This window comes from Lepidochelys olivacea, assembly GCF_965140295.1.
Source record: "Lepidochelys olivacea isolate rLepOli2 genome assembly, contig: Scaffold_29, whole genome shotgun sequence".
Classification (NCBI taxonomy): Eukaryota; Metazoa; Chordata; order Testudines; family Cheloniidae; genus Lepidochelys; species Lepidochelys olivacea.
The window spans coordinates 183162-317746 of NW_028181947.1; the positions used below are offsets into that span (position 1 = coordinate 183162).

General features: G+C 63.4%; 8 protein-coding genes and 1 long non-coding RNA gene across 14 annotated transcripts in view; 5 read left to right on the forward strand and 4 right to left on the reverse strand.

Moving 5' to 3' along the window:
* Positions 1–2090: 2090 nt before the first annotated feature.
* NFATC2IP (nuclear factor of activated T cells 2 interacting protein) lies at positions 2091–12678 on the forward strand. Of its 3 annotated transcripts, XM_084652633.1 has the most exons (10): positions 2091–2200; positions 3144–3308; positions 3526–3595; positions 6462–6600; positions 6884–6949; positions 8526–8706; positions 9317–9461; positions 9881–10066; positions 11154–11287; positions 11609–12678. In XM_084652633.1, exons 1-10 carry the CDS (start codon positions 2189–2191, stop codon positions 11765–11767), a joined length of 1257 nt encoding a protein of 418 aa, XP_084508759.1. In that variant the 5' UTR covers positions 2091–2188; the 3' UTR covers positions 11768–12678. The 3 variants fall into 3 exon arrangements, with proteins under 3 accessions (XP_084508759.1, XP_084508760.1, XP_084508758.1); XM_084652634.1 differs by lacking the exon at positions 9881–10066; XM_084652632.1 differs by lacking the exons at positions 11154–11287; positions 11609–12678 and having other exon boundaries at positions 9881–11147.
* Positions 12673–15877, reverse strand: LOC311514214 (arylamine N-acetyltransferase 1-like). 3 transcript variants are annotated; one of them, XM_084652635.1, is made up of 2 exons: positions 15823–15877; positions 12673–14004 (listed from the first exon to the last, which is right to left on the reverse strand). In XM_084652635.1, the coding sequence occupies exon 2, from the start codon at positions 13996–13998 to the stop codon at positions 13159–13161; it is 840 nt and encodes a 279-aa protein (XP_084508761.1). In that variant the 5' UTR covers positions 13999–14004; positions 15823–15877; the 3' UTR covers positions 12673–13158. The 3 variants fall into 3 exon arrangements, with proteins under 3 accessions (XP_084508761.1, XP_084508763.1, XP_084508762.1); XM_084652637.1 differs by having other exon boundaries at positions 15747–15835; XM_084652636.1 differs by lacking the exon at positions 15823–15877 and adding an exon at positions 15686–15812.
* SPNS1 (SPNS lysolipid transporter 1, lysophospholipid) lies at positions 15870–34085 on the forward strand. Of its 2 annotated transcripts, none has more exons than XM_084652630.1 (13): positions 15870–15940; positions 18022–18298; positions 18574–18639; positions 18836–18972; positions 21384–21535; positions 21778–21844; positions 27273–27415; positions 27948–28103; positions 29397–29586; positions 29850–29915; positions 31881–31979; positions 32078–32249; positions 33591–34085. In XM_084652630.1, exons 2-13 carry the CDS (start codon positions 18073–18075, stop codon positions 33683–33685), a joined length of 1569 nt encoding a protein of 522 aa, XP_084508756.1. In that variant the 5' UTR covers positions 15870–15940; positions 18022–18072; the 3' UTR covers positions 33686–34085. The 2 variants fall into 2 exon arrangements, with proteins under 2 accessions (XP_084508756.1, XP_084508757.1); XM_084652631.1 differs by having other exon boundaries at positions 29397–29553.
* A 5092-nt stretch (positions 34086–39177) lies between these two features.
* On the forward strand, positions 39178–53045 carry LAT (linker for activation of T cells). The gene is made up of 12 exons (XM_084652638.1): positions 39178–40316; positions 40715–40751; positions 41020–41072; positions 41282–41345; positions 48044–48105; positions 48715–48741; positions 48983–49049; positions 50804–50889; positions 51392–51445; positions 51795–51857; positions 52163–52228; positions 52561–53045. Exons 1-11 carry the CDS (start codon positions 40211–40213, stop codon positions 52219–52221), a joined length of 678 nt encoding a protein of 225 aa, XP_084508764.1. The 5' UTR covers positions 39178–40210; the 3' UTR covers positions 52222–52228; positions 52561–53045.
* Positions 53046–59433: 6388 nt separating this feature from the next.
* LOC311514197 (uncharacterized protein) lies at positions 59434–75706 on the forward strand. Its single transcript, XM_084652601.1, has 12 exons — positions 59434–59509; positions 67105–67209; positions 68511–68529; positions 68633–68670; positions 69379–69405; positions 71169–71202; positions 71891–71931; positions 72823–72855; positions 73100–73144; positions 73932–73959; positions 74110–74177; positions 75524–75706. The coding sequence occupies exons 2-12, from the start codon at positions 67113–67115 to the stop codon at positions 75571–75573; spliced, it is 480 nt and encodes a 159-aa protein (XP_084508727.1). The 5' UTR covers positions 59434–59509; positions 67105–67112; the 3' UTR covers positions 75574–75706.
* A 20593-nt stretch (positions 75707–96299) lies between these two features.
* Positions 96300–103253, reverse strand: LOC311514220 (tapasin-related protein-like). The gene is made up of 6 exons (XM_084652644.1): positions 103141–103253; positions 102321–102431; positions 99582–99920; positions 98864–99166; positions 97025–97155; positions 96300–96757 (listed from the first exon to the last, which is right to left on the reverse strand). Exons 1-6 carry the CDS (start codon positions 103181–103183, stop codon positions 96656–96658), a joined length of 1029 nt encoding a protein of 342 aa, XP_084508770.1. The 5' UTR covers positions 103184–103253; the 3' UTR covers positions 96300–96655.
* A 3950-nt stretch (positions 103254–107203) lies between these two features.
* Positions 107204–119824, reverse strand: LOC311514201 (tyrosine-protein phosphatase non-receptor type substrate 1-like; the record flags this gene model as incomplete). The annotated part of the gene is made up of 6 exons (XM_084652605.1): positions 107204–107716; positions 109224–109577; positions 109869–110169; positions 117976–118052; positions 118285–118552; positions 119687–119824. 6 exons carry the CDS (start codon positions 119822–119824, stop codon positions 107712–107714), a joined length of 1143 nt encoding a protein of 380 aa, XP_084508731.1. The 3' UTR covers positions 107204–107711.
* Positions 119825–120316: 492 nt separating this feature from the next.
* CD19 (CD19 molecule) overlaps positions 120317–134585 on the reverse strand; it is a gene marked incomplete at its 5' end in the record, with an annotated part of 18871 nt that continues 4602 nt past the window's right edge. The window contains 14 exons of the mRNA XM_084652643.1: positions 120317–121755; positions 121875–121958; positions 122683–122928; positions 124139–124210; positions 124574–124633; positions 125015–125074; positions 125503–125568; positions 125765–125815; positions 127498–127605; positions 128783–128853; positions 129393–129441; positions 129959–130051; positions 130961–131257; positions 132114–132365. Of these exons, the coding sequence (XP_084508769.1) occupies positions 121676–121755; positions 121875–121958; positions 122683–122928; positions 124139–124210; positions 124574–124633; positions 125015–125074; positions 125503–125568; positions 125765–125815; positions 127498–127605; positions 128783–128853; positions 129393–129441; positions 129959–130051; positions 130961–131257; positions 132114–132365 (1589 nt within the window). The 3' untranslated portion in view covers positions 120317–121675. The remainder of the gene's footprint in view (positions 121756–121874; positions 121959–122682; positions 122929–124138; positions 124211–124573; positions 124634–125014; positions 125075–125502; positions 125569–125764; positions 125816–127497; positions 127606–128782; positions 128854–129392; positions 129442–129958; positions 130052–130960; positions 131258–132113; positions 132366–134585) is intronic.
* The window catches only part of LOC311514219, an 11232-nt gene continuing 2959 nt past the window's right edge, over positions 126313–134585 (forward strand). The window contains exon 1 of the long non-coding RNA XR_014709846.1: positions 126313–126788. This is a non-coding gene — a long non-coding RNA (uncharacterized lncRNA). The remainder of the gene's footprint in view (positions 126789–134585) is intronic.

Sequence of the window (134585 nt, forward strand, 5' to 3'; positions counted from 1 at the left end):
TCTGGCCAGAACTGGCTGACTGCCAAGCTGGAGGGAGGGCTCGTGGTCACCAGGTCACCAGTCGCTGGGTCCCCCATCTCCAGGCCATTGTCCAGGGTCCTGGCTGCTAGGTGAGGTCACACCTGGTCCTCTGCAACAACAAACTCTTCCCACCACCTCGTTAAACATGCAGCACACAGGGAAACTGAGGCACGCACCGCGTTCAGGCCAAGCCCTACGGAAACTCCCCACTTTGTCACAGTGGGACGTTAAGGGGGGAAGCCAGGCGATGGGGCGGGCCAGACAGCAATTGGATAATGACAGGAGCCGCTGAGCTGCACAAAGTGAGAGCCTGATCAAGCATGAACGCACAAACGGCCAAGGTCCCGCGACAGCAGATACAAAGGCAAGAGCCTGAAGCCAAACGCAGACGCCCCACCTCAGCGGGGCCGGATCCTCGGGGCCTCCACGCTGGGGCCTCTGTGTGGACGCTGGCATTGGTGCGACAATCCTCCCGCTGTACGGCGAGTCTGGGCCAGTTTACCCGGGGTTTCCTGCAGGTCACCCGAGTCTCCCGGCCCACGGGCCGAGCCCCCTGCCCCACGGGGGAACTACACCTCCCAGCCGCCCCCGCGCCTCGGGGGGGGGAGCCGAGCCCCCCCCGCCCCACGGGGGAACTACACCTCCCAGCTGCCCCCGCGCCTCGGGGGGGGAGCCGAGACCCCCCGCCCCACGGGGGAACTACACCTCCCAGCCGCCCCCGTGCCTCGGACGGGGGGAGCCGAGCCCCCCTCAGCCCCACGGGGGAACTACACCTCCCAGCCGCCCCCGCGCCTCGGGGGGGGAGCCGAGACCCCCCGCCCCACGGGGGAACTACACCTCCCAGCTGCCCCCGCGCCTGGGGGGGGGGAGCCGAGCCCCCCTCAGCCCCACGGGGGAACTACACCTCCCAGCCGCCCCCGCGCCTCGGACGGGGGGAGCCGAGCCCCCCTCAGCCCCACGGGGGAACTACACCTCCCAGCCGGCCCCGCGCCTCGGGGGGGGGGAGCCGAGCCCCCCGCCCCACGGGGGAACTACACCTCCCAGCCGCCCCTGCGCCTCGGGGGGGGAGCCGAGCCCCCCGCCCCACGGGGGAACTATACCTCCCAGCTGCCCCCGCGCCTTGGGGGGGGGGAGCCGAGCCCCCCGCCCCACGGGGGAACTACACCTCCCAGCCGCCCCCGCGCCTCGGGGGGGGAGCCGAGACCCCCCGCCCCACGGGGGAACTACACCTCCCAGCCGCCCCTGCGCCTCGGACGGGGGGAGCCGAGCCCCCCTCAGCCCCACGGGGGAACTACACCTCCCAGCCGGCCCCGCGCCTCGGGGGGGGGGGGAGCCGAGCCCCCCGCCCCACGGGGGAACTACACCTCCCAGCCGCCCCCGCGCCTCGGGGGGGGAGCCGAGCCCCCCTCAGCCCCACGGGGGAACTACACCTCCCAGCCGCCCCCGCGCCTCGGGGGGGGAGCCGAGCCCCCCTCAGCCCCACGGGGGAACTACACCTCCCAGCCGCCCCCGCGCCTCGGGGGGGGGAGCCGAGCCCCCCTCAGCCCCACGGGGGAACTACACCTCCCAGCCGCCCCCGCGCCTCGGGGGGGGAGCCGAGCCCCCCTCAGCCCCACGGGGGAACTACACCTCCCAGCCGCCCCCGCGCCTCGGGGGGGGAGCCGAGCCCCCCTCAGCCCCACGGGGGAACTACACCTCCCAGCCGCCCCCGCGCCTCGGGGGGGGGAGCCGAGCCCCCCCCGCCCCACGGGGGAACTACACCTCCCAGCCGCCCCCGCGCCTCGGGGGGGGGAGCCGAGCCCCCCGCCCCACGGGGGAACTACACCTCCCAGCGGCCCCCGCGCCTCGGGGGGGGGGAGCCGAGCCCCCCTCAGCCCCACGGGGGAACTACACCTCCCAGCCGCCCCCGCGCCTCGGGGGGGGAGCCGAGCCCCTCCCGCCCCACGGGGGAACTACACCTCCCAGCCGCCCCCGCGCCTCGGGGGGGGAGCCGAGACCCCCCGCCCCACGGGGGAACTACACCTCCCAGCGGCCCCCGCGCCTCGGGGGGGTGGAGCCGTCTGGTCTACCGTCACAGAGCCGGCGGGCCGTGGCCAATGGCAGGGCAGGGGCGGGGCTGAGTGGGAGGGTCTAAGCCAATACGGGGCGTGACCTGGGAGCCCGCGCCATGGCGGAGCAGGTGAGTGGCGGGGGGCCGTGGGGGGGTGATGGGGAGCGAGGCTGGGCAGTGGGGAGCTAGGCTCGGGGGGGGTCTCTGGGGGGGTCTCTGGGCAGTGGGGTGGGGCTGTGGGGGGGTCTCTGGGTGAGGCAGTGGGGGGTCTCTGGGCAGTGGGGAGCGAGGCTGGGGGGTGTCTCTGGTTGGGGCCGTGGGGGGGTCTCTGGGCAGTGGGGTGGGGCTGTGGGGGGGTCTCTGGGTGAGGCAGTGGGGGGTCTCTGGGCAGTGGGGAGCGAGGCTGGGGGGTGTCTCTGGTTGGGGCCGTGGGGGGGTCTCTGGGCAGTGGGGTGGTCTCTGGGTGGGGCCGTGGGGGGGTCTCTGGGTGGGGGTCTCTGTGGAGCTAGGCTCGGGGGGTCTTTGGGGGGGTCTCTGGGCAGTGGGGTGGGGCTGTGGGGGGTCTCTGGGTGGGGTTCTCTGGGGAGCTAGGCTCGGGGGGGTCTCTGGGGGGGTCTCTGGGCAGTGGGGGGTCTCTGGTTGGGTCTGTGGGGGGTTTCTGGGCAGTGGGGAGCGAGGCTGGGGGGTGTCTCTGGTTGGGTCTGTGGGGGGGTCTCTGGGCAGTGGGGTGGGGCTTTGGGGGGGTCTCTGGGTGAGGCAGTGGGGGGTCTCTGGGCAGTGGGGAGCGAGGCTGGGGGGTGTCTCTGGGTGGGGCTGTGGGGGGGTCTCTGGGCAGTGGGGAGCGGGGCCGTGGGGGGGTCTCTGGGTGGGGGTCTCTGGGGAGCTAGGCTCGGGGGGGGGTCTCTGGGCAGTAGGGGAGGTGACTTGGGGCCTGCTCCTCCCTCACCCCTGTCTTGGCGCAGGGTGGAGGGGGCCGCTGGGCAGGTGGGGGGAGCCCCCCTGGGGCTGTACTGGGGGAATCATAGGGTAGAACCCAGGAGTCCTGCTCCCTAACCCTCCCATCCCCACTCAGGTTGGCCCTGCCCCACCCCCCATCTACGTGGGGGGCAGCAGTAGCAGTGACAGCGAGGAGGAGCTTGTGAGACCCCCAAGGGGGGCAGTGGGGCAGCCGCGCCCCAAGCGCCGGCGTGTTCTGTGCAGCACCGAGGTCCCCGCTGTGCCTGTCTACTCGAACAAGGTAACAGGGACCCAGGCGTCTGAGCACCCCTCCACCCCGAGCTCTAACCACCAGACACCTCTCCTCTCCCGGAGCTGGGGACAGAACCAGGAGTCCGGGCTCCCAGCCCCCCTCCCCTGACTTGCTCATCCCTCTTGTGCCCATCCTGAGGCTCGGTGCCCCCATGGGGGTGCCCGCGCAGCAGGGCCTGTGGGTAACATGCCCCCTTCCTCTCCAGGTGAACAGCAGCTTCCAGCTGTGCCCTGCGGAGCTGCACCCGGAGGTGCCCACCCTGCAGTGGCAGGGAGGTAAGGGGGTGCTAGGGCTGGGCGGGAGTAGGGGGGTTTTGACCTTAGGGAGGTGGGGGCTATGTATGTGCCCGGGGGGGGGGAGTGGGAGGAGGCAGCAGAGGTAGTCTGGGGGGGCTGTTTGCCCGGGCTGTGGTGTTTGATGGCCACTTGTGCCCTTAAAGTCTGAGACACCCCCAATCTGATCACAGGCCACAGAACCCTCCCCCCCACCCCAATGAACCTCCGGCTGAGTCACTGACGTCCTCACATCGTGGCTTAAAGACCCCAAGTTTCAGAGACTCCGCTGCTGACACTAGTTCTAGCCTGCGAGTGACCCGTGTCGCACGCTGCAGAGGAAGGTGAAACCCCCACCCAGGGTCTCAGACAGTCTGACCCCGGGAAAAATTCCTTCCCAACCCCGAATACAGCGATCAGTTAGACCCTGAGCAGGTAAGCAAGACCCACCAGGCAGGTCCCCGGGAAAGAATTCTCTGTAGTAACTCAGAGCCTCCCCATCTAGTGGCCCGTCTCTGGCCATGTTTGTTACAGGCGGTCGCACGCCATTGTAGGCAGTCCTGTCGTACCAGCCCTTCCATACGCTGATCAAGCTCAGTCGTGAAGCCAGTTAGGGGGTTTGCCTCCCCTGCTCCCCTTGGGAGGCTGCTCCAAAACTTCACTCCTCTGAGAGTTAGAAACCTTCATCTAATTTCAAGCCTAAACTTGTTAATGGCCAGTTTATAGCCATGTGTTCTGGGTTCACATTGGCGCTTAACTTAAATAACTCCTCTCCCTCCCTGGTATGTATCCCTCTGATGTATTTATACAGAGCAATCCTGTCTTCCCTCAGCCTGCGTTTGGTCAGGCTAAACAAGCCAAGCTCTTTGAGTCCCTGCTCATAAGGGAGGTTTTCCATTCCTCGGGTCCTCCTAGCAGTTCTTCTCTGCGCCTGTTCCAGTTTGAATTCATCTTCCTTACATGGGAGACTAGAACAGCTTTGCCAGAAGCTGGGAATGGGCGACAGAGGATGGGTCACTTGATGATTCCCGGGTCTGTTCATTCCCTCCGGGGCACCTGGCATTGGCCACGGTTGGAAGACAGGACACTGGGTAGGTGGACCTTTGGTCTGATCCAGTCTGGCCCTTCTTACGTTCTCATACACTACTCCAGATGAGTCTCACCAGTGCCTCGTATCATGGTGCTGACACGTCCCTCTCTCCACTGGAAACACCTCACTTGATGCACCCCAGGACCGTGTTAGCCTTTTTCACGGCCACATCACACTGGCGGCTCCTAGTCAGCCTGTGATCAGCCAATACCCCCAGGTCTTTCTCCTCCTCTGTCGCTTCCGACTGATACGTCTCCAGTTTAGAGCAAGAATTCCTGTTGTTAGTCCTTCAGTGCACTTTGCACTATTAAATAGCATCCCATTTCTATTACTCCAGATTACAAAATCATCCAGATCTTCTTGTAGGATATTCCGGTCCTTCTCCATATTAGCAACACCTCCCAGCTTTGTCTTATCCCCAAATTTTATTCGCATGCACCCACTTTTTGTGCCAAGCTCAGTAATAAATATTAGGGCTGTCAAGCAATTAAAAAATTAATCACAATTAAAAAATACCTATATGTAAATACTTTGCAAGGCCGGCTACAAAAGTGCCTTGCAAAAGACTGTTCCCACTTTCAGGTGACAGTGTAAATAAGAAGCAGACAGCATTATCTCCAATAACTGTAAACACATGTGTTTCTCTTCGCAATTGGCTGAACAAGAAGGAGGACTGAGTGGACTTGTAGGCTCTGAAGTTTTACATTGTTTTGTTTTTTGAATGTGGTTATGTAACAATCTACATTTGTTTAAGTTGCACTTTCACGACAAAGAGATTTGTCTTGTATGACTTGTATGAGGTGAATTGAAAAATACGATTTCTTTTTGTTATTTTTACAGTGCAAACATTTATAAACAAGTTATACACTTTTATTTCAATTACAATACAGAATACGATATATAGGAAAAACATCCAAAATATTTAATAATATTTCAATTGGTATTCTATTGTTGAACAATGCGATTAAAACTGTGATTAATCGCGATGAAATTTTTGAGTTAATTGTGTGAGTTAACTGCGATTAGTCGACAAGCGTAATAAAAATGTTAAATAAGATTGGTCCCAAGACCGATCCTTGAGGAACTCCACTGGTAACCTCCCTCCAGCCTGACAGCTCACCTTTCAGTAGGACCCGCTGCAGTCTCCCCTTTAACCAGTTCCTTACCCACCTTTCAGTTCTCCTGTTAATCCCCCTCTTCTCCAATGTAACTAATAGTTTCCCATGTGGACCTGGATCCAAAGCCTTTTGGACATCTGGGTAGGTTGGATCCACTGCACTTCCTTTGTCTAAAACATCAGATCTCTTCTCAAAGAAGGAGCTCAGGCAGGATCCACCTTTTGTAAAGCCCTGTTGTATTTTATCCCAGTTACTGTTCACCCCATGTCCTTAACAACTTTCTCTTTCAAAATTTGTTCCAAGACCTTGCGTACAATTGAGGTCAAACTAACAGGCTTGGAGTTTCCTGGATCACATTTTTTTCCCTTTCTTAAAAATATGAACTATATTAGCTGCTCCCCAGTCATAGGGTACGACCCCCGAGTTTAGAGTCATTAAAATCCTTGGTGTGGGGCTTGCAATTTCAGGTGCCAGTTCCTTTAATATGTGGCTATGTGTGTTGGGTTGGGGGGAGATGTGCCAGGTGAGGGGTCAGGGGAGTTGTATCTGGGGGGCTTGGGGTACGTACACTGGATGGCGGTTTATTGTCTGGGGGGGCAGCTGTGGGGAGAGGTGCCCCCTGCCTGGCAGTCACAGCTGCTATCTCCCCTCCCCCTGCCAGGGGCAGATCTGGACGTGGATGAGATTGGCCCTGTCACGCCCCCCCGGCCGGAGCGGCCTCATGCCCCACGCCTCCCCCAGGGCCCCTGCACTGACTGGCTGGAGGAGGAGCCGCAGCAGCAGCAGGGGGTAGTGAGAACGTAGGTGCGGGGGAGGGATTGCAGGTGGGGGGGAGGGATTGTGGCAGGATTACTGTGGGAGGTATATGGTGGGAGGGGATTAGGCTCTAATGGGGGTGGGGGGATCAGGGTGGGGACAGGGTTACAATGGAGGTATATGGGGGAGGGGACAGGGCTATAAAGGGGAGGTGGGGGCATGGCTCGGGCTCTGTGGCCCCTGGCTTTGGGGTCTGTCCCTGGGGGGGGGCTGTCACTTATGGGGCACAGCAGCCCCATCTCACCCCCTGCTCTCTCTCTCTCTCAGGGTCCGGGACGAGTCCCCCTCTCCCCCACCACAGCCCACACGCAGACAGAGGGGCCGGACCCGCCGGTGAGGGGTTGTAAGGATGTGGGGGTGTTGCTGAGCTCCTCCCCTCAGGGAGGTGGGGCTGGGTGGGGGGGGTGTCTCTGTTGAAATCTCTGCCTCTGCAGGAGTTGGGGAATTGAGGGGCAGATTCTCTGGGGCACACCTCCCTTGTAGAGAGCAGGGAAGGTCTCTGGGGGGGATTTGTCTGGGGAGTCTCTGGAGGTGGGAGATGGGGAGGTCTGTCAGAGGTCTGATGGCCCCTACCTCCAGGGAGGTGGGGGGTGTCTGTGGGGTACATGGGTCTGTGCGGGGCTCTAACAGCCCTGCCCCCCAAGGAGGTGTCTGGGGGGTGTCTGTGGGGCACAGGGGTTTGTTGGGGGTCTGACGGCCCTGCCCCCCAGGGAGGTGTGGGAGGGGGGTCTGTGGTGCACAGGGCTCTGTCCGTCTGATGACCCTGCGCCCCAGGGAGGGGTGTGTGTGTGTGGGGGGGGGGTTGGTCTGTGGGGCTCGGGGGTCTGAAGGCCCTGCCCCGCAGGGAGGTGGGGATTGGGGGTCTGTGGGGCACGGGGGGCTGTCGGGGGTCTGACGGCCCTGCCCGCAGGGAGGTGGGGATTGGGGGTCTGTGGGGCACGGGGGGCTGTCGGGGTCTGACGGCCCTGCCCCGCAGAGAGGTGGGGATTGGGGGGTCTGTGGGGCACGGGGGGCTGTCGGGGGTCTGAAGGCCCTGCCCCGCAGGGAGGTGGGGATTGGGGGTCTGTGGGGCACGGGGGGCTGTCGGGGGTCTGACGGCCCTGCCCGCAGGGAGGTGGGGATTGGGGGTCTGTGGGGCACGGGGGGCTGTCGGGGGTCTGAAGGCCCTGCCCCGCAGGGAGGTGGGGATTGGGGGTCTGTGGGGCACGGGGGGCTGTCGGGGGTCTGAAGGCCCTGCCCCGCAGGGAGGTGGGGATTGGGGGTCTGTGGGGCACGGGGGGCTGTCGGGGGTCTGAAGGCCCTGCCCCGCAGAGAGGTGGGGATTGGGGGGTCTGTGGGGCACGGGGGGCTGTCGGGGTCTGACGGCCCTGCCCCGCAGAGAGGTGGGGATTGGGGGGTCTGTGGGGCACGGGGGGCTGTCGGGGTCTGACGGTCCTGCCCGCAGGGAGGTGGGGATTGGGGGGTCTGTGGGGCACGGGGGGCTGTCGGGGGTCTGAAGGCCCTGCCCGCAGGGAGGTGGGGATTGGGGGTCTGTGGGGCACGGGGGGCTGTCGGGGGTCTGAAGGCCCTGCCCCGCAGGGAGGTGGGGATTGGGGGTCTGTGGGGCACGGGGGGCTGTCGGGGGTCTGAAGGCCCTGCCCCGCAGGGAGGTGGGGATTGGGGGGTCTGTGGGGCACGGGGGGCTGTCGGGGTCTGACGGCCCTGCCCCGCAGAGAGGTGGGGATTGGGGGGTCTGTGGGGCACGGGGGGCTGTCGGGGTCTGACGGCCCTGCCCGCAGGGAGGTGGGGATTGGGGGTCTGTGGGGCACGGGGGGCTGTCGGGGTCTGACGGCCCTGCCCCGCAGGGAGGTGGGGATTGGGGGTCTGTGGGGCACGGGGGGCTGTCGGGGTCTGACGGTCCTGCCCGCAGGGAGGTGGCACGCCAGCTGCGGGGTCTCCGCACGTGGCTCTCGGCCGCCCAGCGCAGCCTGCGGGAGGAGCCGCCCGAGGACGACGTGATCCTGGTGGAGCCGCCCCCATGCCCCGAGCCCCGGCAGCTGCAGCTCAAGGTGCGGTGCCGGGCCGAGATCCACCGTGTCGCCGTGGAGATGGTGAGTGACCCCCACCTCTCCGCTCTTCCACATCCCCATGTGGCTGGGGAGCGAGCCCCTCATCCCCTCAGCTTGTGCTGGGCCTCCATGCAGGCCTTATATATCCTCCACAGCCTTCGGCCCCCTGCAGACACTGCCTCTCCCACCCTGCCCCCACAGCCTGGCTCTGAGCGAGCCCCACGCCCCAGCGTGCAGACCCCGGCCATGCCCTGGGGGGGCGGGGGGGTCTGGGGAAAGGCAGAGCGCAGATCACGGAGCGCACAGCTCAGACGGGGGTGGGTAGGGCCAGGGAGGTGCCGGTACAGGATAGGGGGCAGGACAGCGGCCAGGTGGAGGAAGGGGCTTGTTCACCCCCCCAGTGTAGAGCTGGGAGGACAGGGTGAGATTAACACTGATTGCAGGGGGCGGTGGAACTGCCTGACACTGGATCTGCTGGGAAATGGCCCAGCTGGAGTCACTCGGGGTGAATGTACCAGGTGATTTGGCACCTGCCATGCCAGCCCCGCTGCTTGGCTCACGCTGGCCCAGAACAGCCCAGTGGGCTGCCGGGCTGGGGGTGGCTGTGGACTGCCCGTCTGGCCCTCCCTGACGGTCCCCTCCCCCGGCGCAGACACAGCCCCTGCATGCGGTGGTGGAGCACATGGCCGGGAGGCTGCAGGTCCGGCCAGAGCAGATCCTGCTGCTGCTGCGAGACGCCGAACTGCCCCCCAGCAGCACCCCCCAGGGCCTGGGCCTGGGCGTGGCCGACATCATCGGTGAGTGAGGGGCAGGGGGCTTCTCTTGGCCCAGGTACCAGCTGGGGCCGCGCTGGCTGGGCGGGGTCTGCGGTCCGAGCGGGTCAGGCGCGGGTGGGCTGCTGTTGTGGGAAAGGCGGCTCTCCGGCTGGGGAGCGCTCGCAGCAGCGCTGTACGTAGGACGCGGGCGGTAGCTGTCCCACGTGCAATGGGAGTGCTGGGTGCAGCTCTGGGCACCAGGCGTTAGGCAAGCGGGGGACGAAGTGGAGAGGCCAGAGGAGGGGTCCGAAACCCTGACCTGGGGAAGGTTAAAACCCGGGTGAGTTTGAGCCGCCTGAGAGCAGGGGTCAGCTCTAGTAAAGGCTGGTAAGGAGAGGGTGGGACGCCACAGGAAATCCCTTCCCTGTGCCAGACCCCCTGGGGTCCCCCTTTCCCTCCAGGGTCGGCCACTTGGCCTCACCGCCTGCTTGGACTGGACCTCTGGGCTGCAGCCTCCTGCTTCCCCCGTGAGCTCTGCCCAGCGAGTCCCGCTGAGCCAGACCCTGGCAGAGACGCGCCCACGCTGCCGGGACGGTGCCCTCACCCAGCGTGGCAGGGACAGTCCCTCAACACTGGCGCACAGTCAGGTGTGTTAGTCAGCTGGGCAAGGCACAGGGAGCCCTTAGGGTCGCGCAGAGGGGTGCAGGTTACAGCCCAGTCCATTCTGCTCAGCCCAGAGCCCTGCCAGGCTGTGGGGAACCCCTTGGGTCAGGCTCTATCGCTCGCTCGCTCTCTGACTTCCTTCCTGAGTCTGTTCCCGGGTGAGAGCCCCCAGCGCCCACACTGCTCCCCCCACCTTGCCCCTCCCAGGCCCTGGTTCTCCAGCCGGGGTCTGTGCCCAGCTTCCCGCTGGGAGCATGGGGCCAGGAGTCAAGAGCGCGGCCAGCCGCGCTCTCTGGCCCCCTTGCTGACCTGGGGCAGTTTCAGCCAGTTCCTTAATGACTGTTCGTTCCACCAGCCAGGGCGGTGATGCACGTACCTGTGTCTTAGGCTGCCCTGAGAGCAAACTTAGTCCTTCCCCCCCGCACTGAGTAGCTGTGCAAAGTATAGGGGAAACTGAGGCAGGCATGAGACTCCCACAGATGCTACAGAAAATTCCCCCTTCGTCACAGGGATCAGTTATTCTCCATGTTCACTGGAGGTAGGACAGGAAGTGATGAGCTCCGTCCGCGGCCAGGGAGATTTAGGTCGAATATTAGGAAACTGTCTAACTGTAAGGGGAGCTCGGCCTGGAACAGGCTGATGGGGGTTGGGGAGTCCGCAGCACTGGAGGTGTCTAAGAACAGGTTGGACAAACAGCTGTCAGGGCTGGCCTAGGTTTGCCTGGCCCTGCCACCTGCCGAGGTCCCTTTCCGCCCCATGTTTCCATGTTCTGCGGGCGCCCAGCAGCTGCCCCACCTGAGCCATGCTGGGGTCCCCGTGGCGGCTCATGGTCGCCCCACGCACCAGGCCTCTCTTCTCCTCCGTGGCCGTCAGCTGACGAGCCCACAGCGGGTTGCAGAAATTCTGGTACGGGCCCCGAAGTGCATGCTGTGCCCCCAGGCTGGGGGCAGGGGGTCTGATATCAGTGGGGGTCCCCCAACCTGGGATGGGCGGGTAACAGGGGAGTTCTCAGTGCAGCGCCCCCAGCTGCCCGCCCCTTGCGCTCTCTGTGTGTCCGTCTGTCCCCTGCAGATTGCGTGGTGGACATGGCAGCCGGAGAGCCGCAGGGTCGGGGGGGACCGGGGGCTGGGCCGGGCCCTGGGGAACTACGGCTGACCGTGCGAGGCCAGGAGAAAGACTCTCAGCTCACGCTCAACGTGCCCAGGGTAAGGGGGAGCTGCAGGGGGGTCACCATCTGGGGGGTCGTCTATGGGGGAGGGGCCATGCAAGAGGGCTGTGAGGTGCTGTTTGCAGAGGGAGGGGGATGTGGGGGTTGTCACAGCCTCAGGGAGGAGGATGGGACTGAGCCAGCAGGGGGCTGTTGGCTGGGGCAGTCGGTGGGGGGGAACTATCCTGGGGCAGGCCCCTCTCCACCTGGGGCTGCTTTGGGAGGGATGCTGGGGCCAGCCCACAATCCCTGTAGTGCCCCCTCCCTGGCATGTCTGCGGCGTGTACCCCCCACCCCGCTAACCCCCCACCCCCGGCAGGGAGAGCCGCTGCACCGGCTGATGGAGCGCTACCAGGAGGCCATGGGGCTGGGCGGCCGTCAACTCCGCTTCTTCTTTGACGGGCAGCGCCTGGCAGGGACCCGCACGCCCGAGCAGCTGGGCATGGAGCCCGACGATGTCATCGAGGCCTGGGCCTAGCCCCCCTAGGGTGCCCCTGACCCCCAACCCCCTCCTCCATACCTGGGCATGGAGCCCGACGATGTCATCGAGGCCTGGGCCTAGCCCCCCTAGGGTGCCCCTGACCCCCAACCCCCTCCACAGCTGGGCATGGAGCCCGACGATGTCATCGAGGCCTGGGCCTAGCCCCCCCCCCCAGGGTGCCCCCCCGCACAGCTGGGTACGGAGCCCGATGACATCGAGACCTGGGCCTAGCCCCCCTGGGGTGCCCCCAACCCCCTCCTCCACAGCTGGGCATGGAGCCCGACGATGTCATCGAGGCCTGGGCCTAGCCCCCCCCCCCAGGGTGCCCCCCCGCACAGCTGGGTACGGAGCCCGATGACATCGAGACCTGGGCCTAGCCCCCCTGGGGTGCCCCCAACCCCCTCCTCCACAGCTGGGCATGGAGCCCGACGATGTCATCGAGGCCTGGGCCTAGCTCCCCCTGGGGTGCCCCCCCCGCACAGCTGGGTATGGAGCCCGATGACATCGAGGCCTGGGCCTAGCGCACCCCCTCAGCCCTGGGATGCCCCTGCCCCTGCATAGCTGGGCATGAGGCCTGATGGAGGACTGGGCCTAGCCCCCCCGGGGTGCCTCCCTACAACTCCCCCACAGCTGGGCACAGAACCAGCTGCTGCTGTCACTGAGCCCGGGGGATCCCCCTTCCTAGCACCCTGCAGCAGCTGGGCATGGCCCTGCCCCCCGAGAAACCCCCCTGCACCTGGGCATGGCCTGGAGCCTGCCCATCATGTCAGCGAGGCCTAGACCCAGACCCACCCCCGGCGGCCCGTTCTGTAAATAGGGGACTTTAGGGGCGTTTATCCCCCCTGGCACGGGGGCGGTGGGAAGTTGCTTTTATGAAATAAATAAATGAACTCAGCCCTTCGTCCTGAGCCTCTTGCCCTTTATTTTGTGAGGAGGGGGTGGGCGGAGACAGCTGTGGGGCTGGAGGGAGTGGCACTGCACTGGACCCTGCAAGGACCCTCACACCCAGGGATCAGGGCCCCCTCGCTGCTCAGCATAAGGCAGGCCCTGCCCCACGGAGCTCACACGCTCAATGCACCACAGGGATGGACCCATCCAGCATCACACAGAGTCGGTGTCTGAGCCAGGGATAGAACCCAGGAGTCCTGAGCCGAGCCCAAGCCAACCGACTAGACGCTGCTTCCTTCCCAGAGCGGGGGATAGAACCCAGGAGTCCTGGCTCCCAGACCACCCCTCATTCTTCCCTTTGGGCCCAGCAGCTCCCCCCAGGTTCCTGCCCTGGCTGGCATGTTTTACAGCTCCCTCTCCCCACAGCTCTCAGAGCTGGGCCCCCAGGGGTGCTGTCAGGGGGGTCTCGGCCCCCCTCCACCTCCTTTCTTGGCGCTCCTTCATTCAGTGGGGGGAGCTGGCCCCATCTCCTCCCCCTCCGGGGGTGGCTGTATGTCCTGGTCCTTGGGCACCAAGGTCCCGCTCAGCTGGGCCCCGAAGGCATGCTGCAGCAGGGCGGGGATCTCAGGGGGCTGCAGAGGGGTCTCCGTGCGCTCCCCGCCCCGCGTGGCAATGAGGCGCCAGCCCATGTAGGTGAGGCGGCCCCCGCCCGGCTGGGGCAGGCTGCAGAAGGACTTGCAGGCGAAGAGGGAGCTGGGGGCCTGCTGGTGGTAGCAGGCCATGGCGGCGAAGTCTCCCAGCTCCCGCTCCTCCAGCGTGAAGGTGTAGAGCACCTGCCCCTCCCCGCCCGGCGCCCGCAGCTGCTCCAGCGCCCAGACGCCCCCCGCCAGGCCCAGCCGGAAGGTGCCGCCCTCCTGCGGCTGCTCCAGGCCCGGCTCCAGCCGCAGGGGCTCCAGGAAGCCGTCCCCGAAGCCCACGTCGCACAGGAAGCGCTGGCCCCCCAGCCGGGCCAGCAGCAGCAGGTGGTCGCGGGGCGGCCCGAGGCGGCCGGTGAAGCGGTTGCGGACGCGGCCCGCCAGCCCCACCACGTCGAAGCCCAGCGCCCGCAGCAGCCACAGGAAGAGCCCGTTGTTCTCGTAGCAGAAGCCGCCGCGCCGCCGGCGGACGATCTTGTCGTAGAGCAGGGGCGGCGCCAGGGTGATGGGCTCCCCGCAGTGCACGCTCAGGCTCTCAAAGGGCACCGAGAACAGGTGGCAACGGTGCAGCCCCCGCAGCGTCTCCAGGGTGGGCTCCGTCGGGCCCTGATACCCGATCCGGGAGAGATAGGCACCCACGTCCATCCTGGGCTGGGGGCAAAGTGGGGGCTGTGAGGAGAGAACCCAGGCGTCCTGGCTCCCAGCCCCGCCCGCCGCCCAGAGCGGGGTTCGACTCCGGCCCTGCAGCTCTCACGCTGGGGCGGCAGCTGGCCCTGCACAGGGTTGAGCTTTCCGCATCTCCAGTGGGGCGGGGAGACACGTGCCCTCTCCCGTGGTCCCCCCCGCCCCACGGGACAGCTCCCTAACCCCTCCCAGCCTGGCAGGGCCCCCCGGCCTCTTTCCCCGGTAGCCATGGGGCAGAGGGGGTCAGTGTCACCTGTGGGAGCAGCCCCCCACGCTCCCACCTACCTGTCCAGGGGAGGGGGAGGTAATCACCCCCCAGACTCCCAACTCCCCCTTCCCAGCGCCAACAGATCCCCCCAACGTCCAAGGCCCCCGTGCCCCCCATGCCCTGTGTTCCCAACCCCCATTGCCCCCCCTTTAACCACTACACTCAAAGCCCGGGGAGTATTTCCTGTGCACCCCCCCCCCACCCCGAACACAGACAGGTGATTTGATGAGTTTCGGAGACTCTGGATTGGGGGGCAGGGGCAGCAGGGGGGCAGGTCAGAGGTCAGCACAGGTCAGGTGGCATGGTCAGCAGGGGCCCCTCTTGCCCCCCTCGGGGAAGGGCGACTCCGGGGCACTGCCAGGCGGCCGGAGGTGGGGGCGGGCGGGGGGCAGAGCATGGGCACGGGCTGGGCCTGCCCCTCCCACCACTGCCCCAGGGGGGCGTGACTGGGCACCGGGCCAGCGCGGGCAGCACCTGCCCCTGCCGGGCCAGCCCAGGGCGCAGGGGGCCAGCAGCCGCCGCGCCCACGGGGGGCACCCAGCCCCTCCGCCAGCCGGCCATGCAGCGTCGCCCCCCGGGGCGTGGGTTCCCCCCCCGCGCCCCACACCCAGCGCCCCACGGGGCCAGCCCTGACCGCCAGGGAGAGCGCCCCCCCCTGCGCCCCCCAGCCCTGCACCCCCGGCCCGGCGCCCCACACCCAGCGCCCCACGGTGCCAGCCCTGACCGCCGGAGAGAGCGCCCCCCCCCCGCGCCCCACAGCCCAGCACCCCCTAGCGCCCCCCAGCCCTGCACCCCCGGCCCGGCGCCCCCTAGCGCCCCCCCTGCGCCCCCCAGCCCAGCGCCCCCTAGCGCCCCCCAGGCCTGCACCCCCGGCCCGGCGCCCCCTAGCGCCCCCCAGCCCTGCACCCCCTAGCGCCCCCCCTGCGCCCCCCAGCCCAGCGCCCCCTAGCGCCCCCCAGGCCTGCACCCCCAGCCCAGCGCCCCCTAGCGCCCCCCAGCCCTGCACCCCCGGCCCGGCGCCCCCTAGCGCCCCCCCTGCGCCCCCCAGCCCAGCGCCCCCTAGCGCCCCCCCCGCACCCCCGGCCCGGCGCCCCCTAGCGCCCCCCCTAGCGCCCCCCAGCCCTGCACCCCACACCCAGCGCCCCACGGGGCCAGCCCTGACCGCCGGGGAGAGCGCCCCCCCCGCACCCCCAGCCCAGCGCCCCCTAGCGCCCCCCCCGCACCCCCGGCCCGGCGCCCCCTAGCGCCCCCCCCTGCGCCCCCCAGCCCTGCACCCCCGGCCCAGCGCCCCCTAGCGCCCCCCCCTGCGCCCCCCAGCCCGGCGCCCCCTAGGCCCCCCTTCCCCGTGGCCGTGCTCTGCCCCCCCGGCACCCCGCGCACTCCGGGCCCCCGTCCCTGGGGTTGCCATGGTGACGGCGACAGGGGTGTCTCGGCTGGTTACGGGGTGACACTCTGGTTGCCATGGTGACGGCGGCGCTGGAAATCGGCCGCGGGGGGCTGCGGAGGGTCCCCGTTACCCTGGTAACAGAGGCCGAGGGTTCCGCGGTGACGTCCCGGAGGGGCGGGACTCGCCATGGGTCAGGTGACGCGAAGGGGGTCACATGACCGCAGCTGGGAGCAGCGCGCCCCGGCTCGGTAGTGGGGTCATGGCGGGGGGCGGGGGGCTGCGGGGTTATGGGGGGTGGGGGGGCTGCGGGGTTGGGGTTGCGGGGGGCAGGGGACCTGCGGGGTTATGGGGGGTGGGGGGAGCTGCGGGGTTGGGGTTCTTGGGGGCAGGGGAGCTGCGGGGTTGGGGTTGCGGGGGGCAGGGGACCTGCGGGGTTATGGGGGGTGGGGGGATTAGTGGGGGAGCTGTGGGTTGGGGTTCTTGGGGGCGGGGTGCTGCGGGGTTGGGGTTGCGGGGGGCAGGGGAGCTGCGGGGTTATGGGGGCGGGGGGGCTGCGGGGTTGGGGTTATGGGGGGCGGGGAGATGGCAGGGTTGGAGTTGCGGGGGATGGGGATTTGTGGGGTTATGGGGGGGTGGGGGGATTAGTGGGGGAGCTGTGGGGTTGGGGTTCTTGGGGGTGGGGTGCTGCGGGGTTGGGGTTATGGGGGGCGGGGAGATGGCAGGGTTGGAGTTGCGGGGGATGGGGATTTGTGGGGTTATGGGGGGTGGGGGGATTAGTGGGGGAGCTGTGGGGTTGGGGTTCTTGGGGGTGGGGTGCTGCGGGGTTGGGGTTGCGGGGGGCAGGGGAGCTGCGGGGTTATGGGGGGTGGGGGGAGCTGCGGGGTTGGGGTAGCAGGGGGATCGGCAGGGGGGCTGCGGGGGACAGGGGGAGCTGCAGGGTTATGGGGGCGGGGGGATAGCGGGGAGGCTGCAGGGTTGGTGTTGTGGGGGGCAGAGGAGCTGCGGGGTTATGGGGGGCGGGGAGATGGCGGGGGGGCTGCTGGGTTGGGGTTGCAGGGGGGCTGCGGGGTTGGAGTTGCGGGGGATGGGGATTTGTGGGGTTATGGGGGTGGGGGGATTAGTAGGGGAGCTGTGGGGTTGGGGTTCTTGGGGGCGGGGTGCTGCGGGGTTGGGGTTGCGGGGGGCAGGGGAGCTGCGGGGTTCTTGGGGGTGGGGTGCTGCGGGGTTGGGGTTGCGGGGGGCAGGGGACCTGCGGGGTTATGGGGGCGGGGGGGCTGCGGGGTTGGAGTTGCGGGGGGCAGGGGAGCTGCGGGGTTATGGGGGGCGGGGGGGCTGCGGGGTTGGGGTTGCGGGGGGCAGGGGACCTGCGGGGTTATGGGGGATGGGGGGATTAGTGGGGGAGCTGTGGGTTGGGGTTCTTGGGGGCGGGGTGCTGCGGGGTTGGGGTTGCGGGGGGCAGGGGACCTGCGGGGTTATGGGGGGTGGGGGGATTAGTAGGGGAGCTGTGGGGTTGGGGTTCTTGGGGGCGGGGTGCTGCGGGGTTGGGGTTGCGGGGGGCAGGGGAGCTGCGGGGTTATGGGGGCGGGGGGGCTGCGGGGTTGGGGTTGCGGGGGGCAGGGGAGCTGCGGGGTTATGGGGGGCGGGGAGATGGCAGGGTTGGAGTTGCGGGGGATGGGGATTTGTGGGGTTATGGGGGGTGGGGGGATTAGTGGGGGAGCTGTGGGGTTGGGGTTCTTGGGGGTGGGGTGCTGCGGGGTTGGGGTTGCGGGGGGCAGGGGAGCTGCGGGGTTATGGGGGGTGGGGGGAGCTGCGGGGTTGGGGTAGCAGGGGGATCGGCAGGGGGGCTGCGGGGGACAGGGGGAGCTGCAGGGTTATGGGGGTGGGGGGATAGCGGGGGGGCTGCAGGGTTGGTGTTGTGGGGGGCAGAGGAGCTGTGGGGTTATGGGGGGCGGGGAGATGGCGGGGGGGCTGCTGGGTTGGGGTTGCAGGGGGGCTGCGGGGTTGGAGTTGCGGGGGATGGGGATTTGTGGGGTTATGGGGGTGGGGGGATTAGTAGGGGAGCTGTGGGGTTGGGGTTCTTGGGGGCGGGGTGCTGCGGGGTTGGGGTTGAGGGGGACAGGGGAGCTGCGGGGTTATGGTGGGCAGGGCTACTGGGGGGGATGGGATGTCATGGGGGCCGGACCTTTGGGGGATGGGAGGTCATGAGGGCGGGGCTATTGGGGGATGGGAGGTCATGGGGGCGGGGCTCTTGGGGGGGAAAGGGGTCATGACTGGCAGGGGAAGCCGTAGTGCCGGGATCACTAATCCCCCCCCTCCCCGCCCTCCGCAGGCCCCGCTCCGGAGCCGGGCTCCCTGTGAGGCGGCTGCACAGCCCCCGGCCATGGCGTCCCGGCGCAGCCCCCACCCCGATGCTGCCCCATTCCTGAGCCAGGCGGACGAGACAGAGGAGGAGGCGGCGGCAAAGGGGGGCTCGCGGGTGGGCGGGGGGCAGCCGGAGGGGGGAGTGCAGGCCGTCACCGGGATCTCGTACCCCCGCTCAGTGATGATCGTCGCTGTTCTCTGCTACATCAACCTGCTCAACTACATGGACCGCTTCACCGTGGCCGGTGAGGGCTGTGGGGAGGGGGGACGGCAGCGGTGGCTCTGTGGGTGCGTGGGAGAGTTGTGGGAGGTTTTGGGGGACGGGGTGGAAGTTTTGGGGGGTCAGGGCTGCAGGATGGAGGGGGTTGTGTGAGGAGTGGGGCCAGCAGAGGTCGGGGGGACTGCACAGGGTGTGGAGATCTGCCGTGGGAGGTGGGCTCGGGGTTGGCAGAGGTGGGGGGCTGCAGGGTCCATGGGGGGCTCTCCCCACTTTCTAACCCCCTGCTCCCCGGTTCCCCAGGCATCCTGCCCGACATTGAGTCGTTCTTTCGCATTGGAGACAGCAGCTCCGGGCTCCTCCAGACAGGTACGGGGGTTGGGGGAGAGAGGGGGATCCCATAGCGATGGGGGCAGGGATGCACTGTGTATGTGGGGTGACACCCTCTGGGGCCTGGGGCGGCGTCTTCTCTGATGGGGAGGGTAGGGGGGCAGAGGGTTGGTGGGGGAGTGGCTGTGCCTTGCGCAGTGCCCCAGTTCTAACCAACCCCCTACCCCCCCCGCAGTGTTCATCAGCAGCTACATGGTGCTGGCCCCGATCTTCGGGTACCTGGGCGACCGCTACCACCGCAAGCGCCTGCTCTGCCTGGGCATCGCCTTCTGGTCGGCCGTCACGCTGGGGTCCAGCTTCATACCCCAGGAGGTACCGGCTGGCAGGCCACGCGCAGGGCGGGTGCCGAGTGGAGAGGACGAGGGGCTGGGCAAGGGGCGCAGAGGGGCTGTGTGTGGGGGGAGCTGTGTGCGCAGGTCGGGTGCGGTGTGGAGGATATGTGGGGCTGGAGCGATGCAGGGGGTTCTCCCGGGCGAATTCTGTGCCACTGCGCAATGCGGAATTTTTACTCCTGGGGGAATTCTGCAACAAAAATTTAAAATTCTGTACACAGTATCTTAAAATTCTGCATATTTTATTTGTCAAAATAACACAATATAATCACACCAGTTTCAGTTATTTTTGGTCATTTATTTTAAAATACCTGTCAGCAAGTACGTCTGAAACAATACAGACAACAAAAAAGATTCAGGAAATGTTTTTTGACAAGTAGATTCCTTAGTAGGCATATTAACACAATAATAATTCATGTAAACTACCATATGGAACCGTATTTCCCACCCCCCTCGGAAGCAGAGCAAAGGCTGGGCGGAGTCAGGGGGAACGGAGGAGCTGAGGGAGAGGGAAGGACCCTGGGTGTGAACTTGGAGGGTTGTTGGGTGTGGGTGGGAAAAGTATGGAACAGGTTTTTTTGGAGGACGGGGAGGGATTGTTTGGGAGCTTCCGCCACACAGACCCAGGCTGATCCCTAGCCTCTCCCATTCAGTCAGGCACATCTGCCCTGTCCCCACCACCCCATGTGTCCTTGCACCCCCGTCCACATGTGTCCCTCCAGCCCCACTCAGACACTTACTCTCCCATCCCCATGTGGCTCTGCATCCCCTTCCCCTGTCCCTTGTGTGTCCCTGTACCCCCTCCCCCATCACCATGTGTCCCTGCGTCTCCACTCCCATTCAGCCCCTGCCCCAGTCTGTCCTCCCTCGCTAGCCCTTATGAGCCCCTGTCTGACGCCCCCAGCACCCCCTGCTGTCTGTCTCCCCATAGCCCCTGTCTCCTGACCCGACCAGCTGCAAAGATGGCAGGCTCTTTCTCTTCCTATGCTGGCTGGGAGCTGCTGCTGTGTTCTATCGCCACAGCACCCTCTGATGGGCCAAAGACGGAACTGCAGAAGTCATCTTCTGCAGGGAGCTGCTACTGTTCTTGTGCCACAGCACCCTCTGGTGGGCAAAAGGCGGAACTGCAGCAACATTACAGCAGAAGCTTTTTTTCTGCACAAAAAATTAAAAGTATGCATGGCTCATTAATTATGTGCACGCGCAGTAGTGCTGGGATAACTAACAGAGAGTTCCCCCAGGAGTCAATTTTGCAGAAATTAACATGTGCACAGAATTTCCTTTCCCCCACAGAAATGGGCTGCAGAGCTGCTAGCTGCCACTAGGGGCTGCTGGACCCACAGAGCCCAGCTTGCACATAGAGGATACTGCTGGGGGGAAGGGGAGGGAGCTAGGGGGTTCCTGTCCGCTGCAGTTCCCAGCATGCCTGGGGGAAGGAGAAGGTAGAGAGTAGGAAACTCCTTGCAAGCCTGGGACCGAACATCAGGCTTTCTCTCCCTCTGGGCTCTGGGGCGGAGGGGAGCGAGTGTCTGGGCAAGCGGGGGGCCCTGTGGCTGAGCTCTGGGGGGGAGGGGGACAGGTGCCTGGGCTGGGGGGGACATGGTCTGGGGGGGGTGCAGGTATCTGAGCAAGGGGGGGCCCTGCGGCTGGCCTCTGGGGTGGGAGGTATTGTGCGTGTCTGGCCCTCCCTCTGGGCTCTGGGAAGGGGAACAGGGCAGAGAAACAGGAACTGGGCTGTCAGAGGAGTTTCTTTAACTCTTTACTCCTGGGGGAACTTTTGTGTGTGTCTGAATTGTTTCAGACGTACTTGCTGACAGATATTTTGAAATAAATTACCAAAATAATTGAAAGTGGCATGATTGTGTAGTGTTATTTTGACCAATAAAATTGGCAGAATTTTTAAAGATTGTGTGCAGAATTTTTAATTTTTTGGTGCAAAATTCCCCCAGGACTGAGGGGGTGCAGAGGGGCTGGGGGCTATGCGTGGGGGGAGCTGTGTGTGCAGGGCAGGTGCGGGGTGGAGGTGGTGAGAGCTGGAACAATGCAGGGGCGCAGAAGGGCTTGGGGGCTGTGCATGAGGGAAGCTATGCGTGCAAGGCGTGGGGCGCAGGCTGCACCCAGTGGCTCTCGGGGTGAGGCGGTCCAGATGGGGTTGTCCCCACTGGGTGTCCTAGAAGGCAGGAAGGACTGGCTCTCTCGCTCCCCCATACTGGGTTCCTCCATCTCCAGGCCCCTCAGCGTGATGGGGAGTTTACGGTTGTAGGGGTGGCCGGGCTGGGCCTGTGGCAGGCGGGGAGCTGCGGGGTGAGCTCCCTGCTCCAGGGCGTCTCAGCCCCTTGGCAGGCCGGGGTGTGGTGCCGTCTCTGAGCCGTCTCTCACCTCCCCCGCCAGCGGTTCTGGCTGTTGCTGGTGACACGGGGGCTGGTGGGGGTAGGGGAGGCCAGCTACTCCACCATCGCCCCCACCATCATCGCCGACCTGTTCGTTAGCGACCAGCGCAGCCGTATGCTGGCCTTCTTCTACTTCGCCGTCCCCGTCGGCAGGTGAGGGGCTCTGGGGGCGGTGGAGGTGGGTGGGAGCCCGGGGGCCAGGGTGGATTGATGGGGTGGGAACCTGGGGGTAGGGTGGGGACAGGGGGCGGGTGTTGGGGGCGGGTGTTGGGGCAGTGTGGGTAGGGGACGAGTGTTGGGGCAGGTGGGTAAGGGGCAGGTGGTGTAAGGGGCAGGTGGTGGGGGCAGTGGGGAGAGCTGTGGGTCCTGGCTCTAACCTCCTGCTCCTCCCGCAGCGGGCTGGGCTACATCGTGGGCTCGAAGGTGAAGGACTTGGCTGAGGACTGGCATTGGGCCCTGCGGGTGAGTCTGGAGGGCTGGGCCGGGGGCGGGGGGGGTGTGACAGAGGCCGGGCTTGGGGCTCTGGAGCCCCCCCTGAGTGACGTGCTGACAGGACCCTCTTGTCCTGGGACACCCCTCGGGGAACATTATCAGTAGGGGGAGCGTCCTGGGTCTGACCTTGGAGTGTCCAGCCCACTGTTCAGCCCATGAGCTCCCCGCAGCGAGTCCCCCTGGACGGGGCCCTGGGGCAGATGGAGGGGCCCTGCCCCCCGGCTCGGCAGCGAGCCTGGACTCCCAGCCGGCATGTGACACAGACGGGTTATCAGCCCTCGGGAACCCAGCGTAGAACAGGACTTGTTAGCACAGACCTCAGGGACTTTCAGTCAAGCCCATCTTGAGGGGACCCCAAGTCCTGGACTCTTCCCCCCGAGTCCCAAAGAGGAGCCTGCCCGGTTCGAGCTGCCTGGCCCCAGACCCCCTGTGCACCCCCCTCGTTCCTTTGTCTCTTTCCCAGGCCAGCAGGTCACCTGGTCGGCACCGACACCTCCCACCTCCAGCTGGTCCTTGCAGAGGAGGGGGCCGACCATCGGCTGCCAGGCTACAGCGTCGCCCGTTCTCTGTCCCAGGCAGCCAGTCGCAGACACACCTGCCCACTAGGGGTCGCTGCAACAATCACACACCCTCATCCCACCACCAGATATTTGAGTAACACATAGGGGAAACTGAGGCACACACAGTATTCAGAGAAAACATGAAGAACATTCCCACTTTGTCACAGCGTAACACAGACCGGTATTAGTCGTCGGGAACACAGCGTAGAACAGAGCCTGTTAGCACAGAAAGCGGGAACTTTCAGCAAGGTCCATCTTGCTTGAGACCGGGGTCTCCTGTCACGGAGTCCCCGGGCGATGCTCTGGAACTGCTCCCTCCGAAGCCAGTCAGGACTCTGGGAAAGTCTCCTTTCTGGGAGCAGCCTGTCTTCAGGACACACAGCTCACCCGGCTTCCCCCTTCCTGGGTCTGACCTTGGAGCCTTCAGCCTCCTCTGCCCCTCCGTGTGCTTCCCACAGCGAGTCCGGCCAGGCGGGGTCCTGGGGAAGCCAGAGGGTCCTGCCCCCAACTCCGCAGTCAGACGGGACTCTCAGCCAGCCAGTAAAACAGGAGGTTTATTAGACGACAGGAACATGGTTTAACACAGAGCTTGTAGGTGCAGAGAACAGGACCACTCAGCTGGGTCCATTTTGGGGGCAGTGAGCCAGACAACCACGTCTGCCCTTCACGACTTGTCCCCAGCCAGCCCCAAACTGAAACTCCCCCCAGCCCCTCCTCCTCTGGGCTTTGTCCCTTTCCCGGGCCAGGAGGTCACCTGGTTCCTTTGTTCTCCAACCCTTTAGCTCTCACCTTGCAGGGGGAAAGGGCCCAGGCCATCAGTGGCCAGGAAACAGGGTGTCGGCCATTCTCTATGTCCAGACCCCTGCACGCACCTGCCCTCTAGGGGTCTGCAATGATCATACACCCTTACCCCACCCCCTAGAGACTTAAGAACTGCCTAGGGGAAACTGAGGAACCCCCACAATATTCAGAGGAAACATTAAGAACAGTCCCGCTTCATCAGATCTCCCCTCCAGACCAACGACCCTCCATCACACCCAGTTGACCCTCCTTGTCCTTTGTCATCTTTCCCAGGCAAGCCTTTGTTCTCCATCCCAAGGGTGTTTCCCCCCCCCCCCCGCCATCAGTTGCTAAGTTACAAAGAGTCTGATCATTGTCTGGGCCCAGGCAGCTGTTGTTTGACAGGCACACCTGTTCTTAGGCAGTGGTTCCCAACCTTTCCAGACTCCTGTGCCCCTTTCAGGAGTCTCTGCAAAGATCAGACGCTCTTGCCCCACCACATAATGAATTGTGCAATACATAGGGGATGCCGAGGCACGTAGAACATTCATACAAAGTATTAAGAAATTCCCCCATTTTGTCAGATTTCTCCCCGCTTTGAGACTGAACTGAGCGGGGCTCGCTTCAGCCTGTGAACTGGGGAGGTTCGGGCCCCCTCTCCAGGACAGCGCATCCCCTGTAATATTTGCACTCCCCTGAACATGGACCGTCTCCAGCTCATAATCCTGGATCAGGTTCCACCTCAGGAGCTTGGCATTGGCCCCCCTCATCTGGTGCAGCCACAGCAGGGCGAGTGGTCAGTGTCCACAGTAAAGCACCACCCAAATAGGTACGGCTGCAGCTTTTTAAGAGCCCACCCCAGGGCCAGGCATTTCTTCTCGATGGCCACATAGCTCTGCTCCCGGAGCAGCAGTGTCCTGCTCAAGTACCCGATGAGGGGTCTCTCCCCGTTAGCATCAGCACCGCACCCAGCCTTGTGTCTGAGGCATCTGTGAACACCAGGAAGGGCTTGTCAAAGTCTGGGTTTCCCAGCACTGGACCCCTGACCAGAGCCTCTTTCAAAGCACAGAGAGTCCCCGGCATTGCCCAGTCCAGACCAGCTTGTCTGGCTTTCCCTTCTTACAAAGCTCCGTGCTGGGAGCTGACAGGGAGATAAAGTGGGGCACAAACGTCTGGTAGTGCCCCGCCATCCCAGTAAAGGCCTGGGCCTCTTTCATAGAAGATTAGGGTTAGAAGAGACCTCAGGAGGACATCTAGTCCAACCCCCTGCTCAAAGCAGGACCAACCCCAACTAAATCATCCCAGCCAGGGCTTTGTCAAGCCGGGCCTTAAAAACCTCTAAGGATGGAGATTCCACCACCTCCCTAGGGAACCCATTCCAGTGCTTCCCCACCCTCCTAGTGAAATAGTGTTTCCGAATATCCAACCTAGACCTCCCCCACTGCAACTAGAGACCATTGCTCCTTGTTCTGTCATCTGCCACCCCTGAGAACAGCCGAGCTCCATCCTCTTTGGGACCCCCCTTCTTGTAGCTGAAGGCTGCTATCAAATCCCCCCTCATTCTTCTCTTCCGCAGACTAAACAATCCCAGTTCCCTCAGCCTCTCCTCCTAAGTCATATGCCCCAGCCCCCCTAATCATTTTTGTTGCCCTCCGCTGGACTCTCTCCAATTTGTCCACATCCTCTCTGTAGTGGGGGGACCAAAACTGGACGCAGTACTCCAGGTGTGGCCTGACCAGTGCCAAATAGAGGGGAATAATCACTTCTTAACCTGTTTCTTAGTCTGGGTCAGAGGCCAGTCTCTGATCGCCCACATCTTGGCTGGCTCTGGTTTTAGGCAGCCGCTCCCCACCTTGCGGCCCAGGTACGACACCTCTGCCATCCCCATCTTGCATGACACAGATATTATCCATGATGTACGCCGGGCCAAACTCTCTACCCCCTTGGTAACTGATCCCCAGGCCCTGGCAAGTGACCGGCGCCCCCTTGTGGCCAAAAGGCAGGGCCAGGAGCTCACAGAGCCCCATAAGGGTGATAAAGGCAGATTTCAGCCTGGCCTCTGGATCCAAAGGCACCTGCCAATAGCCCTTGGTAAGATCCACAGTAGTGAGGTAACATGCCCCCCAACACACACTTGTCCAGGGTCTCATCAGGCCTGGGCATGGGCAGGCACCAGACACAGTGATGGCATTGAGCTTCCGATAGGCCACACAGAACTGGATCAAGCCATTTTTCCTGGGGACCAGCCCCACGGGTGAGGCCAATGGACTGTTGAATGGCTGGATCACCCCCAAAGCCAGCGTATCCCTGACCTCTCTCTCCAGGGCCTGGGCTGTGTTCCCAGTGACTCTGAACAGGGAACACCTGATGGGAGCGTGGGCTCCTGTCCCCATGTGATGGCCAGCCAGGTTAGCGAGCCCCGGCTGGCTGTGGGTAGGAGCACGGTGTCACAGAGTCAGTCTCCTGGCAGCACTCTGAATGAAGTCGTGCAGGTCTCTGGGGCAGCGTGACTCTGCCCACCCTCACCAGCGCAAGAAGCCTGCTTGGCTTTGGCACTTCCTGGGTCTGACCTCGGAGCGTTCAGCCCTGTTCACCCCGTGAGGTCCCCGCAGCCATGGGACTCCTGGGGAAGCCTCACATGCCCCCCAAGGGATCCTGACCCCCAACTCCGCAGCCAGCCGTAACTCCCAGTCAGTGTGTGACACGGACGGGTTATAAGTCGACAGGAACCCAGTGTAGAACAGGGCTTCTTAGCACAGACATCAGGGACATTCAGCAAAGTCCATTGTGTGGGGATGCAGGGCCTCGTGCCCTGCCCCCCTTCCCTTCCCCCCGGCCCGACTCCAGCCAGCAGACGGCCCAGTCTCCAGCAGCCCAGCCTCAGACATGCCCATTGCCCCTCCTATGTCCTATGTCTCTATCCCGGGCAAAAGGGTCACCTGGTCTGCACCCCTCCCCTGGCTCCACCTTGTTGCAGGCGCCGTTGCCAGGCTACGGAGTGCTTCTGCCCTTCTCTGTGTGCAGGCAGCCAGAGGCAGCCCCACCTGCCCACTCGGTCTCAGCAAAAACCACACCCCCCTTGCCCCACCACCTACGTCTTGTGTGACACACGGGGAAACTGAGGCACACACTGTATTCGTGCAAAACCTCAAGAAGGAACCTCCCACTTTGTCACACGCGGCACCTCTCTGATCTCTGCCTGCTGAGGAGGGGTGAGCTGATCACAGAGGGGAGCTGATTCCGGCAAGGGGCCGGCTCCGGTCTCAGAGAAGAGACCCACCAGGGGATCTTCTCCCACTGGCCGCACACGGCCCTGTCCCACTACGGCTCCATCACGTTGACTGGTCCCCGCGGTGGCTGTGAGCCCGGCTGGGCAGTTCCACCACATCGTTCTCCTCATTCAGCTGCTGGATGACCTTGAAGGGCCCGTCCCAGGCAGGTTGCGGCTTATGCTTCCTCACCGGGATGAGACCCCTCACCTGGTCCCCGGTGCCGTAGGCCGAGCGGTCGTACCGGATCTTCTGCCTCCCTTGGGCCCTGGCTAGGTTCTCCCTGGCCGGACCCAGGAGCTCAGCGAGCTGTTCCCGGAAAGTCAGTCCATGCTCCAGCACTGATTCTCCATCGGGGGAGGCCTTCCCCTCCCATCCGTCCCCCACCAAGCCCAGGGGACCCTTCACTCTCCTCCCATACAGTGGCTGCGAAGGGGAGAACCCCGTGGATTCCTGGGTCACTTCCCTGTACGCGAACAGCAGGTGTGGTAAATACTCATCTCGGTCCTGCAGATGCTGGCCCAGGAAAGTCTTCAGCATCATCTTCAGGGTCCCAGTGAAGCTCTCCAGCAGCCCCTGAAGGGAATCTCTCCCTGCAGCCCCCCTTAAGGGTTCCTCAACGCTGTGGCCAGCAAGGCCCTTCAGCTTGTCTAAGGAGGGATCCTTCTGCAGCTCCATCTGAAATTCAGCTGCAACACACGTGGGAAACTGAGGCACGCCCCATGTTCATACCAGCCAGTGAGGAAATCCCCCACTTGGTGACATGGGGTCCCGCGCTCTGCCCCCCAGGTGACCCCGGTGCTGGGCGTGGTGGCTGTGGTGCTGCTGGTCGTGGTGCTGCGGGAGCCGCCGCGGGGGGCCGTGGAGCGTCTCTCTGACTCCTCCCTGCGCTACACCTCCTGGGCCGCCGACCTCCGGGCGCTGAGCCGCAAGTGAGTGGGAGAGACCTGTGGGTACTCAGCAGGGGCCAGGGATGGGAGGAGCAGCAAGTGGGGGGGGTGTCAGACAAATAGGGGGTCAGGAGGAGGTGGGGCTGGGAGGAGCAGGGCGCAGGGAGTGGGGTGGGGTTGGGAGTCTGGGGAGCTTAGAGGAGTGGGGGATGGGGAGGAGTGAGAGGCAATGGGGGTCAGTGTGCAGCTGTGAGGAGTGGGGCTGAGCTGGGGATTGGCAGGGGACCCGGAGGAGTGGGGCGGGGCCCGGGGGCTGGGAGAGGCAGGAGTGTGGGTCAGTGAGGGGCTGGGGGGAGCAGGATGGGATTGGGGCTCAGGGGGGGTCTGGGAGGGGCAGAGCTGCAGGTTTTGCGGGGGTCTGGAGGTTGGCGGTAAGCTGTGGGGAGCAGGACGGGATTGGGGCTCGGCGTGGGGCTCTGGGAGGGGTGGGGCTGGGGGTCAGCAGGGGGGCTGGGAGGAGCAGGAGGGGATTGGGGATCGGGGGGGCTCTCACATTTCCCCCCCCCCCCGGCAGCCGCAGTTTCGTGCTGTCGTCGCTGGGCTTCACGGCGGTGGCGTTCGTGACGGGGTCTCTGGCGCTATGGGCCCCGGCCTTCCTGTACCGCTCCTGCCTGGCCACGGGGCAGAGCCGGCCCTGCCCCGACGGGGACACCTGCAGCTCCCAGGAGAGGTGAGCGATGCGGGGGGCCCAGCCCTGAGCTCCCCCCGGGAAAGGGAGTCACCGGTGAGCCCTGAGCTCTGACCCTCCCCATATCGGGGCCGTTCTCTCCCCCGTGACCCCCGAGCACTGACCCCCCCAGTGTCAGGGCCGTTCTCTCCCCAGTGACCCCCGAACTCTGACCCACCCCCAGTGTCGGGGCCGTTCTCTCCCCGGTGACCCCCAAGCTCTGACACCCCCATATTGGGGCCGTTCTCTCCCTGGTGACCCCCGAGCTCTGACCTCCCCCCGCAATGTCGGGGCCGTTCTCTCCCCGGTGACTCCCGAGCTCTGACCTCCCCCCCCAGTATCGGGGCCGTTCTCTCCCCTGTGACCTCCGAACTCTGACCCAGCCCGAGTGTCGGGGCCGTTCTCTCCCCGGTGACCCCTGAGCTCTGACCGCCCCCAATGTCGGGGCCGTTCTCTCCCCGGTGACCCCTGAGCTCTGACCCCCCCCCAGTGTCAGGGCCGTTCTCTCCCCGGGAACCCCCGAGCTCTGACACCCCCATATCGGGGCCGTTCTCTCCCCGGTGACCCCCGAACTCTGACCCACCCCCAGTGTCGGGGCCGTTCTCTCCCCGGGGACCCCCGAGCTCTGACACCCCCATATCGGGGCCGTTCTCTCCCCGGTGACCCTCGAGCTCTGACCTCCCCCCCCAGTATCGGGGCCGTTCTCTCCCCTGTGACCTCCGAACTCTGACCCAGCTCCAGTGTCAGGGCCGTTCTCTCCCCGGGAACCCCCGAGCTCTGACACCCCCATATCGGGGCTGTTCTCTCCCCGGTGACCCCCGAACTCTGACCCACCCCCAGTGTCGGGGCCGTTCTCTCCCCGGGAACCCCCGAGCTCTGACACCCCCATATCGGGGCCGTTCTCTCCCCGGTGACCCTCGAGCTCTGACCTCCCCCCCCAGTGTCGGGGCCGTTCTCTCCCCGGGGACCCCCGAGCTCTGACACCCTCATATCGGGGCCGTTCTCTCCCCGGTGACCCCCGAGCACTGACCCCCCCCATGTCGGGGCCGTTCTCTCCCCGGTGACCCCTGAGCTCTGACCCCCCCCCCATGTCGGGGCCGTTCTCTCCCCGGTGACCCCCGAGCTCTGACCCCCCCCCCCCATGTCGGGGCCGTTCTCTCCCCGGTGACCCCCGAGCTCTGACCCCCCCCCCATGTCGGGGCCGTTCTCTCCCCGGTGACCCCCGAGCTCTGACCCCCCCCCCCATGTCGGGGCCGTTCTCTCCCCGGTGACCCCTGACTCCCCCTGTCTCCGCAGCCTGATCTTCGGCCTCATCACCTGTGTGACGGGCTTCCTGGGCGTGGGGGCGGGCGTGGAGATCTCCCAGCGCCTCCGCCGAAGCAACCCCCGGGCCGACCCCCTGGTCTGCGCCGCCGGCCTGCTGGGCTCCGCGCCCTTCCTCTTCCTCGCCCTGGTGTGTGCCCAGGGCAGCAGCCTCGCCACCTATGTGAGTGCCGGGGCGGGGGGCCCCGGGGCCGGGGGGGAGCAGGGCCAGGGGGCCAGGGGGGAGCAGGGCCAGGGGGGAGCAGGGCCAGGGGGTGCCAGGGGGAGCAGGGCCAGAGGGTGCCAGGGGGGCTGGGGGGAGCAGGGCCAGGGGGTGGACACCCCACACACTCGTGGGCCTGGTGCCCAGCGTTGGCAGGGGAGGGAGGACCCGGGGAGGGGCAGGGGGGGTCCTTAGCCTCAGTAACCGGCTCCCTCCTCCCACAGGTGTTTATCTTCATTGGGGAGACGCTGCTGTCCCTGAACTGGGCCATCGTGGCAGACATCCTGCTGGTGCGTCTGTCCTGCCGCCCCGTGCCCGGAGCCACAGGGCCAGCGACCCCCCCAGCCCGCCCTTAGCCGGCCCCGGGAGCGACCCCCCCGCCCCGCCCTTAGCCGGCCCCTGGGAGCGACCCCCCCGCCCCGCCCTTAGCCAGGCCCCGGGAGCGACTCCCCCACCCCACCCGTAGCCGGCCCCTGGGAGCGACCCCCCCACCCCGCCCTTAGCCAGGCCCCTGGGAGCGACCCCCCCACCCCGCCCTTAGCTGGCCCCTGAGAGCGACCCCCCCACCCCGCCCTTAGCCGGCCCCTGGGAGCAACTCCCCAGCCCTTAGTCGGCCCCTGGGAGCCACTCCCCCACCCCGCCCTTAGCCAGGCCCCGGGAGCGACTCCCCCACCCCGCCCTTAGCCCGCCCCTGGGAGCGACCCCCCCACCCCGCCCTTAGCCAGGCCCCGGGAGCAACTCCCCGGCCCTTAGCCGGCCCCTGAGAGCGACCCCCCCGCCCTTAGCCAGGCCCCAGGAGCGACCCCCCCGCCCCGCCCTTAGCCGGCCCCTGGGAGCGACCCCCCCGCCCCGCCCTTAGCCGGCCCCTGGGAGTGACCCCCCCACCTCACCCTTAGCCAGGCCCCAGGAGCAACTCCCCGGCCCTTAGCCGGCCCCTGAGAGCAACCCCCCGGCCCCGCCCCGCCCCGCCCTTAGCCGGCCCCTGGGAGCAACTCCCCGGCCCTTAGCCGGCCCCTGAGAGCAACCCCCCCGCCCCGCCCCGCCCTTAGCCGGCCCCTGGGAGCGACCCTCCCCCCCCGCCCTTAGCCGGCCCCTGGGAGCGACCCTCCCCCCCCGCCCTTAGCCGGCCCCTGGGAGCGACCCTCCCCCCCCGCCCTTAGCCGGCCCCTGGGAGCGACCCCCCCCCGCCCTTAGCCAGGCCCCGGGAGCGACCCCCCCCCGCCCTTAGCCAGGCCCCGGGAGCGACCCCCCCGCCCCGCCCTTAGCCAGGCCCCGGGAGCGACCGCCCCGCCCCGCCCTTAGCCGGCCCCTGGGAGTGAACCCCCCACCTCGCCCTTAGCCAGGCCCCGGGAGCGACCCCCCCCCCGCCCTTAGCCGGCCCCTGGGAGCCACTCCCCCGCCCCGCCCTTAGCCAGGCCCCGGGAGCGACCCCCCCGCCCCGCCCTTAGCCGGCCCCTGGGAGCAACTCCCCGGCCCTTAGTCGGCCCCTGGGAGCGACCCCCCCCCCGCCCTTAGTCGGCCCCTGGGAGCGACCCCCCCCGCCCTTAGTCGGCCCCTGGGAGCCACTCCCCCCCCCCGCCCTTAGTCGGCCCCTGGGAGCCACTCCCCCCCCGCCCTTAGTCGGCCCCTGGGAGCCACTCCCCCCCCCCGCCCTTAGTCGGCCCCTGGGAGCCACTCCCCCCCCGCCCTTAGCCGGCCCCTGGGAGCCACTCCCCCGCCCCGCCCTTAGCCGGCCCCTGGGAGCCACTCCCCCGCCCCGCCCTTAGCCGGCCCCTGGGAGCCACTCCCCCGACCCGCCCTTAGCCGGCCCCTGGGAGCGACCCCCCCAGCCCGCCCTTAGCCGGCCCCTGGGAGCCACCCCCCCACCCCGCCCTTAGCCGGCCCCTGGGAGCCACCCCCCCACCCCGACCTTAGTCGGCTCCTGGGAGCCACTCCCCCACCCCGCCCTTAGCCAGGCCCCGGGAGCGACCCTCCCACCCCGCCCTTAGCCGGCCCCTGGGAGCGACCCTCCCACCCCGCCCTTAGCCGGCCCCTGGGAGCGACCCCCCCGCCCCGCCCTTAGCCAGGCCCCGGGAGCGACCCCCCCACCCCGCCCTGGCCCTTAGCTGGCCCCTGGGAGTGACTTGGGGCGGCAGGGACAGACAGACGGACACAGAGCAGGGGGAGGGGGCAGGGACAGACGGACGCACTGACTGGGATGGATGGGGGGCAGGCCCCCCCCCCGCCTGTGCTGACCCGGCCCCTGTCGCCCACAGTACGTCGTGGTCCCCACACGCCGCTCCACGGCCGAGTCCTTCCAGATCGTCATGTCCCACTTGCTGGGCGACGCCGGCAGCCCCTACCTCATCGGCGTGGTGAGTGCACGGCAGCGGCACTGCTGGGGGGAAGTTCGCAGCGTTGGGGGGGAGCTGGGGATTGTGGGATGGCTCCGCTCACCCTCTCTGCCCCCCAGATCAGCGACAGGATCCAGCGGGGCCGCCCCCCATCCTACCTGCTGGAGTTCCGCAGCCTGCAGTACGCCCTGATGCTGAGCGCCTTCGCCGGGGTGCTGGGGGGCGGCTTCTTCCTCGCCACCGCGCTCTTCATCCAGGGCGACCGCAAGCGGGCCGAGCTGAGCGCCCAGGGTACGTCCCTCTGCCCCCTAGCCCCGTCGCCTCCCTCTGCCCCCTAGCCCCGTCGCCTCCCTCTGCCCCCTAGCCCCGTCACCTCCCTCTGCCCCCTAGCCCCGTCGCCTCCCTCTGCCCCCTAGCCCCGTCGCCTCCTGCTACTCCCCCCGGCCCCCACCTCGCCACCGCGCTCTTCATCCAGGGCGACCGCAAGCGGGCCGAGCTGAGCGCCCAGGGTACGTCCCCCAGCCCCCTAGCCCCGTCGCCTCCCTCTGCCCCCTAGCCCCGTCGCCTCCTGCTACTCCCCCCGGCCCCCACCTCGCCACCGCGCTCTTCATCCAGGGCGACCGCAAGCGGGCCGAGCTGAGCGCCCAGGGTACGTCCCCCAGCCCCCTAGATCCATCGCCTCCCTCTGCCCCCTACCCCCGTCACCTCCCTCTGCCCCCTAGCCCCGTCACCTCCCACTGCTCCCCCCGGCCCCCACCTCGCCACCGCGCTCTTCATCCAGGGCGACCGCAAGCGGGCCGAGCTGAGCGCCCAGGGTACGTCCCCCAGCCCCCTAGACCCGTCGCCTCCCTCTGCCCCCTAACTCTGACACCTCCCACTGCTCCCCCCGGCCCGCACCTCGCCACCGCGCTCTTCATCCAGGGCGACCGCAAGCGGGCCGAGCTGAGCGCCCAGGGTACGTCCCTCAGCCCCCTAGTCCTGTCGCCTCCCTCTGCCCCCTACCCCCGTCACCTCCCTCTGCCCCCTAGCCCCGTCACCTCCCTCTGCCCCCTAACTCTGACACCTCCCACTGCTCCCCCCCGGCCCCCACCTCGCCACCGCGCTCTTCATCCAGGGCGACCGCAAGCGGGCCGAGCTGAGCGCCCAGGGTACGTCCCCCAGCCCCCTAGATCCATCGCCTCCCTCTGCCCCCTACCCCCGTCACCTCCCTCTGCCCCCTAGCCCCGTCACCTCCCACTGCTCCCCCCGGCCCCCACCTCGCCACCGCGCTCTTCATCTAGGGCGACCGCAAGCGGGCCGAGCTGAGCGCCCAGGGTACGTCCCCCAGCCCCCTAGATCCATCGCCTCCCTCTGCCCCCTAGCCCCGTCACCTCCCTCTGCCCCCTAGCCCTGTCACCTCCCTCTGCCCCCTAGCCCCGTCACCTCCCGCTACTCCCCCCGGCCCCCACCTCGCCACCGCGCTCTTCATCCAGGGCGACCGCAAGCGGGCCGAGCTGAGCGCCCAGGGTATGTACAGCCCCACAGCGCCCCCCACTGCCCCAAAATCTTGGGCATCAAGAATCGCGCCCCCCCGCACCTGCAGCTCTGTGCCCACCCTGTCAGCCCCCCTGACTCTCCCCCTCCCCCCGCCAGGTCTGCTGCAGGAGGAGGCCGAGCCGGAGGAGCGGATTGTGGTGCCGAAGCGCGGCCGATCCACCAAAGTGCCCGTCTCCAGTGTCCTCATCTGAGATCAGCACAGACACCCCCGGCTGGGGTCGGGCGCCGCCTGCCGGGCAGAGGCTCTCGGTGCCCCCCAGGGGCCAGACTCGGGGGGCTGGTGGAACTGTGCCAGTTTGGGGGGCTGGTATTTTATGTGGGCATGGAGCCCACCCGTGAAGGAAATGGGGTCAGGGACTGATGGATGGGGCACCCTGGGCTGGGGTGAGCCAGGGACCCCCAACTTAACATCCCCAGGCCCCTGGCGCAGGGAGGAGCTTAGGGACCGAGATGGGGGGCTCTTGGATTCCTTGGGGGGCAGGCTGTGAGGCCCCCCCAAGGTCATACAGGTCCCCACTGCATTGTGGGGGGCTGGAGTCCTGCCCCCTTCCAGCCGCCATGTTTTCACCCCATTAAACTCTTTCTTACGTCTCCTGCTGCTGGTCTCTGTCCCGGGGGGGCAGAAATCCTGGCCGTGCTGCCGGACCCTGCTCCCCCCCAGGAGGGCACTTGCCCCCCACTCCACCCCCCTACCCTGGGTGTGAGCTCTGCTCCTCGCTGAGCCGCTTGCCCCCTTGCACAAGAGCGTGAGCCCTCGTGCCCCTGTGGGGGGGCCCCTCCCGAGCCTCACACACCTGCCGCTCACTCAGTGCTACGACTTCCTGCCGGGAACTCATTGCCCGCCGCAGCTTCCTGCCGGGGGGAGAGCGCGAGCAGGGCGGTGTGGGTGGTAGCCCTGGAGGAGCCAGCACCGGACGCGCCACGGCCCAGGTAGGTGCCCCCCCCCCCCCCCCGCCCGGCCCGGCTGCAGCCACAGGAAGCCGGACGTGGCGTCTGTCCCCCGGGGCCGGCCAGATTCACAGCCTCTCCCCGCCGCCCCCGGCTGCAGTGTCACCCTGCCATCGGGGTGACCCTACCGAGCGCTGGATATGGGGCTGGGGCCCTCTCGGGGGGCCGGGCGAGGTCCCTGGACTGGGGGGTCTCCAGGCCCCCTGCCTGTGAAATCCCCCCCTTCTCCTGCAGGGGAGTGGGAGGGGGGCCGCTCAGCTCCCCCAGATCTCCAGTGCCTGGCCCAGACCCATGGCGCTATTCCCCAGACCCCGCACGGCCACTCCCGGAAACGGGGGGCTGTGGCCCCCCAGCTGGGGCTCCTGCCTGTGACCCCTGCAGGGACAGCGGTGGGGGCAAGGCACTCAGTGGGGGCCTTGGGCGGGGCCGGAGATGGGGCCTGGCCCGGGGCCCGCTGGGGGGTCCGCAGATGAGGCCACGAAGGGGTCAGTGGTGACCCTGGGGGGCTGCCCGGAGCAGCAGTGTCGCCGTGGGGCACGGTGGGGCTGGGCACCGGGGGGCAGCGTCTCCAGGGTGCGCCGCGCCCCCCGATACCATCTCGGCTTTTCCTGTTTTGCTGCCTCAGCAGCGCGAGCTCCATCTCGCGGGGCGTTGGCGTGACCGCGGTGCCCCCCTCAGGCCACCAGCGTGCGACCAGGGCCCACGCCGAGCTGGCTGGTCACTCAACTGTGCCGTGGGGCTGGGGCCCCGCATCCCCGACCCACAGCCCCATTAGCACTGGGCTCCCCCACTGCTCCCCCCACACTTCTCCGGCGCCCCTCAACCCCGATCCACAGCCCCCGTTAGCCCTGGGCTCCCCCACTGCTCCCCCACACCTCTCCGGCGCCCCTCAACCCCGACCCACAGCCCCCGTTAGCCCTGGGCTCCCCCACTGCTCCCCCACACCTCTCCGGCGCCCCTCAACCCCGACCCACAGCCCCCGTTAGCCCTGGGCTCCCCCACTGCTCCCCCACACCTCTCCGGCGCCCCTCAACCCCGACCCACAGCCCCCGTTAGCCCTGGGCTCCCCCACTGCTCCCCCACACCTCTCCGGCGCCCCTCAACCCCGACCCACAGCCCCCGTTAGCCCTGGGCTCCCCCACTGCTCCCCCACACCTCTCCGGTGCCCCTCAACCCCGACCCACAGCCCCCGTTAGCCCTGGGCTCCCCCCCTGCTCCCCCACCTCTCCGGTGCCCCTCAACCCCGACCCACAGCCCCCGTTAGCCCTGGGCCCTCCCCTGCCCCCCCACCTCTCCGGCGCCCCTCAACCCCGACCCACAGCCCCCGTTAGCCCTGGGCTCCCCCACTACCCCCCAACCTCTCTGGTGCCCCTCAACCCCGACCCACAGCCCCCATTAGCCCTGGGCTCCCCCCCTGCTCCCCCACCTCTCCGGTGCCCCTCAACCCCGACCCACAGCCCCCGTTAGCCCTGGGCTCCCCCACTACCCCCCAACCTCTCTGGTGCCCCTCAACCCCGACCCACAGCCCCCATTAGCCCTGGGCTCCCCCCCTGCTCCCCCACCTCTCCGGTGCCCCTCAACCCCGACCCACAGCCCCCGTTAGCCCTGGGCCCTCCCCTGCCCCCCCACCTCTCCGGTGCCCCTCAACCCCGACCCACAGCCCCCGTTAGCCCTGGGCTCCCCCACTACCCCCCAACCTCTCTGGTGCCCCTCAACCCCGACCCACAGCCCCCGTTAGCCCTGGGCTCCCCCACTGCTCCCCCACACCTCTCCGGTGCCCCTCAACCCCGACCCACAGCCCCCGTTAGCCCTGGGCTCCCCCACTGCTCCCCCACACCTCTCCGGCGCCCCTCAACCCCGACCCACAGCCCCCGTTAGCCCTGGGCTCCCCCACTGCTCCCCCACACCTCTCCGGCGCCCCTCAACCCCGACCCACAGCCCCCGTTAGCCCTGGGCTCCCCCACTGCTCCCCCACACCTCTCCGGCGCCCCTCAACCCCGACCCACAGCCCCCGTTAGCCCTGGGCTCCCCCACTACCCCCCAACCTCTCTGGTGCCCCTCAACCCCGACCCACAGCCCCCGTTAGCCCTGGGCCCTCCCCTGCCCCCCCACCTCTCCGGTGCCCCTCAACCCCGACCCACAGCCCCCGTTAGCCCTGGGCTCCCCTCTCCTCCCCCACCTCTCCGGTGCCCCTCAACCCCGACCCACAGCCCCCGTTAGCCCTGGGCTCTCCCCCCCCCGCTGGCACCCCTCAATGGTGATCTTGATGGCCCCCCCATCTTCTTCTCCAGCTCCCCCCACCACCCCGCTGGTTCCTCTCCAGTGAGTTCCCAAGCGCTGCCGGTTTCCGACCCTAACCGACCCGGTGGTTTGTGGTCGGCCCTTGGCCACGCTCCAGGGCTCACGCTGCCCCGGCCAGGGCCTGTTTGCAGGAGCCATGCTAGCAGGGGCTGCCCTGGATGGGGGCCTGGCGGGGGGGCGTGCAGGGCTGTGTCCCTCTGACACGGGGACTGGGACAGGAGCAGGATGGGGGTTGTGACTGGGAGCCAGGACTCCTGGGTTCTGTCCTGCTTCGAGGGTGGGAGCGTCTAGTGGGTTAGAGTAGGGGAGCTGGGGGTCAGGACTCCTGGGTCCTCTCCCAGCTCTGGGAGGGGAGCGGGATCTAGTGTTTAGAGCAGGGGGGTCAGGACTCCTGGGTTCTGTCTCCAGCTCTGGGAGGGGAGTGGGGCCCAGTGGTGGGGGTGGGGGCAGGCTGGGAGCCAGGACTCCTGGGTTCTGTCCCCAGCTCTCCTGTGTGACTTGGGGCTGGTCCCTGCCCCCCGTGGAGTGTTAGTTTCCTTTCTCACGCTTTGTGTGTTTGGGACTGTCTCTTCCTCTGTGTCTGGGCGGCAGCACCCCAACTCATGGGCCTTTGATCTGGGCGGGGGGAGGAGCCCAGGGAGTTCGGGTCGGTCCTGCCATAATAAGGCACAAGAAGTGAGGCGTGACCCCGGCGTGGGTGGGGATGGTGCAGGCGGCCGGCACCCGGGGCAGCGGGAGCCTGGCAGGCCCCAGGGTCTCTGGCGCAGGGGCCTGGCCTGCGTGTGAGCTGGGCCCCGCTGCGGCTGCGTTGCCGGGAGCTCGGGGCAGGCCCCAGCCGCGGCTCCCTGGGGGCGGCAGCTGCAGCGAGAGCCGGGCGCTGCTGGGGTGGAAACCGCAGCTGCAGAGACGGAGCTGAGCAGCGCCCGAGCCGGCAGCCCTGGTCCCTCCACCCACCTGCTGCAGCAGCAGATCCGGCCTCCCCCACCCCGGTGACTCACCCTCCCCCCCACAACCCCCCAGGAGCCGGCGGGATCCGGCCCCACCATCGGCCCAGCCTGGGACCCAGCGTGCTCGGTGCTGCACATACCCTGCGAGAGACGGCCCAGCAATGGCGGGCTTGGTGGCCAAGGGCCTGGGGCAGATCCCACAGTCCAGCAGCAGCAGAGTCAGGGATGAAACCCAGGAGTCCTGGCTCCCGCCCCCTCCCCACTCCAACCCACCAGGCCCCGCTCCCCTCCCAGAGCCTGGAGAGAGCCCCATGCATGGCTACAGACTAAGGACCGAGCGGCTGGGCAGCAGTTCTGCGGAAAAGGACTGAGGGGTGACAGTGGACGAGAAGCTGGCTATGAGTCAGCAGTGTGCCCTTGTTGCCAAGAAGGCCAATGGCATTTTGGGATGTATAAGTAGGGGCATAGCGAGCAGATCGAGGGACGTGATCGTCCCCCTCTATTCGACATTGGTGAGGCCTCATCTGGAGTACTGTGTCCAGTTTTGGGCCCCACACTACAAGAAGGATGTGGATAAATTGGAAAGAGTCCAGCGAAGGGCAACAAAAATGATTAGGGGTCTAGAACACATGAGTTACGAGGAGAGGCTGAGGGAACTGGGATTGTTTAGTCTGCGGAAGAGAAGAATGAGGGGGGATTTGATAGCTGCTTTCAACTACCTTAGAGGTGGTTCCAGAGAGGATGGATCTAGACTGTTCTCAATGGTAGAAGAGGACAGGACAAGGAGTAATGGTCTCAAGTTGCAGTGGGGGAGGTTTAGGTTGGATATTAGGAAACACTATTTCACTGGGAGGGTGGTGAAACACTGGAATGCGTTACCTAGGGAGGTTTCAGAGTAGCAGCCCTGTTAGTCTGTATCCGCAAAAAGAACAGGAGTACTTGTGGCACCTTAGAGACTAACCAATTTATTTGAGCATGAGCTTTCGTGAGCTACAGCCCACTTCATCGGATGCATAAAGTGGAAAATACAGCAGATGTTTTTATACACACAGACCATGAAAAAATGGGTGTTTACCACTGCAAAAGGTTTTCTCTCCCCACCCCACGCTCCTGCTGGTAATAGCTTATCTAAAGTGATCACTCTCCTTACAATGTGTATGATAATCAAGGTGGGCCATTTCCAGCACAAATCCAGGGTTTATCTCCTTCCTTTGAGGTTTTTAAGGTCAGACCTGACAAAGCCCTGGCTGGGATGATTTAGTTGGGGGTCGGTCCTGCTTTGAGCGGGGGAGTTGGGGGGGGGACACGACACCTAGATGACCTCCCGAGGTCCCTTCCAACCCTGATCTTCTATGAGTCCTGCCTCCCAGACCCCACCGCCCCGCTCCAACCCACCAGGCCCCACTCCCCGCCCCGAGCTGGGAGAGAACCCAGGAGCCCTGGCTCCCCTCCCCCACCCCGCCCCCAGGTGCGATGGAGGCCCTCTCTCTGTCCGGGGTCCCCCCAACCTCCTCTCCCCCTCTCCCCCCCAGGTGCGATGGAGGCCATCTCTCTGGTCGGGGTCCCCCCCAGGTGCGATGGAGGCCGTCTCTCTGGCCGGGGTCCCCCCAACCTCCTCTCCCCCTCTCCCCCCCAGGTGCGATGGAGGCCATCTCTCTGGTCGGGGTCCCCCCCAGGTGCGATGGAGGCCGTCTCTCTGGCCGGGGTCCCCCCAACCTCCTCTCCCCCTCTCCCCCCCAGGTGCGATGGAGGCCATCTCTCTGGTCGGGGTCCCCCCCAGGTGCGATGGAGGCCGTCTCTCTGGCCGGGGTCCCCCCAACCTCCTCTCCCCCTCTCCCCACCAGGTGCGATGGAGGCCGTCTCCCTGGCTGGGGTCCCCCCCAACCTCCTCTCCCCCTCTCCCCCCCAGGTGCGATGGAGGCCATCTCTCTGGCCGGGGTCCCCCCCAGGTGTGATGGAGGCCGTCTCTCTGGCCAGGGTCCCCCCAACCTCCTCTCCCCCCCAGGTGCGATGGAGGCTGTCTCTCTGGCTGGGGTCCCCCCCAGGTGCGATGGAGGCTGTCTCTCTGGCCGGGGTCCCCCCCAGGTGCGACGGAGGCCGTCTCTCTGGCCGGGGTCCCCCCCAACCTCCTCTCCCCCTCTCCCCCCCAGGTGCGACGGAGGCTGTCTCTCTGGCCGGGGTCCCCCCCAACCTCCTCTCCCCCTCTCCCCCCCAGGTGCGACAGAGGCCGTCTCCCTGGCCGGGGTCCCCCCCAACCTCCTCTCCCCCTCTCCCCCCCAGGTGCGACGGAGGCCGTCTCCCTGGCCGGGGTCCCCCCCAACCTCCTCTCCCCCTCTCCCCCCCAGGTGAGATGGAGGCCGTCTCTCTGGCCGGGGTCCCCCCCAGGTGCGACGGAGGCCGTCTCTCTGGCCGGGGTCCCCCCCAACCTCCTCTCCCCCTCTCCCCCCCAGGTGCGACGGAGGCCGTCTCCCTGGCCGGGGTCCCCCCCAACCTCCTCTCCCCCTCTCCCCCCCAGGTGCGATGGAGGCCGTCTCTCTGGCCGGGGTGCTCTGGGCCTTTGTGCTGGTTCTCCCGGCAGTGCTGGCCACCGCTCTCTGCATCGGCTGCCGGGACACCGGCTCCTCTGGTAAGTCCAGCTCCAGGCTGCCCCAGCTCCAGCCAGGGGGGCAGCGTGGCATTCACCCCAATGCACAAGGGGACCCAGCACCTGCCCCCCCATGCCTTCCTGCCCCCCCAGGTACCCCCACCCCAGCTCCCCCTGAGCTCCCCCTGACACACACCCTGCTCCCCCCCAGAGCCACCCCCACAAACACACTGCTTCCCCCAGGGACATCCCCACACCTTCCTCCCCCCCCCCCCCGCAACATACACCCTGCTCCCCACCCCCAACCCCACACCAGCCCCCTCCCCCTTGCTGGGCTAACATGGGGGGTCCTGTCCCCTCAATCTCTCCCATCCATGGGAGCAGAGTGGGACAGACCCCTCTGCCCCCACCCCTAACGCTGTGCCCTGCTCTCTCGCCAGCCCACGGTGCCCAGGCGGTGGGGGACTACGAGTACAAGTGAGTCTGTCCCCGTGTCTGTCTGTCTGTCGCACAGCGAGGGGGCTGCCAGGCAGGGGATTGGGGTTCCCTGGGGGAGGTGCGAAGGGTGGGGAAGTGGGGTGTGGTCTTAAAGGCTGGGATTGGACAGAGGGCAGGGGGGACTGGGCATGTGGGGGGCTCCCTTGGGGTGAGTGGGGGGGGGTTGGTGGGATCCCTGGTGGTATCTGGCAGGTGCTGAGGTGGGGACCTTGTCTGGCTCTAATGGTGTCTCCTCTGCCCCCCACAGACCCCCACCTTGTGTCCCCCCCAACAGCTTCATGGTGCTGACCCGAGCCAACTGTGAGTACCCCCCATGCACCCCACCCTGTACCTCTGTCACCTCTCATATCCCCTGCACCCCATCCCCTATTCCACACCCCCACACTGTACTCCCTGCTCCCCCATCCCCTGCCATGCGCACCGCCGCACCTCCACACCCCTGAACCCCCATCTTCCCGCCCCAATGCCCCCCAGTCAAGCCACTGTCCTGTCTGCCTGTGTCTCCCCAGATCCCTCCAGGAACCAGATCAAACAGCAACCGGTGGCTCCCGCTGAGCAGTTCCTGTCCATCCCGTGAGTACCCCAGCGAGCCCCCCTTCCTGCCCTGTCCCCACCCCCGGGACACCCCACCCTGAGCCGTTCCCGTCCATCCCGGGAGTACCCCAGCGAGCCCCCCTTCCTGCCCTGCCCCCACCCCCGGGACACCCCCACCCTGAGCCGTTCCCGTCCATCCCGGGAGTACCCCAGCGAGCCCCCCTTCCTGCCCTGTCCCCAACCCCGGGACACCCCCACCCTGAGCCGTTCCCGTCCATCCCGGGAGTACCCCAGCGAGCCCCCCTTCCTGCCCTGTCCCCAACCCCGGGACACCCCCACCCTGAGCCGTTCCCATCCATCCCGGGAGTACCCCAGCGAGCCCCCCTTCCTGCCCTGTCCCCACCCCCGGGACACCCCACCCTGAGCCGTTCCCGTCCATCCTGTGAGTACCCCAGTGACCCCCCCTTCCTGCCCTGTCCCCACCCCCGGGACACCCCACCCTGAGCCGTTCCCGTCCATCCTGTGAGTACCCCAGCGACCCCCCCTTCCTGCCCTGCCCCCACTCCTGGGACACCCCCACCCTGAGCCGTTCCCGTCCATCCCAGGAGTAACCCAGTGACCCCCCCCTTCCTGCCCTGCCCCAACCCCCCACCCTGAGCCGTTCCCGTCCATCCCAGGAGTACCCCAGCGACCCCCCTTCCTGCCCTGCCCCCACCCCTGGGACACCCCCTGTCACGGAGTCCCTGGGCGATGCTCTGGAACTGCTCCCCATGAAGCCGGGCAGGACTCTGGGGCAGTCTCTTCTCGGGGAGCAGCCTGTCTGCAGGACACCCAGCTCACCCGGCTCCACCTTCCTGGGTCTGACCCCGGAGCCTCCAGCCTCCTCTGCCCCTCCGTGCGCTTCCCACAGTGAGTCTGCCCAGGCAGGGTCTTGGGGAAGCCAGAGGGTCCTGCCCCCTAACTTCGCAGTCAGACGTGACTCTCAGCCAGCCAGTAAAACAGAGGTTTATTAGATGACAGGAACATGGTCTAACACAGAGCTTGCAGGTGCAGAGAACAGGACCCCTCAGCCGGGTCCATTTTGGGGGGGGGGGGGCAGTGAGCCAGACAACCACGTCTGCCCTTCACTCCTTGTCCCAGCCAGTCCCAAACTGAAACTCCCTCCAGCCCCTCCTCCTCTGGGCTTTGTTCCTTTCCTGGGCCAGGAGGTCACCTGATTCCTTTGTTCTCCAACCCTTCAGCTCTCACCTTGCAGGGGGGAAGGGCCCAGGCCATCAGTGGCCAGGAAACAGGGTGTCGGCCATTCTCTGTGTCCAGACTCCTGCACACACCTGCCCTCTAGGGCTCTGCAATGATCATACACCCTTACCCCACCCCCTAGATACTTAAGAACTGCCTAGGGGAAACTGAGGCACCCCCACACTATTCAGAGGAAACATTAAGAACAGTCCCACTTCGTCACATCACTCCCCCCTTCGAGATCGAACTGAGCGGGGTCACTTTAGCTGGTGACCTGGGGAAGTTCGAAGCCACCAATGTTCCCATGGATGCCCCAGCATCTCTCCCATTCCTTGGTAGGAGTTACCTTCCAGTTTCACGCCCTCCCTTAGGTCGGGTGTGGTCGACAGCACTCGCAGGCCACATGTGGGAAGGTTTATGTGGCCCGTGCCCTTTGGCCACCCCAAAACCCCAGGGGGTCAAACTGGGATTGGGTCTTCTCCCCAACAAGCTGGCCAAACACAGCCACTTGGTTATAGGACTGTTTAACTTTCTTAACAGCTTTCACTTCATCTGAGACCTTCTCAAAGCTCTCCACACTGGGTCTTTCAACAGGACAGTCAGTGGATCCATTCACAACAGAAAATTTCTGGCTGTTAGGAACTGAAACTTCCTTGATTAAATCCTTTTCACACCCTTCAGTGGCAGTAAACTTCTTGCAAAGACTCCACGAGGATTCCTTTCCCGAGGGCTTTTCTATGCAACAGTTCACCCCTCACAGAAATTCTGCTCTTACCCTCTTTACCTAGGGCTTGCTCTAGAGGAACACTTTCCTGAGCAACAACAGACTCTTTCTGGGTCTCCCTTACATCCAGAATCACCTCTGGCCCATCCGATGGATTCCTACATAATCCCCTTTCAGGCAAACTGACAGACTTCCTAGATAAAAGGTCAGAAGCATTCTCCTTCCCTTTGCCACACACAAGTTCAGGAATCTTTTCCTTCTTGCTACAGGTTTCCACACCCTCCGTAGGTAACACAATCACACACCTTCATGCTCTCCTTGTGCCCTGGCTAGGATCTCACCCTGATCAGACAGAGTTGCTGCACCCTTTCCAACAACACACTAGCAACAGGCAAAATACAAGCACCAGAATTGTCTGGGCTCTGGGATTTTACATAGACACTAACTAGATGTGACCTAGTTACAGGGCCATTCTCCTGAGCAGACCCAAACTTAGGACCCTTCCCCTCCTGGGCTTTAACTGAATCCAGAACCAACTCTGAGACAACTGCACGACCCTCAACCGTCACAGGCTGAAAGGCCCCTTCTGTCTGCTCCACAGACAAAGAAGAGCCGGACACACTTTCTCCTTTCCCAGACACCCAGCTTGGGATCTCATTCGCCTGGTCCCAGCACACAAGGCTGGTCACAGACAACTGCTTGGAGACTAGGGTAGTTCCCTCCACAGACAAGTCAATACCCCTGACAGACACAGGGACGTTTCCTTCCCTGTCGCAATTCTCCACCCAGCTAACAGGTAAGGTCCAGGGACTCTCATCTTCCACTCTCCTCGCCTTTCCCCACTGCTGACTAGACACAGCCATCAGCTCACAAGGCTGCCTAGGCTCATCCAGACTTTCCTTACCAAGCACCTTGCCACTCCCCACAGATCCCCTGCCCTGCCTGTGTCTCCCCCCACTCAGCTGGGCTCTTATCTTCCCCCTTGCTCAGCACTGCCCTTGCTGTCCCAGTGGGGATAGGCAGCAAGCTCCCTGCTTTCCTCACAGCATCAGAGCCAGCGTGAGCCCCTTGGGTGCTCAAGGGGGCAGGGAGCCCCATGGGTCTGGTTACGGACAGGCAGGTAGCCTGAGCCTACCCGCTCCTCCCTGCTGCCAGCCAGGTCATCTGCATTTTCACTGACCATTTTCCTCTCCGCCGATTGGTTCCCTGGATTCAAATTCAAACCCTTGGCAGTTACAGGAGTAAGGCCTGGATCCTGTCCCAAAGAGACATGGTCACCCCACAACAGGGTCTCGCAGCCGATATCCCAGAGAACCCCAAAAACCAGCCAGCCCCACCCCTCCTGGGTCTGCACAGGGATCTGGGCCATAGGCAGGGCGAGGGGCTTCGTCCCTGGGACCCTCACCCAGCTCACCCAGCCCCTCAGCATCTGAGGCTGCACCACCCAGGGCCTGACAACAGTTTCCTCTGTCCCAGGATCTCGCCACCCCAGGAATGTCTCCCCATTGACCATCCCCTCCCGCTCCCACTGTGGGTCCGAGGGGCTTGGCCCCAGGAAACTCCACACAGACATATAGGTTGGGATCAGGAGTGGGAGCCTGTCCACCTCCCCACCCATCGGGCTGATGGAGTCTGTGGCCTTGGGACCCAGCAAGGGAGCTAGACACCGGGGCTTTTCCGCAGGGTCCCCCTGGTTCAAATCTCCAGCCTGCTCAAAGGCAGTGAGGTGGGCATCCACATCCTCCCCCTCCTTAACCAGGGGCAGCAATTTAGTCTCGAGGTTCCCTGCAGAACTGGCCCCCCGGGATCTATCCCCACTCACCCCTGGGGGGTCCCCTAGGCCTCTCCGCTCCCCCACCGCCAGTTCATGCTGCTGCTGCTTCTGCAGCTCTTTCTCGGGCTCTCGCTGTCTCCCACAGTCCTCTTGCTCTCTCGGACTCAGCTTCAATCCCGTCCGTCTCCGATCCCCCAACGGGGAACCCGATCGTGAAGACCCTCGTCTGGTCGGGGACAGGAGTCTTGGGGATGCCTGGCTCCCGCTCCAGCTGCTCCCAGATCCTGCTATCGCCCCATTTGGGTCAGGAATCTGTTCCTTAGAGCGGTCATCCTCCTCCAGCTGCACGATGAACTCTGCTTTGGTGAACTTTCCAATGCTCAACCCTCTCTTTCTGCACAGGGTTACAATGTCCTTCTTAAGGAGACGGAGGACTTGTGGCACCTTAGAGACTAACCAATTTATTAGAGCATAAGCTTTCGTGAGCTACAGCTCACTTCCTCAGATGCATATCGTGGAAACTTAAGGAGACGATGACAGACCATCCCAAATTGTTGTGGACTCACAGGCCTGTGTGCTCTCAGCTCCCCACGGTTTCCAGGGAGAACCCCTAGTGTGCCAGCCCTTCTCGAGGTCACCACCTCTTTGCCAGGGTCGAGCTGCAGACTCCTCCGCCCCTGGGACCGCTCGCTGCAATCCCCCGGGGGACCCTGTTACTGCAAAAGTCCTTCTCTCTGGTCACACACTTCCAGGAGTTAACCGCCCCCTGAAACCGTCTCTCTCTGAATCTTCAGCACGCCTGGTCCCCATCAATCCCCCTTCGTTTTACTGCTCCCCAGTCACTTACTGCAGGAAGCCCAATCCACGGGGTGCAGTACATCCCACTTCTGCCACCAGTTGTCACGGAGTCCCTGGGCGATGCTCTGGAACTGCTCCCCATGAAGCCAGTCACGACTCTGGGGCAGTCTCCTCTCGGGGAGCAGCCTGTCTGCAGGACACACGGCTCACCCGGCTTCCACCTTCCTGGGTCTGACCTCTGAGCATTCAGCATCCTCTGCCCCTCCTTGTGCTTCCCCCAGCGAGTCCGCTCAGGCGAGGTCCTGGGGAAGCCAGAGGGTCCTGCACCCCAACTTCGCAGTCAGACGTGACTCTCAGCCAGCCAGGAAAACAGAAGGTTTATTAGACGACAGGAACATGGTCTAACACAGAGCTTGCAGGTGCAGAGAACAGGACCCCTCAGCTGGGTCCATTTTGGGGGGGGCAGTGAGCCAGACAACCCCGTCTGCCCTTCACTCCATGTCCCAGCCAGCCCCAAACTGAAACTCCCCCCAGCCCCTCCTCCTCTGGGCTTTGTCCCTGTCCTGGGCCAGGAGGTCACCGGATTCCTTTGTTCTCCAACCCTTTAGCTCTCACCTTGCAGGGGGGAAGGGCCCAGGCCATCAGTGGCCAGGAAACAGGGTGTTGGCCATTCTCTGTGTCCAGACCCCTGCACACACCTGCCCTCTAGGGCTCTGCAATGATCATACACCCTTACCCCACCCCCTAGAGACTTAGGAAATGCCTAGGGGAAACTGAGGCACCCCCACACTATTCAGAGGAAACATTAAAAACAGTCCCACTTTGTCACATCCCCACCCTGAGCCGTTCCCGTCCATCCCAGGAGTACCCCAGCGACCCCCCCCTTCCTGCCCTGCCCCCCCCCGGGACCCCCCCCCCGAGCCGTTCCCGTCCATCCCGGGAGTACCCCAGCGACCCCCCCTTCCTGCCCTGCCCCCACCGCCGGGACACCCCCCCCCGAACCGTTCCCGTCCATCCCGGGAGTACCCCAGCGACCCCCCCTTCCTGCTCTGCTCCCACCCCCGGGACACCCCACCCTGAGCCGTTCCCGTCCATCCCGGGAGTACCCCAGCGAGCCCCCCTTCCTGCCCTGCCCCCACCCCCGGGACAACCCCCCCCGAGCCGTTCCCGTCCATCCCGTGAGTACCCCAGCGACCCCCCCTTCCTGCCCTGCCCCCAGCCCCAGGACACACCCCCCGAGCCGTTCTAGTCCATCCCGTGAGTACCCCAGCGACCCCCCTTCTTCCCTGCCCCCCACCCTGAGCAGTTCCTGTACATTGCTGAGTTTCCCCCAATCCTCCCACCCCTTGGAGCTGCCCCCTGATCCCTGCCCAGAACCCGTGGGCTCCCCTAGTGCCCCATAAATCCACCCCACAGGCCTTAGCTACCTCTGGCCCAGTCTCTGGGGCTGGTGGGCACTGGGTGGGCCCCACAGACGCTGCTCAGGGGGTGTGGGGGCGCTGCGGTCACCTTGCTGTGGATACGTCAGGGCGTGTGTGGGTGTCACAGAGCCCCAGGATCAGGGCTATGGCCCCCTGCTTTGGAACAGACCCCCGGGGTCCCACTCTTCCTCCAGGGTGAGCCCTGCAGCTTCCCCCTGAGCCGGAGCCCAGGTTCCTGTGGGACTGGCCACGGCCCAGCCCTCGGGTAGCCCAGAGAGCAGCAGGTTAAAGCTGCAGAGACCCCCGGCCCCGTCCTGGGGGAGCAGCGACACCAACCCGCCACCCCCCGGCCAACACGTACCAACCCCGCCTGGTCCCCTCTGTCCTCTGAACTCCCCCGCGGGGCATGCCTGGCTGGCTTTCAGGGGGCGGGGGGGCAAGACACAGTCGTTAGCAAATATCCCGGTGATTGGATTTGCCATTGTGCTCCATGGACCTGGCCCAAACCCGAGACAGCTGGATGCCCCTCCTCTGCATCGCTGGGCCTCTGCAGAGAGCACAGGGCCCTTCCCCGCCGCTCGTGAACAATGCATCCGGGGAAACTGAGGCACACACAGTATTCACCCAAAATCTCGCAGAAAATTCCTCTCCGTCTGGGGGGCGTGGTAGGCATGTGCTCTGCATGGGGCAGGGCATGTTGGGGATGGCAGGGGTGTCCGTGTGCTGGATGGTGGGGCTCAGGGCTGGCCTGTCCCTCCTGATCCAGCCCCCCCATTTCCAGGCGATCCCCACAGGCACCCCAGAGCCGCCAAGTCTCCTTCACCAGGACAGAGACCGACAACGGTGAGTGTGGGGGGCTGGCAGGGAGAGAGAAATGGGGACATACAGACAGAAACACAGGGAGACAGACGGGGGATGGATGGATGGGTGGACAGGCGGAGGGCTGGGGCAGGGACGGGATAGTCATGATGGACAGACAGACGGACAGGGGGATGGGTAGATGGGGGAATGGATGGACAGTTCGGGGGACAGGCGGACGGCTGGGGGGCAAGGCAGATGGGGGATGGACGGGTGGACAGCTGGGGGTGATGGGCAGACGGCTGGGGGGCTGGACAGATGGGATAGTCATGATGGACAGACGGAAGAAGAGCTGGGGGGACGGACGGACGGGGTAGCAGTGATGGACAGATGGACCGACAGGGGGATGGGCAGATGGGGGATAGACGGACGGGATAGCAGTGATGGACAGACAGATGGATGGGGGGACAGGCGGACGGGGGACGGACGGACGGACGGCTGGGGGGATGGACAGATGGGATAGCAGTGATGGACAGACAGATGGACGGGGAGGATGGAGGAGTGGGGAGTGACGGGCAGAGATATGGGGAGGGGGAGGAGGGGGTCACCGGTCTTTGGGGGTGACGGACACATTTCTCTCCCCTCCCTCTCCAGACAGCGTCCCCAGCTACGAGAATGAGGGTGAGTCTGGACACCCACCGGTTAGTGTGGGGGGGGTTAGGGGTCAGTGTCAGAACCACTGCCAGGTTGTGGGGCAGGAGGGTCGGAGGGGTGGGCAGAGATTGGGGGCGGGAGAGGTGGTGGGAGGGGGTGGAGTGAGCAGAGGGTGGGGGCAGGTGGGAGGGGAAGGGGGCGGGGGAGAGGGGGTCAGAGCAGCCGGTGCCCCCCCATGCTAACCCCCCTCCCTGTGTCTCGGTTGCAGAGCGACCCCGTGGGGATGACGACGACGACAATGACTATAACAACGAGCTCTACATCACCGGCTACGTGTACGGGCCATGGGGGGGCAGTGGGGGCTGGGGGTGGGGGGAAGATGGGGGGCAGGGGGAGATGGGTCGGGGAGGCCTGCGGGGGACAGGCCACGGTGTGGCAGGGCTGGGGGGTGGCACTGGGTCCAAGCCTGGGGGTCAAAGGTCATGGATGGGAGCTGTGACAGGTTGCCCCCCCTTCCAGGGCGCCCCCTAATGTACTGGGGTCCCACTGACCCCCCGGTTCCACCCGCCTGGGCTCCCTCGCCCTGTCTTTCAGTTCCATGGCTGGCTTCTTCCACGGCCAGCTCATGGGCTGCTCTTTGTCTGGCTCCTTCCGCTCCCTGGTCTCTCTGCCGCTGTCTCTTGTGCAGCTCCGCTCTTTCATCCGCCTGGAAGCTGCAGAGCTCCAGCTTTGTGGTGGCTTCACTGTCACTCGCTTTCCTGTCCCTGCTTCCCTTGCCCGGAATAAGCAAACCGAAAATAGCAAACCAGGAACCACTTTGTCTGTTCTCCGCTTAAAACTCACCGAAACTCACCACCAGTGTCTCGGCACGATCGGCTGTGCACATGGCCCTGCTTGCTGCACCACGGTGACAGGTTGCTCCCCCGTTCTGGGGTGCCACCTAATGTACTGGGGTCCCACTGAGCCCTCCGGTTCCAGCCATCTGGCTCCCTTTCCCTGCCCTGCTGAGCCAGGCCCTCAAGCCCCCTCCAACCCACACACGGGTAGGGACGCACCCAGTGGCAGGAAGACACAGACGCTGAAATCAGCTCTGTGTGGGAAGACTCAGCTCGGGAGTTGCCCAGCACTCAAGTGCAAACCCCCTCTGGAGTGTAAACCCTAAATTGTATCCTCTTGAGCTGCACAGAGAACTGTACAGCGTAAGCTCATGAAATCCGCCCCCCCCCCAATGTGGAGGAAGATATGCACAGCTTTCTGCCCCCCAGTTATGAATTCCACAAACTGGTTTTAGAGAAAACAAAACCAACTTTATTAACCACAAAAGATAGATTTTAAGTGATTATATGGAATAGCAAACAGATCAAGGCAGATTATTTTAGTAAAACTGCAAACTGAGCTTAACACGCTAGAGAGGCAGGATATAAATTAGCAAATTCTCACCCTGAGTGATAAACAGGCTGGCAGATTCTTAAGGCCTTGGTTTTCCAGGTTTTCATACACAGGCTAAAACTTCCTCTAGCCTGGGACCATCAGTCCTCCAGGTGTGGTGTTGCAGGGAGAGTGAGGTCCCCACATGATGTCATTTCCCCCTTTTCTACCTTCTCCCCACTTGCTGGAAAGCTCTTTTGCTGTGAGCTGGGTCAGACAGTTCCCATTGCGTAGTGCTGTCTCGGAGAGGTGTCTGTTGTACACAGTTCCTGGGGTAATCCTGGTGCTTGTGTGTATTTCCTCAATAAGCCACTAACATTGTTGTACCTGAAAGGCTGCTTGTGGGTGTTCTCAACCTCACACGTGTTTCAGTAACACCTACGTAGCCCAGCTTCGTAACTTCACGTACGATGCTGGCATATACAATCCAATGGGATACGACTGTCTAGCAGATCAGGACTTTTAGAATGATACGTCACAAAGCAGACTTTGTACAGAACATATCCTAATTACATGACTGTGGTGAATGTTGGGGTGTCAGGGTGTCACTGCGGTCATTGCTGTGGGTGGGTGGGGGGCAGGGCAGGGTCAGAGCCAGGAGTGCGGTGCATGCTCTCGCTGGTCAGTCTCACCCTTCCCATTCCTCCTCCTCCCCACATAGGGAGGTGCTTCCCGACAGCATCACGGAGACGTCCCCCAAAGAGGTGGTCACCTCGGGGCCAGAGCTCAGGGACAGCGTGTCCTCAGGTGAGTCTGGGCCCCTGCCAAGCCCACCCATCTCCCACAGGGCCTGAGCAGAGACACCTCAGAGGGCCACTCTGGGTACCTGTCTCCCAACCTTAGCTTGGGCCCATACAGTCCCCGGGACTGTTTATGGGTGGATCTAGTGTCGGGCAGTTCCACCGTCCCCTGTGATCAGCATTAACCTCCCTCTGCCCCCTGGCATTGCGCTGTGGGGGCAAGGGGAGGAAACAGCCACCTGACCCCTTCTTGCCCTGATCACTATCTCATCCCTCGCACCCCATTTGGGTGTATCCCCGGCCCCCAGTAGCCCAGCCGTATTGGGATCCAGGTGTAATTTATGGGGAGAGGAGTGACCCGAACATCTCTGGGTGGGTTCCAGCTTGGGGCCTGGGGGTTGGGGGTATGGGGAGCAGTTGGGGCAGGGGCTGGGGGGTTCCCAGGGTCCCTGCTGTAGGGAGAAGTTGGAGAGCAGGTCCTCCCCCCTCACTGACCCCTTCTCTGGCAGTGGCAATGGGGGATGAGTACGAGAACATGCCGGAGGCCCAGAGGGAGTCGCTGGGTGAGTGCGGGACCCCCAACCCCATCTGTCTGTCTGTGTCTGACCCACACAGGGGGGTGGGGGGGGGATCCTGGAACTGGGGCTGACTGGAGGAAGAGGGCAATTCCCGGGTAGGGCCTGTGGGGAGGAGCAGCAGGGGAGGGGTTGTGGGGAGGAGATGAGACTGACCCCCCCCACCCCAGGGTCCCCCGGGGGCCGGGTTGGCATCCCAGTGCACAGGGGGATGGTAGTGGGGACTGAACCCCACAGGCCCCAGTGCACTGGGGTCCCCTGGGGCAGTTCCTCCATCCCCGGTCAGGGGGTCCCCCTGCACACGCCGTGGCTCACTGCCCCCGATCGCTCCCCACAGCTGACAGCCTGGAGTACGTCAACATGCCAGAGCCTGGATCCAGCATCCCTGACGCCCACTATGGTGAGTGTGTGTGTGGGGGGTACCTGCCCCTCCTCCGCTATGGTGAGTGGGGGCATCCCCAAGCTGGGGGTACCCTTCCTCCCAGGGACCTCCTCGCTGGGGCCCCAGGGACCTCCTTACAAGCAAGATGTATGAATAGCACCCAAGGAGGCTGGGCTGTGGGGAAGCCCCGTGTGTGGGGCCAGGGGGGGTTCTGGGGAGCTCTGTGGGGGGCTGGAGGGGTTTTGGTGAGCCCTGAGGGTGGGGCCTGGCGGGGGGGCAGTTCTGGGGAAGCCCCGTCTCACCCCCTCTGGCTCCCGTCACAGGCGCCAGCAACCGGGAGAGCGAGGACGACGGCCCCGACTATGAGAACCTGCACAGCTGAGCGCGAGGTACTGACGCCCCCCTCTCCCCCACGCCTGCCCTGCCCCATCTCCGCCCTGTGCCCTGCACCCCAAACCCTGACCTCTCCCCAGCACTCCCAGGGCCACCTGCTCTGACTGCATCACGTGGGAGCCTCCACAAAGGACTCTGGGAGGGGTCCCCCCTGCACCTCTCACCCCCCATGGCTGGGGCTGCAGCCGTCCTGCGCTGGGGGGGCTGGGTCCCCACCTGTCTCTCCACCCTGGGTCCCCATTACCCTAGCCCTGCCTGGGTCCCCCAGCGTCGGGGCCCAGATCAGGCCCGTCCCCGCCCCGCATGACCTCATGGCTCTCTATTGCAGGCAGACCCCCCAGCTCTGGAGAGCGACACCCCTGCGGGGAACCTGCCTTCGAGGAGCGAACGAACAGCTGGATGAGCCTCCAGGAACCTCGCCACAGGGGGCCCTGAGAAACCCCCCGGCTGGCCACACCTCTGCACCCCACATCCTGAGAAACCACCTGTGAAAGCCCCACTTGGGGGCTCCCTCTGCCAACTGAGACCCCCTCCCCCCAGACTTCTCTCCGCGCCAGCCACCATCGTTAATTTATTGCCCTTCCCCGACTCAATGCTGGTTCTGCACCTTTTCTGACATAGCCTGAGAATTTCCCAGCATCCTTTGAGGTCTCCCCTTCCCTTCATGTCCCCCATTCCTAGGGGGTAGTCTGGGCCCCCCAGATGCCACGGGCACGCGGTCACATGGGCCGCACAGGGAGCCCCCACCCCCCCGCTGCGCTGAGCGACCCCAGCGCCTGGGGTCGCTGAATAAAGCCATAGGTGCCGCCCGCATCTCTGTCCCGGGCCTGGCTTTGTTCTCCTGCCGAGGGGCTGCCCCGGCCGTCCCTCTGCCCCAGCTCGGAGCTGCCGGCCATGGGGGGCACCGGCCACCCTGGGGTCTGTGCCCTGAGTGGGGAGGGGGTCGGGCCCTGGCCCCACAGGGCGGAAACGGGCCGCGAGCCGGGGGCGGGGATCCGCAGAGGGCAGGGATGTTACTGCAGGGGCACTCCTGGGCCCAGGCAAGAGCCTGGGGTCGGGACCCCCACTGGCTCTCACCAGGGTGGGCAGCGGGACAGAGGCACTTCTGTGCACCCCTGCAAGCGCCCCCTATCCCCGCCAGGAGCTGTTTTCTCTGTGTGCCCGTGTCACGGAGTCCCTGGGCGATGCTCTGGAACTGCTCCCCATGAAGCCAGTCAGGACTCTGGGGTAGTCGCCTTTCTGTGAGCAGCCTGTCTTCAGGACACACAGCTCACCCGGCTTCCACCTTCCTGGGTCTGACCTCGGAGCATTCAGCATCCTCTGCCCCTCCGTGTGCTTCCCCCCAGCGAGTCCGCTCAGGCGGGGCTCCTGGGGAAGCCAGAGGGTCCTGCACCCCAACTTCGCAGTCAGACGTGACTCTCAGCCAGCCAGGAAAACAGAAGGTTTATTAGACGACAGGAACATGGTCTAAAACAGAGCTTGCAGGTGCAGAGAACGGGACCCCTCAGCTGGGTCCATTTTGGGGGGCCGTGAGCCAGACAACCACGTCTGCCCTTCACTCCATGTCCCAGCCAGCCCCAAACTGAAAATCCCTCCAGCCCCTCCTCCTCTGGGCTTTGTTCCTTTCCTGGGCCAGGAGGTCACTTGATTCCTTTGTTCTCCAACCCTTCAGCTCTCACCTCGCAGGGGGGGAAGGGCCCAGGCCATCAGTGGCCAGGAAACAGGGTGTCGGCCATTCTCTGTGTCCAGACCCCTGCACACACCTGCCCTCTAGGGCTCTGCAATGACCATACACCCTTACCCCACCACCTAGATACTTAAGAACTGCATAGGGGAAACTGAGGCACCCCCACACTATTCGGAGGAAACATTAAGAACAGGCCCACTTCGTCACATCTCTCCCCCCTTCGAGATCGAACTGAGCGGGGTCACTTTACCCGGTGACCTGGGGAAGTTCGAAGCCACCAATGTTCCCATGGATGCCCCAGCATCTCTCCCATTTCTTGGTAGGAGTTACACCAGGCCCTTCCAGTTTCACGCCCTCCCTTAGGTCGGGGGTGGTCGATAGCACTAGCAGGCTGCATGTGGGAAGGTTTCTGCAGCCCATGCCCTTTGGCCACCCCAAAACCCCAGGGGGTCAAACTGGGATTGGGTTTTCTCCGAGTGCTCCAGTCTGGAGGGCTGCAATTTGGGCTCTCTTGGTTAAGGGCCCCCATCTTGACCTGGGCCACATACTGTTCACTTACAGAACTAGCATGGAGACATCCCTTTCTCCACAACCTTGTCTCCCAACAAGCTGGCCAAACACAGCCACTTGGTTATAGGACGGTGTACCTTTCTTAACAGCTTTCACTCCATCTGAGACCTTCTCAAAGCTATCCACACTGGATCTTTCAACAGGAAAGTCAGTGGATCCATTCACAACAGAACATTTCTGGCTGTTAGGAACTGAAACTTTCTTGATTAAATCATTTTCACACCCTTCAGTTGCAGTAAACTGCTTGCAAAGACTCCAGGAGGATTCCTTTCCCTAGGGCTTCTCTATGCAACAATTCACCCCTCCCAGAAATTCTGCTCTTACCCTCTTTACCTAGGGCTTGCTCTAGGGGAACACTTTCCTGAGCAACAACAGACTCTTTCTGGGTCTCCCTTACATCCAGAATCACCTCTGGCCCATCAGGCGGATTCCTACATAATCCCCTTTGAGGCAAACTTACAGACTTCCTAGATAAAAGGTTAGAAGCATTCTCCTTCCCTTTGCCACACACAAGTTCAGGAATCTTTTCCTTCTTGCTACAGGTTTCCACACCCTCAGTAGGTAACACAATCACACACCTTCATGCTCTCCTTGTGCCCTGGCTAGGATCTCACCCTGATTAGACAGAGTTGCTCCACCCTTTCCAACAACACACTAGCAACAGGCAAAATACAAGCACCAGAATTGTCTGGTCTCTGGGATTTTACATAGACCCTAACTGGATGCGACCTAGTTACAGGGCCATTCTCCCGAGCAGACAGAAACTTAGGACCCTTCCCTTCCTGGGCTTTAGCTGAGTCCAGAACCAGCTCTGAGACAACTGCACGACCCTCAACCATCATAGGCTGAAAGGCCCCTTCTGTCTGCTCCACAGACCAAGAAGAGCCGGACACACTTTCTCCTTTACCAGACACCCAGGTTGGGATCTCTTTCCCTTTGTCCCAGCACACAAGGCTGGTCACAGACAACTGCTTGGAGATCAGGGTAGCTCCCTCCATAGGCAAGTCAATACCCCTGACAGACAGAGACCCATTTCCTTCACTGTCCCAATTCTCCACCCAGCTAACAGGTAAGGTCCAGGGACTCTCATCTTCCACTCTCCTCGCCTTCCCACCCTGCTGACTGGACACAGCCATCAGATCGCAAGGCTGCCTAGGCTCATCCAAACTTTCCTTACCAAGCACCTTGCCACTCCCCACAGATCCCCTGCCCTGCCTGTGTCTCCCCCCACTCTGCTGGGGTCTCAGCTCCCACTGTGCTCAGCGCTGCCCTTGCTGTCCCAGTGGGGCAGGCCACTGCTTTCCTCAATGCATCAGAGCCAGGGAGAGTCCCCACTCTTGTGTGCAAGGGGGCAGGGAGCATCTCTCTGTCCCACCCAGCCCCAGGGGTCTGGTTACAGGCAGGCAGGTAGCCTGAGCCTAGCGGCTCCTCCCTGCTGCCAGCCAGGTCATCTGCATTTTCACTGACCATTCCCTCTCCACGGATTGGTTCCCTGGATTCAAATTCAAACCCTTGGCAGTTACAGGAACAGGGACTGGATCGTGTCCCAAAGAGACACAGTCACCTCACAACAGGGTCTCGCAGCTGGTGTCCTGGGGCACCCCAACGACCAGCCAGCCCCACTCCTCCTGGGTCTGCACAGGGATCTGGACCATAGGGAAGGCGAGGGGCTTCGTCCCTGGGACCCTCACCCAGGTCACCCAGCCCCTCAGCATCTGAGGCTGCACCACCCAAGGCCTGACACCAGTTCTCTCTGTCCCAGGATCTCGCCACCCCAGGAATGTCTCCCCATTGACCATCACCTTCTGCTCCCACTGGGGGTCCGAGGGGCCTGGCCCCAGGAAACTCCACACAGACATATAGGTTGGGGTCAGGAGTGGGAGCCTGTCCACCTCCCCACCCATCTGGCTGACCAGAGTCTACGGCCTTGTGACCCAGCAAGGGAGCTAGACACCGGGGCTTTTCCGCAGGGTCCCCTTGGTTCAAATCGCCAGCCTGCTCAAAGGCAGTGAGGTGGGCATCCACATCCCCCCCTCCTTAACCAGGGGCAGCAATTTAGTCTCGAGGTTCCCTGCGGAACTGGCCCCCCGGGGTCTATCCCCACTCACCCCGGGGAGGTCCCCTAGGCCTCTCCGCTCCCCCACCGCCAGTTCATGCTGCTGCTGCTTCCGCAGCTCTTTCTCGGGCTCTCGCTGTCTCCCACAGTCCTCTTGCTCTCTCGGACTCAGCTCCAATCCCGTCCGTCTCGATCCCCCGATGGGGAACCCGATCGTGAAGACCCCCGTCTGGTCGGGGACAGGAGTCTTGGCGATGCCTGGCTCCCACTCCAGCTGCTCCCTGATCCTGCTATAGCCCCATTGGGGGTCAGGAATCTGTCCCTTAGAGCGGTCATCCTCCTCCAGCTGCATGATTAACTGTGCTGTGGTGAACTTTCCAACGCTCAACCCTCTCTTTTTGCACAGGGTTACAATGTCCTTCTTAAGGAGACGGGGACAGACCATCACTCCGCTCCTCCCAAGGTGTTGTGGACTCACAGGCCCGTGTGTTCTCAGCTCCCCACGGTTTCCAGGGAGAACCCCTAGTGTGCCAGCCCTTCTCGAGGTCACCACCTCTTTGCCAGGGTCGAGCTGCAGACTCCTCCGCCCCTTGGACTGCTCGCTGCAATCCCCAGGGGAACCCTGTTACTGCACAGTCCTTCTCGCTGGTCACACACTCCCAGGGGTTAACCGCCCCCCGAAACCGCTCCTCTCCGAGCCTTCAGCAGGCCTGGTCCTCGGCAATCCCCCTTCGTGTTACTGTTCCCCAGTCACTTACTGCAGGAAGCGCCATCCACGGGGTGCAGTACATCCCACCGCTGCCACCAGTTGTCACGGAGTCCCTGGGCGATGCTCTGGAACTGCTCCCCATGAAGCCAGTCAGGACTCTGGGGCAGTCGCCTTTCTGTGAGCAGCCTGTCTTCAGGACACACAGCTCACACAGCTTCCACCTTCCTGGGTCTGACCTCGGAGCATTCAGCATCCTCTGCCCCTCCGTGTGCTTCCCCCCAGCGAGTCCGCTCAGGCGGGGCTCCTGGGGAAGCCAGAGGGTCCTGCACCCCAACTTCGCAGTCAGACGTGACTCTCAGCCAGCCAGGAAAACAGAAGGTTTATTAGACGACAGGAACATGGTCTAAAACAGAGCTTGCAGGTGCAGAGAACGGGACCCCTCAGCTGGGTCCATTTTGGGGGGCCGTGAGCCAGACAACCACGTCTGCCCTTCACTCCATGTCCCAGCCAGCCCCAAACTGAAACTCCCTCCAGCCCCTCCTCCTCTGGGCTTTGTTCCTTTCCTGGGCCAGGAGGTCACCTGATTCCTTTGTTCTCCAACCCTTCAGCTCTCACCTCGCAGGGGGGGAAGGGCCCAGGCCATCAGTGGCCAGGAAACAGGGTGTCGGCCATTCTCTGTGTCCAGACCCCTGCACACACCTGCCCTCTAGGGCTCTGCAATGACCATACACCCTTACCCCACCACCTAGATACTTAAGAACTGCATAGGGGAAACTGAGGCACCCCCACACTATTCGGAGGAAACATTAAGAACAGGCCCACTTCGTCACAGCCCGGCCTAGTGGGAGTGACCGGGATCCTCGCTGGGCTGCCCAGGGGGAGCCGCATTGTCTCCGCACCGTGCCCTGCCTGGGGTAGCTGTACTGTGCCCTGCCCGGGGGAGCGATCCCCGCAGTGTGGTCTGCCCTGCCCGGGGGAGCCACAACATCCCCCCAAGGCACTGTGAACGGGTCCCCACGCCACTATCACTGGGTCCCTGGGCGATGCTCTGGAGCTGCTCCCCACGAAGCCAGGCAGGACTCTGGGGCAGTCGCCTTTCTGTGAGCAGCCTGTCTTCAGGACACACAGCTCACCCGGCTTCCACCTTCCTGGGTCTGACCTCGGAGCATTCAGCATCCTCTGCCCCTCCCTGCGCTTCCCACAGCGAGTCCGCCCAGGCGGGCGCCTGGGGAAGCCAGAGGGTCCTGCCTCCCAACTCCGCAGTCAGACGTGACTTTCAGCCAGCCGGGAAAACAGAAGGTTTATTAGACAACAGGAACATGGTCTAACACAGAGCTTGTAGGTGCAGAGAACAGGACCCCTCAGCTGGGTCCATTTTGGAGCCAGGTCTGGGCCTCCCTTGCTTTCCCCAGCCAGCTCCAAACTGAAACTCTCCAGCCCCTTCTCTGGCCTGTGTCTCTCTCCCGGGCCAGGAGGCCACCTGATCTCTTTGCTCCCCAACACCTTCCGTTGGCACCTTTGCAGAGGAGGGGCCCAGGCCATCAGTGGCCAGGAGACCGGGTGTTGGCCGACATCATCGCACTGGCCCTCTAGGGCTCTACAACAATCACACCCCCGATCCCACCGCCTGGGTCCTTAAAAAAGGCCTAGGGGAAACTGAGGCGCCCACCCAGTATTCAGAGAGAACAGTGAGAACAGTCCCACTTGGTCACATCGGCACCCCAGAGGGCAATGGGGGTGGGGGGACAGTGCTGATATCCCCAGGGCACTGCGCCAGGAGGGTTTGTCAGGGGCACGGGCCGGGAGGTGCATGACGCACTGGGAGGGCAGCACCCAGACCATAGGGCGTATGCGGGGCTGGGGGGAGGCGTGCAGACCCCAAATCGGGGCCTCGTTGGACCAGGCATGGCACACAACGAAACACAGCCCCACAGCCAGAGGGGCTGCCCTGCCCCATAGCAGCTGGGGGGCTGTGGTGATGGGGGAGGTCGCAGGTGGCCCTAGGCCGGGCGGGCTGTGCTGTGGCAGGGAGGAGGTAGGATAGGGCAAGGGAAGGCAATGCAACCCCGCTGGGTGCCGGCCGGGGGGGGCCCTGTGTCCCCGCCCCCCCCCCCGCTCCCGAGCTGGGGGCCCTGTCGGAAGCGGCAGGCAGCTGTGGGGCAGGGGGAGGCGACGCTCTGACAGGAAGCCCCGGAACAGGCGAAGTGCAGTCACACCCGCCCGCCGCAGACCCACAGACGGATCCCTGAGCGCTGGTGAGCGACGCGCCCGGCCAGAGTGGGGGGCTGGGGGTGCCCTGTCCCTGCCGTCCTGCCCCACAGCAAGGGGGGGGGCTGCCCTGTCCCTGCTATCCTGCCTCACAGCACGGGGGGGGGAGCTGCCCTGTCCCTGCCGTCCTGCCCTACAGCACCGGGGGGGCGGGGGGGGGAGGGCTGCCCTGTCCCTGCCGTCCTGCCCTACAGCACTGGGGGGGGGGGCTGCCCTGTCCCTGCCGTCCTGCCCTACAGCACCGGGGGGGGGGGCTGCCCTGTCCCTGCCATCCTGCCCCACAGCAAGGGGGGGGGCTGCCCTGTCCCTGCCATCCTGCCTCACAGCACGGGGGGGGGAGCTGCCCTGTCCCTGCCGTCCTGCCCTACAGCACCGGGGGGGGGGGGCTGCCCTGTCCCTGCCGTCCTGCCCCACAGCAAGGGGGGGGGCTGCCCTGTCCCTGCCATCCTGCCTCACAGCACGGGGGGGGGAGCTGCCCTGTCCCTGCCGTCCTGCCCTACAGCACCGGGGGGGCGGGGGGGGGAGGGCTGCCCTGTCCCTGCCGTCCTGCCCTACAGCACTGGGGGGGGGGGCTGCCCTGTCCCTGCCGTCCTGCCCTACAGCACCGGGGGGGGGCTGCCCTGTCCCTGCCATCCTGCCCCACAGCAAGGGGGGGGCCTGCCCTATCCCTACCATTCTGCCCCACGACGCGAGGGGGGAGCTGCCCTGTCCCTGCCGTCCTGCCCCACAGCAAGGGGGGGGGCTGCCCTGTCCCTGCCATCCTGCCTCACAGCACGGGGGGGGGGAGCTGCCCTGTCCCTGCCGTCCTGCCCTACAGCACCGGGGGGGGGGGGAGGGCTGCCCTGTCCCTGCCGTCCTGCCCTACAGCACCGAGGGGGGGGGGCTGCCCTGTCCCTGCCATCCTGCCCCACAGCAAGGGGGGGGCCTGCCCTGTCCCTACCATTCTGCCCCACGACGCGAGGGGGGAGCTGCCCTGTCCCTGCCGTCCTGCCCCACAGCACCGGGGGGCGGGCTGCCCTGTCCCTGCCGTCCTGCCCCACAGCATGGGGGGGGGAGCTGCCCTGTCCCTGCCGTCCTGCTCCACAACACGGGGGGGGGCTGCCCTGTCCCTGCCGTCCTGCCCCACAGCACGGGGTGAGCTGCCCTGTCCCTGCCGTCCTGCCCCACAGCACCGGGGGGCGGGCTGCCCTGTCCCTGCCGTCCTGCCCCACAGCACCGGGGGGGAGCTGCGCTGTCCCTGCCGTCCTGCCCCACAGCACCGGGGGGCGGGCTGCCCTGTCCCTGCCATCCTGCCCCACGGCGCGAGGGGGGAGCTGCCCTGTTCCTGCCGTTCTGCCCTACAGCACCGGGAGGGGCGGGGGGGCTGCCCTGTCCCTGCTGTCCTGCCCTACAGCACGGGGTGAGCTGCCCTGTCCCTGCCGTCCTGCCCCACAGCACCGGGGGGCGGGCTGCCCTGTCCCTGCCGTCCTGCCCCACAGCACCGGGGGGGGGCTGCGCTGTCCCTGCCGTCCTGCCCCACAGCAAGGGGGAGGCTGCCCTGTCCCTGCTGTCCTGCCCCACAGCACGGGGGGGGCTGCCCTGTCCCTGCCATCCTGCCCCATGGCGCGAGGGGGGAGCTGCCCTGTCCCTGCCGTCCTGCCCCACAGCAAGGGGGGGAGCTGCCCTGTCCCTGCTGTCCTGCCCTACAGCACCGGGGGGCGGGCTGCCCTGTCCCTGCCGTCCTGCCCTACAGCACCGGGGGGCGGGCTGCCCTGTCCCTGCCGTCCTGCCCCACAGCACCGGGGGGCGGGCTGCCCTGTCCCTGCCGTCCTGCCCCACAGCACCGGGGGGGGGGGCTGCGCTGTCCCTGCCGTCCTGCCCCACAGCAAGGGGGAGGCTGCCCTGTCCCTGCTGTCCTGCCCCACAGCACGGGGGGGGCTGCCCTGTCCCTGCCATCCTGCCCCATGGCGCGAGGGGGGAGCTGCCCTGTCCCTGCTGTCCTGCCCCACAGCACGGGGGGGGGGGCTGCCCTGTCCCTGCCATCCTGCCCCACGGCGCGAGGGGTGGGGCTGGGGGGCTGTGTCCCGGAGCTCAGGTGACACCATGCAGGAAGGGTGTGGGCAGGGGCAGCTCAGTGCTGGAGCGGGGCAGGGAGCCAGGCCCCACACGGGTGGGGTTGGGGCCTACGGGGCACAGACCAGGACAGGCCCCATTGACTCCGATGGAGCTATGGCCAAATGATGCCAGCCTGGGGTCTGGCCCCATTGATGCTAATAGAGTGGGGCCAATGGCCCCTCTCGCTTCCTGTCCTTGTCCCCCCCCCACCGCCTCACCACATCCTGGAAACATCTGGGGGAGGGGAGGACTGGAATCGAGGGGCTCAGGGCCAGGCCGTGGTGCTGCCCTTCACCCCTGTAACAGGGGGCAGCCCCTCCATGTGTCACTAGTGCTTACCGCCCGGCCCCTTTCCCCTCGCCCAGCCCCAGCCCTATTTCCTTGTGGGCACTCGGCACCCGTGGGGTTAATGATACCCGGCCTGTGGGCTGGCTGCTGTGCCCACGGGGGCTGCCGGGGAGCTGCCTGCCCTGGGGCACCCCGTGGGGTAGCAACACCTGCCCCCTGGACCTGCTCCCCATGAAGCCGGGCAGGACTCCGGGGCCGTCTCCTCTCGGGGAGCAGCCTGTCTGCAGGACACACAGCTCCCCCGGCTCCACCTTCCTGGGTCTGACCCCGGAGCCTCCAGCCTCCTCCGCCCCTCCGGGCACTTCCCCAAGCCAGTCCGCCCAGGCGGGGTCCTGGGGTACCCAGAGGGTCCTGCCCCCCAACTCCGCAGTCAGACATGACTCTCCGCCAGCCGGGGAAACAGGAGGCTTATTAGACGACAGGAACACAGCGTAGGGCAGAGCTTGTTAGCACAGAAATCAGTGACTTTCAGCCACATCCATCTTGGGGGGAGGGGAGCCCAGAGCCAGGGCTCTGGTCCCCCCCTGAGCCCCAAGCCAGCGGAGACCGACTCCTTCCAGCTGCCTGGCCCCTGCCCTGCCCCTTGCTCCTCCTCCGGCCTTTGTCTGGCTTCCTGGTCACATCCCGCTCCTGGTTACGAAGGGGCGGCCATAGCATCCCTGCAGGCAACTGGAGCAATCCCCGCAAAAGTCACACCCCCTTATTCCCACCACCCAGACATTGGTGCAATACGAGAGGCAAACTGAGGCACACACAGCCTTCATGCAAAGCAGTAAAACTCACATAGGCTCACATACAACATAACAAGAGAAAATCCCCACTTCCTCACATCTCTCCCCCTTTTGAGACCGAACGGAGAAGGGTCACTTTAACCAGTGACCTGGGGAAGTTCAGGCCCCCCCTCTCCGGGACAACGCATTGGCTATAACATTTGCACTCCCCTTAACGGGGACCATCTCCAGCTCATACTCCTGAAAGGACAGACTCCACCTCAGGACCTTGGCATTGGCCCCTCTCATCTGGTGCAGCCATGGCAGGGCGAGTGGTCAGTGTCCACAGTAAAGCACCGCTCAAATAGGTACGGCTGCAGCCTTTTAAGAGCCCACCCCAGGGTCAGGCACTCCTTCTCCACAGCCGCATAGCCCTGCTCCCGGGGCAGCAGCTTCCTGCTCAGGGACATGAGGGGGTTTCTCGCCCTTTGCATTGGCCTGCCTCGGCACCGTGCCCAGCCCTGTGTGTGTGGCATCGGAGAACGCCATATAGGGCTTGTCAAAGTCTGGGTTTCCCAGCACCGGGCCCTTGACCAGATCCTCCTGCAGCATGCAGAGACCCCTCTGGCACTGCCCGGTCCAGACCACCTTGTCTGGCTTCCACTTCTTGCGCAGCTCAGTGATGGGGGCCGACACAGAGCTAAAGTGGGGCACGACCCTCTGGCAGTGACACGCCATCCCAATAAAGGCCTGGCCTGTTTCTCAGTCTGGGATGGAGGCCAGTCTCTGATCGCCCCCACCTTGGCCAGTTCTGGCTTTAGGCAGCCGCTCCCCACCTTGCGGCCCAGGTACGACCCCTCTGCCATCCCCACCTTGCACGTCCCAGCTTTTACAGTCAGCCCTGCATCCTGGAGGCGACCCGGCCCCCTCTTCACCTGGGACACGTAGTCCTCCCAGGTCTGGCTTACGTCACAAATATCATCAATGTTGGCTAGGGTACAATTCTCCATCCCCCTCAGTAGCTGATCCCCCTGGCGCTGGCAGGTGACCGGAGCCTCCTTGAGGCTGAAAGGTAGGACCAGGGACTTGTACAGCCCCAAAGGGGTGACAAAAGCAGGTTTCAACCTGGCATCTGGATCCAAAGGCACCTGCCAGTAGCCTTGGGTGAGATCCCTGGTCATGGGGTACCGAGTCCCCCCCACCCCGCCCCCAGCTTGTCTAGGATCTCGTCAGGCCTAGGCACGGGGAGGCACCAGACACAGTGATGGCATTGAGCTTCTGAGAGGCCACACAGACTGGGATCGACCCGTCTTTCCTGGGGACCAGCCCCACGGGAGAGGCCCCCGGGGCTGGTGGGTGGCTGGACCGCCCCTAAAGCCAGCATGTCTCTCACCTCTCCCTCCAGGGCCTGGGCTGTGTTCCCCGTTATTCTGAATGGGGAACACATGATGGGAGGGCCGGCTCTCCTCTCCACCCAGTGGACGGCTCGGTTAGTGAGCCCAGGCCGGCTGGAGAACAGCTGTGGGTGCGAATGCAGCGTCTCTCTGACCCCTGCCTGCTGGGCAGGGGTGAGCTGGTCAGAGAGGGGAACTGATTCCAGCAAGGGGCCGGCTCCTGTCTCAGGGAAGAGACCCACCAGTACGGCTCCATCACGTTGACTGGTCCCCGCGGTGGCTGTGAGCCCGGCTGGGCAGTTCCACCACATCGTTCTCCTCATTCAGCTGCTGGATGACCTTGAAGGGCCCATCCCAGGCAGGTTGCGGCTTATGCTTCCTCACCGGGACGAGACCCCTCACCTGGTCCCCGGTGCCGTAGGCCGAGCGGTCGTACCGGATCTTCTGCCTCCCTTGGGCCCTGGCTAGGTTCTCCCTGGCCGGACCCAGGAGCTCAGCGAGCTGTTCCCGGAAAGTCAGTCCATGCTCCAGCACTGATTCTCCATCGGGGGAGGCCTTCCCCTCCCATCCGTCCCCCACCAAGCCCAGGGCCACCTTCTGAAAAGACTCCTCTGTGACAGGCAGGTGTCCCAAGGCTCTGGACAAGGCAGCCCTGGTTGGCAGCTGTCCTGCCCTGGCTGTGGTTCCCCACACTGAGCTGGGTCTCCGATCCCCCTGGGCTCACCTTCGCCCCTGCTGTCCCAGTGGGGATAGGCAGCGAGCTTGCTGCTTTGCTCACAGCATCAGAGCCAGCGTGAGCCCCCTCCCCCATGTGCAGGGGGATGGGGAGCATCTCTCCGTCCCACTCGACCCCAGGGGTCCGGTTACAGGCAGGCAGGTATCCCGAGCTTAGCCGCTCCTCCCTGCTGCCAGCCAGGTCATCTGCATTTTCACTGACCATTTCCCTCTCTGCCGATTGGTTCCCTGGATTCAAATTCAAACCCTTGGCAGTTACAGGAGCAGGGCCTGGATCCTGTCCCAAAGAGACACAGTCCCCCCACAACAGGGTCACGCAGCTGGTGTCCTGGAGAACCCCAACGGCCAGCCAGCCCCACCCCTCCTGGGTCTGCACAGGGACCTGGGCCATAGACAGGGCGAGGGGCTTCGTCCCTGGGACCCTCACCCAGCCCCTCAGCATCTGAGGCTGCACCACCCGGGGCCTGACAAGAGTTCTCTCTGTCCCAGGGTCTCGCCACCCCAGGAATGTCTCCCCATTGACCATCACCTTCCGCTCTCACTGGGGGTCCGAGGGGCCTGGCCCCAGGAAACTCCACACAGACATATAGGTTGGGACCAGGAGTGGGAGCCTGTCCACCTCACCACCCATCGGGCTGACGGAGTCTACGGCCTTGGGACCCAAGAAGGGGACTAGACACGGAGCCTTTCCGTAGGGCCAGCCTGGTTCCAATTGCCACCCTTCCCACAGGCCGCGCTATATCTCCTCCCTCCTTAACCTGGGGCAGTGATTTAGTGTTGAGGTTCCCTGCAGAATTGGCACCCTGGGGTCCATGCCCATGCACCCCTGGGCGGGTCCTTCTGCCTCTCAGCTCAGCCATCGCTAGTTCCTGCTGTCGCTGTCTCTCCCGCTGTTCTGCCTCATGCCTTCCCCGTCTCTCATGGTCCTCTGACTCCTTCGATCCCAGCTCCAATTCCATCCGTCTCAGATCCACCGACGACTCCCAGCTGGTCGGGGACACAGGTCTCCCGGACGCTCAGCTGCTCCCAGCCTCTCTCGCGTCCCCACCTGGGTCAGGAACCGGCTCCTTAGAACGATCCTCCTCTTCCAACTGAGCAATCAGCTGTGCCTTAGGGAGCTTTCCAATGTCCGGCCCTCTCTCTGCACAGCTCTACAATGTCCTTCTTAAGGGGATGGTTATAGGCCATCTCCACGCCGTTCCCAAGTGGTCACTCAGCTCCCCACGGTCCCTGGGAGGAACCCCCTTCAGGGCAACAGCCCTTCTCAGGGGTCCACTTTCTTTTGGGGTTAAGCCGTAGGCTCCTCCGCCTCCTGGATCCGCACCTCTAGGAGCCTCCAGCTCTCCCGTCTCTCGCTAATCCCCCTTCGTTTTACTGCTCCCCTGTCACTTAGTGCAGGATGCTCTGTCCACGAGGTGCTGTACATCCCACCGCTGCTGCCACCACCTGTCACGGCGTCCCCGGGCGATGCTCTGGAACTGCTCCCTACGGAGCCGGGCAGGACTCTGGGGGAGTCTCCTCTCTGGGAGCAGCCTGTCTGCAGGACACACAGCTCACCCGGCTTCCACCTTCCTGGGTCTGACCTCGGAGCATTCAGCCTCCTCTGCCCCTCCTTGCGCTTCCCACAGCGAGTCTGCCCAGGCGGGGTCCTGGGGAAGCCAGAGGGTCCTGCCCCCCAACTCCGCAGTCAGACCTGACTCTCAGCCCGCCGGGAAAACAGAAGGTTTATTAGTCGACAGGAACACAGCGTAGGGCAGAGCTTGTTAGCACAGAAATCAGTGACTTTCAGCCCAGTCCATCTCTGGCCCTCCCTGTGAACCCCAAGCCAGCCGAGACTGACTCCTTCCAGCTGCCTGGCCCAATGCTCCTCCTCAGTCCTGGGCCAAGAGTCCCCTGGTCGCATCCCTCTCCTGGGTCTCAGGTGACAAAGGGGCGGCCATAGCATCCCTGCAGGCACCTGGAGCAACCCCGGCAAAAGTCACACATCTCACCAGCTAGACATTGGTGCAATACACAGGGAAACTGAGGCACACACAGCCTTCATGCAAAACAGTAAGACTCACATAGGCTCACATACAACAGAACAAGAGAAAATCCCCACTTCATCACTGGGGGCTGGGCGCTGGTGCCTACTGCAGGCCAGGAACTGGGGGCTGTGCCAGCTGTGGGGGGGCTGTGTCTGGCCCGTCCCTCTGTCCAGGCAGGGCACTGCAGGCTAGCCCAGGTGCAGCACCCACGGGGCGGGGAGGGGGGGTGTCTCTGCTGTTCTAACCCGTCTCTCTCCCATTTCTCTCCCCACAGAGCTGCCCATGGCCTGGGCCGAGGGCACAGTGAGCGGCTGGGTCGGGGGCTGGGCGCTCATCCCCCTGGGGGGCTGCTTGCTGCTCTGCGGGCTCTGCCGGAGAAGTGAGTGATGGGGGATGAGGGAGGGGGGACGGGTCTGGGGGGGTACAAGGGATGGGGGAGGGGAGACGGGGCTGGGGGCTAGGGGTGGGGGGATGGGCCTGGGTGGCTGGGGGCTAGGGATGGGGGGACGGGGGTGGGGGCTAGGGGCAGGGGGGCAGGGACTGGGGGGTACAAGGGACTGGGGAGGGGAGGCGGGCTGGGGGCTAGGGGTGGGGGGACAGGGACTGGGGGCTAGGGGCTAGGGACGGGGGTGGGGGCTAGGGGCAGGGGGGCAGGGACTGGGGGGTACAAGGGATGGGGGAGGGGAGACGGGGCTGGGGGCTAGGGGTGGGGGGATGGGCCTGGGTGGCTGGGGGCTAGGGATGGGGGGACGGGGGTGGGGGCTAGGGGCAGGGGGGCAGGGACTGGGGGGTACAAGGGACTGGGGAGGGGAGGCGGGCTGGGGGCTAGGGGTGGGGGGACAGGGACTGGGGGCTAGGGGCTAGGGACGGGGGTGGGGGCTAGGGGCAGGGGGGCAGGGACTGGGGGGTACAAGGGATGGGGGAGGGGAGACGGGGCTGGGGGCTAGGGGTGGGGGGATGGGCCTGGGTGGCTGGGGGCTAGGGATGGGGGGACGGGGGTGGGGGCTAGGGGCAGGGGGGCAGGGACTGGGGGGTACAAGGGATGGGGGAGGGGAGACAGGGCTGGGGGCTAGGGGTGGGGGGATGGGCCTGGGTGGCTGGGGGCTAGGGATGGGGGGACGGGGGTGGGGGCTAGGGGCAGGGGGGCAGGGACTGGGGGGTACAAGGGACTGGGGAGGGGAGGCGGGCTGGGGGCTAGGGGTGGGGGGACAGGGACTGGGGGCTAGGGGCTAGGGACGGGGGTGGGGGCTAGGGGCAGGGGGGCAGGGACTGGGGGGTACAAGGGATGGGGGAGGGGAGACGGGGCTGGGGGCTAGGGGTGGGGGGATGGGCCTGGGTGGCTGGGGGCTAGGGATGGGGGGACGGGGGTGGGGGCTAGGGGCAGGGGGGCAGGGACTGGGGGGTACAAGGGACTGGGGAGGGGAGGCGGGCTGGGGGCTAGGGGTGGGGGGACAGGGACTGGGGGCTAGGGGCTAGGGACGGGGGTGGGGGCTAGGGGCAGGGGGGCAGGGACTGGGGGGTACAAGGGATGGGGGAGGGGAGACGGGGCTGGGGCTAGGGGCGGGGGAGGGGAGACGGGGAGCAGGCGGGTACAAGGGGCAGGGAAGGGTGGCGAGGGAGGGAGGTTGGGCTGTTTGTTAATGAGGTGACATCACTGACTCATCCCCCCCCCCCCCGCAGAGCTGCTGGTTTCCCCCAGGTAAGTGCTACGCCCCCCCCACCCCCTCCCCGTCTCCCACCCCCACCCCCGCGGTGCTGCCCCCGGCCCCCCACGCTGCCCCTCTGCCCATTGTGTATTGCAGGGACTTGCCTCGGGATCTGGGGCCACGCTACATGTCAGGTGAGTCCCCGGTGCAGGGCAGCTGCCCCACCCCTTACCCTGGGGCAGGGCCCCCAGCACAACTCACCCTCCTGTTCCCCCCAGATCCTACTGCTGGCACCAGCATCGCCGCAAGCCCACGGCCTCCTGTGGGCCCCAGGAGCATGGACAGTGAGCACCCCCAGGGCAGGGGGGTGAGATGGGGGGCAGGCTGGATGGAGAATCGTAGAGACGCGGGGCTGGAGAGGACCTTGAGAGGCCACCACCGCGTCCAGCCCCGATGCCGAGGCAGGGTCAGGAACCCTACAGCGGCTCCGAGAACCCCCCAGGGACGGGGACCCCCCAGCCCGTCCCGGGTTCGCTCACGTCCGAGCTCACGCACCCTGACTGCACACGACGCCCATCGCTGCTTGTCCTGCCTCAGGGGACAGAACGGACCCCGTCCTGGTTCCAGCCCCCCCAGCCTACCTGCACGGCCCCCCAGTCGTCTTGTCTCTGCACTGAGCACCCAGGTTTAACCGCCCCTCACAGGCCTGTTCTCTGCCCCTTCGCCCGGGTCTGGGGCTCTCCTCTGGCCTCTCCCGCTCGTCTCCAGCTCTCCTAAAGCGCAGCCCTGGCCCCTGGCCCAGACGTGTGACCTGGGGCCCGGGGCGCCCCGCGGGTGACGGGGGCCGGGGGGGTGGAGGGCTGCGTGGCTGGTGTCACAGGCACTGTTTCCCCTCTCTCTAGACGAGGACGAGGACGATTTCCAGTTTCGTAAGTACCACGGCGACAGTCGGAGACCAAACATCCCGGGCAACCCTGGGACACGCGGCGCACCCCCGTGTGACACGCCTCAGAGACACGCAGCCCCGAGACACGCACCCCGCATGGCACCCCCGCACTATGCACCCCCAGACACGCACCCCGCACCCCCAGGCACGCACCCCGCATGGCACCCCCGCACTACGCACCCCCAGACACGCACCCTGCACCCCCAGACACACACCCCGCACTATGCACCCCCAGACACGCACCCCGCATCGCACCCCTGCACTATGCACCCCCAGACACGCACCCCGCACCCCCAGACACGCACCCCGCATCGCACCCCTGCACTATGCACCCTGAGACACGCACCCCGCATGGCACCCCCGCACTATGCACCCCCAGACACACACCCCGCATCGCACCCCTGCACTATGCACCCCCAGACACGCACCCCGCATCGCACCCCTGCACTATGCACCCTGAGACACACACCCCGCATGGCACCCCCGCACTACGCACCCCCAGACACGCACCCTGCACCCCCAGACACACACCCCGCACTATGCACCCCCAGACACGCACCCTGCATCGCACCCCTGCACTATGCACCCCCAGACACGCACCCCGCACCCCCAGACATGCACCCCGCATCGCACCCCTGCACTATGCACCCTGAGACACGCACCCCGCATGGCACCCCCGCACTATGCACCCCCAGACACACACCCCGCATCGCACCCCTGCACTATGCACCCCCAGACACACACCCCGCATTGCACCCCTGCACTATGCACCCTGAGACATGCACCCCGCATGGCACCCCCGCACTATGCACCCCCAGACACGCACCCCGCATGGCACCCCCGCACTATGCACCCTGAGACACACACCCCGCACCCCCAGACACGCACCCCACATGGCACCCCCGCACTATGCACCCCCAGACACGCACCCCGCACCCCCAGACACACCCCCCGCATGGCACCCCCGCACTATGCACCCCGAGACACGCACCCTGCATTGCACCCCTGCACTATGCACCCTGAGACACGCACCCCGCATGGCACCCCTGCACTATGCACCCTGAGACACACACCCCGCACCCCCAGACACACACCCCGCATGGCACCCCCGCACTATGCACCCCGAGACACACACCCCGCACCCCCAGACACACACCCCGCATGGCACCCCCGCACTATGCACCCCGAGACATGCACCCCGCATTGCACCCCTGCACTATGCACCCCGAGACACGCACCCCGCATCGCACCCCCAGACACGCACCCCGCATCGCACCCCTGCACTATGCACCCTGAGACACGCACCCCGCACTACGCACCCCCAGATACGCACCCCGCATCGCACCCCCAGACACGCACCCCGCATCGCACCCCTGCACTATGCACCCCGAGACACGCACCCCGCACCCCCAGACACGCACCCCGCATGGCACCCCCGCACTACGCACCCCCAGACACGCACCCCGCATTGCACCCCCCACAATACACACCCCTGAGACACACCCGCCCAAAATAACAGGCCTGAAAGGCCCTGCGGAGACCCCCCCAGCTCTACAGCTCCCCACTGCTGCCACCACCCTGCAGCGCGGCAGAATGGGACAGAACTGCCCTGGCGGCCAGGACCCAGACGTGGCAGCCAGCGTCTGGCATAGAGCCTGCCCGGCCTGCTGCTGTGCCCCCATGTGCGGGGTGGGGGTGGGGTGTCTGTGGGGGGGAGTCACCGTCTCTCCCCCTCTCTCCTCACAGCTCCTGCCCCGCGGACAGAGTCGCGGCAGACCCCGTAAGTGTCAAATCCATGGCCACACCTGGGCTCCCCCTCCGCCCACACTGCTCCCCCATGGGCCTTGCCCCGGCTCCCCTGAGACCTTCCCCAGCCCTGGGAGAGATGCTCTGTCTAGAGGTCACATCCCTAAGCAGGAGCTGGGTAATTGGTGCGGAGTCCCAGTTAGCTGGGAGGGTGCTGGCTGGGGAGAGGGGGTCCCAGCTAGGAAGGGGAGGGGGTCCCAGCTTGAGTGGGAAGAGGAGGATGTCCCAGCTAGGGAGGAGTGGGAGTCCTGGCTGGGGCAGGAAGAGGAGGGAGTCCCAGCTAGGGAGGAGTGGGGGTCCTGGCTGGGGCAGGAAGAGGAGGGGGTCCCAGCTAGGGAGGAGTGGGGGTCCTGGCTGGGGCAGGAAGAGGAGGGAGTCCCAGGTAGGGAGGAGTGGGGGTCCTGGCTGGGGTAGGAAGAGGAGGGGGTCCCAGCTAGGGAGGGGAGGGGGTCCTGGCTGGGGCGGGGAGGGAGTCCCAATTGTGCTGGGGAAGGGAGGGGTTCCCAGCTGTGGAGAGGGGTCCCAGCTTGGGCGGGAAGAGGACGGTGTCCCGGCTAGGGAGGAGTGAGGGTCCTGGCTGGGACAGGAAGAGGAGGGGGTCCCAGCTGGGGTGGGGAGGACGGGAAGCACCTCGCTCTGACCCCACTTCTTCCTCCCCACAGGGTCTTTGAGTCCCTGAAGCAGGCCCGGGAATCTGGCACTGGTGAGTGGGGTCTGGGGGAATGGAGACCCGGCCCATGCTGGGTGGGGCGCTGTCCCGGAGTCCCCGGGCGATGCTCTGGAACTGCTCCCCAGGAAGCCGGGCAGGACTCTGGGGCAGTCTCTTCTCGGGGAGCAGCCTGTCTGCAGGACACACAGCTCACCCGGCTTCCACCTTCCTGGGTCTGACCTTGGAGCATTCAGCCTCCTCCACCCCTCCGTGCGCTTCCCCCAGCGAGTCCGCCCAGGCGGGGTCCTGGGGAAGCCAGGGGGTCCTGCCCCCCAACTCTGCAGTCAGACGTGACTCTCAGCCAGCCAGTAAAACAGAGGTTTATTAGACGACAGGAACATGGTCTAACACAGAGCTTGTAGGTGCAGAGACCAGACCCCTCAGCCGGGTCCATTTTGGGGGGCAGTGAGCCAGACAACCCCGTCTGCCCTTCACTCCATGTCCCAGCCAGCCCCAAACTGAAACTCCCTCCAGCCCCTCCTCCTCTGGGCTTTGTCCCTTTCCCGGGCCAGGAGGGCACCGGATTCCTTTGTTCTCCAACCCTTTAGCTCTCACCTTGCAGGGGGGGAAGGGCCCAGGCCATCAGTGGCCAGGAAACAGGGTGTCGGCCATTCTCTGTGTCCAGACCCCTGCACACACCTGCCCTCTAGGGCTCTGCAAGGATCATACACCCTTACCCCACCCCCTAGAGACTTAAGAACTGCCTAGGGGAAACTGAGGCACCCCCACAATATTCAGAGGAAACATTAAGAACAGTCCCACTTCGTCACAGGGGAGCACCAGGCAGTGCCAGCCAGCAGTCTGCGCCCGCCCCCTCCCCGCTGTTCCCCCACTGGGCTGGCAGCAGTCCGGTGTCTGTCTCTAAACCCCTGTGTTTCTCAGCAGACGTGGACAGCCACGGGAGCTACGTGAACATCAGTGAGTGCTGGGGCCGGGGGGTGGGGGGGGTGGGGGGCAGGACGCAACGGGTGGGGCCCTCCTGGCTCTGCACCCCAAGTCCCATCTCCAGCCCAGCGCTGCGGGGGGAGGCTGAGGTTGGCAGGAGTCCCAGCGGGAGGGGTGCAGGGGGGAGGGAATGGGAGAGCGGGGTGGGGCGGGGGCACTTTGATCTGCCCCCCGGGTCATGGGGCCAGGCGACTCAGGTTGCGTCTCTCTCTCTCAGACTCAGAGGAGAACTATGTGAATCTGGAGGGAGCCGAGGGGGGAAGTAAGTGAGACATGAACTGCAGCCGGACCCCCTTTGAAACCCTGCCCCACTGCCCTGCCCCATAGAGACCCTGCCCCGCTGCTCTACCCCATAGAGACCCTGCCACACCCCTTGCCCCCATAGAGACCCTGCTGCACTCCCCTGCCCCCAACAGAGACCCTGCCCCACTGCCCTACCCCATAGAGACCCTATCCCACTGCCCTGCCCCCAAAGAGATCCTGCCCCACTGCTCTGCCCCATAGAGACCCTGCCCTACCCACTGCCCGAAAAGAGACCTTGCCCCCCATGGAGACCCTGCCCCACCCCCCTGCCTCCATAGAGACCCTGCCCCACTGACCTGGCCCCCTCCTGTTAGAAACCCCTCTCCGGCCCTTCTGAGAGAGACTCTGACCCACTGCCCCATCCCTCTGTTTACCCATCCGTCCAGCCCCAGACAGCCCCCCACTCCATCCATCCATGGGTGCACCCCACGCTCCCCACCTTAGATCCCTCTAAAGCAGTGTTTTGGGGTCTCCTGGGTTACCAACAGCCCCAAGTGGGAATGTTCCCCACTAAGGACACATCAGCAAAGGCCCCTTGGGCCTGGGGGAAGCCATGGGGGGGTGAGTTTGGCCCACGCTGAGCCATGGGGAGCGCCCCACACCTGAACCCAGATGGCCACAGGCTGGGCCAGTGCCCCACGTTACATTGCCGGGGGGGCAGCTTGGGGATGGCTCGCCCTGGGGCGGGGTGCTGTGTGCGGGTGCTGACGGCCTCTCAGCCCGCTCTTGTGCCTTGTGCTTTGCAGGCTCCGAGGAGAAGGAAAAGGAGTATCTGTGAGTACTGGGGGGCTGCGCGCAGGGGGGGACACAGGGTGAGCTGCCGGGTGGGAGTGTAGGGCCTGACCCCTTCCTGAGCACATTTCCCTGGGGCTGGGCCCCTGCCCCATCCCGCATGGTCACCCCTCTGCTCCTCCCCATCTGCAGGGAGGTGCTTCCATTGGAGGCCGAGAGAACCAGGCCCCACAAGCAGAAAGGCCCCAGTCGCGGCAAGGGTAAGTGCGTGCGTGTGTGTGCATACGCCCTAGTGCGTGTGTGCACGCCTGGCGTGAGTGTGAATGAGTGTGTGTGCAGCCCGTGTGCGTGTGTGCACGCCTGGCGCGAGTGTGAATGAGTGTGCGTGCAGCCCGTGTGCGTGTGTGCACGCCTGGCGTGAGTGTGAATGAGTGTGTGTGCAGCCCGTGTGCGTGTGTGCACGCCTGGGGAGAGTGTGAATGAGTGTGCGTGCAGCCCGTGTGCGTGTGTGCACGCCTGGCGTGAGTGTGAATGAGTGTGTGTGCAGCCCGTGTGCGTGTGTGCACGCCTGGGGAGAGTGTGAATGAGTGTGCGTGCAGCCTGTGTGCGTGTGTGCATGCCTGGCGTGAGTGTGAATGAGTGTGTGTGCAGCCCGTGTGCGTGTGTGCACGCCTGGCGTGAGTGTGAATGAGTGTGCGTGCAGCCCGTGTGCGTGTGTGCACGCCTGGTGTGAGTGTGAATGAGTGTGTGTGCAGCCTGTGTGCGTGTGTGCACGCCTGGCGTGAGTGTGAATGAGTGTGCGTGCAGCCCATGTGCGTGTGTGCACGCCTGGCGGGAGTGTGAATGAGTGTGCGTGCAGCCCGTGTGCGTGTGTGCACGCCTGGCACGAGTGTGAATGAGTGTGTGCGCAGCCCGTGTGCGTGTGAGTGCGTGACTCCTGCGTGTGCATTGCCTGGCTTGTGCATTGTCCCCTGGGTGGGAACCTGCCCCCCGAGCGGCTGCTCCATGCGACCGGCTCACGAGGCTGCGGCTGCTCCCAGCTGGGGTCGGGGGGCCAGTCCTTTCACGCCGGCGCTGGCAGCTGGGTGTCCCGCCTTCACGCCCCGCCTGTGAGGAGCCGCCGTGTGACTTGCCCTGGCGAGCGTGGGCCCACGGCTCCCTTTCGCACGCACGAGGGGGACTCTGCACGTTGCCCCCTCCGGAGTCCCGCGGGGAACATTTCCTGCCCTACCCAAGGGCGCCAGTCCTGCCCCCGCGCACCCGTCCCTCACCCACAGTCCCCTTCCTTTCTCCCGGGCAGGTGAAAATGTCTCCTACGCGAACGTGGACGACAAGGAGCCGAAACCCTGTTAGAGCTCTGCCCCCTGAGCCCCACCCCACCCCCCGAGCGTGACCCAGCCGCCCCCAGGCCCCGTGGGACTCTCCCTGACCCCGCAGGCCCCGGACACGCACTTTCTGCTGTGCCCGTGGAAAGAAGCCCCAGGCTGGGCGCACCAGGCAGCCATAGCCCCCCGGGCCGGCAGGGACCCCCAGCCCCATGTCCCGACGCCTGCACCCCTCTCCCTGGGGCTGAGCCCACCGTTCTCTCTCTCTCTCTCCCTCGCAGCCTCGCTGGATGAGCAGACGGCCGACTCCGACTATGTCAACGTGCCGTAGCCGTGTGGGGCTGGGGACCGGCCGCCTGCAGCTCTGCCCCCCGGCAGGTCCCTCCCTGGGGCTGCGGGTGGGGGCTCTTGGGAGGGGGCGCAGCACGACCCATGTTCAGTACCTGGGAGAGCCCCAGCTAAGGAGCTGTGGTCCTCGCCGCCCCACAGCACAGGGGCTGGGCTCCCCAGCGGGGCCAAGCCGGCTGCCCCACAGCATAGGGGCTGGGCTCTTGGGGAAAGGGCTCTCTAATTTGAACACCAGGTCTGGCTTGGCCCGTGCGGCCCGGTCCGGAAGGGGAGCTGCAGAGGGGATTTGCCCAGCCCTGTGCAGGAGGGGGGAAGGCACAGACCTATCGTCTTCCCCACGCCTCCCCCGGGCCTAACTCGCCCGCAGCCTCCCCCATTGTTTACGGGCTTGTGAATATGTGTGTGTGTGTGAACCTTCCTGGTGAACCCGGGGATTCGCTCCAAATCCACCCCCGTGCCGGGGCCCCTGTCTCTGTCTACACCTGGGATCACGGTGTGAGCATAAAACCGTCCCAATAAACCGGGGATTTGCCCCTCAACCTCTGCCTGCCCCCGGTGGTGTCTGTGTTCTCAGCGACGGTGTTACCGCCCCCCAAACTGCTGGCTGCTCTGGACCCCACTGAATGTCTCCCCATGAGCCTGCTCTCTGCTCCCTTGTATGGCCCTGCCCTGCTCTCCTGCCCCATCAGCCCTCCCCACGACCCCGCCCCGTGACCCCCTGCTCCCTCCCCCCATCATGGGCTTCATCTTGTAACCCTCTGTGGGCCCCCCCGTAACTCCCCACTGCCCCACAGTTCTGCCCCCCCATGGCCCCCTGCCCACCGCCAGCCCCATCCCTGCCCTGTGCCGGCCCCGCCCCTGACTCACCCCCTGCCCACCTCCCGCCCCGTGCTGGCCCCACCCCTGCCCTGCACTGCCCCACTCCCTTCCTTGTGCTGGCCCCACCTCTGCCCCAACCCCTGGCCCCACACTGCCCTGCCTCCTGCCCCATGCTGGCTCCACCCCCTGCACTGCTGACCGGGCCATTAAAAGTTGGGTCGAGGCGGGACTGGCAGGCTCCCTTCCCGGGTCCATGCAGCTCTCGGGAAGTGGTGACACGTCCCTCCGGCTCCTAGGTGCAGGGGCGGCCAGGGAGGCTCCAAGCGATGCCCCCGCCCCAAGTGCCGGCTCTGCAGCTCCCATTGGCTGGGAACCGATACTGCGAATGACAACACACGGCCCCAGGCAGGCTGCCCTAAGGCCTTGTGTGCACTAGAGTCTTGACTGCTTTGTGCTATTAGTATTGACCCAGCTGACACGCACACGATTATTCGCTGTATCCCTGCTGGCACTCAGCCCCCGGGCCTGGCCCAGTTCTGGGTGTGGGGCCAAAGCGGCACCAGGGCCCCGCCAGCTGGTGCCGTCTCTAGAGCTCCTCAGCTGAGTCCGGGGTGGGTAACAATTGTCATTGTACAAAATTGTCTTAAAATTTCAACCAATTTTCATGTGTTTTTTCCCGCTGATGGTGTGAAATTGCCGACGGGGCTGTAGTGTCTGGTCCTAGCGCCTTTAATCAGGTTTCTGAAGGAGAGTGGGTTTGTAGATTTTACATGGAGATGTTTTCTGCTAAGAAGTTTCACACTTACAAGGCTCAACTCCGCTGCAAAAGGCAAGTGCCAGGGCTTCACCCATAGATTGCCAAGACCAGAAGAGACCCCTGGCGTCTAGTCTGTATAGCGCAGGCCAGAGAATGGCCCAGAACAATTCCAGTTTGAACTAGCAACGAGCATCTCTACGATGAGCTCAGCACCACCCCAGCATAAGGCCCTGCTCTATTTTATGCCAGCAAGAGCAGGTTTTAGTAAGAAAACAGTTTTAGCCCTTGATCGTGCACCTGCTTAAGGCCGCGTGTCACTCTGAGCACCTGACTATCCCCTTTGACGCGTTTGTCACTCTGAAGTCAAGGGGGGAAGTTACAGACCTGCGTAAGTGTGTCGGGGTGGGGGGCCTTTCCCAGGGGGTGGCTAGTCCATTTCACCGGGGTGCAGTACTGCTGAAGGGTGAAACCTCCTTCGGGGTTGATTTCAATTGAGCTTGACGGCTGTGAACTCCCCCTTCGGTTAGTGGCTGCCAGGGCAGGACCAAAGGAGAAGGCAGCCTGCCCGAGAACGGTGCTGAGGATGGTTTTGGGTAGGGGCCACTGGTGGCTGTGAGAAGCCAGAACAGACACAAAACTGAAAGGCTGGGGGCTTATCTAACCAGCGTGTCAGTGAAGACGCTGTGTGCGCCAGGCCTTCGCCCATCCGCGTAGGCATCCACCTCCCCAAGAGGCAGTAGCCAGGCGCTTGGAGAATTAGTCCGTCGACCTAGCGCTGCCTACGCTGGGGCTGAGGTTGGTATACCGGCATCTCTCAAGTGTGTAGATTTTCACACCTCTGAGGGCTGTTGCTATGCCGAAGAAAATTCCTCGTGGAGACCAGGCCTGCGAGAGTCAGAGCCAGCCTGAGGGAGCAGCCGGCATGCAGTGTCTGCCCCTGAAGAAACAGGCGGAGAGGTTTTGGTTGGGGGTGCAGGCTTAGAAGAGCGGTCTTGGTGCTCTGAGCAAATAAACCCCCCGGTTTCCTGGTATCTGAGTTGTCACGGAGTCCCTGGGCGATGCTCTGGAACTGCTCCCCATGAAGCCAGTCAGGACTCTGGGGCTGTCGCCTTTCTGTGAGCAGCCTGTCTTCAGGACACACAGCTCACACAGCTTCCACCTTCCTGGGTCTGACCTCGGAGCATTCAGCATCCTCTGCCCCTCCGTGCGCTTCCCCCCAGTGAGTCCACTCAGGCGGGGCTCCTGGGGAAGCCAGAGGGTCCTGCACCCCAACTCCGCAGTCAGACGGGACTCTCAGCCAGCCAGTAAAACAGAGGTTTATTAGACGACAGGAACATGGTCTAAAACAGAGCTTGCAGGTGCAGAGAACGGGACCCCTCAACTGGGTCCATTTTGGGGGGCAGTGAGCCAGACAACCACGTCTGCCCTTCACTCCATGTCCCAGCCAGCCCCAAACTGAAACTCCCCCCAGCCCCTCCTCCTCTGGGCTTTGTCCATTTCCCGGGCCAGGTGGTCACCTGATTCCTTTGTTCTCTAACCCTTCAGCTCTCACCTGGCAGGGGGGAAGGGCCCAGGCCAACAGTGGCCAGGAAACAGGGTGTCGGCCATTCTCTGTGTCCAGACCCCTGCACACACCTGCCCTCTAGGGCTCTGCAATGATCATACACCCTTACTCCACCCCTAGATACTTAAGAACTGCCTAGGGGAAACTGAGGCACCCCCACACTATTCAGAGGAAACATTAAGAACAGTCCCACTTCGTCACATGAATCTCTCTGCGTTCCGCAACGCAGGACTTTGTACAGTTTGTAAATAAACAAAACTGCATCAAAGAAATCCCCGACTGCCACCGATTTCTCCTCCTCACAGGAACAAGCTGCTGGATTTTTGGCTAGCTGCTCAGGTCAAAGGGTTACACTCCTGCCCTTGCTAGCGGCTCTGAGGACGAGGAGAATGCAGAGACCCCCCAGCCCCATGGAATCTGTCCCCCCAGAGTTGCCAGCTTTTCCTGTGGTGCTGGCAGGGCCTCCCAGCCAAGTCCCTTTTCCCTTTCCCTGGCTCACAGCGAACAACCCTGAGTTCATTGCTATTTACACAGCCCCATGGAGGAAATGCAGCCTCTCTCTCTCTCCCCCCCCCCGGCTTGATATCGGTCTGCGGGTGAGCTCTCTGTGGTGCGACTCACCCTCCAAGCAGCACCTGTGCCCCAGGGGACGGGAGGGATACTGGGGGGGGGGGCGGAGGGGGATGGGGGGGCAATTGTGGGCACATCCTGTCTCGGGCTGAAGGGGAAGTTTCCTGAGGCACCAGCCCCCACTCCCATCTCTGGGACACGCCCTCCCAGGTATCACAATGTCTGCGGGTCAGGAGATAAACTTTTATTGCAGCGCTGTTCCCAGGGGCGGGGAGGCTGTCCGCACCTGCGAGGCGGGCCCTAGATCTGGGTCCGGAAGTGCATGCCGGTCCCCTCCATGCGGCGCTGGTAATGGGCGTCGAATGCCTCGCTCTGTGCCACGGTGAAATGGTTCTTCCAGTCGCCAACCTCGCCTGGGGAGGAGAGGGGGTATCAGCGGGGAGACCCCTCACCAGCAGCAGCCGCCCCTTCCCCAGGAAGTGCCTTCCACCCCCAGCCAGGGGACCCCAGCTCCAGGGAGCGCCCCCCCTCCATACCGTGCCCCGCAGCCAGCTGGGTCACAGGACAGGACTGCCGGGAAGAATGCCATGGGGACCCAGCCCAACAGGAGTTACCCAGAATCCCTGGGAAGAGCCGAAAGGACACGACCCCCCCCCACCTGTGACCTTACGGGGCGCTAATGCCAAGTGAGCATGGCCCCCCACAAGGGACTATGGGTAATAAGGCAAGGCTTCAGCCCAAGCAGGCATTACCCAGAGTACCTTGGGCAAGTCTCCTAGGCCCCGTTCCAGGGGGCCACGGAGCAGTGTATAGGGAACTTTCCAGACAAAGCCAGTGGGGTAAGGGGTCCCCACAATCCCCAGGTCCCCCTCCCCCTCCGCTCACCCTTGCGCATGAAGGGGCTGATGGTCTGGTCGAAGATGACGCTGGGGATACTGCTATAGTTGGCCATGGGGTTCTCCTTCATGATCTGGAAGGCCGTTTGTTGGACGATTTTCTCCACCACCTCTGGAGGCAGCTCCACCTCCAAGAAGTCTATGACCCTGCGGATCTCCCGGGCCGGGTCCTGGTGAGGGAGAAGGATGCTGATCCAACGGCCTCTTGATGGCAACTGGCTGAGGGCCCAGGGGTGCATAAGGGTTACAGGGATCCCTTGGGTCTGGTAGCTACACAGAAGTTCGCCAAAGGACGTGGTGTGAGGTCTTTAATGTAAGCCTGTGTTGCACTGGACATGGGCATATGGCACTAGGTAACGAGTTATGTATAGACACTGAACTTTGCCACCTCACTGGTTACCCCTTTTTCCAGATAATGTATTAATATGTTGAGCAGGGCTGGGCCCAGGACAGACCCCTGGGGGACCCCACTATTTATCCCTCTCCACTGTGAAAACTGACCATTTATTCCTGCCCTTTGTTCCCTGCCTTTTAATCAGTTACTGATCCACGAGAGGCCGAGAGGCGCTTCCCTCTTATCCCAGGACAGCTCACTTGGCTTAAGAGCCTTTGGTGAGGGGCTTGCGAAAGGCTTTCTGAGTGAGCGTCTCCGCTGCAGTAAAATACCTGCAGCTGGCCTGCGTCAGCTGACTCGGGCTCTGTGACGTTATTGACTTGAACTGGGACCGTATAGAACATTGTTGCAAGGTCCTGTAGTGGCACCAAATCTTGTACAAAAGGGGTCAAATAAGGTGTCTAAGACGAGGTGATGGTTGGCTGGTTAGGATTATGCTGTTTGTCTGCATGTATTGTTTTTGTATTTAAAGTTATCAGTATTGGCTCTATACTGTCTGTATTCCAAACTTATGCTCTGCTTCCGGGGGATACCCCAGACAAGTTGGTGTCTTGTCCAAGCCCCATGATCAGCCTCAGTCAGCGACACGAGCCCCCCAGGGGCGTTTTATGGCAGTGTAGAACTACCCGGAAAGTCCAGGTACACTAGATCCACTGGATTCCCCTTGTCCACGTGTTTCCTGACCCCCACAAAGAACTCTAGTAGATTGGTGAGGCACGATTTCCTTTTACAGACACAGTGTTGACTCTTCCCCAGTAGATCATGTGCATCTCGGTGTCTGATAAATTCTGTTCTTCACTAGAGTTTCAACCAGCTTGCTCGGTACTGAAGTCAGGCTTCCCGGCCTGTGATTGCCAGAATCGCCGCTGGAGCCTCTCTTAAAAATCGGAGTCACATTAGCTGCCCTCCTGTCCGCTGGTCCAGAGGCTGATGTGAGTGATAAGTAACATGCCACATTTAGCAGTTCTGCCGTTTCATATTCGAGTTTCCTCAGAACTCTTGGATGATGCCGTCTGGGCCTGATGGCTTCTCACTGGGCGGGGGAGGTGAGCCCACATGCCCCTCCACGCATCTCTTCTGGCTTCTGCCCACTGGGGAGAAGGATCTCGGGGCTTCACCCCACCCACACGGCATGCCTGTCGGGGCTCGGGGCTTCCACTGGAGCAGGGTTGAAGCCCTGAGACTCCCTGTCCCCGCAGAGCTGAAGCCCCAAGTCTCGACAGGTGAGCCCCACAGGGCTGAAGCCCTGGCACACACTCCCAAGCTCTTAAACATCTGAAGATTGTTGTGTGCGGCTGGGTACGTCTGGCCACCCCTAAGTTATTCCCTCAGTCTGTGAGGAGAAGCTACCAGCGAGCTTGATCTTTTGAGATGTGATTTCAGCCAAACTGAATGAAAATGCTGGGAGAAGGACTTGGAATTAACGATCTTGCAGGAGACAGGCAGGGGAACGCCTTGTGAGTCAACTGAGGCATAGAAAGCAGGTTATGTAACTATTTCCAGTATTCTCATTCTATCGCTTGACGCCCTCTTCTTTGATGCTAAACTTCTCGTGGTTCTCACTGTCACTGCATCGAAGTGCGGCACAAAGGGGAGCGGGGATCCAGAGGGGGGATTTTACCAGCCGGTGGGTTCTGACTCTGGGGTCTGGAAGCGCTGGGAGTGTGCAGAGGATCGGGGCTGGTAACTCCAGAGAGGGGCTCCAAGGGGCCAGGGTGTGCACCAGCCACTCGCTAACCTGGACAGAGTGAGCCCCACGGAGGCTGGGGCGGCAGAGGTTGTACCCTTCCAGAGGCTGGTGGTTTCAGGGAACTGACCCACGGTGGGGCCAGACACGACTCTGTCATGCTAAGACCCCTGGGCAGCGTGACTTGCCCCTTGCCCCCCGTCCCATCCTTCCACACTCACCTCTTTCATGTCCTCATAGAAGACGTAGAGGATGCGGTGATTGGCCCGTTCAGCCCAGTATCCACAGACGTGGTCATACCACGAGCCCCAGGCCACTGTGGGGAGAAAGGCCAAGCTGACATGACCCTAATCCCTTGGGCAGAGGTCATAGGATGTGACCTTTGGTGTGGTCACCATACGGACTCCTGCCAGAATTCCTTGCTAGCCTCCCCCAGCAGGTAAGGACCGGTCCGTATACCCCAACAGGTCTGGAACCAAGGGAGCTTCCTCACACCCACAATCCCTTAGGGCCCCCACAGCCTAAGAAGGGGTGGGGAGGGAGGTGGGGTGCCATGGGGCCTCTGAACCCTCTCGCCCAGTACTAACGTTTCCCATCCATGAACTTCTGCAGATAGAGCTCCCAGGGCCCTGGCTCGGGCTGTGTCTTGTTCATCTGGTCAAAGAAGTAATACGAGACCAAGTTATCCTTGGCATTTCGGGCCACGTAGATCACCTGGGGAAGAGAGAACAACGTGACTGTGGGTTGGGATTTAGGGGTACCGGCAGGGCTGTTGGGGGACCGGGGGGGGTGTCTCTTGCCTTGCATCTGTTCTCCCAGAAGGACTTGGGAACCAGCTGGAAGGGCAGGTGGGTCTTGATGACTCGGGGGGGAGGAACATTCGCCAGCTGCTGCACACCTGCGAGAGACGGGACCAGAGGGGGCGTCAGCCCTGCGGGGGGAGCCCAGCAAGGTGGTGGTGGGGTTGCAGCCTTGCCCTGTCCCCGGGCAGGTAGATCGGAAGCACCCACCTGAGGGCACTGGGGGAGGGGAGCAGATCTCCAGGAAGGGGATCCGGATGTGGGTCGGGGCTCGGCAGGCTTTTTCCACCTCCCCTCGGACCAGGATCAGGTCCACGATCTCCTGCATCCACGTGGTCCCTGCAGCGAGACAGTCACAGACAGAGACCCCACCATCCCTGCTCACGCCCAGGCAGCTTGATCCAGAACCCCTGGCAAGGGGCAGTCGTCGGACAGGATGCTACAGCACCCCCTGCTGGGAGAGCACCGCCCCTCTCCCACCCCACAGCGCCCCCCGCAGCACCCCTCCCTCCCCACAGCGCCCCCTGCTGGGAGAGTAGCGTCCCTCCCCCTCCCTATAGCACCCCCACAGCACCCCTCTCCCTCCCCACAGCGCCCTCTGCTGGGACAGGCCAGGTCTAGAGTAGCCAGGAGCCGCCCCCCAACCAGCACCCCGCCCCCTTCCTACAGGCCATGGCGGGAGTAGCCAGAAGCTCCCCGCACAGCCAGAGCCCCTCCCCCTCCCCACAGCACCCCCTGCTGGGACAGGCCGGGGCTGGAGTATCCGGGAGCTCCCCCCACAGCCAGTGCCCCGCCCCCTCCCCACAGCGCCCCCTGATGGGAGAGGCTGGGCTGGAGTATATGGCAGCTCCCCACGCTGCAAGTGCTTCTGCCCCACTCCCTACGGCGCCCCCTGCTGGGGGAGGCCGGGTCTGCTCTCTTACCCGCCTTGGGGTAGGTGGAGATGAGGAGGTCGTCAGGCCAGGCCTGGAAGTTCTCGATGGGGCCCCACTGCTGGGCAATGGGCTCCATGAGCGGGATCCCGTGGACCAGCTGGAGGGGGAAGCGGTGGAAGACGTCCTGGGATTCTTGCAAGACCCTAGTGTAGGTCTTTGGCGCTGCCATGGCACCTGCTTCAAGGGGTGGGGAGCCCTGCTCAGGGGTAGGGACCCCTTGGGGGATTCCTAGCAGGGGAAGAAGACTGGTTTCTGGGGGGACCTAGCCGAGGGGAGCAGGTGGGATTCGGGGGGGTGCTGCCTCAGGGCTCCCTGGCTGAAGGCACAGGCTGGGTCCCTCCTGATCCTGTCGGAGCTGCTGGCCGTGTCCTTTGCAGCTGAGATTTCTCCCTGCACAAAGATCAGGAAATAACCTTTACCTTCAGTCCAGCTGGCCACGCAACGAGGGGCTGAACTTGTAACCTTCCTGCCAGGTGGAGCTGGCAGCCACCAGGGCCGGGTTCAATATCTAGGGGTTCCTCTGCACCGACACAACCCAGAACCGGCTCCAGCCCCCACGCAGTGACCTGGGACAATTACCGCTCACCCCGGGCGCCGCTGAGAGGTAAACCCCCCCCCCCCCCCGCACGCACAGAGTCTGAGTGTAGAAAAGAGACTCTTAACGAGAGGAGGGAAGTCGCCCGGCATTAATTAGGGAAAATGCCACAAGCTGGATTCATACACGTAACGCTGTGAGCGGGACGCCCACACCAGGGTGTGGGGGGCAGAACGTCCGCTTCCTGTTCCTGAGACCTACAACCACCAGTTCCTTGTCTGTGCCCCCCAGTTTCCCTCTGTGAGGATGTGACGCAGCAGGGAGGGGGGAGTGTTGACCTGGGACTGTGCCCTGGGGAGGGGAGACCTGAGAGCCTGTCACCTCAGCCGGGAGGGGGAGGTGACACCTCTGCCCGGGAATGTGAAGACAGGCTGCAGGAGGGGGCCTGCTGGGGGGGTTTAGTTTCAGTTTGGGGCTGGGTGGAGGAACACAGGGAACCCCAGGGCTGGGGTCTGAGCTCCCTGCTCCTCCAGAAGGACTTGACTGAGGGGTCCTGGGTGTACCCACAAGCTCTGTTTTGGACTGTGTTCCTGTGGTGCAATAAACCTTCCGTTTTACTGGCTGGCTGAGAGTCTCAGGGAATCCCAGGAAGAGGGGTGCAGGGCCTGGACTCCCCCACACTCCGTGACACCCTCCACCCCACCCCACTCACAGGGGGAGTCCCTGGTCAGTGAGAACCCAGGGCTCAGAGGCGCACCTGTGGGAGCTCCCCTCCCGCCCGGGGGAGAAGGCACCTGGCTTGTTCCCCCCTCTGAGAACTTGCTTTAGCTGCCCGCCCCCCCCCCCCCACAGCTGCTCATTCCGCTCTGCTGGCCCCTGGCCAGCCACGGTGCCTCTCTGCTAGCCCCTGGCCAGCCACAGCTGCTCCCTGCTAGTCCCCGGCCAGCCACGGTTCCTCTCTGCTAGCCCCTGGCCAGCCACGGTGCCTCTCTGCTAGCCCCTGGCCAGCCACAGCTCCTCTCTGCTAGTCCCCGGCCAGCCACGGCTCCTCTCTGCTAGCCCCTGGCCAGCCACGGTGCCTCTCTGCTAGCCCCTGGCCAGCCACAGCTCCTCTCTGCTAGTCCCCGGCCAGCCACGGCTCCTCTCTGCTAGCCCCCGGCCAGCCACGGCTCCTCTCTGCTAGCCCCCGGCCAGCCACGGCTCCTCTCTGCTAGTCCCCCGGCCAGCCACGGCGCCTCTCTGCTAGTCCCCCGGCCAGCCACGGTGCCTCTCTGCTAGTCCCCAGCCAGCCACGGCTCCTCTCTGCTAGTCCCCGGCCAGCCACAGCTCCTCTCTGCTAGTCCCCTGGCCAGCCACAGTGCCTCTCTGCTAGTCCCCTGGCCAGCCACGGCTCCTCTCTGCTAGTCCCCGGCCAGCCACAGTGCCTCTCTGCTAGTCCCCGGCCAGCCACGGCTCCTCTCTGCTAGCCCCTGGCCAGCCACGGTGCCTCTCTGCTAGCCCCTGGCCAGCCACAGCTCCTCTCTGCTAGTCCCCGGCCAGCCACGGCTCCTCTCTGCTAGCCCCCGGCCAGCCACGGCTCCTCTCTGCTAGCCCCCGGCCAGCCACGGCTCCTCTCTGCTAGTCCCCCGGCCAGCCACGGCGCCTCTCTGCTAGTCCCCCGGCCAGCCACGGTGCCTCTCTGCTAGTCCCCAGCCAGCCACGGCTCCTCTCTGCTAGTCCCCGGCCAGCCACAGCTCCTCTCTGCTAGTCCCCCGGCCAGCCACAGTGCCTCTCTGCTAGTCCCCTGGCCAGCCACGGCTCCTCTCTGCTAGTCCCCGGCCAGCCACAGTGCCTCTCTGCTAGTCCCCGGCCAGCCACGGCTCCTCTCTGCTAGCCCCCAGCCAGCCACGGCTCCTCTCTGCTAGTCCCCAGCCAGCCACGGCTTCTCTCTCCTGGTCATGCAGCCAGCCACAGTTGTCTGGCTCACTGCCCCCCAAAACGGACCCAGCTGAGGGGTCCTGTTCTCTGCACCTACAAGCTCTGTGTTAGACCATGTTCCTGTCGTCTAATAAACCTCCTGTTTCCCTGGCTGGCGGAGAGTCATGTCTGACTGCGGAGTTAAGGGGCAGGACCCTCTGGCCCCCCCAGGACCCCGCCTGAGCAGACTCGCTGGGGGAAGCGCACGGAGGGGCAGAGGAGGCTGAATGCTCCGAGGTCAGACCCAGGAAGGTGGAAGCCGGGTGAGCTGTGTGTCCTGCAGACAGGCTGCTCACAGGAAGGCGACTGCCCCAGAGTCCTGACTGGCTTCCTAGGGAGCAGTTCCAGAGCATCGCCCAGGGCCTCCGTGACACCCACCACAAGGGATTTCAGCTCTCATTTGAGCACTTTGACTAACAAAAGGCTCCTAATAAAACCTATTTAGCTATGTGATTGAACAATGGGAGGAACAGGCTAAACCAGTCTGGGGACCCCTAGGCAGGGTCCACACCTCCTGGCTGGGACGCCTGTCCCCACCCCTCTTACTTTCACAGGGCTCTAGCATGTCTGTAACACAGGCCATCCCTGTAGCATTTCATTTCACTAAGGGGGTGTGATGAAGTGGGGGACTTTCTTGTTTTTCCTTAAAAAGAACAGGAGGACTTGTGGCACCTTAGAGACTAACAAATGTATTGGAGCATGAGCTTTCATGAGCTACGCTCACTTCATCGGATGCTGTAGCTCACGAAAGCTCATGCTCAAATAAATGTGTTAGTCTCTAAGGTGCCACAAGTCCTCCTGTTCTTTTTGCGGATACAGACGAACACGGCTGCTCCTCTGAAACTTGTTTTTCCTTGTTTCCTATGGGGGATTTTCTTGGTTTTCCTATGGTTTGCATGCAGAGGGGGTGGGACTCAGTTTCCCTGGGTGCTACAGGTTTAATGAGGGGATGGGAGAGGGAGTTTGTGGTTACCCAGGACCAGCGAGGGAACTTGGGACCCCGGCCAGTGGCCTGGAGAATGGAGACCCCAGCAATGGGTGACCTGGGGAACCGGAGGCCCAGCTCGGGAGTCCCAGCCTGGTCTGGCCAGTGGGGGGACAATGGGCTGTGGAGAAAGGGGAGGGGGCCCAGGTGACGCTGTTTACGACCCTGTTTACCTGGAGAGGAGACAATGGACAGAGGTGGGGCTTGGGGCCAGTGATATTGGATGCCCAGCGGGGAAGCAGGGGGGCTCAGGGCTGGAGAGAGGGTTCAGGCAGAGCCCCCCTGGATGCAGGGGAGACTAGGATGTGCTGGGCTGAGGGAGGCCAGGCCTGAGGCCCGGAGAGTTTCCTGTGCTGAGTTCAGATGCTCAATAACCCTCCTGTTTTATGCTGGCGGAGAGTCGCTCCGGTCTAGAGAACAGGGTGGCATCATCCCCTTCGGGAGGGCAGGGGGTGGAAGCCCCGGGGATCCAGAGCAAGGGGACTCCCTGAGGGGGCCCACAGCGAGAAACAGGCATGCTAAGGCTCAGAGAGGTGCGGCTCCAGGAGGTGAGGGGCTGAACCCCGAGAGAGAGTGGACCCCTGAGAAGGGCTGTCTCACTGAAAGGGGCACCCCCCACAGACCGCACAGGGCCAAGAGTGGGCACGATCTGTGAGTCCATGACAGGCGGACTACACAAAAATGAGGAAGTTTGTTAAACAGAAATTAAAAGGTACAGCGCAAAAAGTGAAACCTCTGCAAGCTGCATGGAAACTTTTTAAAGACACCATGATAGAGGCGTCACAGAGTGTGGGGGAGTCCAGGCCCTGCACCCCTCCTCCTGGGATTCCCTGAGACTCTCAGCCAGCCAGTAAAACAGAAGGTTTATGGGGAAACAGGAACACAGTCCACAACAGAGCTTGTGGGTACACCCAGGACCCCTCAGTCAAGTCCTTCTGGAGGAGCAGGGAGCTTAGACCCCAGCCCTGGGGTTCCCTGCGTTCCTCCACCCAGCCCCAAACTGAAACTAAACCCCCCCAGCAGGCCCCCTCCTGCAGCCTCTGTCCACATTCCCGGGCAGAGGTGTTACCTCCCCCTCCCGGCTCAGGGGACAGGCTCTCAGGTCTCCCCTCCCCAGGGCACATTCCCAGGTCAACACTCCCCCTTCCCTGCTGAGTCACATCTCTCCCCCCTTCAAGACTGAACGGAGCGGGGTCACTGTGACCAGTGACCTGGGGAAGTTCGGGGCCCCCTCTCCGGGACAGCGCATCCGCTATCAGGTTGGCACTTCCCTTCACGTGGACCACGTCCATGTCGTAATCCTGCAGGAGCAGGCTCCATCTCAGGAGCTTGGCGTTGGCTCCTTTCATCTGGTGCAGCCAGGTCAGGGGAGAGTGGTTGGTGTAGACGGTGAAGTGTCCCCCCGAAGAGATAGGGCTCTAGTTTCTTGAGGGCCCTCACCATGGCCAGGCACTCCTTCTCGATGGCCGCGGAGTGTTGCTCCCGGGGTAGCAACTTCTTGCTCAGGTACACGATGGGGTGTCTCTCCCCCTTTCCATCCTCCTGCATAAACACCACCCCCAGTCCCATGTCTGAGGTGTCGGTGAACACCACAAAGGGCTTGTCAAAGTCTGGGTTTGCCAGAACTGGGCCACAGACCAGAGCCTCCTTCAGCGCCCGGAAAGCCTCCTGGCACTGCTCGGTCCAGACCACCTTGTCTGGCTTCCCCTTCTTGCATAGCTCAGTGATGGGGGTGGCTATGGCGCTAAAGTGGGGCACAAATCTTCGATAGTATCCTGCCATCCCAATAAAGGCTTGGACCTGCTTTTTGGTGTGGGGAGCGGGCCAGTCTCTGATCACCTCCACCTTGGCTGGTTCCAGCTTTAGGCGGCCACTCCCCACCCGATGGCCCAGGTAAGATACTTCCGCCATCCCCACCTTGCACTTCTCCGCTTTTACAGTCAGCCCAGCCCCCTGGAGTTGGTCCAGCACTTGTCTAACCTGGGACACGTGGTCCTCCCAGGTCTGGCTAAAGACACAGATGTCATCAATATACGCCACGGCAAAACTCTCCATCCCCCTCAGGAGCTGGTCCACTAGGCGCTGGAAGGTGGCCGGCGCTCCCTTGAGGCCGAAAGGCAGGGTCAGGAACTCATAGAGCCCCAGAGGGGTGATAAAGGCCGATTTCAGCCGGGCATCTGCATCCAGCGGCACTTGCCAGTAGCCCTTTGTAAGGTCCATGGTGGTAAGGTACCGAGCTCCTCCCAGCTTGTCTAGGAGCTAGTCAGGCCTGGGCATGGGGTAGGCATCAGATACAGTGATGGCATTGAGCTTCCGATAGTCCACACAGAACTGGACCGACCCGTCCTTTTTGGGGACCAGCACCACCGGCGAGGCCCAAGGGCTGGCCGATGGCTGGATCACCCCCAAAGCCAGCGTGTCCCAGACCTCTCTTTCCAGGTCCTGAGCAGTTTTCCCTGTGACTCGGAAGGGGGAGCATCTTATCGGCGGGTGCGACCCTGTCTGCACCCTGTAGACAATCAGATTAGTGCGTCCAGGCTGGTTGGAAAACAGCTGTCGGTAGGGATGGGAGGTCCCATGGTGACTCTCTCTCTGCATCGGGGGGGGCCTGTTCTTTTGGGACTTCTCCCTGCTACCCCCTGACCAACTGTTCACAAACTCGTCGGCCAGCTGCCTTCTCTAGCTTTTTGTCCACCAACCACAGCCTCAGGTCAGAAGGGCACTGTTCATACAGTTGCTCCAGTACGATTAGGTCCAGCAGGTCCTCTTTAGCTCGGGCCCCAGCTGTCCACTTGCGGGCATACACCTGCATCCGGTTGGCCAGTTGTAGGTAGGTGACCTCAGGCGTTTTACGCTGACTCCGGAACCTTCTCCGGTACATCTCGGGGGTCAGCCCAAACTCACGGAGCAGGGCCTGTTTGAACAGTTCGTAGTCCCCTGCCTCCGCCCCTGTCATCCGGCTGTACACCTCCACGGCTTTGGGGTCCAGTAAGGGGGTGAGGAGCTGGAGCCTGTCTGCGGGGTCAACCCTGTGCAGCTCACAGGCATTCTCAAAGGCCGTCAGGAAGCTATCCATGTCCTCCCCCTCCTTCCGCTGGGCCAGGAGCCACTTATCAAAGTTCCTTGCAGTCTTGGGTCCCCCCACACTCACTGCAGCCGGGGCCCCACTGCTCCTCAGCCTGGCCAGCTCCAGTTCGTGCTGTCTTTGTTTCTCCTTCTCCTCCTGCTCATGCCTACGTTGCCTCTCCTTCTCCTGACGTTCCCGCTCCTTCTCCTCCTGCTCATGCTGACGCTGCTTTTCATGATCCTCCAGCTCCCTCATTTTCATCTCCCTCTCCCATTCCAGCCGCCTCCGCTCCAGGGATGGGGAGCTCCGCCGGGAGGATCCCCTGCTGGGTGCCGGCGTCAGGGTGCCCTCGGTATTCACCAGGCTTCCCCCAACCCCTCCCCTCCCCCAGGCCTAGGTAGGAAGGGTCTCGGGATGTCCTCGGCAGCAGTCTGACCCCTCCCAGCCCTGTCAGGCCCCAGGGCCCATGCTGCATCCGCCGGGCGGCTTCCCTCAGGGGCAGGGATCGGGTCATCCAAGCGATCCCTCTCCTCCAACTGGGCAATCAGCTGTTCCTTGGTGGACCTCCCAATGCGCAGCCCCCTCTGCCTGCACAGCTCCACCAGGTCGCTCTTCAGGCGTTTAGCGTACATCTCCCTGCTGGCCACTCGCAGGCCGGGCAGCTTCCCACGGTTTCCAGGAAAAACCCCTCATGTGCCAGTCCTTCTTGAGGTCACCCCCTCTTTGCCAGGGTCGAGCTGCAGACTCCTCCGCCCCTGGGACCGCTCGCTGCAATCCCCCGGGGGACCCTGTTACTGCAAAAGTCCTTCTCTCTGGTCACACACTCCCAGGGGTTAACTGCCCCCCGAAACCGTCTCTCTTTGAATCTTCAGCACGCCTGGTCCCCGTCAATTCCCCTTCGTTTTACTGCTCCCCAGTCACTTACTGCAGGAAGCGCTGTCCACGGGGTGCAGTCCATCCCACCCCTGCCACCAGTTGTCACGGAGTGTGGGGGAGTCCAGGCCCTGCACCCCTCTTCCCAGGATTCACCATGACTCTTAGCCAGCCAGTAAAACAGAAGGTTTTTTGGACAACAGGAACACAGTCCAAAACAGAGGTTGTGGGTACCCCCAGGACCCCTCAGTCACGTCCTTCTGGGGGAGCAGGGAGCTTAGACCCCAGCCCTGGGGTTCCCTGCGTTCCTCTACCCAGCCCCAAACTGAAACTAACCCCCCCCCGCCAGCAGGCTCTCTCCTCCAGCCTGTCTTCAGGTTCCTGGCAGAGGTGTTTCCTCCCCCTCCCGGCTGAGGTGACAGGCTCTCAGGTCTCCCATCCCCAGGGCACATTCCCAGGTCAACACTCCCCCTGCTAAACAACCAGTGGTAAAGGAGCACTCAGGGAGGGCAAGGCCATTGCAGAGACACTAAATGAATTCTTTGCATCCGTCTTCACTGCAGAGAATGTGAGGGAGATTCCCAAAGCTGAGCCATTCTTTTTAGGTGAAAAGTCTGAGGAACTGTCCCAGATTGAGGTGTCATTAGAGGCCTCTTAGACCAGGTCACCAGTTGTTAGGGTTCCCCATCTCCAGGCCATTGTCTGGGGGTCCCGGCTGCCAGGCGACGTCACACCTGGTCCTCTGCAACAACAAACTCTCTCCCATCACCTTGTTAAACATGCAGCACACATGGAAACTGAGGCACACACTATTCATGTAAAGCACCACAACAATCCCCAACCTCGTCACAATTAGGAAAGGGAGAGATAATAAGACAGAAAATATCATGCTGCCTCTATATAAATCCATGGTACGCCCATGTCTTGAATACTGCCTGCAGATGTGGTTGCCCCATCTCAAAACAGATCTATTGGAATTGAAAAAGGTACAGAAAAGGGCAACAATAACAATTAGGGGTATGGAGTGTCTGCCATATGAGAAGAGATTAATAAGACTGGGACTTTTCAGCTTGGAAAAGAGACGACTAAGGGTGATCTGATAGAGGTCTATAAAATCATGACTGGTATGAGAAAGTAAATAAAGAAGTGTTATTTACTCCTTCTCGTAACACAAGAACTAGGGGTCACCCAATGAAATTAATAGGCAGCAGGTTTAAAACAAACAAAAGGAAGTACTTCTTCACACAATGCTCAGCCAACCTGTGGAACTCCTTGCCAGGGGATGTTGTGAAGGTCAAGGGTTCAAAAAAGAACTAGATAAGTTCATGCAGGATAGGTCCATCAGTGGCTATTAGCCAGGATGGGCAGGGATGGTGTCTGTAGCCTCTGTTTGCCAGAAGCTGGCAATGGGCACAGGGGATGGATCACCTGACGATTACCTGTTCTGTTCATTCCCTCTGTGGCATCTGGCATTGGCCACTGTCAGAAGACAGGTTTCTGGGCTAGAATGACCTTTGGTCTGACCCAGTATGGCCACTTTTATGTTCTTATTCTCTATAACAGCCCATAAGTTGCTTTTTTGACAGAGTTGTTGGTCTAGTAATTAGCCGGGAAGCATTAGCCAAGATATATCTTGATATTTGGTAAGGCTTTTGACACAGTCCCAAAGGACATTCTCATAAACAAACCAGAGAAATGTGGTCTAGATGAAATTATTATAAGGTGGGTGTGACATTCTATACCTTGGGGGAGCATCCTGGAACCCCCATATTCCTCATTTTTATATAATCATGATCTTACACAGAAAACAGGCCTTATAAGGTATCAGGGGAAAGGTTATGACCTGCTGAAAGTCATTTCTCTAGCCATATGTGTGTATCATTAATGCATGTGAAGTTATGAGAATTGTGTTGTACGGTTGTCACTCAACCATGCTGTAAATTGGGGAATTAACCAGATATGAGCTCCCCAGAGGCAACAGCAAGGAAAGTAACCAATGCCCGGGCAGGGTGTGAAACAGCAAGGGAGCTACAATCAATGACTCACCTGCATGAGGCCACACCAGGGGAATTGCTCAACCTGGCCTGGAGACTCAGCAATGCCCCCAGACATGCCTGGACTTGTGCTCCCCAAGCACATGGACTGAGGGTATAAAACAGACACAGGAGCCCCATGCTGGGCCTTCCTCCTTCACCCACCTATGCTGCAAGCAACAAGGACATTCTGAAGACTAAGGGGACTGGCCCAGATTTCAAGGGTGAAATCTGTGTACTAGGAACTGCAATATCCAGTGGAGTGAGAAAAACTGCTTAATCTAGATGCTGCCCCGTCTAATAGGGTTGAGGTGTTTAGACTGCGTGCTGATATTTTATTTCTTTTGATAACTAACTCTGACTTTTTGTCACTTAATACCTCTTAAAATCTATCTTTTGTAGTCAATTAACTTGTTTAACTGTTTAACTTTACCAGTGACTTTGTATGAAGTGTCTGGTGAATCTGCTCAGGTTTTGCAAAGGTTGGTGTATGTCCACTTTCCATTGTTGAAGTTGTGAACTAATTAATAAAGTAGACAATATATCCCTGAGGTACGAGGCTGGGAGCTGGGGGGATTTGGCTGGTGCCTTTCTCGGTGTGATTCAGGAGTGGCTCTGGGAGCTTTCATGCTGGCTGTGGGGCTCCACATGCGGTTGTGCTGAGTGATCGCAGCGCCTGGAGGGGTTTGCTGCTGGTCACGAGCAGGGCATTGTGAGAGACAGCCCAGGCTGGAGAGAGTTCAGGGGGTGCAGTGGTCCCACGGTCCCAGGCTGCACCCCAGGGGGATCCCGTCACAGTCGGTGCACAGCTGGTTGAAAGACTGTACTCAAAGGGTGATTATCAATTGCCCACTGTCAGATGGGGAGGGCGCATCTAGTGAGTTCCTTCAGGTATAAGTCCTGGGTCTGGTACTAATTGATATTTTAATTAATGATTTGGATAATTATGCTTATAAAATTTGCAGGTGACATCAAGGTGGGAGGAGTTGCAAACACTCTGGAGGACAGGTTTAGAATTCAAACTGACCTTGCCAAATGAGAGAACTGGTCTGAAATCAACAAGATGAAATTCAATAAAGACAACTGCAAAGTGCTTCTCTCAGGAAAGAAAAATCAAACGCAGGAATCCCTGGCCGGCGGTGATACTGCTGAAGAGGATCTGCGGGTTAGAGTGGAACAGTAGACGACAACGTGATGCCATTGTGGGACAGGCGGCTCTCCGGCTGGGGTGTGCTCGCAGCGGGCGGTAGCTGTCCCACGCGCAATGGGCAGGCTCCAGCTGGAGTGCTGGGTGCAGCTCGGGGCAGCTGGCGTTAGCCAAGCTGGGGACGAAGTGGAGAGTCCAGAGGAGAGCAACAAAACTGATCCACGGGTCCGAAACCCTGACCTGACAAAAAGAACTGGGTGTGTTTAGTCCAGGGAAGAGAAGACCAGAGGGGGGCCGGGGGGGGGGGGGGGATGGACACTCTTCAGCTAGTTAAGGGCTGTTAGAAAGAGGATGGTGATCAATTGTTCTCTCCGTCCACTGAAGGTAGGACAAGAAGAAATGGGCTGAATCAATCTGCAGCCAGGAAGACTAAGGTTAGATATTAGGAAACACTTTCTAACTCTAAGGCTGTTTAATAGGCGTCTAAGGGTGGTGGTGAAATCCCCGTCATTGGAGGCTACTAAGAACAGGTTGGACAAACACCTGTCCGGGCTGGTCTAGGTTTACCTGGTCCTGCCGCAGTGCAGGTAGCTGGACTTGCTGGCCTCTTGGGGTCCCTTCCAGTCCTGTGATTCTTTGATCACCCCAAGGGCCATGGAACCTTGATGAAGATTCCTAATGTCTGTGCTAACAAGCTCTGTTCTACGCTGTGTTCCCGATGACTAATAACCCACCTGTGTTCCCCTGGCTGAGAGTCACTGCAGGCTGGAGATCGGGGGGCATTGCTCCCTCTGGGGGTGGAGGCCCGGGGGGCCAGAGCAAGGGGACTCCCTGGGGGGGCCCACAGCAGAGACGGGCGTGCTGGAGGCTCAGAGAGGTGCGGTTCCAGGAGGCGCTGGAGCCCAGGGCTTAACCCCGGAGAGAGAGTGAACCCCCGAGAAGAGCTGTCACACTGAAGGGGGGTCCTCCCGGGGACCGGACGGATCTGAGAGAGAGCACAGGGCCTGGGAGTGCATGACACCGGTAGATAGGCAGGGGGGACGGGACGGCAAATAGAAGAGTTTGGATAGTTAGCCATGCCATGGTCCTGTCCCTCGCTGGCATGTCCTGGTGCTGCCCCAGTCACACTTCCCTGTGGCTGGGCACTCGGGTACTCCCATGGCAGCAGACCCCTTGGGTTCTCCTGGGGCATTGGCCCTGTTCACAGGTTTGTGACCCCACATACCAACAGGAGGTGCCCCCCTCTTTCCAGCTGCCCCGCTGCCCCCATTGCGTCTGTCTGACAGCTGTCACTTCCAGCAGCCATGGAACCTTCCCACCCCCAATGTACCATCACCCCAAGGGCCATGGAACCCTCAGGTCCCCAACGTTCCATCACCCCATATGGCCATGGAACCCTCAGGTCCCCAACGTTCCATCACCCCATATGGCCATGGAACCCTCAGGTCCCCAACGTTCCATCACCCCATATGGCCATGGAACCTTCCTTCTGCGTATTAAAGGGACTCCTCCCACAGGCAGCATTTCCTGCCTTGTAACCCAGCACCCCCCCATTCGAGGTGTCGGGATTGCTGACCCTCTTCATGCGGTGCAGGGTAAGGGCCCCTCACAACCTGCTGGGAATTTAACTACCGCAGCACAACCCAGTAAGACACCTCCACGGAGTCCAGAGAGACAGTTTATTGCTCTGGTCTGAGCACTGGCCAGCCATCTGTGTGGGGCCAGAGTGAGGGGGGAATCACATTCCAGCCACACTCAGGAGTGAGGGGTCGGAGCAAGGCCCTGTGGGGCTGAATCTGAGGGTTTGCATGAAAGCGCCAGAGGGAGATACAGGGGTGTCTTGTGTCTGCTGCACAGGAAGGGGGATGGGCAGCTTTTATTGACACCCAGATCTTGGGGAGCGGGGATGCTGCTGAGACCTCGCTGGGGAGACAGGACTGACAGACGCAGGGATGGACCCATCAGCAGTTCATCCGGGGGCCCCCGGTGAGAACGAGGCGCGATGCACAGGCAGCCCCATGGGCCGTGCTCACTGGGATCCCCTTCTCTAGCTGCTCAGCAGGGACGGCCCCGCCTGTCCCTCTGCCGCTTCCTCTGGCTGCGCCCCACGGTGATCTCCAGCATCGGGGGTCCAGATCCACTCCCGCACCTGTGCCGGCAACAAGGAGAGACTTAGAGCCCGGGGCAGAGGGGGACACGGTCACCGGCAGCGCTGGGTGGGCAGAGCTCTGGCAGGTCCCTCGGACCAGTTACCCCACAGGGGAGATGCAGCCGCGGGGAAGCGTCTCCCTCCCCAAGGACCTGGCTTCCTGCCGAGAGCTCATGTCACCAGACTGAGGGCTGGCGTCCCAGCAGGGCCATGCCAGTACCGATGATGCTGTGCTCGCTGGTCGGGGCCTCTGCCCTTAGCCCTTACCTGCCCATGCCTCCTCCCAGAGCAGTAACAGCTCCAGCCCCCCAGCGCCATGGCCAGCAGGAGAGCCCCTCGCAGCATCCACAGCAGGATCCTCAGGCCCGGCTCCAGGAGGCCGCGCTGCTCCTCCGGCCCTGGCAAAGGGAGCAGGTGAGAGAGAGACGCCCTCACCTCTGCCCCTCCCTGCTCCTGCCATGGTCCCTGTGACCTGCTGCCTAGCCAGGGAGCTGAGCCCAGCCCCTGGGGAAATCATAGAATATCAGGGCTGGAAGGGACCTCGGGAGGTCATCTAGTCCAACCCCCTGCTCAAAGCAGGACCAATCCCCAATTTTTGCCCCAGATTCCTAAATGGCCCCCTCAAGGATTGAACTCACAGCCGAAATGCCTGGGGGTTCCCCCGCCCAGCCCGTGGACATTACGGGAGATTCACCGGGGACGTGCCTGCTAACGGGAGCCCAGTGGGTGTTACCCCCGGCACCAGAATGGGGGCCGGAGGGGGTCATGATGGGGTACATGCCCCATCCTGGCTCTGAAAGGGTTAATGTGGCTGGAGAGGCCCGTTACCCACCTGGCTGCACCTGGCGGAGGGCTGGCCCAGCTGAAGCTGAGTTCGAGGGGAGAGGGGCCGGGTCCTATGGAGGCAGGAAGTGTGGAGCAGAAGGGGCTGCGGGAGGAACCCCGGGATTCGAGAGTTTGGGGGTGGCTCTGGGCTCCTCTCCCAAGAAGCAAAGTCAATAAGAGGCCAGGAGGCCCACGGAGCAGCCGCCGGGGGAATAAGCCCCAGTGGAGAGGTAAAGGCAGGATCTGGCCCTCCGGGGAGGGAGGGTACAATGGAGGAACAGGCTGTGGGGGAAGGTCCAGCTCCAGGAGGGCAGAGGTTGGTTTGTGTTTTGGGGGGTTACTGGGCACTATGGGGCCCTGAGCAGGCCGGGGTTCCCCGGCCAGCCCCTGTAGGGTGCCGTGGGGCCCTGAGCAGGCCGGGGTTCCCCGGCCAGCCCCTGTAGGGTGCCGTGGGGCCCTGAGCAGGCCGGGGTTCCCCGGCCAGCCCCTGTAGGGTGCCGTGGGGCCCTGAGCAGGCCGGGGTTCCCCGGCCAGCCCCTGTAGGGTGCCGTGGGGCCCTGAGCAGGCCGGGGTTCCCCGGCCAGCCCCTGTAGGGTGCCGTGGGGCCCTGAGCAGGGGATGAAGAGGAGCGAGTGCCTGCAGAGCAGGGTGTGAGGTCCAGGGCCCCCGAGACAGCCCGAGCCCTGTTGTCAGGACATTGGGCTGTTACTCGTTGGCCTTTGGTTACCCTAGCAGGGGCGGCAGTAAAACGTGAATTTTCCGGAGAACGGGGTCAGGAGAAGAGAGACCGCGGCAGAGCCAGAGCGACAGCTGGCAGGGGGCACTGGCCGAGGCGAGCCCGATACACCACATCCAGCCACGCTGGGACGCCCCAGCCGTGAGTCGATTATTTACAGGGGAGCACAGAGACCCCGACAGGATCCGGCAGGGGGAAATCACGGGGGTCAGTGACTCTAACTCTGCACATGGGCATGGGCGGGGGGAAGGGAGGTTCTGACGTGGGGCGCTCCTGATGGGGGCGGGGAGGGAAAGGTAGTGCAGGGGAGATCCAGGAATAACGGGGTGAAATGATACAAGGGGGTTCTGGTTGGAGCATAGAATTAACCCTGGTGCTGGGGGGGGGTCTCTTGAGCCAGGGGGATCCCCTTTCCGTGGTAAGGGCCAGGAGCCCCAGAGCTGGGGGGTTTGTGAGCCCAAAGGAAAGTCTGGGAGCCCCAGGGCTGGGGGACAGATCGTGGGGATCCTCCCGCCCTGGACGGCGCAGACAGGCTGAGGCCTCACCCCTGAAGGTGATCCGGAAGTCGGCCTGGCGGGACTGGTTCAGCGCGGGGTGCCGTGCCCGGCAGGAGAAGAGCGCCCCCAGATCCTGCTCCGTGGGGGTGAAGCTGTAGACGCTCACCAGGCTGAAGGTCTTGTCCCGGTGCCCCCGGCGCGCGGCAGAGACGAAGGAGGCGTTTAGCTCCTGCCCGTCCCGGAGCCAGGACACTGCGACGTCCTGGGGGTAAAACCCCCGCACGCAGCACACCAGGGCGCTGTCCTCCTCCCTCTGCACCACGGGGTTGGGCACCTCGACCCGCGGCAGCGCTGGGGAGACAGAGACGGGGAGTCCAGAGAGCCGGGCAGGGGAAGCTCTGCAGGGAGAGGGGGTCGCAGGGGAAGCGGCTGGGGTGGAAGGTCCCAGCTGCACCAGCTGGGAACAGCTCTCCAGGTGCCCAATGCCCCCCGCGGTGCCCGTCCCTGCTCCCCGTCCAGGGCAGCCTGGGGTGTCGGCTCCATCACAGGCTTTCCCGCCAGCCAGCGCTGGCAGCCCCAAACCCGCCCCGTCCCCTGTGCAAAAGCCCCCCGGCTCATCCGCCCCCCGAGCGCCTCACTCGCCCCCCCCTCCCCCCGAGAATGCGGCTCCGAAGCCGGGCCGGGGCCGGGGCGGAGCTCGTCAGGGGCCCAGGGCTGCAGCCCTGCCTGGCCGGGAGCACGGGGCGAGGCCAGGCCGTGACTCTACCTGCCACCCGTAAGCGGACGGTGCCCTCTCCGCGCTGCCCCCCGTAGCGTACGGAGCAGCGGTAGGGGCCCTGCTCGGCCAGCGTGACGTGGGGCAGGAGGAGCGAAGCGTTGCCCCTGGGCAGCTCCGGGGCAAAGAGCTCTGCCCCCTTCCTCATGGTGACCGCGATGCCGTCCAGCTCCATCAGCGCCTGGCCCTGGAAGTACCAGGTTACCCGCAGCTGCCCGTCCCCTTCGCCCGCCCCGCGCGGGGCCACGGGGAAGCTGCAAGTCAGGAGCACGTCGGAGCCCAGGAGCGCCGTCACCGGGGAGGGGTCGGTGGAGACGGGCAAAGCGCCGGCTGTGGGGGAAGCAGGACACAGATCCAGGGCCCTGCCGGGGGAAAGGGCCTGTTTCCCATTCCCCCCACAGCCCGCCAGCCCCCTGCCCTGGAGCCGGGTGGGAGCTGGCTTCCCCAAGAATGGAAAGGCCCCATGTGCTATTGCCACCCCCACCCTCTCCCCTTCCCGAGCCAGCCAGTCCGTGCCCTCGGGCTGGATCAGAGCTGGTACCCCCCAGGGGTAGGATTGCCATTTTTCTAATCACAGAAAACTGAATGCCCCTGCCCCACCCCTTCACCGAGGCCCCACCCCGCCCCACCCCTTCACCGAGGCCCCACCCCGCCCCTTCTCTGAGGCCCCCACCCCCGCTCACTTCCTCCCGTTTCCTCCGTCGCTGGCTCTCCCCCACCCTCATTCACTGTCACTGGGCTGGGGCAGGGGGTTGGGATGTGGGAGGGAGCTCCAGGCTAGGGGATGGGTCCCAGGGGGTCGGGGTGTGGGAGGGGGCGCTGGGCTGGGGCAGGGGAATGGGGTGCGGGAGGCGTCTCTGGCCTGGGGTCGGGGGTCGGGGTGTTGGAGGGAGCTCTGGGCTGGGGCAGGGGGTTGGGATGTGGGAGGGAGCTCCAGGCTAGGGGATGGGTCCCAGGGGGTCGGGGTGTGGGAGGGAGCTCCAGGCTAGGGGATGGGTCCCAGGGGGTCGGGGTGTGGGAGGGAGCTCCAGGCTAGGGGATGGGTCCCAGGGGGTCGGGGTGTGGGAGGGAGCTCCAGGCTAGGGGATGGGTCCCAGGGGGTCGGGGTGTGGGAGGGAGCTCCAGGCTAGGGGATGGGTCCCAGGGGGTCGGGGTGTGGGAGGGAGCTCCAGGCTAGGGGATGGGTCCCAGGGGGTCGGGGTGTGGGAGGGGGCGCTGGGCTGGGGCAGGGGAATGGGGTGCGGGAGGCGTCTCTGGCCTGGGGTAGGGGGTCGGGGTGTTGGAGGGAGCTCTGGGCTGGGGCAGGGGGTTGGGATGTGGGAGGGAGCTCCAGGCTAGGGGATGGGTCCCAGGGGGTTGGGATGTGGGAGGGAGCTCCAGGCTAGGGGATGGGTCCCAGGGGGTTGGGATGTGGGAAGGAGCTCCAGGCTAGGGGATGGGTCCCAGGGGGTCGGGGTGTGGGAGGGAGCTCCAGGCTAGGGGATGGGTCCCAGGGGGTCGGGGTGTGGGAGGGGGCGCTGGGCTGGGGCAGGGGAATGGGGTGCGGGAGGCGTCTCTGGCCTGGGGTAGGGGGTCGGGGTGTTGGAGGGAGCTCTGGGCTGGGGCAGGGGGTTGGGATGTGGGAGGGAGCTCCAGGCTAGGGGATGGGTCCCAGGGGGTTGGGATGTGGGAGGGAGCTCCAGGCTAGGGGATGGGTCCCAGGGGGTTGGGATGTGGGAAGGAGCTCCAGGCTAGGGGATGGGTCCCAGGGGGTCGGGGTGTGGGAGGGAGCTCCAGGCTAGGGGATGGGTCCCAGGGGGTCGGGGTGTGGGAGGGGGCGCTGGGCTGGGGCAGGGGAATGGGGTGCGGGAGGCGTCTCTGGCCTGGGGTCGGGGGTCGGGGTGTTGGAGGGAGCTCTGGGCTGGGGCAGGGGTTTGGGGTTTGGGCTTCAGGCAGCGCTGACCTGAGGCAGTTCCTGGCAAGCATTGTCACGTCCCACCGGCTCCTAGGCAGAGATGCAGCCAGGAGGCCCCATGTGCTGCGCCAGCCCACAGGTGCCACCCCTGCAGCTCCCATTGGCCGCAGTTCCTGACGAATGGGAGCTGCGGAGCCGGTGCTTGGGGCGGGGCAGTGTGTGGGCCCCATGGGAGCCCCTGCGGCCTGCACCTGGGAGCTGGAGGACCGTGCTGGCTGCTTCCGGGAACCGCACGGAGCCAGGTAGGGAGCCTGCCAGCCCCTCTGTGCTGCCGAGTGGAAAACCGGACGCCTGGCAACCTTACCTAGAGGGGATGGGGAGAGTTCTCATATCCCATTTCCCCCCCAACCCCACCCCCGGCCCACCAGTCCCCACCATGGGGCTGGATCAGAGCTGGTGCCCCCTAGAGGGAAAGAGCCCATGTCCCTGCAACCCGGTGCCCCCCCATAGCTGGTCGGTTCATGCCCCGGACAGGGTTATGTCAGTTCCCCTCTAGGCCTGTGGGCAGGCGGGGGAAACAGCTACGGGGTGTCGGGAGGCGGTGCCGGGGGAGAGAGGCTACAACAGCCCCACACTGAGCCCTGTCAAATTGGGACCCCCAGTTACACCCCAGCTAAAACTCAATGCGGATCCAGGCACCAGCCTGCGGCTCTGGAGCGAGACCATGGGCTGGTCTGTGGCTGCCCAGCCCTGGGCTGCCCTAGTGTAGGGGCAGGAGGAGAGGGGCTGGAGGGGAGGGGCTCGTACTACACAGAAACATCACACACCGCCCCTACCTGCCCTGATGCCCCCACGGGGCAGCTCCAGGCTCCTGTTGGTCTCTGTGGGAGCCTTGACGCTCGGAGACGCTGCATTCGGGGCGCGGGAACTGGTTGTCATTGGGGAGCCTGAAAAGCCCCCAAAGAAGGGCAGATCAGAGCACAGCTTAGGCTGAGAAACCCTCGACTGCGGGCCCCCTGACTGCCTCCCTTCCCCCCACTGCCCCCCTGCTCCCCAAACACTGCCCCAGGCCCCCCACTGCCTCCCTGCTCCCCACACACTGCCTCCCCTGCCCTCACAATCCCCTATTCTCTGCCCCCCATTCATTTCTCGCTACCCCCTTACTGCCCCCCATAAACCCCTGTTCCCCGACCCCCCACTCACTGCCTCCTCTACTCACCCCCATCCCCCTGTTCCTGGCCCTGCCCCACTGCTCCATGCCCCCTCCCCCCCGAATGGCTGCTTCTCGTGTTCCCGCCAGCCCAGACCCGTGCGGCTCTCTGGGTTCGGGCAGCGCCTGCAGTTCCCCTGGGCGGTCTCTGCTGCCAGAGTCAGCCCCTCCCATCAAACCCCAGCCCCTTCTTGGGTCCCAGCCACCCCCCACGGATCAGGGCTACCCCCAGTCACTGGTTCAGCCCCGGCCGCACAGGGCAAGCAGGTGCGGATGGGGGGGCGTCATTTCATCCCCCTGCCCCACGGTCGCCCAGGGAGCCAGGTGGGTCCCAGCTTGTAGACTCAGGTCCCGGCTGCCGTGCGGGTTGGCCCGGTGCTGGGGCCAGAGACGTGTCTGAGCGGCCAGACCCCAGGGCGTGGGGCAGCCGGGGGCTCTGTACTCACCGGCGCTCCCCAGCCACAGGAGCAGTACGATCCGCAGGGCCATGGCTGCACTGAGCCGTTCATCGCCCGGGGGGAGGCGGGGGGGAGCCCAGGGGGGCCGTGTCAGTTTCACATCATACCTCGGAGGTGTAACAGGCGGTGCAGGGTGAGCGTCTGGCTGGGCCTGTCTCTGCTGGGAGCTGAAAGCAGCCACAGAGCTGGGAGCAGCCCAGAGCTGCCTCTGACCGGCTATTTCAGTTCCTCCCCGGCCAGGGGCCTGAATTAGCGGCTGCTTCTGCTTGGCTGCGAGGCGGGCAGTGGTGTGCGGACGAGGCTCTTGGTCTGGGCTGCTGTGTGCAGTTCGTGGACAGCAACACCGTGCCCTGAAATAACATTGCAGTGAGTATTCAAGGGCCCTGTAGGGTCTGTGGCTGGGAGATTTGCTATCGCAACCATGCCTGGCCTCTGGGCTGCAGGGTCTGAGCTGTCATCAGCACAAATGCCCCGAGCAACTAGGGCTGTAGGAAACCTTAACACGCAGCCGGAACATACCTCGTCTGCGACACTGCCCGAGTCTTCAGCAAGCCTGCGACAATCGCTCTGCGAGGGGATCTGCCCCCGGGGCAGCCTGTTCAGAGCCGATGGAAATCACGGCACCGAGGCAGCCCGTGCAGGACATCGGCCGGGCACTTTTGTCCGGCACTTTGGGGGATTTCCCCTATGCAGTTTTGCAGAGCTCCTTGTGGTAGGAAGAGAGCCTGAGATATAAGCCTTTGTATCAGAGGCCTGGCAGGAGGCCTGAGCTAAAGTAGTGGCCAAGCTTTGCCGACATAAAGCAAAGTTGGCGAAAGTGAGGCTGTGAGCAAACGTCGGGGCTGATATTGCAGAAACGTTCCTGAGAAGTGCTTGGCACAGAGTTCTCACGCAAAGACTTTCCAGAAGTGTGTTACCAGCACGTCCCGGTACCAAGTGGTACCAGAACATCCCCATATAAAGGATGGTACAGACACATTCTCCAAGGATAACAGGAACACAGTGACCCCTTCTAAAAGATAAGGTCAGGATGACAGTACGTAATAAAGATGTTTTGATCGAACCAACATGTACAAGGAGATGGGTGATAACTAGCCACGTCAGGGGGCAGTAACTAACTATGTCAGGGGCAGTACTAACTTGTTTGTATCAGGGTATAAAGATGTACCCCAGAGAGAGTATCTTTGTCCAGCTGAAGGGGGGAATGGAAAGTCCTGCCATTCACTGAGCTGCGTCCATTGTCACGGGCATACGTCTTAGTATCCTCGTAGAGTCTGCCAAGTGCTATTACCGTGCTTTGTCGACAATGAACCTGGCCTGGCACCTTCGTCCCTTAACGGATCTTGTGGTCATTGGGCGGTTCGCTCGAGGTCTGCTGTGCTGACTGTCTGCACAGAGCTGGGGCACTACACAGGGAGAACACACACACGCAGCCAAACATCTAACCACACTCCTGTGGCAAAGAGCACCGCTGTCGGTGTGACAGCTGAATGGCTGAGCGTTGGCATTGCAGCAAGCCCCGTCTTCCTTTGCTTGTCGTGGTGCAGCTGGGGTGCTGCCTAATGCCAGACGGTCTGTGGGGAGTTCGCAGCCTGGGGCAGCCTGGCTGCATATGGGCCGAGAGCCTCAGTGGCCTTTTGATCAGACGGCTTGAAAATCCCCCTCTCATTTGTCACCTTTCTTCTAGGCACAAGGGATTTCTCCAGAGACCCTGGGAGGTGGGTCCCAGCTCCCTTCTATCCCTCTCTGCCTGGACACGCCGATGTGTCAGGAAGCCGTCCTTGCCCATCTCCTGCTGGGAGGGTGTTGTATGGATCCCCTGGGGCAGAGACCAGTTCCGGTCCCTCAGCACCGCTAAGCCCAGACAGAGCAGGGCCCCTGTGGCAGAGACCAGAGTCTCCTCAAAGGCAAGATGAAGAACTTCTCCTGACCCTGCAGCTCAGCCGCGGCTCCCATTGCCTGCGGGACGGGCGGGTGCATCACACCCGGCCCAGGGACTGACAGGACACGGGGACTCGCTGAGTGCCTGATTTATTCACCTGAGCACGAGCCCCGGGGCCAGACTGGGGCAGTGTGATGGGGCCAGCTGCCAGGAAGGGCGGCCCAGAGCCCTGGCCTCCCCCTGCCTAGCCCCTGAGCGAGCAGCCCCCAGACCAGCAAGTCCAGGGAGCCTCAGTTACAGTGGCCAGCTCCAGCCTGGGGCAGGGACCTGCGTCAGACATAGGGAGATCAGGATGTGTGAGTGATGGCTCCCTCTCTCCAGTCACATGCGGCTCTCCCCAGCTGCCCCAGCAAGCTAGCGGTGGCCACACGGCCTCCCTTGGCTGGCCGGCTGGTCCAGCGCTGGCTCTGGCCTCTCCTCTGAACTGCCTGCCCCATCCCGTTTCCAGCAGCTCAGCACCATCTGCATCACTCGTCGCAGGGCAGCACCTGCTGCGGTGTCTGTGGCTGGGGCACTGGCCCGGGGCCGGCAGGGCGGCCGAGGTGCTGGGCCCGTGGCAGGAGGGGCCGTCTCAGTTGTGGTGCGGTCAGGGCTGGAGGACCTGGCCCTGGCTGGAGCCTGCTGGCCGGGCCGTGTCTGTGGCAGAAGGCGGCGTGGTCTGAGCTGTGGTGGGTGCGTGGGCCCAGGCCAGCCGTTGGCAGCGCAGCCATAGGGCCTGGCCCCGAGCCGGGCGCTGGCGGCTGCCCGTGTTTCACACAGCGGGTGGTGCTGGCTGGCAGGGCTCTGGCTGTGCTGGGTCAGTTCCTTGGCAGAACCGGAGCCTGCGGGGTCACCCTGGGCCTGGCAGGCCACAGGCTGCCCCCAGCCCTGCCTGGGATGAAGAGTTAGATCAGGCCCCAGCCCCACAAGCCTCTGCCCAGTTACCCTGTGTGCCCAGCCCATGCCCAGCGCCCCAGGGGGGATGAGAGGCCCTGAGCCAGGGTGCGGATGCTGCAGGGTTGAAACACGGTGTAAGGCCGGTCAATGCACCCCACGGAGAGCAGACCTGCTTCCCAGGGACAGGCCTGCGTCCCCCCAGCCCCACTCCACATGCTGCCCCAGCTGGTGAGGGTCCCCCAGAGCTGGCCCCTCACAGACGCCCCTTCCCAGCATGTTGCCAGTCACCCCGCACTGCCCATGGGAGCCAGGCCCCGCCCCGGGACCTCAGGGGGATCCTGCCCGGAGAAGCCAGGGCCACCCCGTCGTGGGGACAGCGCTGGGCTCAGTGCCGGGGGTGGCCCCGAGCGCGGGAAGCTGAAGAGCTCTGCAGGATGCGTGAGGCCAGAGCGGATGTTACAGCCCAGGCCCCACGCGGGGTCCACGGACAGTTCGGGGCTCGGGGTGGGGGAGTTGTGGGGGCAGAGGAAAAATGGGAACTGAGTTGATCGTTGGGGGACAACAGGCCAGGCCAGGCCAGGGGGCAGCGTGGGTGGTTTGCAGGGGATGGGCCGTGGGGGAGACAGGACTGTGGGCTTGTATGAGAAGGGGGGTGAAAGTATTTTGGGGTGAGGGCTGAGGGGAGGGGGTTAAAGTGGGACTGAGAGGGGGAAATGGAGGTAGAGGGGGTGTGATATGGCCTGGGGTACAACCTGGACTTGCAATTGCTGTACCCCCTTAACTCTCTAGCCCAGGGCACCTCTCCCACGACTCTGCCAGTGACCAGCAGTCCCTCCAGCCCTGGCTCTCCCCCAGCCATTAGCCTGTGTCCATACAACCCGCACAGTTACACACAGGCTCTGCCGGCCCCTCCTGCACGGTGTAGAGGGAGACACCCGCACATCCCGCAGCCCCAGCCTGGCCCCCCAGGAATGTGCCTCTTGCACAGCTCCAGACCCCCCTGGATCAGCGTAAGCTCGTTAATTAGTTCATCATACCATCAACGGGTACGAACACGCACCAGCGTTTGTAACCAGAGTAATTCCCCAAACTTCAGTCGAAACCACACTGGCTGAGATAAAACATTAAAATAACAACATTAACTGCAGAAAGAGAGATGTGAAGGGCTTGTAAGTGGTATAAGCACAGAAGTTCAGAGTTGGTTACAAAAAGAAATAAAAGATAAAACCACAGTCTAATTTCTTTGAACTTTATCCAGCTGAGTCAAATTTGGAGCAATAAGGTTTCTCTTCCCCAAAAACCGACAGCAGCCGGTGCTAACTGGAAAGCTTTTCCCGTTAGGACCCCCCCCAGTTCAAATGATTCTTTGTCTTTCAAACGACCCTGTTGCCTTCAGTGAGCGGGCGGGGGAGGAGAGGTGCCGTGGTGATGCCAGTGTCCCTGAGTTTATACTTTTCTCCAGGTGGGCTGCCCAGCCACCATGTACGTCCCAGTTCACCTGTGTCCCCCATCGTGGTCCAGCAACAGCACCCGCTCTCAGCCGTCACCTCTCTTGGGTGGGGATCTGCATGGCTCTCCCTCCTGACCGGCGTATTTCCAGGCTGCCCAGCACCCTGCCTACGCCGTGAGCTCCCCAGGAGAGTCGGACCGCCTGGCCACCAGCGGCTCTGCTTTGCTTTTCTCCTCAGAGACGGTAACCGGTGCAGGCCAGGTACCACCCAGCCCTTCTACGCCGGCCCCTTTATTCTGGAGGTAAAAGCATTCGAGAGAAAACACATTAAAACAACCAAAGTATCTACACGCGGGCTAATCAACTTACCAGGCATCACCCCTCCTCCCCACCTCCCCAAGGGCTCTGGTCTGCGTCAGTCCTTCCAGCTCTTCACTAAGGTACGCTCAAGCCTAGAAGAGCCACTTTCATCCTACCTCTCTTCAGGGGGCTGGGGAAGTGGAGAGAGTGGGAAATCACCAGCAGGAAAACAAAGGAACCAGGGGTTTTTGATGGGATGTAAAAACTCAGGAGACTCACTGGGACAGGAAGAGGCAGCTTTGAGCAGGAAAGAGGATGGGCATAGACCAGCTAGGGCCAGAGACGGCTTGTGGGGCTAGAGAAGACTCCAGGATTCAGAAGAAAAACCATCCCACGTGCCCCCAGAGGACTCTGACTCCAGCCCAAGGAATGCTCCAGAGTGGTGAGGAAACTGAGGCAGGGAAACACATGTACGGTTTATTGCTTTGGTCTAGATCTGTGTTTCTCACGCTGCTAAATATGGAGTGTGCAAATCTGTGTGCCCTGGCTTTCACTATCGCTTGTCCCTTGGAGTGGGGACAGCTGTCTCCTGGGTGTCCCCGCGTGGCCAGGAGTCACGCTGCATCTCCTGCCTCAGTTTCCCCCTCTTCAGGGCCCCTTTAAGAACTCACCCAGTTCAAATAGAAGTTCAAACAAACCCCACAAGGGATCCCATTTATTTAGTCTTCCAGGCCCCTCAGCCCCAACCCCAGGTCAGTCTCTCCCCCAGCAGCCCAAAGTATTTGAAAAACAAAGCACAAACTCCTACAGTCTTTATACCCCTCTCAGCTGGGCCCAGCCCCCTCCTCCCCAAGGGTGTGTCTGTCAGACTCTGCCCTGCTTCTTGGCCAGGGTCTCTGCCAGGCCCCCTGCCTGGAGAGCTTCCCCCCCAGCCCAAGGCAAGCCTCCCTGTTATGCTGCTTAAGAGGGAAACTGTAACCCCAGAGCGCCCACCCAGCGGGAGTTCTGGCGACGGTGTGTTTGAGATACAGGGGGAGGAAGTGGGGTTTGGGGGGGCATCACTGATCCCGGGGCTAGGCAGCGAGAGCACAGGGTCAGAGCTCTCGGGGGGGGTGCAAGGCAGAGGATCTGCACCCCACAAGTAGGCAAAGAGAGCCCAAGCCCTGGGCTGTGGCTGGACTCTGGTCAGACTCTGGAGGCTTAAAGCACACGGGGCCCAGGGAAGTGGGTCACCCACACAACAGCCAGGAAAGGTGCAGCCAGGAAGCGCTCTCACAAGGGGTGCGTGTGTGCAACACACCATGTTGAGTCCCCACCAGCTGGGGTAACCACCTGCGTTAGGCTGTAGCCCCCGACGGCAGGGGTTTGTCCTGTCCTCTGGGGCAGCTGCCCTGGCCGCTGTCAAGGGGAAGGTGCTGCGCTAGAGGGGCCCTGGCCTGCTCCAGTTGGGAAATTCCTAACTTCCTGTACGAGTTGCAGGCTTTTCAAGACGAAAGATCAGACCTGTGACCTGCAGCTCCCTGCTGCGTCTCTCCACTGGGGTCCGTAGGATGACGTGTCCCACCCGGCAGACGTACTCTGCCCCCTGGTCTCTCTGCACCGAGGAGGTGAAGCGGAGTCTTGTCTCCTGCTGGAAGCTTTTCCCGTCCTGTGTGTGGGGAGCTCCGGGCTCGATTCTGTACTCGGCCGAGTTCAGTATACGAACAGCCGCCCCAGCCCCCCTGTTCCTCCTGAGCCAGGTCACACACAGCACCCCAGGGAAATGCCCCACCATGCGGCAGCTCAGGGTGATTTCCTCCCCCGCCGTCACTGACTCGGGTTGGGAGATTTCCGACACCTCCGGGGGCCGCAGGAGACCTGGGGAATGAAACATCCAGAGACAGTTACAGGCCCCGCAAGGGGGAGATGGGGCCTGGTGAGGGCTGCTTCCCCCTCCCTTCAGGCGGGAGAGATCTGACCCCTCTGTGGGGCTGTTACCCCATAAAATCACCCCCGGGTGTGACTCTGTTACACCCCGACCCATCGGCGTCTCCAGCTGGAAAGGGGGACAAGGAATATTAGCTCCCAAACCTCATTCATCCCTCAGGGACCCTGCGGGGGCAGCGATTCCTGCTCATTCCCCGTCCAACCCCAAGAGGCCCCCCTCACCTGTGTCCCCGGCTCTGATCTCTCTCTCGATCGGGGGGCTTTGAGGGGTTTGCTGAACGGACACGGTGACTGTAAATTCCGGACGGGTGATTTGGTCACTAGGGATTCTCCAGATGCTGGTAGCGCTGAACGTGAGATCCGGGTTCTGGCTGCAGTCGGTTGGTTCACACTTTTCCCAGGCTTTCCCATCACAGCGCCACTGGATCTCGTGAATCCCCCTGGGGTAAAAGTTCTGGATCTGGACGGCAAACGGCACCTCCTCCCGGGGCTCCCACTCCGGTAACACCTGGATCTCGGACACCTACGGCCGGGCTGGGGGCAGACAGCAGTGAGAATGGGGCTGGGGTTTTAGCCCAAGCAGGATCCCCTGCAGGTGAACCCCCTTCCTGAAGAGTTACTCTGCTCTGCATGTCTGGTTCACTCTCCTTAGAACGGCTGGAGACCCTGCGATGCGCTCAGTGACATACAGGCCTGTGTGTGGACGCAGGGTCTGAGCCAGCTCTGCTCTGCCAGCTGGCGATGAACTGGGGCACGAGACCCCGGATCAGGCCGTATTTCCACAGACGCCCCTACTCTGCCACAGTGACCCGTTCGGGCTGCTGTGGGTTACTCTTCAGTTTAGTCTGGGCTGTGGGGCACTGAAGTGTTGTCAGGCTGACTGTGAGCACAGGGCAGCAGAGCTGTGCGTAATGTCTCCTAAGGGGACAGGGGGCACCCTGGCAGGACCCAATCTGTGAGCGGGAGAGAATTATGCCGAATGGAAAGGAAAGACTTTGGGGAGTTGGATCAGATTAGCAGGATTTGAAGGGTTTGACCTGTTTGCTCCCTTTTGGAAGCTAGAACTGATGTGATGGGAGTCGTGGTTCTTCCCCGCTGTAGTTGGCATCTGCCGATCCCTGCAACTGAACCCTAAGCGCTGGGCTAGGGGAAGGAACCTCAGAACAGGGGGCAGAGGTGGAGGATTCACCCAACCAGCCCCCCGGGTTAGAAGCAATCCCACCCTGGACTCTGGGATGTTGCTGCTCTTGGACAACAAACCATGAGTGGGGTGTCATGGAGAGAAAGGGGGAGCAGCAAGTTACAGGGACATTCACCCTTTATATTTAACATTCCCTCAGTTTCCCGCCTTGCAAAGGGCACCACCCAGCAATCTGTGGGGTGGGTGTTTGCATAGGGTTTGCAGGCTTTGGACTCCTTGTTGTGGTGTTTTACCAAATGAATGGTGAGTTCCCTCTCCCTTGTAATGAGGGTTTGTTAGACACTCTCAGTGCTTGCGAGTGGGAAAATATTCCCTCATAGAGGCACCCAGGGGTGGGGTTTGGTTTTCCTGAATTACTGGGTGGGGGCTTGTCACAGAGTCCCTGGGCGATGCTCTGGAACTGTTTCCAGCGAAGCCAGGCAGGACTCTGGGGAAGTCTCCTTTCTATGAGCAGCCTGTCTGCAGGACACACAGCTCACCCGGCTTCCCCCTTCCTGGGTCTGACCTCGGAGCATTCAGCCTCCTCTGCCCCTCCGGGTGCTTCCCCCAGCGAGTCCGCCCAGGCGGGGTTCCGGGGAAGCCAGAGGGTCCTGCCCCACAACTCCGCAGTCAGACAGGACTCTCAGCCAGCCAGTAAAACAGGAGGTTTATTAGACGACAGGAACATGGTCTAACACAGAGCTTGTAGGTACAGAGAACAGGACCCCTCAGTCAGATCCATCTTGGGGGGTAGGGAGCCCAGATCCCAGCCTGGGCCTCCCTCCACGTCCCCAGCCAGCTCTAAACTGAAACTCCCTCCAGCCCCTCCTCTGACCTTTGGCTCCTTTCCCAGGACAAAGGTGTCACCTGGTCACACCCCCCTCCGGGGTCTCAGGTTACACAGCTGCAAATAGCTGGGCAGTCTCACCTGCCCTGAGGGCCTCAGCAAAATCACACACCCAATTCCCACCACCTAAGTATTGGTGCAGTACCCAGGGAAAGTAAGGTCCACACAGTATTCAGAGAAAACATTCAGAACATTCCCACTTCATCACATAGTGATCAACGGCTCCATGTCTAGTTGGCAGCTGGTATCAAGCGGAGTGCCCCAGGGGTCAGTCCTGGGGCTGTTTTTTTTCAGTATCTTCATCAATGAGCTGTATGATGGGATGGATTGCACCCTCAGCAAGTTCACAGATGACACTAAGTTGCAGGGAGAGTTAGATACGCTGGGGGGTAGGGATAGGGTCCAGAGGGACCTAGACAAATTGGAGGATTGGGCCAAAAGAAATCTGATGAGGTTCAACAAGGACAAGTGCAGAGTCCTGCCCTTAGGAAGAAAGAATCCCATGCACTGCTACAGGCCGGGGACTTACTGGCTAGGCAGCAGTTCTGCAGAAAAGGACCTGGGGTTACAGTGGACGAGAAGCTGGATATGAGTCAGCAGGGTGCCCTCATTGCCAAGAAGGCCAATGGCATATCGGGCTGCATTAGAAGGAGCATTGCCAGCAGATCAAGGGAAGTGATTATTCCCTTCTATGTGGCACTGGTGAGGCCACATCTGGAGTATTGCATCCAGTTTTGGTCCCCCTGTCATGCGGTCCCCGGGCGATGCTCTGGAACTGCTCCCCATGAAGCCAGTCAGGACACTGGGGCAGTCTCCTTTCTGTGAGCAGCCTGTCTTCAGGACACACAGCTCACACGGCTTCCACCTTCCTGGGTCTGACCTTGGAGCATTCAGCCTCCTCTCCCCCTCCATGCGCTTCCCCCAGCGAGTCCACTCAGACAGGGCTCCTGGGGAAGCCAGAGGGTCCTGCACCCCAACTTCGCAGTCAGACGTGACTCTCAGCCAGCCAGTAAAACAGAAGGTTTATTAGATGACAGGAACATGGTCTAAAACAGAGCTTGCAGGTGCAGAGAACAGGACCCCTCAGCTGGGTCCATTTTGGGGGGCAGTGAGCCAGACAACCACGTCTGCCCTTCACTCCATGTCCCAGCCAGCCCCAAACTGAAACTCCCCCCAGCCCCTCCTCCTCTGGGCTTTGTCCCTGTCCTGGGCCAGGAGGTCACCGGATTCCTTTGTTCTCCAACCCTTTAGCTCTCACCTTGCAGGGGGGGAAGGGCCCAGGCCATCAGTGGCCAGGAAACAGGGTGTCGGCTATTCTCTGTGTCCAGACTCCTGCACACACATGCCCTCTAGGGCTCTGCAATGATCATACACCCTTACCCCACCCCCTAGATACTTAAGAACTGCCTAGGGGAAACTGAGGCACCCCCACACTATTCAGAGGAAACATTAAGAACAGTCCCACTTCGTCACATCTCTCCCCCCTTCGAGATCGAACTGAGCGGGGTCACTTTAGCTGGTGACCTGGGGAAGTTCGAAGCCACCAACGTTCCCATGGATGCCCCAGCATCTCCCCCATTCCTTGGTAGCAGTTACACCAGGCCCTTCCAGTTTCACGCCCTCCCTTAGGTCAGGGGTGGTCGATAGCACTCGCAGGCCGCATGTGGGAAGGTTTATGCGGCCTGCCCTTTGGCCACCCCAAAACCCCAGGGGGTCAAACTGGGATTGGGTCTTCTCCCCAACAAGCTGGCCAAACACAGCCACTTGGTTATAGGACTGTTTAACTTTCTTAACAGCTTTCACTTCATCTGAGACCTTCTCAAAGCTCTCCACACTGGCTCTTTCAACAGGACAGTCAGTGGATCCATTCACAACAGAAAATTTCTGACTGCTAGGAACTGAAACTTTCTTGATTAAATCCTTTTCACACCCTTCAGTTGCTGTAAACTGCTTCCAAAGACTCCACGAGGATTCCTTTCCCTAGGGCTTTTCTATGCAACAATTCACCCCTCACAGAAATTCTGCTCTTACCCTCTTTACCTAGGGCTTACTCTAGAGGAACACTTTCCTGAGCAACAAAAGACTCTTTCTGGGTCTCCCTTACATCCAGAATCACCTCTGGCCCATCCAGCGGATTCCTACACAATCCCCTTCCAGGCAAACTGACAGACTTCCTAGATAAAAGGTCAGAAGCATTCTCCTTCCCTTTGCCACACACAAGTTCAGGAATCTTTTCCTTCTTGCTACAGGTTTCCACACCCTCAGTAGGTAACACAATCACACACCTTCATGCTCTCCTTGTGCCCTGGCTAGGATCTCACCCTGATTAGACAGAGTTGCTCCACCCTTTCCAACAACACACTAGCAACAGGCAAAATACAGGCACCAGAATTGTCTGGTCTCTGGGATTTTACATAGACACTAACTGGATGCGACCTAGTTACAGGGCCATTCTCCTGAGCAGACCCAAACTTAGGACCCTTCCCTTCCTGGGCTTTAACTGAATCCAGAACCAGCTCTGAGACAACTGCACGACCCTCAACCGTCACAGGCTGAAAGGCCCCTTCTGTCTGCTCCACAGACAAAGAAGAGCCAGACACACTTTCTCCTTTCCCAGACACACAGCTTGGGATCTCATTCCCCTGGTCCCAGCACACAAGGCTGGTCACAGACAACTGCTTGGAGATCAGGGTAGCTCCCTCCACAGGCAAGTCAATACCCCTGACAGACACAGGCACGTTTCCTTCACTGTCCCAATTCTCCACCCAGCTAACTGGTAAGGTCCAGGGACACTCATCTTCCACTCTCCTCGCCTTCCCACCCTGCTGACTAGACACAGCCATCAGCTCACAAGGCTGCCTAGGCTCATCCAGACTTTCCTTACCAAGCACCTTGCCACTCCCCACAGATCCCCTGCCCTGCCTGTGTCTCCCCCCACTCAGCTGGGGTCTCAGCTCCCCCCTTGCTCAGCGCTGCCCTTGCTGTCCCAGTGGGGGCAGGCGGGGAGCTTGCTGCTTTCCTCACGGCATCAGAGCCAGCCTGAGCCCCTTCTCCAGTGTGCAATGGGGCAGGGAGCATCTCTCTGTCCCACCCAGCCCCAGGGGTCCGGTTACAGGCAGGCAGGTAGCCTGAGCCTAGCCGCTCCTCCCCCCTGCCAGCCAGATCATCTGCATTTTCACTGACCATTTCCCTCTCCCCCGATTGGTTCCCTAGATTCAAATTCAAACCCTTGGCAGTTACAGGAGTAAGGCCTGGATCCTGTCCCAAAGAGACACAGTCCCCCCACAACAGGGTCACGCAGCTGGTGTCCTGGAGAACCCCAACGGCCAGCCAGCCCCACCCCTCCTGGGTCTGCACAGGGACCTGGGCCATAGACAGGGCGAGGGGCTTCGTCCCTGGGACCCTCACCCAGCTCACCCAGCCCCTCAGCATCTGAGGCTGCACCACCCAAGGCCTGACACCAGTTCTCTCTGTCCCAGGATCTCGCCACCCCAGGAATGTCTCCCCATTGACCATCCCCTCCCGTTCCCACTGTGGGTCCGAGGGGCCTGGCCCCAGGAAACTCCACACAGACATATAGGTTGGGATCAGGAGTGGGAACCTGTCCACCTCCCCACCCATCTGGCTGACGGAGTCTACGGCCTTGGGACCCAGCAAGGGAGCTAGACACCGGGGCTTTTCCGCATGGTCCCCCTGGTTCAAATCTCCAGCCTGCTCAAAGGCAGTGAGGTGGCATCCACATCCCCCCCTCCTTAACCAGGGGCAGCAATTTAGTCTCAAGGTTCCCTGCGGAACTGGCCCCCCGGGGTCTATCCCCACTCACCCCTGGGGGGTCCTCTAGGCCTCTCCGCTCCCCCACCGCCAGTTCATGCTGCTGCCGCTTCTGCAGCTCTTTCTCGGGCTCTCGCTGTCTCCCACAGTCCTCTTGCTCTCTTGGACTCAGCTCCAACCCATCCATCTCCGATCCCCCCACGGGGAACCCGATCGTGAAGACCCCCGTCTGGTCGGGGACAGGAGTCTTGGGGATGCCTGGCTCCCGCTCCAGCTGCTCCCAGATCCTGCTATCGCCCCATTTGGGTCAGGAATCTGTTCCTTAGAGCGGTCATCCTCCTCCAGCTGCACGATGAACTCTGCTTTGGTGAACTTTCCAATGCTCAACCCTCTCTTTCTGCACCGGGTTACAATGTCCTTCTTAAGGAGACGGAGGACTTGTGGCACCTTAGAGACTAACCAATTTATTAGAGCATAAGCTTTCGTGAGCTACAGCTCACTTCCTCAGATGCATATCGTGGAAACTTAAGGAGACGATGACAGACCATCCCAAATTGTTGTGGACTCACAGGCCTGTGTGCTCTCAGCTCCCCACGGTTTCCAGGGAGAACCCCTAGTGTGCCAGCCCTTCTTGAGGTCACCACCTCTTTGCCAGGGTCGAGCTGCAGACTCCTCCGCCCCTGGGACCGCTCGCTGCAATCCCCCGGGGGACCCTGTTACTGCAAAAGTCCTTCTCTCTGGTCACACACTTCCAGGAGTTAACCGCCCCCTGAAACCGTCTCTCTCTGAATCTTCAGCACGCCTGGTCCCCATCAATCCCCCTTCGTTTTACTGCTCCCCAGTCACTTACTGCAGGAAGCCCAATCCACGGGGTGCAGTACATCCCACTTCTGCCACCAGTTGTCACGGAGTCCCTGGGCGATGCTCTGGAACTGCTCCCCATGAAGCCAGTCAGGACTCTGGGGAAGTCTCCTTTCTGTGAGCAGCCTGTCTTCAGGACACAAAGCTCACAAGGCTTCCACCTTCCTGGGTCTGACCTTGGAGCATTCAGCCTCCTCTGCCCCTCCATGTGCTTCCCCCAGCGAGTCCGCTCAGGCAGGGCTCCTGGGGAAGCCAGGGGGTCCTGCACCCCAACTTCGCAGTCACACATGACTCTCAGCCAGCCAGTAAAACAGAGGTTTATTAGATGACAGGAACATGGTCTAAAACAGAGCTTGCAGGTGCGGAGAACAGGACCCCTCAGCTGGGTCCATTTTGGGGGGCAGTGAGCCAGACAACCACGTCTGCCCTTCACTCCTTGTCCCAGCCAGCCCCCAACTGAAACTCCCTCCAGGCCCCCCTCCTCTGGGCTTTGTTCCTTTCCCGGGCCAGGAGGTCACCTGATTCCTTTGTTCTCCAACCCTTTAGCTCTCACCTTGCAGGGGGGAAGGGCCCAGGCCATCAATTGCCAGGAAACAGGGTGTCGGCCATTCTCTGTGTCCAGACTCCTGCACACACCTGCCCTCTAGGGCTCTGCAACGATCATACACCCTTACCCCACCCCCTAGAGACTTAAGAACTGCCTAGGGGAAACTGAGGCACCCCACACTATTCAGAGGAAACATTAAGAACAGTCCCACTTCGTCACACCCCCCAGCAACGGACGGCGGAATACGGCCCAGCTGGGCTAGCAAAGCACAGACGTGGCAACGTTCGCCCGCGCCCCTAGGCCCGTGCCTCCTGGGCCTCACTGGAAATCCAGCCCTGCCCAGGGTACAAAGAGTCCCCGTCCGCCCCCTAGTGCAGGAGCTGCGGCTGTGGCGTGCTGTGTCCCCCGGCTGCAGGGGCAGAGCAGCCCTCTGCAGCCACCCTCAGCAGCGACTTCAGCCCTGAGCTGGGCCTGGTCAGAGCAGCGATTCCTACAGAGGCTGCTGCTGTTTCAGTTCCCCCGGCAGAGAGAGGCTCAGCCGCAGGCTGCAGACCACGTGGGGCGGCCAGGCTGCACTCTGGGGCTGGGGTTTGTGGGGGCGAGAGCTGCTGGCTGCAGGCCCTGCACCATTCGGTGGGGCTGGATCGTTGCGCCAGGGCTGGCATCGCCCCGTGGATCCTGTGCACTGTCTGCTCAATATGGCTCAGGTGGTGCCCGTCTGGGGGAGCGAGAGCTGCTGGGCTCCCTGGGCTCCCAAAGAGCCTCCGCGCGTCCCGGGCCCTTCATCTCACAGCCGCAGAGCTGGGAGCTTCGGGTGCCCCCTCTCCTTTCCAGGGCACAGGCTGCCGGCGGACTGCCTGGGGGTTCCCTCCACAGCCACTGCTCTCCGTCCCCCAGCCAACTCTGCACGGGGACAAGGCAGGGGACCCTGAGGACAAGAGGGCCCCAGAGCGGAGGGGATGGTGCCCTGCGGCCGACCAGCCATCAAAGGGGTCAGGGGGCTCCGTCCTTCCCTGCCAGCCCAAGGGTTCACCGTGAGCACGGGTCCCCAGCCACATCCTGTCCCTGGGACCCAGACCTCACGTCCCTCCGACGGTGCCACAGACTGTCACTCCCAGCACACCCTGGCATGCAGGATCAGCAGGATGGCTGCCACGACACCCAGGGGGCCACAGGCTGCCCAGTGCCGCACCCCGGATCCTGGAGAGGGAACAGAAGGGAGCATGTGTGGGTTCCTGCAGAGGAGGCAACAATGGGCTGCTAGAGGTCCCCCATCATCCATTCCCCTCCTTCGTTCCTCCCCCTCCTTTCCTCCATGCTCCCTCTCCCCTTTCTCCTTCCCTCCATCCTCCCCCTGCTCTCCCTGCCCTTCCCCCTTCCCTCCATGTCCCGGCTCCCCTGTCCCCCAGGGGTCACATGGATGGGGGGGTACCTGGCCCCTCCCCCAGGATGCTGAGTTCGGTCCCGTTGCCGGCGTGGCTGCTGGTGGCCGAGGTCCAGATGAAGCAGCGGTAGAGCCCGGCGTCGTGCCGGGTGAGGTTGGCCAGGCGCAGGGACGCGTCCCGCTGGTGCCGAAAGCGACCCGAGTCCAGGGCAATGCGGCCGTGCAGCTCAGTCACCTGGCTGGACGGGGGGTAGATCTGCACCTCCCCACTGCCGCCAGGTGCTCTCCGCACCCAGGTCACCGCCAGCTTGGAGGCCTTTGGGGTGGCGGAGAAGGTGCAGTTCAGGAGCATGGAGCCCCCCGGTGAGGCCCTCAGCTCTGGTGGCTGGTACACCCAGACCTCTTGGCCGGGAGGAGAGAGACATAGAGCGGAGCAGGAGAGGCTGCGACCCTCCCGCAATCTCTGGACCCCCACTGCTGGGAACCCTCCCCCCTTCCCAGGCTCCCTGCTGCTGGAGACCTTCCCTGACCCTGCCCTTCCCCAGTTCCCCCAACTCTGCTGCCAGGGTCTCTCCCCAACCTCCCATCCCTCCCCCTGCTGCCAGGAGCACCCCTCCCCTTCTCACATGGCATGTTCCCCAGGCTGCCCCCCTCCCCGGGAACCTCCCCCACTCCCCATCCCTGGCCTGCTCTCCCCACACCACCCACCTCCCCCTCAGGATCCCCTGAAATCAGCCCCCTCATGGTACCTGACCCTTGCAGCAGGAGGCAACGTTGGAGGACCAGCCAGATGGGCAGCTTGCGACACATCCTGGGCTGGTAACAAACCCTGGGACGGCGAATCCCTGGGGCGGCCGCCACCGGGTCTCCGAGGGCTCCAGGCTCTCGCAGGGCAGGGAGAGGCCCCGGCAGATTTTGTGCTCACACCTGGTTGGTTCCAGCAGCGAGAGCTGTAGCCTTGGACAGGCCTCAGAGAGACCAGCCTGTGGTGCCCACCCTGGGTGCAGGGCCTGCCCACTGTGCCAAGGGCACCAGGGAACAGAGATGTCCTGCAGCTGCCCTACAGAGCCAAGTCCCCAGCTGGGGAGAGCCTGGTGCGACCATCTCTGGGCGCTGCGTCCCGGGCTGGGCTCTGCAGCTCACAGACGGGGACACGCCGGGAAGGGGTTGGCAAAGGGCGACAGCCGTGACCTGGGGGCAGCAAAGGGCGGCCTGACAGAGCCTGGTGGAGTTGGAGCCGCTCCGATCAGCCACACGAAGCGGTGGGGGGCACCGGCCCGGGGAGGGGATTCCTGAGAGCAGAGCCCTCGGCGGCCAGCAGAGCAGGGCAGAGTGTTTGGCCAGGAGGGGAATGAGCCAACAGAGTCGCTCACCTAGAGCCGGCGCAGATTCTCCATCAGCCCCTTACAGCACCCCAGGCTTTCGCACATGGGGGCTCCAGTCAGCTCACCAGGACGACGCCAAATCCTGTTGCCTCCCCCGGGCCGAGCCCCCGGGAGTTGCGGCTCTGAGCCAGCCTGACCGAGAGCCTCGTTCCGCGGCGTCTGGTGCGGGACGGGCCCCTCCGGCAGAGCGCAGAACGCGCCATCCCCACCCGCCCCCGAGGAGTGGGTTCCCTCTGCCAGCGAGTGACAGCTGGAAGTGACACCAGTCCGGGATCGGGGCTGCCCAGCACGCTCACAGCCTGGCCCAGAGGCCATGGGGAGAGCGGAGACACAGAGCCACCCCTGGGCCCGGGGTGGCTCAAAGCCAGCATGATGCCAGCCCTCACACACAGCAGGGTCCCCCCCACACCCACCTGGAGCCAGCGTCCCACAGAGACCCCCTCTCTTTGAGGGGGGGCCATACAAGGCCACTGGTCAAAGAACTCAGCTTCCATTATTCTCAGTGGGGCGGGAGGGACAAGATTTTCCATTGTTCTCAGGCCCCAGGAGTCCTGGCTCCCAGCCGCCCACTCTAACCACTAGACCCCCCCCTCCCCGAGCCAGGGATGGAACTCAGGAGTCCTGGCTCCCAGCCCCACCCCCAACCCCATGTCCTTTCCACTTCTGACTGTGACCCCAGTGACACAAACGCAGGCCAAGGACAATATTATTTATTTTGGATGGAGGCACACTGGGGTGGGTGTGGGTTGCCTGCCGTGGCCCCTGCTCTTCGGACACTTCAGGCCAAGGGGCAGTGGAGATGTATGGAGGAGAGATTGCTGCTAGGGAGGGTGTGTACTGGTGCCGACCCTGTCCCCAGCATGTCATCGGGGGGGGGCCCAGGCACTGGGGGGGCCCTTTCCCCAGCATGTCATCGGGGTGGGGTACAGGCACTGAGGGTCCCTGACCCAGCATGTCATCGGGGGGGGGGTACAGACACTGAGGGTCCCTGTCCCCAGCATGTCATCGGGGGGGCCCAGGCACTGGGGGGGCCCTTTCCCCAGCATGTCATCGGGGTGGGGTACAGGCACTGAGGGTCCCTGACCCAGCATGTCATCGGGGGGGGGTACAGACACTGAGGGTCCCTGTCCCCAGCATGTCATCGGGGGGGGGTACAGGCACTGAGGGTCCCTGACCCAGCATGTCATCGGGGGGGGTACAGACACTGAGGGTCCCTGTCCCCAGCATGTCATCGGGGGGGGTACAGACACTGAGGGGCCCTGTCCCCAGCATGTCATTGGGGGGGTACCGGCACTGGGGGGGCCCTTTCCCCAGCATGTCATCGGGTGGGGGGTACAGACACTGAGGGTCCCTGTCCCCAGCATGTCATCGGGGGGGGGTACAGGCACTGAGGGGCCCTGTCCCCAGCATGTCATCGGGGGGGGGCCCAGGCACTGGGGGGGCCCTTTCCCCAGCATGTCATCGGGGTGGGGTACAGACACTGAGGGTCCCTGTCCCCAGCATGTCATCGGGGGGGGTACAGACACTGAGGGGCCCTGTCCCCAGCATGTCATTGGGGGGGGCCCAGGCACTGGGGGGGCCCTTTCCCCAGCATGTCATCGGGGGGGGGTACAGGCACTGAGGGTCCCTGTCCCCAGCATGTCATCGGGGGGGTACAGACACTGAGGGGCCCTGTCCCCAGCATGTCATCGGGGGGGGGTACAGGCACTGGGGGGGCCCTGTCCCCAGCCTGGACATGCACATGTCAGACGCCGAGGGACTGCGATCCAGCCCAGCTGGATGGAGCTGTCCTTGTGGGGCAGCTGAGCCCAGGGTGGGGCAGGCCAGAGGCACCTGGGGGCACGGTGTTAGCAGCTGGCCACTGCAGAGCCATGGGAACAGCGTCTGGAGCCCACGGGCCCTCCGCAGCTTTGGGGCCGTCCCCAGCAGTGGGGCCCAGGACGTGGGGCCGGGATGGGGATCGGAGCCATGGGGGCGCGGGGCCCTCCCTGAGAGCCCTGTCCTCACGGGCTCAGATACTCTTGCTGCCTGTCTTGGCCCGGGGGCGGCGTGTCCTAGTCCCGAGTGAGGCTCCGGGGCACCGCCCGCCTGGCGGGTTCAGCTCCGACGGGCCCTGGGGCCCTCAGCCCAGCAGCTGCAATGACAGCAAAACAGGTGAGAGCCCAGGGGCGCCCCCGCCACTGACCTCTACCCCCAGGTCCCACCCCGGGGACCCCCCATGCCCAGTCTCACCACCACCCACCCATCACTCACCGTCTCCACGCAGCTCCACGCTCCCCTCCCGGGGGGGCAGGACACAGCCCGGCCCCCCCTCCATGTTCTCATAGGAATCGGCGTCTGCGGACGGGAGCCGGGGTCAGAGCCAGGGCCTCGGGGGGCTGTTGCCCCCACTCCACCCCCCATACACACCTCATCTCTGGTGGAGGAGGTAGAGGGCTGAGCGCCTCCCAGCCCTTCTCCTGGGGAGCCTCCCCTTGCACCTCTGGGCCTGGGGAGGGGCAGCTGGCATGGCGGGGGCAGAAACATCTTGGGTGTTTCAGGGAGAGGGCCTGGTGTGGGGGCCCCAAGGCCAGGGATGGTCCCTGCATGCTGGGATATTGGGGTCACCCCAGGGAGGGGGGCTGGGAGATGGGATGACCCCAGGGGTGTCAGGATGGGGGTATGGGAGTGACCCAGGGAGGGAGGCTCAGGAGGATGACCCCTGGGATGGTGGTCAGGGCACTAGGATATGGGGTGACTCCAGGGAGAGGGACTCAGGGGGCTGGGATATGGGGGTGACCCCAGGGAGGGGCTCAGGGCACTGACTATAGTGGTGACCCCTGGGAGGGGGGCTCAGGGCACTAGGATATGGGGGTGACCCCAGGGAGGGGGCTTGGGGTGCTAAGATATGGGGTGACCCCAGGGAGGGGGACTCAGGGGGCTGGGATATGGGGTGACCCCAGGAAAGGGGGCTTGGGGTGCTGAGATATGGAGGTGATCCCATGGAGGGGGCTCAGGGTGCTGGGATATGGGGGGACCCAGAGTGGGATATTGGGGTCCCAGCCCCATTCCTGGAGCTCACCTTCCTCCTGGCTGCGGTCCCGTAGGCGGAGATGCCAGGCAGGGGCTGCATACAGAGCCCCGGCCATCTCCTCATAGGCCTGGGAGCCTGTGGGGAACAAGGGGGTATCAGGGAAAGGTCGGGGGGCCCTCTCGCCCTCCCAGGGGAGCTCCCAGCCCCTCTCACCAGCAGAGTCCTCGCTGTGTCCATCCTGCCGATCCCGCTCCGGCTCCTCACACGCACCCAGCAGCATCAACATCCGCAGGTCTGGGGGGAGAGACCAGCCACTGGGTGAGGCCACCCAGCGCCCCCTACAGGCACCCTGGGGTCCACACACACCCCCAGCGCCCCCTACAGGCACCCTGGGTTCCCCCCCACACACACAGTGCCCCCTACAGGCACCCCAGGTTCCCCCCCACACACAGCACCCCCTACAGGCACCCTGGGTTCCCCCCCACACACAGTGCCCCCTACAGGCACCCTGGGGTCCACACACACCCCCAGCGCCCCCTACAGGCACCCTGGGTTCCCCCCCACAGCACCCCCTACAGGCACCCTGGGTTCCCCCCCCACACACAGTGCCCCCTACAGGCATCCCAGGTTCCCCCCCCACAGCACCCCCTACAGGCACCTTGGGTTCCCTCCCCCACACAGAGCCCCCTACAGGCACTCTGGATTCCCCCCCCACAGCACTCCCTAGAGGCACTCTGGGGTCCCCACACATACACAGCGCCCCGTACAGGCACCCCGGGGTCCCCACACACAAACACAGTGCCCCCTACAGGCACCCCAGAATATACCCCCCCACACAGTGCCCCCTATAGGCACTCTGGGGTCCACACACACCCCCAGAGCCCCCTACAGGCACCCCAGGATCCCCCCCACAGCACCCCCTACAGGCACCCTGGGTTCCCCCCCCACACACAGTGCCCCCTACAGGCACCCCAGAATATATCCCCCCCACACAGTGCCCCCTATAGGCACTCTGGGATTCACACACAAAGACACACACACAGCACCCCATATAGGCACCCCCGGAATTCACCCCCCCACACACACAGCGCCCCCTAAGGCACCCCCGGAATTCACCCCCCCACACACACACAGCGCCCCCTACAGGCACCCCCGGAATTCACCCCCCACACACACACACAGCGCCCTCTAAGGCAGCCCCGGAATTCACCCCCCCCACACACACACAGCGCCCCCTACGGGCACCCCAGGATCCCCCGCCAAACACAGACAGTGCCCCCTACAGGCACCCCGGGATTCACACACCCCCACACAGCACCCCCTATAGGCACCCCAGGATCTGCCCCCCCACACACACAGCACCCCCTGCAGGCTCCATGGTATTCACATACTCACAGTGCCCCCTATAGGCACCCCAGGACCCCACACACACGCAGACCCTGGCAGGGGAGGACTGACCCTGAGCCCCCCCACCCCCGGACCCCACACTCCCTGAGCCCATCACCTGTTACGAGCCGTGCAGCTCCAGGGCTCAGCGGGGCGCTGTCCTCCTCCGTGTTCTCGTAACACTCGCTGCCTGCCAACACAGGGGGCAGGTCCCTGTCAGCAGCAGCCCGTGCCTGCTGCCCTCTGATGGGCTTCTGGGGCTGGGACACCCTACTGGGGGCAAGCCTCTGGATGGCCTGGAGTTACCAGGGATCCTGTTACCTAAGGCCATCGGCCAGTGTCACCAGGGGAGCCGTTACCAGGGTGATGAACAGGTTGCCAGGGGTGTTGTTACCAGGGTGATACTCTGGACCCTGGGAAACCATTGCCCTGGGTGTGCAGATCCCCGCCCACTCCCAATCCCCAGGGTGAGGGGCCCCTCCCGCCCTGGGGCATGCCTGGGAGTGGGGGGGTGTCCTCCCGGTAGCCCCCCGCCAGCACTCCACACTGTTACCTTCAGAGACCTGGTCTTCGGCCCCGGGGCCCTGGCGAGCATTCGTGTAGTGGGAAGCATCTGGGGACAGGGGGTGGGGGCAATAAATGAGAGATACGGGGGGGGGAAGCTGTGGGGCTGGGGGTGCAGGGCAGGGTGCTCTGTCAGCCCAGGGGAGACCCCCAGAAACTCCACACTCAGCCCTGCTCCCTGCCACACCACAGCCCCACCTCCCTGTCCCCACCCCTTTCCCCACCCATGACCCCGCTCTCAGCCCTGCCCCCCCATTCCCCACCCAGCACTCCGCTCTCAGCTCTGCCCCCCCCATTCCCCAGCCAGGACCCCGCTCTCAGCCCTGCCCCCTCATTCCCCACCCAGGACCCCACTCTCAGCTCTGCCCCCCCCATTCCCCAGCCAGGACCCTGCTCTCAGCCCTACCTCCCATCCAAGTGCCCCTGTTACCTGAAGCCCAGTTGCCTCCTGCTCTGTTCTGCTCCAGACTGTTCTCGTAGCAGGCACCGTCTGGGGGAAGGACGGGAGGGTGTCAGGGGAGCGGATGTCCCTAAACAGGCCCTGGGCTTCGCCCCCTTTGGACACCGCAGCCCCCAGTGTAGACTAGGGCCAGAAAGGCTGAGGAAGCGGGGAATGGGACCCAGGGCCTTTCTCTTCTAGGGGGCGCTGGCTCCCATCCAGCCCCAGGGCGGGGGGGGGGGGGCGGGGCATGGGATATGGGGCCTTTCCTCTCTAGGGGGCGCTGGCTCCCATCCAGCCCCATCGCAGGGGCGCGGGGCATGGGACACGGGTCATTCCCCTTTAGGGGCGCCGGCTCCCATCTGGCCCCCGGGCAGGGACTGGCTGGCTCCGGGGAGTCAGTCCCGTCGCACCCCAGGGCAGTGGGTGGTGTAGGGTGAGGGTGAGGGGGCCGGGGGTGGTTTTGCGGGGGCTGTTACCGCTGGACCCCTTGTCCCCCATGCACAGTTTCATGTCCCCGTTGGTGTTTTCATAGCCATCACCATCTGGAGCCGGGAGAGAAAAGCAGAGCAGGTGACCCCAAACCAGTTGCCTGGCAGCCCAGCCCCTTCCATCACCCCCTCCCCATGCCCCCATCCTGTCCCCTCCCAGAGCCCCTCCCCTCCCCACCCCATCACTGTCCTGTCATGCCCCAACCCCCTCTCTAACTCCAGCTCCCCGCCTTCTCTGCCCCCCACTCACCCTCGGCTGCTGGTTCTTCCTCACTGTCCGGGTGCTCGTACTCCTCCTCGTCTGGGGGGAGGGGGGGTGTCAATGTGGGTCTTGCGGCCCCCAGTCCCTTTACTCTGGCCCCTCCCTGTGCTGAGCTGCCATCTCTTGCTCCATAGGGCCCCCTGGGGAGGCAAGGATACCCCTCCCCCATCTTCCTGCTTGTGGCTGGGCTCCTATCACCCCCCCTTTCTCCCACTGTGTGCCCCTGCCCCCTCTGTACCCCTCACCCCATCCCTCATCTGGCTGTATCCCTCTCACACCCTGTGACATTCTATACCTTGGGGGAGCATCCTGTAACCCCCATACTCCTCATTTTTATATAATCGTGATCCTACATAGAAAGCAGGCCTGGTAAGGTATCAGTTGCCACATCTGGCTGCATTGACCCCCTTGTCCCCGTTCCCACCCAGGCCAGCTGGTGTGACTCCCCCTACTCATGCCGCCCTTCCCTCACTGTGCATCTTCTGGGGCCCTGCTCTGACCCTGCCCCCTGTTCCCAGATCAGGGGAAAGGTTATGACCTGCTGAAAGTCATTTCTCTACCCATAGATGTGTGTCATGAATGCAGTTATGAGATTGTGTGTTACGGTTGTCACTGAAACATGCTGTGAGTTGGGGAATCAGCCAGATATTAGCTCCCCCTGAGGTAACAGCAAGGAAGGTAACCAGCGCCCTGGTGGGGTGTCAAACAACCACCAACAGCCATTGTCCAGCCAGGGAGCTAGGATGCAGTGACTCGCCTACATGAGGCCACACCAGGGGGACTGCTCAACCTGGCCTGGAGACTCAGCAATGCCCCCAGACATGCCTGGACTTGTGTTTCCCAAGCACATGGACTGAGGGTATAAAACAGACACAGGAGCCCCATGCTGGGCCTTCCTCCTTCCCCCACCTACGCTGCAACCAACAAGGACACTCTGAAGACTCCAACTGAGGGGACTGGCCCAGATTTCAAGGGTGAAATCTGTATACTAGGAACCGCAATATCCAGTGGGGTGAGAAAAACTGCTTAATCTAGATGTTGCCCCGTCTAATAGGTTTGAGAGTTTAGACTGCGTGCTGATATTTTATTTCTTTTGGTAACTAACTCTTCTTTTTATCTTTCACATAATATCACCTAAAATCTGTCTTTTATAGTCAATACGTTTGTTTTACTGTTTATCTTCACCAGGGAGTTTGTATGAAGCGTGTGGCAAATTGCTCAGGTTTGCAAAGGCTGGTGTAGATCCGCTTTCCATTGCTGAAGTGGTGAACCAATTAATAAATCTGCATTGCTCATCCTGAGCAGTGCAAGACGGCATATTCCTGAGGTACAGTGCTGGGAGCTGGGGGGACTTGGCTGTGGCCTTTCTCTGCATGAGTCACGAGTGGCCCTGGGAGCTTTCACGCAATCCAGCTGGGCGTTGGGACTCCACATGCGGTTGTGCTGAGTGATCACAGCCTGGAGGGGTTTGCTGCTGGTCACTAGCAGGGCATTGTGAGAGACAGCCCAGGCTGGAGAGAGTTCAGGGGGCACAGCAGTCCCATGGTCCCAGGCTGCACCCCGGGGATCCCGTCACACATCCCACCCCAATATGTGTCCCCCATCACTCCCATCCTCCCAGTCTGTGCCCCGGCCCCCTTTCTGCACCCTACTCCTGCGGTGCTTGGAAAGCCATGGAGGGGGGCTGGGTTGGGGTCACCTCGGGGGGGGGTGTCACTCACCCTCTGACACGGCAGCACTGATGGGCCCCTCTGCAGGCAGTGGCCTCCCCTGCCCTCTTGCACCCAGTGCCACGATCTCATAGGGCACTGCATCCGTCTGCCCCACACCTGGGAACAGGGGGCAGGGTCAGAGCAGGGCCCCAGAAGATGCACAGTGAGGGAAGGGCGGCATGGGTAGGGGGAGTCACACCAGCTGGCCTGGGTGGGAATGGGGACAAGGGGGGTCAATGCAGCCAGATGTGGCAACTGGCCATCCCTGGGGGTCAAGCCCCACAAGCCCTGGAGCTGGAAAGAGGCACCAGTACGCCCCTCCCTAGGCCGGCTGTGGGGACGCAGCCCCCTGGGTGACTGGAGGGAGAGTACACAAAGTGAGGGGGGCTCTGCATTAAGACAATGCCTATGATCCAGTCGCATGCTTCAGGGCTGTGGCCTGTCACCTGCAGGGTCAGGAAGGAACTTGCCCCCCTTTGGCTGGCTGGATTCTCAGTTTTATTTTCCCCTTCCTCTGAAGCACCAGGGACAGCCCCACTGGGGAGGGGACACTGGGCGGGCAGGCTCTGAGGTGGGTCAGAGAACCCTCCCGACACACTTGGCTGGTGGAGCTGGCTCCCATGTGCAGAGCCAAGCTTGTGGCCCTTTGCAGAGTCAGGAAGGATTCTTTCCCCAGGTCAGACTGGCTGGGACAGAGGGGGACCCGTGGGGTGCTGCAGGCATTGGGGGCACCCCAGGCTCCCACATTCCCTGCCTGGGGCCACAACAGCTCAGCCGCCTTGGGACTAAACCACTTCAGTGCAACTGGTACATATGGGGGGGGGTGTTTACAATGGGCTGTCATACGCAGGAGGTCAGGCTGATCCAATAGCCGCTTTGGGGCTTGATCGCTTTGAAAATATGGGGGGGGGCACTCACCTGTGGGGCAGGGTGTTCCTGTAGAGGGTGGAGGAGCAGAGGGGAAATGGGGTGTGGGGGGCATTCACCAGCTGTGTTTGTAGGGGCTGACTGTTTTTGTGGGAGGCAGGGTGTGTGTTGGGGGGCAAAAGGAGTAGTGGCGATGTTGGGGGACCCAGTAGAGGCAGGGGCCACTCACTGGGCGTATCTGTAGGGAGCAGGACATTCTCATAGGGGGAGTAGGGTAGGGGGTGCTGGGGAGAAGGGAAGCAGTAGGGGAGTTGGGGGGTGGGGGGTGGGGACACTCTGGTGGTGCCTACAGGGGGCAGGACGTTCCTGTGGGGGGCAGGGGCTGGGGGTGCTGGGTAGAAGGTGTTGGGGGGCAGGGGGCACTCACCAGCAGTGTCTGCAAGGGGCAGGACATTCCCATAAGGCGTGTGAGCCCCGTTCCCAGTCACCTTGAAAAACCTGGAAATGGAGGAATCATGACCGGGAAATCAGAAAGAAAAGGAGGACTTGTGGCACCTTAGAGACTAACCCATTTATTTGAGCATGAGCTTTCGTGAGCTACAGCTCACTTCATCGGATGCATCCGATGTAGCTCACAAAAGCTCATGCTCAAATAAATGGGTTAGTCTCTAAGGTGCCACAAGTCCTCCTGTTCTTTTTGCGAATACAGACTAACACGGCTGCTACTCTGAGACCGGGAAATCAGAATCACAAACTCCACACACGCACCCCCGCCACCACCAGGCAGAAACCCCATCCCCCCCCACCCCTCCCAGAGACACCCCACAGGCACCGCGTGGGTCAGAGACATCCTGCGCCCGTCTGCCAGACACCCCACGGCATCCCCCACACCCAGGGACCCTCCTGCTTCCAGCAGCCCCCTTCCCACAGCCCACACAGACCCCTCTTCCGGATCCCAGAGACACCCTCATCCTGCCCGGGGCACAGACCCTCCCTTCCCACCCTGGGGTAGCAGGTTCTCCCCCAGCCCAGGTCACCTCCTGGCAGGATCCATCAGGCATTTCTTCCTCCTCCTGGTCTGCAGGGCTGAAACCAGACACCACAGGGCTGTAAGGGGGGCACAGGGGAGCCAGCCCCCCTGGCCCCCAGACCTCCCCCAATGCTCCCAGCACCCAGTGCCCCTCCCCCACCCAGCCACCTCACTCAGCACCCCTCCCCCCGACCAGCCACTCGCCAAAACCTCCACACCCCACACAGCACCCTCCCGCACCCAGCCAGCCCCCCTCCAGCCCCCAGCACCCCTTCCCCCACCCAGCACTTCCCACCCCACTCAGCACCTGTTCTGCTCTCCCCCCACGCCCCTGACCTCTGCTCCCTATGGCCAGGGTCATCACCCCAGGACTGAAGGTGTCGTTTTGGGGGGGACGTGCCTCCCACAGTGCGGACCCCTCTCACCAGAGCCCTGAGGACTGAGCCCAGTCGCACCCACCCACCCCACAGCACAAAGCAAAGCCCGGGGCCGATTGGCGGGCTGGGGGGCAGGGCTACAAGGGGGGCCTGAGATGTGGGGCAGGGACTAGGGGCGTCCCGGATCCCAACTCACCTCGGCGGATCTGGTAGTATCCAAACAGGGAAGCCAGGCCAACAGCAACGTATCCAAGTCCCGCAGCCCCCACGATCCAGGGCTGCCACCCTCCTGGACAGAGACATTGTGACGGGCCTGGCCTCACCCCCCCTGCATGTGCCCCCCATGTCCCCCTGTGACGAAGTGGGACTGTTCTTAATGTTTCCTCTGAATAGTGTGGGGGTGCCTCAGTTTCCCCTAGGCAGTTCTTAAGTATCTAGGGGGTGGGGTAAGGGTGTATGATCATTGCAGAGCCCTAGAGGGCCGGTGTGTGCAGGAGTCTGGACACAGAGAATGGCCGACACCCTGTTTCCTGGCCACTGATGGCCTGGGCCCGTCCCCCCTGCAAGGTGAAAGCTGAAGGGTTAGAGAACAAAGGAATCCGGTGACCTCCTGGCCCAGGACAGGGACAAAGCCCAGAGGAGGAGGGGCTGGGGGGAGTTTCAGTTGGGGGCTGGCTGGGACATGGAGTGAAGGGCAGACGTGGTTGTCTGGCTCACTGCCCCCCAAAATGGACCCGGCTGAGGGGTCCTGGTCTCTGCACCTACAAGCTCTGTTTTAGACCATGTTCCTGTCATCTAATAAACCTCTGTTTTACTGGCTGGCTGAGAGTCCCGTCTGACTGCGAAGTTGGGGTGCAGGACCCTCTGGCCCCCCCAGGACCCCGCCTGAGTGGACTCGCTGGGGGAAGCGCACGGAGGGGCAGAGGAGGCTGAATGCTCCGAGGTCAGACCCAGGAAGGTGGAAGCCGGGTGAGCTGTGTGTCCTGCAGACAGGCTGCTCCCCGAGAGGAGACTTCCCCAGAGTCCTGCCTGGCTTCATGGGGAGCAGCTCCAGAGCATTGCCCAGGGACTCCGTGACACCCCCCGCTACTGCCCCCCTGTACCCACCCCCACTAGTTCCCCCACCCCTTGGGCAGAGCCATCATCACCCTCCTGCCCCATAACCCACCCTACTCCCCATGGTCACTCTGCCCCCTACCTGTGTGGGCCGTGACCTCCAGCTCCACGGCGTGGCTGTGGTTGCCCCGGACACAGCGGTAGGTCCCGGCCTGGTCGAGCGTCACGGCCGGCAGCACCAGGGCTGGGCCAGTGCCCAGGGAGAGCTGAAACATGTAGGCTCCGTAGCGCCGAGCTGCCAGCTCCATCAGCTGCTTCCACGAGACCCCCGGGCCCAGCCGCTTCCAGGCCAAGGAGCCTTGGACCCAGGCGTCTGGCATGGAGCCATTGCAGGGGAGCCGGGCCGTGTCCCCAGCCAGCACCGAGAATGTCAGCTCCCCTGCGGGGGACAGGGACAGTCAGGGGTGGGACGGGAAAGATCTGGGGAGTTGTAGGGCAGGGAGGCAGGAGCAGAGGGCAGGAGGCAATCGGGGTGCCGGGGTATCAGCAGGAACTAGGGTTGCCAGGCATCCAGTTTTCGACTGGACAAAAAGGGACCCCGGCAGCTCCGGTCAGCACCGCTGATCTGGCCATTAACAGTCCGGTTGGGGTGGGGCTGGCAGGCCCCGTGCCCAGCTTCACGCAGCTCCCGGGAAGCGGTAACATGTCCCTCGGCTCCTAGGTGAAGGGGTAGCCAAGGGGGCTCCGCGCCCTGCCTCCACCCCGAGCGCCGGCTCTGCAGCTCCCATTGGCCAGGAACTGCGGCCAATGGGAGCTGTGGGGACGGTGCCTGTGGGCGCGGGCAGCACGCAGGCCCCCTGTCCCCTACGCCTAGGAGCCAGAGGAACATGCTGAGGTCAGCACCACCCCGAGCCTGCACCCTGACCCCCGTCCCGTGCTCTAACCCCCTGCCCCAGCCCTGAGCCCCCTCCCGCACCCAAACTCCCTCCCAGAGCCCACACCCCGCACCCCCTCCCGCACTCTGAACCCCTCAGCCCCAGACCAAAGCCCCCTCCTGCAGCCCAAACCCCTCATCCCCAACCCCAGCTGGAGCTCTCACCCCCTCCCGCACCCCAACCCCCTGCCCCAGCCCAGTGAAAATGAGCTAGTGAGCAAGGATGGGGGAGAGCGAGCGACCGAGGGAGGGGGGAAGGAGTGAGTCTCAGAGAAGGGGCAGGGGGGCGGGGCAAGGGTGTTCAGTTTTCTGCAATCAGAAAGTTGGTAACTCTAGCAGGGGGCACAGCAGGGTCCCTCACCTCCCAGGTGCAGGTGCACGGTCCAGCTCTGGTTCCTGGCCCGGCACCAGTACCGTCCGGCGTCCCCTGATTCCAGCCCCTTGATGCGCAGGGTGTTGCCGTTGGGCCAGTGCCGTGGGCCAGCGCGGTCAAACTGGTGGGTCCTGTTGTCTGTATCCCTGAACCAGTCCACAGCGGGGGTCTCGCGGGCATTTTCCGCAGCGCAGGGGAGCACGACCTGCCCCCCCTGGGTCCCAGAGATGTAGAGCTCCCCTGGCAGGGATGAGAGCAGGCTCAGACCACAGCCCAGCCCCCTGTCCACCCCAGTCTCTGCTCTCTGGATCAGCTCCCAGGTCTCCTGCCACCTGCCCCCCAAATCAGCCCTCCTACCCCCACTGCCTGCCCCCAAATCAGCCCCCCACTGCCTTCCCCCTTGATCACCTCCAAACACCTGTCCACCAGATCAGGCCTCCTCCCCGTACCACCTGCCCCCCTGGGTGAGCCCCCAGGCCTCCCGCTGTCTCCAAAGTCAGCCCCCTGCTGCCTTTCCCACACAGTGTGTGCCTCAGTTTCCCTGTGTGCTGCATGTTTAACGAGGTGGTGGGAGAGGGTTTATTGTTACAGAGGACCAGGTGTGATCTTGCCTAGCAGTTGGGACCCCAGACAGCAGCCTAGAGATGGGGGACCCTAGCAACCAATGACCTGGTGACTAGGAGGCCCACCCCAGCTTGGCAGTCAGCCAGTTCTGGCCAGTGGGAGGACAATGGGCTGAGGAGAGAGGGCCCCAGTGACCTGTTTACCTGAGACCGAACACAAAGGACAGAGGAGGGGCCGAGAGGGGAGTGGATATAGGACGCTCGGCTGGAAGGAGGGGGCTGCTGGACTCAGGAGAGAGAGAACAACCAGAGCCCACCTAGATGCAGGACAGACCTAGACATAAGGTGCTGAGACTGGCCAGGCCCGAGGGCCCTGAGACCTGCCTGTGCTGGGTTCAGATGCTCAATAAACCCTCCTGTGTTACGCTGGCTGAGAGTCACTGGAGGCTGCAGATCAGGGGGCATCGCTCCCTCTCGGCATGTGGGTCCTGGGGGTCCAGAGCGAGGGGACTCCCTGAGGGGCCCACGGCAGAGACAGGCATGCTAAGGCTCAGAGAGGTGCGGTTCCAGGAGGCGGAGGGGCTTAGCCCCCGAGAGAGAGTGGACCCCCAAAGCGGGCTGTCTCACTGAAGGGGGTTCTCCCCAGGGACTGCACGGGGCCAAGAGTGGCACGACCTGTGAGTCCGTGACAACGTGGTAGCAGAGGACGGTTGGCGGATGCACCCTGCAGACAATTGGCTGCGAGCGCAGGTGCTTTGCAGTGAGTGGCTGCCAGCGATAAAACGAGGGAGTTGAAGGAACCAGCAAGGAAAGGGCCTAGAACCAGCTCCGCAGGAGGGACCTGGCACGGCTGTGCAGGGAGAGAGGGCTGAGCGTGGGGAGGCTCACCCAGAAGCAGCTGATTGCCTGGCTGGGAGAGAGTGAGCGGCTCGAGGAGCAAGTTCCAGTTCCAGCAGGCTTTCGGGACGCCCGGAGAGCCTGGGAGTAGCAGGGGCAGTCGGAGCAGCAGCCGGGGGCCAGACCCAGTCCCCAGCCAGGAGGGGGCTTCCCAACCTGGGCCCCCCAGTGGATGTGAAGAGATGGAAACTGGAGCTGAGAGGGCAGGAGCCGGAGCCGGAGGAGGAGGCTACAGCTGACAGCTCGGAGCAGTGAAACCATGAGCTGGAGGAGAGGCGGGCCAAGAGGACCTGCCAGGGGGCGAGGAAGCCTAGATTCCAAAGTGTGACCCGGTGTAATGGGGGGGCGGGGGATATCGGTTCCTCCCTCACGGCCGGTGAGGACGTTTGTGATTTGAATCCGGCTGACCAGGCGGGTGGGCACGGCTGTCTAACCCCCTGCGATGGGGTGGACAAGGCCCAACAGCTCCCTGCTGGAGGCCTCAGGATTCTGCCTCACCCATCCCACGAAAGGCGCAGTGGAGAGGTCCTCCAAGAGGCTTAGCGCGGTGAGGACGCAATTAATCAGAGGGGCTGCTGGAACGGCCAATCCAGGGCCAGGAGGGCCCTATAAAAGGAGCTGCAGAACAGTGCAGTCATTAGTTGCTGGGTGGCGCTGGAGAAGAAGGACTGTGTGCCTGGCTGGACGAGCAGCAGGACCAAAGACAGTCTGCTGGCAGGGACCTGGGGGGAGTGAGAGGCTCCTGGCTGGAGGCTAGGACTGAGCTGAAAACAGTTTCCTAGCAGGGACCAGGGGAGCAATGAAGAAGCTCCTGGCTGGCTGCGGGAACTGAGTAAGAACTGAGCCTGGGGAGGGCTGCAGGAAGATAGTATCTCCAGGGAAGAAGCCCTGGGGATGTGGCCCCATACCAGCGCTGGACTACTTAAAATCCAAAGCCCAGGGAGGGCTACAGAGTCACCACCAGAGTGGCACTAGATACAGTCCACTGGGACCTATACAC

Bases quoted from the DNA above. Each gene is read 5' to 3' on its own strand.
- NFATC2IP (XM_084652632.1), top strand. The intron at 3,309-3,525 runs GTAACAGGGACC...CTTCCTCTCCAG, and splicing joins TGCCTGTCTACTCGAACAAG to GTGAACAGCAGCTTCCAGCT. The intron at 3,596-6,461 runs GTAAGGGGGTGC...TCCCCCTGCCAG, and splicing joins CACCCTGCAGTGGCAGGGAG to GGGCAGATCTGGACGTGGAT.
- LOC311514214 (XM_084652635.1), bottom strand. From the start codon at position 13,998: ATGGACGTGGGTGCCTATCTCTCCCGGATCGGGTATCAGGGCCCGACG.
- SPNS1 (XM_084652630.1), top strand. From the start codon at position 18,073: ATGGCGTCCCGGCGCAGCCCCCACCCCGATGCTGCCCCATTCCTGAGC. The intron at 18,973-21,383 runs GTACCGGCTGGC...CTCCCCCGCCAG, and splicing joins CCAGCTTCATACCCCAGGAG to CGGTTCTGGCTGTTGCTGGT. The intron at 29,916-31,880 runs GTGCGTCTGTCC...TGTCGCCCACAG, and splicing joins TCGTGGCAGACATCCTGCTG to TACGTCGTGGTCCCCACACG.
- LAT (XM_084652638.1), top strand. From the start codon at position 40,211: ATGGAGGCCGTCTCTCTGGCCGGGGTGCTCTGGGCCTTTGTGCTGGTT. The intron at 40,752-41,019 runs GTGAGTCTGTCC...TGCCCCCCACAG, and splicing joins GTGGGGGACTACGAGTACAA to ACCCCCACCTTGTGTCCCCC. The intron at 49,050-50,803 runs GTACGGGCCATG...CTCCCCACATAG, and splicing joins CTCTACATCACCGGCTACGT to GGAGGTGCTTCCCGACAGCA.
- LOC311514197 (XM_084652601.1), top strand. From the start codon at position 67,113: ATGGCCTGGGCCGAGGGCACAGTGAGCGGCTGGGTCGGGGGCTGGGCG. The intron at 69,406-71,168 runs GTAAGTACCACG...CTCTCCTCACAG, and splicing joins CGAGGACGATTTCCAGTTTC to CTCCTGCCCCGCGGACAGAG. The intron at 73,960-74,109 runs GTGAGTACTGGG...CCCCATCTGCAG, and splicing joins GAGAAGGAAAAGGAGTATCT to GGAGGTGCTTCCATTGGAGG.
- LOC311514220 (XM_084652644.1), bottom strand. From the start codon at position 103,183: ATGGCCCTGCGGATCGTACTGCTCCTGTGGCTGGGGAGCGCCG. The intron at 99,167-99,581 runs GTAGAGTCACGG...CTGTCTCCCCAG, and splicing joins CGTCCGCTTACGGGTGGCAG to CGCTGCCGCGGGTCGAGGTG. The intron at 96,758-97,024 runs GTAAGGGCTAAG...TTGCCGGCACAG, and splicing joins CTGGGAGGAGGCATGGGCAG to GTGCGGGAGTGGATCTGGAC.